At 42.1% G+C, this 141,820-nt stretch overlaps 10 protein-coding genes across 26 annotated transcripts in view; 7 read left to right on the forward strand and 3 right to left on the reverse strand.

The window, feature by feature from the left end:
* Positions 1-6,892: 6,892 nt before the first annotated feature.
* LOC110499935 (zinc finger protein ZFMSA12A) lies at positions 6,893-16,286 on the forward strand. 3 transcript variants are annotated; one of them, XM_021576986.2, is made up of 9 exons: positions 6,893-6,961; positions 7,842-8,044; positions 8,446-8,505; positions 8,699-8,794; positions 12,690-12,800; positions 12,912-13,035; positions 13,585-13,834; positions 13,976-14,025; positions 14,150-16,286. In XM_021576986.2, exons 2-9 carry the CDS (start codon positions 7,895-7,897, stop codon positions 15,508-15,510), a joined length of 2,202 nt encoding a protein of 733 aa, XP_021432661.2. In that variant the 5' UTR covers positions 6,893-6,961; positions 7,842-7,894; the 3' UTR covers positions 15,511-16,286. The 3 variants fall into 3 exon arrangements, with proteins under 3 accessions (XP_021432661.2, XP_021432659.2, XP_021432660.2); XM_021576984.2 differs by lacking the exon at positions 6,893-6,961 and adding an exon at positions 7,143-7,200; XM_021576985.2 differs by lacking the exon at positions 6,893-6,961 and adding an exon at positions 7,461-7,624.
* A 3,678-nt stretch (positions 16,287-19,964) lies between these two features.
* LOC110499937 (zinc finger protein ZFMSA12A) lies at positions 19,965-27,992 on the forward strand. Of its 3 annotated transcripts, none has more exons than XM_021576987.2 (9): positions 19,965-20,122; positions 20,954-21,156; positions 21,241-21,330; positions 21,551-21,646; positions 22,106-22,216; positions 22,329-22,452; positions 23,972-24,182; positions 25,880-25,929; positions 26,042-27,992. In XM_021576987.2, the coding sequence occupies exons 1-9, from the start codon at positions 20,065-20,067 to the stop codon at positions 27,154-27,156; spliced, it is 2,058 nt and encodes a 685-aa protein (XP_021432662.2). In that variant the 5' UTR covers positions 19,965-20,064; the 3' UTR covers positions 27,157-27,992. The 3 variants fall into 3 exon arrangements, with proteins under 3 accessions (XP_021432662.2, XP_021432664.2, XP_021432663.2); XM_021576989.2 differs by having other exon boundaries at positions 19,973-20,122; positions 21,028-21,156; XM_021576988.2 differs by lacking the exon at positions 19,965-20,122 and adding an exon at positions 20,144-20,640.
* A 3,672-nt stretch (positions 27,993-31,664) lies between these two features.
* Positions 31,665-41,141, reverse strand: LOC110499938 (zinc finger protein 135). 5 transcript variants are annotated; one of them, XM_021576993.2, is made up of 10 exons: positions 40,944-41,141; positions 40,028-40,230; positions 39,647-39,709; positions 37,973-38,065; positions 37,770-37,865; positions 37,414-37,524; positions 37,098-37,218; positions 36,422-36,983; positions 33,881-33,945; positions 31,665-33,785 (listed from the first exon to the last, which is right to left on the reverse strand). In XM_021576993.2, exons 1-10 carry the CDS (start codon positions 40,954-40,956, stop codon positions 32,434-32,436), a joined length of 2,679 nt encoding a protein of 892 aa, XP_021432668.2. In that variant the 5' UTR covers positions 40,957-41,141; the 3' UTR covers positions 31,665-32,433. The 5 variants fall into 5 exon arrangements, with proteins under 5 accessions (XP_021432668.2, XP_021432669.2, XP_036813089.1 ...); XM_021576994.2 differs by having other exon boundaries at positions 40,028-40,156; positions 40,944-41,140; XM_036957194.1 differs by having other exon boundaries at positions 31,666-33,785; positions 40,725-41,139.
* Positions 41,142-43,156: 2,015 nt separating this feature from the next.
* LOC110499939 (high-affinity choline transporter 1) lies at positions 43,157-51,652 on the reverse strand. Its single transcript, XM_021576995.2, has 9 exons — positions 50,893-51,652; positions 46,394-46,577; positions 46,152-46,265; positions 45,834-45,989; positions 45,243-45,391; positions 44,755-44,898; positions 44,336-44,489; positions 43,990-44,207; positions 43,157-43,863 (listed from the first exon to the last, which is right to left on the reverse strand). The coding sequence occupies exons 2-9, from the start codon at positions 46,575-46,577 to the stop codon at positions 43,297-43,299; spliced, it is 1,686 nt and encodes a 561-aa protein (XP_021432670.2). The 5' UTR covers positions 50,893-51,652; the 3' UTR covers positions 43,157-43,296.
* A 1,652-nt stretch (positions 51,653-53,304) lies between these two features.
* Positions 53,305-68,390, reverse strand: LOC110501023 (integrator complex subunit 13). Of its 6 annotated transcripts, none has more exons than XM_036957198.1 (17): positions 68,279-68,390; positions 65,255-65,503; positions 65,027-65,101; positions 64,578-64,780; positions 60,965-61,045; positions 60,649-60,739; positions 60,244-60,372; positions 58,718-58,802; positions 58,479-58,571; positions 58,158-58,256; positions 57,853-58,031; positions 56,232-56,399; positions 55,930-56,084; positions 55,444-55,674; positions 54,468-54,601; positions 54,069-54,204; positions 53,305-53,591 (listed from the first exon to the last, which is right to left on the reverse strand). In XM_036957198.1, the coding sequence occupies exons 2-17, from the start codon at positions 65,477-65,479 to the stop codon at positions 53,555-53,557; spliced, it is 2,121 nt and encodes a 706-aa protein (XP_036813093.1). In that variant the 5' UTR covers positions 65,480-65,503; positions 68,279-68,390; the 3' UTR covers positions 53,305-53,554. The 6 variants fall into 6 exon arrangements, with proteins under 6 accessions (XP_036813093.1, XP_036813094.1, XP_036813092.1 ...); XM_036957199.1 differs by lacking the exon at positions 68,279-68,390 and adding an exon at positions 67,948-68,272 and having other exon boundaries at positions 58,158-58,247; XM_036957197.1 differs by lacking the exon at positions 68,279-68,390 and adding an exon at positions 67,948-68,272.
* Positions 68,391-70,567: 2,177 nt separating this feature from the next.
* Positions 70,568-95,137, forward strand: LOC110499940 (anoctamin-6). Of its 2 annotated transcripts, none has more exons than XM_021576996.2 (20): positions 70,568-70,792; positions 82,318-82,388; positions 82,924-83,052; positions 84,556-84,621; positions 85,255-85,542; positions 85,878-85,991; positions 86,125-86,240; positions 86,398-86,532; positions 86,810-86,915; positions 87,203-87,263; positions 87,477-87,622; positions 87,792-87,869; positions 88,015-88,240; positions 88,601-88,770; positions 89,102-89,199; positions 89,938-90,068; positions 92,038-92,243; positions 92,484-92,689; positions 92,775-92,880; positions 93,027-95,137. In XM_021576996.2, the coding sequence occupies exons 1-20, from the start codon at positions 70,699-70,701 to the stop codon at positions 93,240-93,242; spliced, it is 2,763 nt and encodes a 920-aa protein (XP_021432671.1). In that variant the 5' UTR covers positions 70,568-70,698; the 3' UTR covers positions 93,243-95,137. The 2 variants fall into 2 exon arrangements, with proteins under 2 accessions (XP_021432671.1, XP_021432672.1); XM_021576997.2 differs by lacking the exon at positions 70,568-70,792 and adding an exon at positions 80,029-80,388.
* A 6,753-nt stretch (positions 95,138-101,890) lies between these two features.
* Positions 101,891-110,221, forward strand: LOC110499945 (periodic tryptophan protein 1 homolog). Of its 2 annotated transcripts, XM_036957201.1 has the most exons (16): positions 101,891-102,043; positions 102,169-102,198; positions 102,532-102,590; positions 104,991-105,181; positions 105,297-105,382; positions 106,059-106,155; positions 106,790-106,897; positions 107,075-107,205; positions 107,313-107,380; positions 107,511-107,607; positions 107,759-107,820; positions 107,952-108,063; positions 108,175-108,265; positions 108,411-108,532; positions 108,673-108,778; positions 109,521-110,221. In XM_036957201.1, exons 4-16 carry the CDS (start codon positions 105,040-105,042, stop codon positions 109,616-109,618), a joined length of 1,320 nt encoding a protein of 439 aa, XP_036813096.1. In that variant the 5' UTR covers positions 101,891-102,043; positions 102,169-102,198; positions 102,532-102,590; positions 104,991-105,039; the 3' UTR covers positions 109,619-110,221. The 2 variants fall into 2 exon arrangements, with proteins under 2 accessions (XP_036813096.1, XP_021432678.2); XM_021577003.2 differs by having other exon boundaries at positions 101,959-102,198.
* A 2,777-nt stretch (positions 110,222-112,998) lies between these two features.
* LOC110499950 (39S ribosomal protein L42, mitochondrial) lies at positions 112,999-116,918 on the forward strand. The gene is made up of 5 exons (XM_021577009.2): positions 112,999-113,158; positions 113,395-113,452; positions 113,564-113,648; positions 113,927-114,090; positions 116,419-116,918. Exons 1-5 carry the CDS (start codon positions 112,999-113,001, stop codon positions 116,462-116,464), a joined length of 513 nt encoding a protein of 170 aa, XP_021432684.2. The 3' UTR covers positions 116,465-116,918.
* A 194-nt stretch (positions 116,919-117,112) lies between these two features.
* ube2n (ubiquitin-conjugating enzyme E2N) lies at positions 117,113-120,186 on the forward strand. Its single transcript, NM_001160651.1, is given in 4 exon segments — positions 117,113-117,157; positions 118,495-118,741; positions 118,834-118,974; positions 119,288-120,186. Coding segments are annotated over 4 exon segments (465 nt in total). The 5' UTR covers positions 117,113-117,127; the 3' UTR covers positions 119,335-120,186.
* Positions 120,187-133,203: 13,017 nt separating this feature from the next.
* LOC110499949 (diphosphoinositol polyphosphate phosphohydrolase 3-beta) overlaps positions 133,204-141,820 on the forward strand; it is a 10,812-nt gene continuing 2,195 nt past the window's right edge. The window contains exons 1-5 of one of the 2 annotated variants that reach the window (XM_036957202.1): positions 133,204-133,659; positions 138,241-138,351; positions 139,705-139,749; positions 140,021-140,105; positions 141,352-141,820. The exon at positions 141,352-141,820 is cut by the window's right edge and continues 2,195 nt beyond it. In XM_036957202.1, the coding sequence (XP_036813097.1) occupies positions 133,564-133,659; positions 138,241-138,351; positions 139,705-139,749; positions 140,021-140,105; positions 141,352-141,560 (546 nt within the window). In that variant the 5' untranslated portion in view covers positions 133,204-133,563 and the 3' untranslated portion in view covers positions 141,561-141,820. Of the gene's footprint in view, positions 133,660-138,240; positions 138,352-139,704; positions 139,750-140,017; positions 140,106-141,351 lie in introns of both variants that reach the window. The other variant, XM_021577008.2, reaches the window with a different exon arrangement.

Raw genomic sequence — 141,820 nt, forward strand, 5'->3', positions numbered from 1 at the left:
TTCTCATAGTTTTTACAGATTGTAAATTAAAAAGATAATATTTTGCTAAAAATATTATTGATCGATTGACCATTACTTTTCAAATCACTCAGTAGTGCTATCTGCAGAGTTAGCTCCAGGTAAATGTTGCACTTCTTCAACCATTCCTAGGCCTTCAAACATTCCTAGACCTGCGACCAAAAACTTCTACATCCTGTGCCGACAGAGATGGCCGCTTCGCGTTCTCAGGAAACTATGCAGTATTTTGTTTTTCTAATGTATTATTTCTTACATTGATACCCCAGTAAATCTTAAGTTTTATCGCATACAGCTGGGAGGAACTATTTGATATAAGGGCAACGTCAACTTACCAACATTACGACCAGGAATACGACTTTCCCGAAGCGGATCCTCTGTTTGGACCACCACCCAGGACAATGGATCGGATCCCAGCCGGCAACCCAAAACAACGGCGCCGCAGGAGGGACAGGAGAAGCGGTCTTCTGGTCAGGCTCCGTAGACGGGCACATCGCGCACCGCTCCCAAGTTTACTACTCGCCAACGTCCAGTCTCTTGACAACAAAGACAACAAGAGACATCCGAGATTGTAACGTTCTTTGTTTCACGGAAACGTGGCTCACTCGAGACATGCTATCGGAGTCAGTACAGCCACCTGGTTTCTTCACACATCGCACTGACAGAAACAAACATCTCTCTGGTAAGAAGAAGGGCGGGGAGGTATGCCTTATGATTAATGAGACGTGGTGTGATCATAACAACATACAGGAACTCAAGTCCTTTTGCTCACCTGACCTAGAATTCCTTACAATCAAATATCGACCTCATTATCTACCAAGAGAATTCTCTTCGATTATAATCACAGCCGTATATATCCCCCCAAGCAGACACATCGATGGCCCTGAATGAACTTCATTGGACTATGTAAACTGGAAACCACATATCCTGAGGCTGCATTCATTGTAGCTGGGGATTTTAACAAGGCTAATCTGAAAACATGTCTCCCTAAACTTTATCAGCATATCGAATGCGCTACCAGGGCGGAAAAAATCCTGGACCATTGTTACTCTAACTTCCGCGACGCATACAAAGCCCTGCCCCGCCCTCCTTTCGGAAAATCTGACCATGACTCCATTTTGTTGCTCCCAGCCTATAGACAGAAACTAAAACAGGAAACGCCCATGTGCCGGTCTGTTCAACGCTGGTCCAACCAATCTGACTCCACGCTTCAAGATCAAGTCAAATCAAATTTATTTATATAGCCCTTCGTACATCAGCTGACATCTCAAAGTGCTGTACAGAAAGCCGGCCTAAAACCCCAAACAGCAAGCAATGCAGGTGTAGAAGCACAGTGGCTAGGAAAAACCCCCTAGAAAGGCCAAAACCTAGAGGAACCAGGCTATGAGGGGTGGCCAGTCCTCTTCTGGCTGTGCCGGGTGGAGATTATAACAGAACATGGCCAAGATGTTCAAATGTTCATAAATGACCAGCATGGTCAAATAATAATAATCACAGTAGTTGTCGAGGGTGCAGCAAGTCAGCACCTCAGGAGTAAATGCCAGTTGGCTTTTCATAGCCAATCATTAAGAGTATCTCTACCACTCCTGCTATCTCTAAGAGAGTTGAAAACAGCAGGTCTGGGACAGGTAGCACGTCCGGTGAACAGAGCAGGATTCCATAGCCGCAGGCAGAACAGTTGAAACTGGAGCAGCAGCACGGCCAGGTGGACTGGGGACAGCAAGTCCAGCTGGCCAGGTAGTCCTGAGGCATGGTCCTAAAATTGCTTCGATCACATGGATTGGGATATGTTCCGCATAGCGTTGAACAACAACATTGATGAATACGTTGATTCGGTGAGCGAGTTTATTAGCAAGTGCATCGGTGATGTTGTACCCACAGCAACTTAAATTCTTCCCCAACCTGAAACTGTGGAATGATGGCTGCATTCGTGCAAAACTGAAAGCGCGAACCACTACTTTTAATCAGGGCAAGACGACCGGTAAACATGACCGAATACAAACAGTGTAGCAATCAAACAAGCTAAGCGTCAGTACAGAGACAAAGTAGAGTCGCAATTCAATGGCTCAGACACGAGAGGTATGTGGCAGCGTCTACAGTCAATCACAGACTATAAAAAGAAAACCAACCCGTCGCGGACCACGATGTTCTGCTCCCAGACAAACTAAACAACTTCTTTGCTCGCTTTGAGGTCAATACAGTGCCAACGACAAGGCCCGCTACCAAAACCTGTGGGCTCTCCTTCAACGCAGCCAACGTGAGTAAAGCATTTAAACGTGTTAACCCTCGCAAGGCTGCCGGCCCAGACGGCATCCCTAGCTGCGTCCTCAGAGCATGCGCAGACAAGCTGGCTGGTGTGTTTACGGACATATTCAATCAATCCTTATCCCAGTCTGCTGTTCCCACATGCTTCAAGAGGGCCACCATTGTTCCAGTTCCCAAGAAAGCTAAGGTAACTGAGCTAAATGACTATCGCCCTGTAGCACTCACCTCTGTCATCATGAAGTGCTTTGAGAGACTAGTCAAGGATCATATCACCGCCACCCTACCTGACACCCTAGACCCACTCCAATTTGCTCACCACCAGTCAGCCACCAATTGTGCAAGTTCTCCCACTTAAAAAGATGAGAGGCCTGTAATTTTCATCATAGGTATACTTCAACTATGACAGACAAAATGAGAAAAAAAATCCAGAAAATCACATTGTAGGACTTTTAATGAATTTATTTGCAAATTATGGTGGAAAATAAGTATTTGGTCACCTACAAACAAGCAAGATTTCTGGCTCTCACAGACCTGTAACTTCTTCTTTAAGACGCTCCTCTGTCCTCCACTCGTTACCTGTATTAATGGCACCTGTTTGAACTTGTTATCAGTATAAAAGACACCTGTCCACAACCTCAAACAGTCACACTCCCAACTCCACTATTGCCAAGACCAAAGAGCTGTCAAAGGACACCAGAAACAAAATTGTAGACCTGCACCAGGCTGGGAAGACTGAATCTGCAATAGATAAGCAGCTTGGTTTGAAGAAATCAACTATGGGAGCAATTATTAGGAAATGGAAGACATGCAAGACCACTGATAATCTCCCTCGATCTGGGGCTCCACGCAAGATCTCACCCCGTGGGGTCAAAATGATCACAAGAACGGTGAGCAAAAATCCCAGAACCACACGGGGGGACCTAGTGAATGACCTGCAGAGAGCTGGGACCAAAATAACAAAGCCTACCATCAGCAAGGGCATTGAAGATGAAACGTGGCTGGGTCTTTCAGCATGACAATGCTCCCAAACACACCGCCCGGGCAACGAAGGAGTGGCTTCGTAAGAAGCATTTCAAGGTCCTGGTGTGGCCTAGCCAGTCTCCAGATGCTCGAGACCCTGGGTCTCGACCCCCAGCCTGTGCGACTGGGTCCTGGACATCCTGATTTTGGATTTACAAACTACAGGCCACTAAATACCCTGGTTTAAATGAAGATATGGATTTCTCACCCTTCCTGTAGGTTTGTGATAGGTCCATTTGTTGTCATCTAGTGGAGATTTTGCTCAATTGCCCTCAGCCATGTTTAGACTGTTGTTGTTCATGTTTTGCTGTGTACTATGGAATATATTGCTTTCTTATTCTTGACACTTCTCCCAGTCATATTTAAGGTTAGAACTACCTTTCTAAGTGTTCTGATACTTCTAGCTTGGAGTTGAATGTTTATGATAACATAGCTACAGTATTTCACTTTTTAATGTGTATAGTATTGCTTACTAGGTGTGTCCAATCAATTTTGTAACCACTCCATCTTCTAATTGGAAAAGCTGTCAAACGAGGACATTGTATTATTTCTTTGCACTCCCTGACGAAGGCCATGCAGCCGAAACGCGTCAGATTTTTAAAACTTTGTTTCTATTGAACATGCCATACAAATAAAGGTATTTTAATTAATTATATGAAGAGTGCCTTTGTCCTCATTTCTTTTTGATGACTTAATATAGTACACTTATCATAATTTGGTTGTAATCCAAAGAGGTTAGAAAAAGTATCTAGATCCTCTATGAGGCTGTGAAGGTATCCAAATTGTGGATTTAAAAGAAAACATGAATCATCAGCGTACAATGATACCTTTGTTTTTAAGCACCTTGTTTTGTAACACCTTGATACTTTGTAACACCTTGATATTATTGTTGGATCTGATTTTAACAGTTAACATTTCGATGGCAATAATAAATAGATATGCCGATAGTGGACAACCTTGTTTTACTCCTCTTGACAGTTAAAATCTTTCTGAGAAGTAGCCATTAACTATTTTACACCTAGGATTACTATACATAACTTCAACCCATTTTACAAGAGATTCTACAAAAATTGAAATATTCCAGGCATGTATATATAAACTCCAGTTGTACATTATCAAAAGCCTTTTCATAGTCAGCTATGAATACCAGGCCTGGTTTCCCAGATTTTTCATAGTGTTCTATTGTTTCCAGTACTTGTCTTATATTATCTCCAATGTGTTGTCCATGTAAAAAACTTGTCTTCTTAGGATGAATAATATTCGACAATAGCTTCTGAATTCTATGTGCTATGCATTTTGCTAGAATTGACTGAAGACTGAAGTGTAAGAGGCCTCCAATTATTTAAATGGTCTGGATCTTTATATTTACCACTTGGATCCTTTATCAGTAATAATGAAATCAGACCTTCTTGTTGAGTATCTGATAATCTACCATTTATATAGGAGTGGTTAAAACATGCTAATAATGGCCCTCTGAGTATATAAAAAAAAAATTGGTATACCTCCACTGGTATGCCATCCAGCCTTGGAGTTTTCCCTGAATTACAGTCATAAATTGCATAAAGAAGTTCCTCCTCTGTAATTTGACCTTCCAATGAGTCTCTCTGCACAGCTGTTAATTTTACATTATTAGTAGATAAAACAACCATACAATTAGCTTAGTTTAGTGCAGATGGAGGAGACTGAAACAAAAACATATGCTTATAGTACTTTGCTTCCTTTTTCAAAATATTGTTTGGTGAATCATGGGTGACTCCATTTGTAACAAGTTTCAGTAAATTCTTTCTGGTAGCATTTCTATGTTGAAGATTAAAAAATAATTTGGTGCATTTTTCCACGTATTCCCTCCAGTTCGATTTATTTTTATAATATATTACACTTGGTCTTTCATGAGTAAGTTCCTCCATTTCCTTTTGTTTTTCCTCTAACTTACTCTGAGCCTCTACGGTACCGTTTTTATTGCTATCTATCTGTACTGTTAGTCATTCCTTTTCATTTGTTAATATGGACTCTTTTGACCTAAATTGCTTTTGTTTTAGAGATGAGTACTGAAATGCATGGCCTCTAAAGACACATTTAAAAGTGTCCTATACAATAAGGGGATCTGCTGAACCTATATCATGAATGAAAAAGTCAGTTAAAAATGATTCTGTTCTTGTTAAAAATAAGTTATCATCCAATAGGCTTTGATTAAATTTCAAATATTCTTGCCCACATGGAAATGATGTAAGTGTAATATACAGTGCATTCGGGAAATATTCATACCCCTTCCCTTTTTCCACATTTTGTTATATTACAGCCTTATTCTAAAATGTATTCAATTACTTTTTCCCCTCATCAATCTACACACAATACCCCATAATGACAAAGAGAAAACAACCAAAAAGTTCTACAGCTGCACCATCGAGACCATCCTGACCGGTTGCATCACCACCTGGTATGGCAACTGCTCGGCATCTGACCGTAAGGCGCTGCAGAGGGTAGTGCGTACGGCCCAGTACATCACTGGGGCCAAGCTTCCTGACATCCAGGACCTACTGTATATACTAGGCGGTGTCAGAGGAAGGCCCATAGAATTGTCAAAGAATCCAGTCACCCAAGTCAAAGACTGTTCTCTCTGCTACCGCACGGCAAGCGGTACCGGAGCGCCAAGTCAAGGACCAAAAGGCTCCTTAACAGCTTCTACCCTCAAGCCATAAGATTTCTGAACAATTAATCAAATGGCCACCCGGACTATTTACATTGCCCAGCCCCTACTATGTTTTTACACTGCTGCTACTCGCTGTTCACTATCTATGCACAGTCACTTTACAAATTACCTCGATTAACGAGGTACCAGTACCCACTGTATATAGCCTCATTATTGTTATGTCATTCTCTTGTGTTACTTTTTGATTTTTGATTTTATTTTTTAAATTTAGTTTAAAAAATTAAGTATATTTCTTGAACTGCGTTGTTGGTTAAGGGCTTGTAAGTAAGCATTTCACGGTGTATTCGGCGCATGTGACAAATAACAATTGATTAGATTTATTTTGTGCTACCAGGGCCACAATAATATCCCTCCTCTCTGATTATCCGAGTGCGACCACCTCCCCATAGGTTACCTCAGCTAGTATTGCTAGTGTCACTCACTTAACTCCACACTTTTCCAAACACAAAAACACACACCCCACCTTCCATCACAATACATCCGTACATACCCACATACGGCTTCTTAGACTTTCAATGAGAATGACAGATCTATAACTCACATTTCTATGTAAATTTGGTTGCCTAAAAATATTACATATTGCAGCATTACATCCACTTCAATCAGTTTAGATGAATGGAAGGATATAGGTTAAATAAGGATTTTCAGGTGTTGAGATAATTGAGACATGGATTGTGTATGTGTGCCGTTCAGTGGGTGAATGGGCAAGACACAATATTTGCGTGCCTTTGAATGGGGTGAATAGTAGGTGCCAGACGCACCGGTTTGTGTTATGAACTGCAACTCTGCTGGGTTTTTCACGCTCAACAGTTTCCCGTGTGTATAAAGAATGGTATACCACCCAAAGGACATCCAGCCGACTTGACACAACTGTGGGAAGAATTGCAGAGTCCATGCCCCGACGAATTGAGGCTGTTCTGAGGACAGGGGGTGCAACTCAATATTAGGAAGGTACTCTTAACGCGTTGTAGACTATGTACAGTATATCATTGCTGTGAACCCGTAATTAGGACTTTTATTTTGAAGACAATTTTGGACGCTGGAATAATAGGCCTACTGGTGGCAAAGGTTTCACATCCTCTTTGTTCGTTGGCAGTAACGTTGGCTAGCTAGGTTTACTTTCTACCGTCTCATGCGGCGCTCACTAGCAAAGGTAGCTAAGATACTGATTGGCACATGGGCCATAATGGGTATGTATTCGTGGTAATTTATTATATAAAACAATATTGTGTTTTTTTCTTGTTAATCTGTCTAGGTTGTGTTTTCTAGCTAGGTGGCCAACTAGCCATGATCAGGCAGGGTTGTCCTCATTCGTGTACACTTTACTAACCGTTTTGCAATGCAAAACGAAAACGAGCTTTTCTTATTGGATAAGTTCAGGCTGTCCCTGTCCGTTTTTTTTCCTCCTTCGGTGTCTAATGAACACGACCCTGATCTCAAGGAAGTAGCTGGGAAGCTAGCTAGGCCTACTTTGCCGTTTTTAGCGAAACCCCTTGATCTATCTAGCAGTGCCGCTACGGCGATCTGTTATATTATTGACTAACGTTCAGTTTTGAATTATGTTATTGTGCCCATTTGCGTACGTTCTGTGCAAGCTAGGCTTATAGCTAATACGTAAGTGCAAGCTAAGCTATTAACGTTAAGTTAGCTATCTGCTGGCAATGTTATATCAACCGTAACATTTCTTATCACTCAATGAATAACTAACTACCTGTAGTTAAGATATGCAAAACTAGCTCATTTAGTTAGTTCTGCTATGCTAATGTTTTTACAAAATGGAATTGATTTAGCTAGCCATCTAACACACTTCACTGTACTTTTCACATTATAGATTCACCCATCCCTCTCTCCTCCCTGCGCCTTTTGGTTCCACCTCTACGGCTGATGTCTGCATTTATGTGGCAGGTAGCACAACAGAGGGCCATCAAGCACTATGGAAAATTAGAGGAGTTTGTGACCGTGGTAACACAAACTGTCCCAGAACTTATGACTGACAGACAAAGGACCCTCCTTATTTTGGGTCTGAGAGCAAGGGTAAGAAATGCCACATATTATGCAATACAGAATCCCTTCAATATGCTGGGACAGTCCCACCTGCATCCTGTCACATACTGTTTCTGAATGGGCTTTAAAAAATAATGAAAACATGGGCATTTAAGATATTACATTCTAGTTATATTTGTGGATTAATTTACTTCTACCTGATGCCTTTTATGGAGGTTTTCAATTGTTTTTGTAATCAAAAAAAAACCATAAGGCATCAGGTAGAATAGCTCAAATTACTGTGTTTATATGAATGTGTTAATATAATCTTGAAGCCCATTAAAAAACAGTATGCAACTTTATCCAGGAAGCAGGGGGACTTTCTTATTGTATAGGTAAAATGTAGAAAATAGTTTTATGCAAAGTATCAAACTTGATCACTTTTCTTGCAGGTAAACCCTGTCAGCCTCCGGACCCTCCTTTATAGAATAAAGTCTTCTCAACATGCACAGGTTGGTGAATCAAAGTATGAATACAATGCCAAGATTGGAGATTTTGTTCTGCTGAACACTTATGAGATAATTAACACCCTCATAATTTAGAAACATTTAAAAACAAGAGATTTAAGATTGTTGGTATGGATGGTTGTGCACCATTTGTCTGAAATTCTAAAAATGAGTTATTTTTTAAAACTTTGTTTTACAGTCCAATGATACAGGCATGGAATCACCTGAAGCTAACTTTGCCAAGCTCACCCAAAGCTTGCTTATAGACCCGGTTGAGCGTGAACACTTCGTCCAAGTAAGTAGCTGTTAATGCCAAGCTTGTCTTGAACCTACAAGGCCTTCCCACACTACATCAGATTCAGTCTTTTACGATTATAACATGTCACACTGTGCAACGTGACCAAATTAAAATCTTGACATCAACCTGGCTGGGTTGTAAGGTTTACCTCAGTTCTGGCGTCATATGCTGTGATTGGCTTGCGAGGCAATGTCAGTCGACTTAGGCTACGTCAACTGGGCGTATCAAGCATTGGCGTCAAAAGAAAAACAACAAGCTGTTGCTATGTTGATTGACAGACACTGCTCCTCCTACCTCTGTGACTGAGCGGTCCTTGTAATAAAAAGCTAAACTCTCGATTTGAAGAGGCTCATCACAACATGGAAACGCTAATGCCGAATATAAGCCCTGTAGCATAATCATTGGCATTACTCAATAAAAGCATTGCAATTTTGACATTCAAGCTGTGATGGTTATTTATAACTACAGAGCCAATTACTTGCACCAAGCTTTCATTCTACAAAGTGTGATTTAAAAAATTAACAATAAATGTTATGAATGGCATCATTGCTGGTCGTTTTCTTATTGATACTGCCATAACTTTTTCGAAGCTTAGGAAAAGTAGCGGTATTTAAAGGAAAATTCCACCCAAAAACTATATTTTGGTATTTGTTTTATTAGTCCATTGTAGGGCTGGGCGACTATATCAAAATAATTTGAAATTATGTTTTGTACGATATTTCAAGTAACTGTATCGCAAGAATCAAGTGTTTTTATTTTTTAATTTTTATGAGTGTTTATGTCCACTTGTTCTCATGTCTTTTTGGTCTCAGCTCCTTCTGTGATGTGTGCGCCTTCCCATTTTACACCAGAGATCTGTATGTAATGATGAGATGCGTCTTCGCATTAACAATTGGGGTTGTTGTCCCGAAGGCAAGCTTAGGTCCATAATAAGCCCATTTGAAACGCATTGGGCTTTATTTTGGACAGATTTTAGCGTGCGTGAACGCATCACGTGGCGTTTGACAAAGTTTGATTTTGGGTCCGGTTCAGTTTATAAATGTTACAGCATTATCAGAAAGCACAGCATTGATTTTCACGGCTACGCAGACGATACAACTTTTTACATTAGTGTCCCCGTTGGATTTTTAGCTCCACTGATAAATTATTAGACTGTATTAGTGATTTAAATACTTGGAAGGCTCACAACTTCCTCCAACTAAATCAAGTCAAGACCGAGGAACATCTTGTTGGAGCCAAAGCACAGAGAGAATCTGTCCGCACCTATTAATTCACGGACAATACAGATAAAACACCAGGTAAAAAAACCTAGGTGGTGTTTTAGATTCTGAACTCCATTTTGAAATACACATTAGGAATGTGACATCTTTTTACCACCTGAGGAACATTGCCACGGTGTGGCCATTTCTCTTTTAGGCTGATACAGAGAGACTCATCCATGCTTTTATTACAAGCAGGCTTGACGACTGTAATGATCTTCTGTCTGGTCTACCCAAGAAAGCCATGAGTCAACTGCAAAACATACAGAATACTGCAGCACGGGTACTGACCAAGACCAGACGGACAGCACACATTACACCAATTTTAAGGTCTCGGTACTGGCTGTCTGTGTGTTTTAGTTTTTTTTGAATGAATTTTAAATCAATCCAAGAGTGTGCACCCCAATACATGTCAGGCATGCTTTTAAGTTATGTGTCCAGTACAGTAGATCCCACAGGTCCTCTGGCGCACTGGCCAATTAACTATCCCAAAGCCTAGGACCAGGAGTCATGGAGAGGCAGCCTTTAGTTACTATGCCCTCAGCCTCTGGAATAGCCTGCCAGAGAACCTGAGGACCAAAACTGTGATTTAAAAAAAATATATATATATATCTTAAAACACACCTTTTTAGCTTTGCTTTTCCTTAGGGTACTTTTTAGTTGTTCAGATTGTTATTCATCCTCTTGTTGTGTAGTAAATATAGCATTTAAACATTTTTTTTTTCCTGTGAAGAACATTGTTGCATTCCAAGGCTGAAATGTGCTGTATAAATAAAGCTTGATTTAACCTGTTCATTTTCTGTAGCCTAATGCCTGCTACGTTAAGTTAGTCATTATTAGTGAATGTGCATTATGCAAGGTTCTGCTAATGTGTCCCTTTCCAACAATGCAGAGAAAATAGAAATAATATAAATTAGAAATAAATACAATGAGTAACAATAACTTGGCTATATACACTGGGTACTGTCGGGAAGAGTGGGTTGTGCCCGACTACACAAGCGGCAATGAGTGTAAACACGAGTTCAAGTTTCAGATGCTTTTACATTAGGTTTTTGTGTCTCTGGCATTGTAGTCCACAAACCGTTCAGGCCAGAGGGTGTTTGAAGACGGCGGCCACCTGTAGTCTCTTGCGGTGGTGTGGCCTCACTGGCAGAGTCCGTAACTCCCCTTCCAGGGAGTCTGTGGGAGAGAGAAACTGTAAGTGGGAGAGTAGGCACAGTGTGGCTGTGCCTTCCTAACTGCTGCAGGATAGATAATAAACAGTAAATGCAGCATGCTGTGATGATTTAAGAGTACAATGCAGATACTCTGTGTAGCTATTGATGAACTATTTAACAGTCTTATGGCTTGGGGGTAAAAACTGTTCAGGGTCCTGTTGGTTACAGACTTGGTGCATCAGTACTGCTTGCCGTGCGGAAGCAGAGACAAGTCTATGACTTGGGTGGGTGGTGTCTTTGACCGTTTTTATGGCCTTCCTCTGACACTGTCTGGTATAGAAGTCCTGCATGGCAGGGAGCTCTGCCGTATGCACTGCTCTCTGTAGCGCCCTGTAGGCTGTCTCATCATCGTCAGTGATTAGGCCTACCACCCTTATGTTATCGGCAAACTTAATGATGGTGTTGGAGTTGTGAGCGGCCACACAGCCGTGGGTGAGCAGGGAGTACAGGTGGGGACTAAGCACGCACCCCTGAGGGGCCCCCGTGTCGAGGGTCAGCATGGCGGATGTGTTGTTGCCTACCCTCACCACCTGGGGGGTGGCCTGTCAGGAGGTCCAGGATCCAGTTGCAGAGGGAAGTGTTTAATCCCAGGGTCCTTAGCTTAGTGGTGAGCTTGGAGGGCACATGTCAGCAATCACGTTTTCAAGATATAGAACTTTAGAAATTTACAAATACCAAAACACAGCATCATATGATTGTGCAAAAAGCAGCTGTATTTTGAAAGTTTTACATCTTAACTCGATTGCTGACATACAAAACATTTTGGGGCTACATCAACAATGGACTAATGAAACATACCAAAAGAGTGGAGTTTTCCTTTAATAGGCAGACCCTGTCACATTGAACAAGCCAAGACGTCCGACAATCGTTTACGACCTAAGAATTTACCCACAACGTGGACATTTTGTCTGGATGACAAAATCGTGTCATAAGGCGGCTAAAATCATGCAGTCTGTGCGGGCCTTTACTTGAACATTTTCTCTGGCCTGACTCAAGTTAGTTATGATGTTTGTGGAAAATATAGTTGAGTTGAGATTAAGTAAGATTGTTAGTCAACAAGATAGCATTTGAATAGTGAATAGGCCTACGCTACTATAAATCATAACTAGTCATTCACTAACATGAATTTGTCTGTGCTGTGTTTACACAGACAGCCCAATTCAGATTTTATTTTCAGTAATTGGTATTTTGACCAATCAGATCTGGTGTGATTGGTCAAAAGTGCCACAACATGTAGCCTTACATGCCACAACACTGATTCCTGTTCTTTGGGTACTGGATTATGCTAGCCTGGGTGCCAAGACAGCAGAAACAGGCTTGGCACCCAGGCTAAGATCATGCAGGGTCTCTCAAACAATAATTAATTGATCTAATTATTTTCCTTTTTGAATTATCTCACTGACTCCATCTTTTCAGGTGGTGTTTCCTGAAGAATTCAGACCTGATTTTGACCAAGTGCTTCAGGAACTGGTCTGTGACTTCCTCACTCGGCTGGAAGAGCTGCTTACACTACCAGACTTTAAGCAGGTGCAGAAATCACTTTCGTAAGATTGTCTTGAGACAACAGCATTCAAATGAATAACTGTAGTTGGCCTGGAATCTATTTTGGCATTTTATTTGTGTCCCTCTTTTCCCTAGACTGCATTGTTGCTGAGTGCTGGCTCATCTGGCCTGGATGAATGCCTGCAGTCTTTCTCTCACTCAGAAGATCTCCAGTTTCTGCTCCAGAATTACAAACAATGCAGGACATTGTACACAAACAGTAAGTTCATAGAAAATTATCCATTTTTTATGCATCATTTTAGCACAACATGGTCAGATAAGGTTTATTGATGTAACAACTGTATCTGAGGAGAATAATATGATTTATGTGCAGGAAGTTCCTCTCACCATGTTCCTTACCTTCCTTGTTCATTTGGAATATGATTTATGTGCAGGAAGTTCCTCTCACCATGTTCCTTACCTTCCTTGTTCATTTGGAATATGATTTATGTGCAGGAAGTTCCTCTCATCATGTTCCTTACCTTCCTTGTTCATTTGGAATATGATTTATGTGCAGGAAGTTCCTCTCACCATGTTCCTTACCTTCCTTGTTCATTTGGAATATGATTTATGTGCAGGAAGTTCCTCTCACCATGTTCCTTACCTTCCTTGTTCATTTGAAAGGGATTTAAAGTAGGAAGGATTAGTCAAATAAAGAGACGGATTCAAATGTAATTTATGGATTTGAGAAGTTTTGCCTCTAGGTGTTCGGAACAGTCACCTAGATAAAAAAAGTGTGTTTTTAATGTATTTGTTTTTGTCTGTGCAGTTTCCTCCTCTGACATTCCTCAGGAATCAGATATTGAATCCGATGCCTTCCCTGACCAGTTAAACCGTACCAATCTGGACACTGTTGTGGGGATGAGGACTGGGATACAAAGCAGAGACTGCCAAAGGATGGAGTTGGCATCACATTTAGTGGAAATGGGGAGCACAAGAGATATTATAGGCTGTGATGAAACCTGTGATGAAGGGAATGAAGATGACATTGATGTAGAGGACGACCCAAAACAGAAAAGGTATGAGAATAAATGTATTTTTGTTATTTCAAATGGTACAGTTGGTAAATATCCATTTGCATTTGGACAGTCTATCAAACAAACTTACCACTTGACCCAGAAATAGTCAACAATTTGCATTTCTGTTTGTGCTTTTCACAGGGCTGGTTCTGGTCATTCTCCTACCAGTGTCATGCAAGGTGGTGATACAGGTGAGACCTCACAAACTTTTAGTTGAGTACATTTACCCTTTGGAAAGCCTCAGTTGACCATTGTGGGGCAATGGTAGGGGAAACTTCCTCCATGAGTTCAATATTTGTATTCATTTTTTCGCAGACACTGTTGCAGGGGTGTCGTTTCAGGTGTTGACTCCCCTTTCTTCAGCTTCAAATGAGTGTGCCCCATCTACTTCCAGTTCATCACACATGAACATTTTCCACCAGTGTCCCCAGTGTGGGAAGTGCTTTAATTATCAGTCTCAACTTGTCCAACACCAGCAAATTCACTGTGGGGATAATCCATACAAGTGCTCCAACTGTGGGAATAGATTCAAATTCTTTACAAGTCTGTCAAACCATAAGAGGATGCAATGTGTGGGCACTGCCTTTAGCTGTTCCAAGTGCTGGAGAGAGTTTGGTTCTCTGCGTGAGAAATTGAGACACCAGTGTCCACACAACGAAGTCATGTACATCTGTCCACAGAGCGGGAAGAGTTTTAAGACGCCACAGCAACAACCATTCCAGTGCCGTCATTGCGCAATGGCCTTTTCTGAAATGGATCAACTGCATGCTCACGAAAAAATTCACGGAATCCCCCAAACTCTTGACTGTCACACATGTGGAATTACCTTCAGCAACTTGCCCAGTCTAGTGCACCACGTGGAAGCCCACAAGAGGTCGGATCTGAGGCCATCGTCGCACCTTCCAAAGAAGAAGAAAGGATTGCAGCTTCCGAAAACTCACCACTGTCACCAATGTGGAAAGTCCTTTGTAACAAACCGTCGCCTCAAGGATCACGTTCGTACTCATTTGAATTATCGTCCCTTCCCCTGCTCCTACTGTGGGAAATGTTTCACTCAGAAAGGTAATCTCAATGTGCACATAAGGATCCACACAGGGGAGAGACCCTACATGTGCTCTGTGTGTGGGAAGACCTTTCAGTCAGCAGGGAATCTGCAGGTACACCAGCGCTTTCACACTGGGGAGAAACCCTACCAATGCAAAGAGTGTGACAAACGTTTTACTAAGTCGAGCCATTTAGTGGTCCACATGCGTGGGCATACTGGAGAGCGTCCCTTCACTTGTAATGAATGTGGAAGGAGTTTTATCCGGAAAACTTGCTTAAAGAAACATTTGCTAGTTCATTCAGGGCAGAAGCCTTATTCACGGCCTCGTTGCCCAAATAATTCCAAGCGCAGCTCACAACCAAGCTATCATATGAAGGAGAATCCTACTAATGCGACTGCCATGACTGGACATGCGACTGCCATGACTGGACATGCGACTGCCATGACTGGACATGTGGCCGCCATGACTGGACATGCGGCCGCCATGGCTGGTCATGTGGCCGCCGTGGCTGGACATGTGGCCGTACCAGCAATCTATCATGACAGCCTTAACATAAAAATGTTGGCACATGTTGGCATGTCCCGAGGCTATGCCATGGAGAGACTAGGAGGTGGTCCTTCAAATTGTTGAACGCTGCCCTGCACACAGAAAAATGTCCCAATACTTCCCCTCCGGCCCTACCTCTCAGTTTTGAGTAACCCTCTTAGTGGGTAGTTGGGAGTGCAATTCGCTAGCGAAGCAACAGGTTATGGGGTAAAATCAATACTAGTCCAGAGAGATTAATGGGTGTTCTAATTATTGTTAACATGGAAACAACTGCATTTTTCATTGTAGGTTTCAAACAAACCCTCTGCAATGGCTTCATGCACGGAATTTAATTGGAACAACTAAGAATTTATCATTAACACAGAAACAAAGGAATTGTCCGGTGTAGGTTTTCCAAAAACGTGCAGCGTCATTCACGGATGGGAGAGGGGCCTTGGAAGGTGAAGGGGGTGTGGACTCTAGTCTCTCTATACATCATGTCTCAGAACCTCATCACGTCCCTGATTTGGTGTCCAATCCACTGGACCAGTTAAGAAGCTACTTTTATAGTTTCATGTGATGTTCTGTTTTTCTCAATACAAATATTATTCCTTTACAGATGTATTATAGACATGTAGAGCTGTTTGCATGTAGACATGTTTATGTAATAGGAGCAGTAGTCATGGATAGAGGTTGAGCTGGTGAAATGCATGTGCAATTGTAATATAAGTATTTACTCTAACAGTAATAATGATAATGTGTTATTTGATAAGCGTATTTCTAGACTTTCAAGAAATCTAGAAAAGTGTATTTTCTTGTGTTATATTTGGAGGGTTGTGATATTCTTTGTTATACCTATTATTAAAGGTTTTAATACTTAAGCTTCTATTTATTTATTTTTTAGGGGCACTCAGCACTGTGCTCTCTGTGTTACATGTGACCAACCTGCACAATCACATGCTATCGCAACACCATCAGGTTGTATATTCTGTTTTCTGGGTTATTGGCTGCTCACAACTAGGGTTGCAAAGGGTCAGAAATGTTCCTGACATTTTTAGTGGGAAGTTAAGCCTGGAATTTTGCTTAAATTTGTCAATGTTGGCTCATAAAAGTTAACCTTTTTTTGTGGGATACACATAAGGCAATTCTAGGTCTTGTGGCATATTTTGGTTAAACTATCCCCAATTCAATAGAATTGCAACCCTCTGCATGCACAGTGCAATCTTCCATCACATGTACAGCTGATTCTCAAGGTCTTGCACACTAATGAGATGCTATTGAACCCACACTACAACACTGTCTGAGCCAAGGACTACATGCTTTCTGGTAAGTTTTCATTACAATACTGAGTGGAGTGAATATATTTTACATGACATACAATATTTTTTTGTTAACAGTAGCCTACAGAAAAGTGTGTTTAAATCATTTCTAACTTGTTAACAATTTATGCTAGTTAGTTTTTGCTACCATGTGGGTGTTCGCTTATTTGAGCCTGCTAACTGAGTGTTAGTTAACCTGTTTCCATACATGTTTCATTTTAAAACATGCATCTTACAAAGGAGTTGTTTAATATAACTGCTTAACTATATCTGTACATGGAATTGTATTTGGGATTTTTTTTCCTCTTTTTTTCTCCTAATCTTTACAGGAAAATGTCACTGTCTGATGTGTGGAGACATTTCACTGCAGCTAATGTAGAAGGAAAAGCTGTGTACATTTGCAAATTCTGTGCCAAATCATATGTGAAGAATGCAACAAAGATGCATAATCATCTGGCTAAGTGCATAAAGTTCCCTCAACACTCACTACAAGCAACCTCTGACAAAAGTCCCTCTACTTCTATTCGAGGTGAAAATGATGAATCCGACACCTTATCAATAGCAACAGCTCATGGGCCTCTTGGAATCAGAAGTTTTTTTGACTCAATGGAGGAACATCAGAAATGCTGATGAATGTCTTGCTCGAGCTGTGTATGCAACTGGTTCACCTCTGATGCTCACAGGCAATGTGTATTGGAAGAGATTTCTGAATGTTCTTCGCCCAGCATACACCCCTCCAACCAGACATGCTTTATCTACTCATTTGCTGGATACAGAGTTCAACAGAGTTCAAGTGAAGGTCAAGCAAATCATAGAGAAAGCAGACTGTATTGCAATCATCTCAGATGGGTGATCGAATGTTTGTGGGCAAGGAATAATTAACTACATAATCTCCACCCCTCAACCAGTATTCTACAAGAGCACAGACACTAGGGACAACACACACCGGTCTCTACATTGCAGATGAGCTGAAGGCAGTCATCAATGACCTTGGACCACAGAAGGTATTTGCACTGGTGACAGACAATGCTGCGAACATGAAGGCTGTTTGGTCTAAAGTGGAAGAATCCGACCCTCGCATCACACCCATTGGCTGTGCTGCTCATGCATTGAATCTGCTCCTCAAGGACTGCATGGCACTGAAAACAATGGATACACTCTACAAGAGAGCCAAGGAAATGGTTAGGTATGTGAAGGGTCATCAAGTTATAACAGCAATCTACCTCACCAAGCAAAATGAGAAGAATAAGAGCACCACATTGTAGCTGCCCAGCAACACCCGTTGGGGTGGTGTTGTCATAATGTTTGACAGTCTCTCCTGGAGGGGAAGGAGACTCCAAGAAATAGCCATATCACAGTCTGCCAATATGGATAGCCCCATCAAGAGGATCCTCCTGGATGATGTAGTTTGGGAGAGAGTGGTAAGCAGCCTGAAACCTATAGCAGTAGCCATGGCACGGATTGAGGGAGACAATGCCATCCTGTCTGATGTTCAGACTCTGCTTGCAGATGTAAGAGAAGAAATCCATACTGCCCTGCCCACTTCACTGTTGCTCCAAGCAGAGGAAACTGCAGTTCTGAAATACATCAAAAAACATGAAGACTTCTGCCTGAAGCCCATACACGCCCCAGCTTACATGTTGGACCCCAAGTATGTTGGCAAGAGCATCCTGTCTGGTGTAGAGATCAACAAGGCCTATGGTGTCATCACTACCATGTCTCGCCACCTTGGCCTGGATGAGGGCAAGGTTCTTGGCAGTCTGGCAAAGTACACTTCCAAGCAAGGGCTTTGGGATGGAGATGCAATATGGCAGTCGTGCCAACATATCTCATCAGCCACCTGGTGGAAGGGACTTTGTGTTTCTGAGGCTCTTTCCCCTGTTGCCTCCATCATCCTCCAAATCCCACCAACATCAGCCGGCCTCAGCACAACTGGTCCTTGTTCGGGAACACACACACCAAATCACGCAACAGGCTGACCAATACAAGGGTTGAAAAATTGGTGGCCATCCGGGCAAATTTGTTTTGGCTTTTTGAGCCTGACAACGAGCCATCCTCAACTAGGTTGGAAAGTGACAGTGAAGATGAGGCCTCAGCCTGATTGAGGAGGAAGCCTGAGAGGAAGACAACCAAATATTTAGTTTTTAGACTATAATTTTACAGATGTATGTTGAAAGCATTTTTGGGAGATGCGATGGATCATTGGGGATCATTCAATATTCCCTTTCTTTTGTTGTTCAGTGTAATCATCCCATGTGAAGAGTCAACTCATTTAATTAAAGTTCAATTAGTAACTAAATTATTTTTTATTTTTTATTTTGGAAGGATTTAATCATTTGCAATTATGTCTACTTATAAGGTCAAATGTTTATGTTTGTCTCCATATATGGTAAATATATCCAAAGCAAAAAACATCTACATTTATGTGGTATTAATATTACTTTGCATATATTTCCGTTAACTCCCACATATTCTGTTAATTCCCACGTAAAATTTCCACCAATGAATATTCTCCAAACTGTGCAACCCTACTCACAACACACTGTTTCTGAAAACACTCACCCTCTTCCATACAGTTTCATAGAATTGTGGGTGCAATCAGCATTTACTCCCTGAATAGTGTACAGTGAATTATAGGAACAGGGTTTAGTGTGTGTGACTGCCGTACTCTATTTTGGCACAAAGTGACTATCAATGGGGAGGCATCATGAACAACACAGGTAAACACATTGGTGGATACCTTATCAACTTTCAGAAATGATTCAATTCCCTATGGTCCCTCGGTCTGACATGTCACAGAGAATTATGACTCCACTCCCATGAAGCTCCAGTAGGTCAAGTGGCTCGCATAATAAAAAATGTAAGTATATAACGGATGTAAGCCCTACCCTTACATAGCTTTCCTTGATAGGGACACATCTTAGGCTGCCATTGATTACGACTATTCAATTCACAATCACAGCATGAGGAAGTGATTAGTAGGCATACTATTTTAGACAGATATGGTCTATAATGGTATGATGATGTAGATGTCTCATGTTAGTCTACAATGCCCTTGTTACATATGTCTTAGACCTTATTATACTAATGATGAAGTTAATGGTTACATGTAAATATAGTTAGTAATAACTAAAATGCAGATTGTATTGGCAATAATCAAGTTCATTAATACATATATTGAATAGCTTGATGGTTAAATATTACACATTTAGCATAATTGATGACTTTTATTTTGAAGACTTTTTGGACACTGACGTTAAAATAGTACTTGGTGGCAAAGGTTTCACATCCTCTTTTATGGTGGTAACATTAGCTAGCTAGATTTACTTTCTACTGTCTCATGCGGCGCTCACTAGCTAAGGTAGCTAAGATATTGATTGGCACATGGGCCATAATGGGTATGTATACGGTATTGGTGGTAACTTGCAAGATTAGAAAACAATATTGTGTGTTTGCTAGCTAGCTTTCTAACCTAGGTGGGCCAGGTCGCTAGCTAGCTATGACCAGGGTCGTATAAGAACAAACCGTAGCTAAACGTTTTGCAACGGAACATGTAAACGAGCGTTTCTAATTGGACAAATTCGGGTCGTCGCTCCACGTTTCGGTCAGTTTTCTAGCACTTGGTGTCTAGCGAAAACGACTCGGACGTCAAGGAAGTAGCTGGATATCTAGCTAGCTATTGTGCCGTTTCTAGCCAAACCTCTTGTATATCTAACGTTAGCTAGCTGTGCCTTTCGATATTTTTATGAAGCAATAAGACTGAAAGGTTGTGGTATATGGCCAATATACTACGGCTAAGGGCTGTTTCACACGACGCAACGCGGAGTGCCTGGATACAGCCCTTAGTCATTGTATATTGGCAATATACCACAAAACCCCTGAGGTGTCTTATTGCAATTATAAGCTGGTTTCCAAGGTAATTAGAGCATTAAAAATACATATTTTGTAATACTGTGGTATACGGTCTGATATACCACGGCTGTCAGCCAATCAGCATTCAGGGTTCCATCCACCAAGTTTACAATATGTTATTGACTAGCTAGCCAGCTATTATTATATTATTGAGTGTCCACATGCGCATTCGGCGCAAGCTATTGTCTGCTGGGATTGTTATGAAATTTGTTATGACAATGTTATTATGACATAACGGTAGCTAAGATGTGCATAGCTACACGTAATTGATTTAACTAGCCATCTAACAGTAACACACTGTGCTTTTCACATTATAGATTCCCCCATCCCTCTCTCCTCCCTGCGCCTTTTGGTCCCACCTCTACGACTGATGTCTGCATTTATGTGGCAGGTATCACAACAGAGGGCCATTAAGCACTATGGAAAATTAGAGGAGTTTGTGACCGTGGTAACACAAACTGTCCCAGAACTTATGACTGACAGACAGAGGACCCTCCTTATTTTGGGGCTGAGAGCAAGGGTAAGACAATTCTTTCTAATCTTTCATACAGGATCACTATAGTTTTATGCAAAGTATCAGACTCCATCACCACTTTTCTTCCAGGTAACTTTGGGGCGATTTTCTGCTGAACACCCTGTCAGCCTCCAAACCCTCCTTTATTCTATAAAGTCTTCTCAACTTGCACAGGTTCAGGTTGGTAAATCAAATGCTATAGTGCAATGTCAGGATTTGAACTTTTTTTCCCCCTGCTGGACACTTAAATGAGAATTAACACCCTGATAATTCAGCCACATTAAAATCAAGAGCTTAAGTTAGTTGGTATGGACAGTTGTGTTCCATTTGTCACCCCCCTTTAACACCAAGTCTAAAAATGACCGTCCGGTTTCAGTGTGTTTTCCACATTGTTTTACAGTCCTATGATGCAGGCATGGAATCACCTGAAGCTAACTTTGCCAAGCTCACCCAAAGCTTGATTACAGACCCAGTTGAGCGTGAACACTTCGTTCAAGTAAGTAGCTGTTCATGTCAAGCTTGTCTTGAACCTGTTTTAGTTTAACATTTTCTTTAGCCTGACTCAACCTAATAAAAATGTATTTTGCTTATATAGCGCTTCTCATTACAAAATGGAATCTCAAAACGCTTCAAAAGCAAAACAAACCGGCACAGCAAATAATCCAAATGGAAAGTGAATGGTGTCTAGTCAGCTTCAGATAGTTGAGGCAGTTTGGAACGGCAGTCTTTGCCATATGTCTTGACTGGATCGATGGTACAGCCAGAGAGAACCTAGTAATAATGTCCTTGAAAAATTGCATTTTGTTGTATGATAAGTCATAACTAGTAGACTCTGGCAAGAGAGAAGAAAAAGACTTGGCACCCAAAGTAGGATTATGCAGGGTCTCCCAACCAATCATTAAGTAGGCTAACCGTTTTCCTTTTGCATTATCTCACTGGCTCTCCATCTTTCCAGGTGGTGTTCCTTGAGGAATTCAGACCTGATTTTGACAAAGCGCTTCAGGAACTGGTCTGTGACTTCCTCACTAGGTTGGAAGAGCTGCTTACACTACCAGACTTTAAGCAGGTGCAGAAATCACTTTCGTAAGACAGTCTTGAGACAACAGCATTCAAATGAATAACTGTAGTTGGCCTGGAATCTATTTTGGCATTTTTATTTGTGTCCCTCTTTTCCATAGACTGCATTGTTGCTGAGTGCCGGCTCCTCTGGCCTGGATGAATGCCTGCAGTCTTTCTCTCACTCAGAAGATCTCCAGTTTCTGCTCCAGAATTACAAACAATGCAGAACATTGTACACAAACAGTAAGTTCATAGAAAATTATATTTTTTTTATACAAATCATTTTAGCGCCACATGGTTAGATAAGGTTTATTGATGTAACAACTGCATCTGAGGATCAATCAATCAATCAAATGTATTTATAAAGCCCTTCTTACATCAGCTGATGTCACAAAGTGCTGTACAGAAAGCCTAAAACCCCAAACAGCAAGCAATGCAGGTGTAGAAGCACGGTGGCTACAAAAAACTCCCTAGAAAGGCCGGAACCTAGGAAGAAGCCTAGAGAGGAACCAGGCTATGAGGGGTGGCCAGTCCTCTTCTGGCTATGCCGGTTGGAGATTATAGCAGAACATGGCCAAGTTGTTCAAATGTTCATAGATGACCAGCAGGGTCAAATAATAATAATCGCAGTGGTTGTAGAGGGTGCAACAGGTCAGCACCCCAGGAGTATATGTCAGGTGGCTTTTCATAGCCAATCATTAGGAGTATCTCTACCACTCCTGCTGTCTCTAGAGAGTTGAAAACAGCAGGTCTGCTACAGGTAGCACGTCCGGTGAACAGGTCAGGGTTCCATAGCCGCAGGCAGAACAGTTGAAACTGAAGCAGCAGCACGACCAGATGGACTGGGGACAGCAAGGAGTAATCAGGCCAGGTTGTCCTAGGACTCAGGTCCTCAGAGAGAAAGAAAGAAAGAAAGAAAGAAAGAAAGAAAGAGAGAGAATTAGAGAGAGCATACTTAAATTCACACAGGACACCGGATAAGACCTTAGAAATACTCCAGATATAACAGACTGACCCTAGCCCGACACAAACTATTGCAGCATAAATACTGGAGGCTGAGACAGGAGGGGTCGGGAGACACTGACAATACCCCCGGACAGGGCCAAACAGGCAGGATATAACCCCACCCACTTTGCCAAAGCACAGCCCCCACACCACTAGAGGGATACCTTCAACCACCAACTTACCGTCCTGAGTCAAGGCCGGGTATAGCCCACAAAGATTTCCCCCACAGCACAAACCCAAGGGGGGTCGCCAACCCGGACAGGAAGATCATGTCAGTGACTCAACCCACTCAAGTGACGCACCCCTCCTAGGGACGGCATGGAAGAGCACCAGTAAGCCAGTGACACAGCCCCTGTAATAGGGTTAGAGGCAGAGAATCCCAGTGGAGAGAGGGGAACCGGCCAGGCAGAGACAGCAAGGGCGGTTCGTTGCTCCAGTGCCTTTCCACTCACCTTCACACTCCTGGGCCAGACTATATTCAATCATAGGACCTACTGAAGAGATGAGTCTTCAATAAAGACTTAAAGGTCGAGACCGAGTCGGCATCTCTCACATGGATTCCATAAAAAAATTATCTGATTTATGTGCAGGAACTTCCACTCACCATGTTCCTTACCTTTCTTGTTCATTTTGAATGGATTAGCCAAATAATAAACAATTTGACAGATTAAAATGTAAATTAGGGATATGAGAAGTATTCAGAACAGCCTGGCAGATATTTAATTTGTTTTAAACTTATTTGTTTTTGTCTGTGCAGTTTCTTCCTCTGACATTCCTCAGGAATCAGATATTGAATCCGATGCCTTCCCTGACCAGTTAAACCGTACCAATCTGGACACTGGTGTGGCTATGAGGACAGCACATTTAGTGGCAATGGGGAGCACAAGAGATATTATAGGCTGCGATGAAACCTGTGATGAAGCGAATGAAGATGACATAGATGTAGAGGACGAGTCAGCACAGAAAAGGTACAGTGCCTTCAGAAAGTATTCACACCCCTTGACTTTTTCCAAATGTAGATGTTACAGCCTGAATTTAAAATTGATTAAATTAAGATGTTTTGTCACTGGCCTACACACAATACCCCACAATGTTAAATTATGTTTTTAGACATTTTTACAAATGAAAAGCTGAAATATCTTGAGTCATTAAGTATTTAACCCCTTTTGTTATGGTAAGCCTAAATAAGTTCAGGAGTAACTATTTGCTTAACAAGTCACATAAGAAGTTGCATGGACTCACTCTGAGTGCAATAAGTGTTGAACATTATTTTTCAATGACGACCTCATCTCTGTACCCCACACTTACAATTATTTGTTAGGTTCCTCAGTTAATTTCAAACACAGATTCAACCACCAAGACCAGGGAGGTTTTCTAATGCTTCGCAAAGAAAGGCAACTATTGGTAGATGGGTCCAAATACATTTTAAAAAGCAGACATTGAATAGCCCTTTGAGCATGGTGAAGTTACTAATTATACTTTGGATGGTGTATCAATACACCCAGTCAGTACAAAGATACTGGCGTCTACTCAGTTGCTGGAGAGGAAGAAAACTGCCAATGGTGAATATATAGTGAATATAAAACAGTTGCAGAGTTTAATGGCTGTGATAGGAGAAAACTGAGGCTGGACAACAACATTGTAGTTACTCTACAATACTAACCTGATTGACAGAGTGAAAAGAAGGAAGCCTGTACAGAATAACAAATATTCCAAAACATGCATTATGCTTGGCCTACCGAATGGCGCAGCTGCCTAAGGCAATGCATCGCAGTGCTAGAGGCGTCACTAGAGACCTGGGTTCGATCCCCGGCTGTATCACAATCGGCCGTGATCGGGGGAGTCCCATAGGGCGGCGCACAATTGGCCCAGCGTCATCCGGGTTAGAGAAGGGTTTGGCCAGGCGTGCTTTACAAGTAGGCCGTCATTGTAAATGAGAATTTGTTCTTTACTGACTTGCCTAGTTAAATAAAGGTTAACTAAACAATTCAAATACAAGGCACTAAAATAATACTTACTCAGTACCACTCTCCATATTTTCAAGCATACTGTTAGCTGCATCATGTTATAGGTATGCTTGTAATCATTGGGGACTGGGGAGTTTTTCAAGATAAAAAGTAAACAGAATGGAGCTAAGCACAGGCAACATTCTAGAGGAAAACCAGGTTCAGTCTGCTTTCCACCAGACACTTGGAGATGCAGGACAATAACCTAAAACACAAGACAAAATCCACACTGAAGTTGCTTACCAAGAAGACCGTGAATGTTCCGGAGTGGCCGAGTTACAGTTTTGACTTACAGCTGTAATTGCTGCTAAAGGTGCTTCTACAAAGTATTGACTCAGGGGTGTGAATACTTATGTAAATTAATTATTTCTGTATATCATTTAATACATTTGCAAACATTTCGAAAAACATGTTTTCACTTTGTCATTATGGGGTATTGTGTGTAGATGGGCGACAATATTTTTTATTTAATCCATTTTAAATTCAGGCTGTAACAACAAAATGTGGAATAAGTCAAGTGGTGTGAATATTCTGAGACCCTGTATGTGAGAATTAATTTATACATTTTTGTTGTTTTAAACAGTGCATCAAACAACTTTACCACTTGACTTAGTAATTAATGGTCATCAATTTGCATGTCTGTTTTGTGCCTTTCACAGGGCTGGTTCTGGTCTTTCTCCTACCGGTGTCATGCAAGGTGGTGATACAGGTGAGACCTCACAAACTTTTAGTCAAGTGCATTTACCCTTTGGAAAGCCGCAGTTGACCATTGTCGGGCAATGGAAGGGGAAACGTCAATGTTTTTATTCATTTTTCCACAGACCCAGTTGCAGGGGTGTCGTTTCAGGTGTTGACTCCCCTTTCTTCAGCTTCAAATGAGTGTGCCCCATCTACTTCCAGTTCATCACACATTAACATTTTCCACCAGTGTCCTCAGTGTGGGAAGTGCTTTAATTATCAGTCTCAACTTGTCCAACACCAGCAAATTCACTGTGGGGATAATCCATACAAGTGCTCCAACTGTGGGAATAGATTCAAATTCTTTACAAGTCTGTCAAACCATAAGAGGATGCAATGTGTGGGCACTGCCTTTAGCTGTTCCAAGTGCTGGAGAGAGTTTGGTTCTCTGCGTGAGAAATTGAGACACCAGTGTCCACACAACGAAGCCATGTCCATCTGTCCACAGAGCGGGAAGAGTTTTAAGACATCACCACAATATCCATTCCAGTGTCGTCACTGTGCAAGAAGCTTTCCCGAATCGAATCAACTGGACACCCACGAAAAAAGTCACAGTGTCGTCCAAACGCTTGACTGTCACAAATGTGGAATTACCTTCAGCAACTTGCCCAGTCTAGTGCACCACGTGGAAGCCCACAAGAGGTCGGATCTGAGGCCATCGTCGCACCTTCCAAAGAAGAAAGGATTGCAGCTTCCGAGAACTCACCATTGCCACCAATGTGGAAAGTCCTTCGTAACAAACCGTCGCCTCAAGGATCACATGCGCACTCATATGAATTATCGTCCCTTTTCCTGCTCCTACTGTGGGAAATGTTTCACTCAGAAAGGTAATCTCACTGTGCACATAAGGCTCCACACAGGGGAGAGACCCTACATGTGCTCTGTGTGTGGGAAGGCGTTTCCATCAGGAGGGGATCTGCAGGTACACCAGCGCTTTCACACTGGGGAGAGACCTTACCAATGCAAAGAGTGTGACAAGCGTTTTTTTAAGTCGAGCCATTTAGTGGTCCACATGCGTGGGCATAGGGGAGAGCGTCCCTACACTTGTAATGAATGTGGGAGGGGTTTTATCCGGAGAACTTGCTTAAAAAAACATTTGCTAGTTCATTCAGGGGAGAGGCCATATTCATGTCTTCGTTGCCCGAATACTTACAAACGCAGTTCACACCTGAACTATCACATGAAGAAAAATCATTGAAAAATGTAGTGTATTTACATTGTTGTTTTTTTTGTAGAGCTTTTGTAATAGTGGCATTAGTGGAGATGCAGGAAGTACACCCAGTACCAAACTAATTTATCATATCCTCAACACTTTAAAGCCTTGTTTCCCAGTTGAAGGGGAAGTTCAGTCATTTACAGCTTGACGATTCCTCATCCTTTAAGTAGTCTATGGGCCAGGAGACACTAATCTGTGCTTCAGGTTTCTTTAAACGGACACTACAAACTAACGTGAGCCTCCACTAGCTGATAATCAATGGAAGTGATATGGGGCATCCATGAAATGTAAAAAAAAAAAAAAAAACATTACCTTTTGCTAATGTAAAACCAAATATTGGATTTATCTCAGTTGATTTGGCTATTACATTGAGAACAATTGCATAATTGACCCTATCACTCCCTTTGATTTATAGTTATAGGTGTTTAAAATTAGCTTAAGTTTGTAGTGGCTGCTTAAAGAAAACTGAACCATAGATTACAGGTTTTCCTGGCCCATAGACTACTTTCAAGGTGATGAACCATCTAACAATAAGTTGTTAAATAGTAAACTTGCCCTTTTTAAAAATCACTCTGCATAATAGTTGAGGATGCAAATATGTACATAAGCCACTGGTTGAGGCTGTTCCATCTGTTTGTTTACGTAATGTTATATGGAGTTTTGGTGAAACTGTTTAAATGTTCAGCACCTGGATTTATTTCCATGGTGATATAGTGATTTAGTGTTCTGTTGAATGCAGTATAATCGCCAGAATCTACTCTTCTGTAATTTAGTTATGCATTAATATATCAATAAACATATCCATCTAAAAATGCCAACCATTTAGCCTTTGTGTAAACGTTGTGTCATTCCAAAACATTAAAGTAGATGAATGATTGAGTCAAGCATTTTCAGAATCATTACATGCTGGTGTGCTCCCATCTGGCACTGGCTTACAGGGTTATCGTACAGATGACTGTTCAGAACTGGGACGCGACTGCCCTAGATGTCCTGGGTGGACCAGAGGGCCCCCGACTGGGCCTCGTGCAATCAAACAAGCCAAAGCTCAGAAGGACGGGTAACTGCCAACATACAGGAAACACTTGAGTAAATGAGGGATACAAAGTAAATTGAAAGCTGTTGCTTCCACACAGGTGTGGTTCCCGAATTAATTAAGCAATTCACATCCCATCATGCTTTGCGTCATGTATAAAAATTCCCAGTTGCCCATTATTTTGGCTACAATGGCTAGAAGAGATCTGTGACTTTGAAACAAGGGTTTCAAAGAAGCATAGGGGGTTTAAAGGGTGTGTCTCACCAGATATCAACACAATTGAACACTGAGACAGGGTTTATCACCACCAGCAACAAAAACCCAAATTGTGGAATTTCTTGGGCAAGAATGGTGGCACATTCTTCCAATAGAGTTCCAGACACTTGTAGAATCTATGGCAAGGGGCATTGAAGCTGTGCTGGAAGGCCCAAAGCCCTATTAAGACACTATGTTCGTTTTGCTTCTATCAGTAACATGTTCTCACTTTGCAGTGGGTAAAACATGAGCTGAAACAGATATCTTTATCCAGAAACATGATTCCATCAGCACAGTTCACATAGGCTGTGTAGACACAGGCAGCCCAATTCTGATCTTTTTTCCACTAATTGGTCTTTTGACCGATCACCAATATTTTTCAGAGCTGATCTGATTGGTCAAAAGACTCGTTAGTGAAAAAAATATTAATTTGTCTGCCTGTGTAAATGCAGACATACAGGTTTCACAGGGTTTTCCAAGTTGTTTACTACAGCGGAAGTGTTTTTTTGACAGTTTACCCACCTTTGAGGAAAAAGTCATTAAAATTATAGGTTGTGTTACTTTTTTCACCGTGACCGGCGATCAAGGTTTACCCATCTATTTGTTTTACCACTACATTACATGCAGATGAGCTTCAAGTTGGGACTGAGTCCTCCAGCTGGGGGGGTAGTGTCTCATCCAGACCTGACACTATGGACCTCAGGACCAGTTTCCTAGAAGGGTGATATCTTCTGTGTGGATAAAATAAATACAATTCTTCTTCACGATGCTAAAGTAATGCTGGTGATTGAATTGAACACCCAGAAAGGTAAAGGTATGAGATACATCGCTACTCTGCTACAGAATGTTTGTCATTTGTTATTCCTGACGTTCTTCGCTGTGTGTCAATCTTGCAAATGGTCTCATTGAAGTGATTTCTGCAAATGAAACAATATACACAAAGTGGTGGGGGCATTTTCTAACCTTCAGAAAGCTTACCAGGTCATGTGATAAAAATAAAAACTTGCAGACTTGAATACCTTTGCAGTTGCACTGTGAGTTGGTTGTGTATTATATCAAATCTACTGTTTTCACTAACAATTATAGTTCTGAATCAACAGAACCCAGTTTTTCAAACGTTATCTATTCTATCGGATAGGTTGAAATGCATAGAAATATAATGAATAGAAGGGACTAATCATTGACTTGAATGGGGACCCCCCGTTCTATTCATTATATTTCTATGAAATCCATATAGATTTTTTTTAAACTGGGCCCAGGGCTGACATACTGGTAATGACCCACAAACAAAATAACTAAAATCCAATCAGATATCATCAGAGCCTACATAAACAATATTTTCTAGATATCTCAATCAAACATAATAAAGTGGGCTTGGGAGGACATTCCCAAGCAATCAGACATTTTCAATCCACAGTCAATGGGGAATGTGGCCGTTTGGCAGGCATTTTAATAATAAGGCATAGAAATTTGACATGTCCCCAACCGATTGTGTTTTTTGTTCGTTTATTTACGTTTTTTGCAACTTATTTTTTTACTTATTGTGTACATGATGTTGCCGCTACCGTCTCTTATGACTGAAAATAACTTCTGGACATCAGGACTGCAATTAGTCACCATGGACTGGCAGGACCATGTGCACAACACCATAGTGCCTGTGCCCAAGAACACTTAAGGTAACCTGCCTAAATGACTACCGACCCGTAGCACTCATGCCATGAAGTGCTTTCAAAGGCTTGTCATTGCTCACATCAACACCATTATCCCAGAAACAATAGACCCACTCTAATTTGCATACCGCCCCAACAGATCCACAGGTGCCACTAGGTAGTGGAGTAGGAAGCTATGGAGCCACTAGTTAATGGTGTAAGGAGCTATGGAGCCACAAAGTAGTGCAGCTGCTCAGTAACACAAGCCTACCAGACGAGCTAAACTACTTCTATCCATACTGCCCCAAGAGGCTTCTTAACAGATTCTACCCCCAAGCCATAGGACTCCTAATTAAATGGCTACCCAGACTATTTGCATTGCCCTCCCCCCCTTCCCTCTCTTTTACACCGCAGCTACTCTTTTATAATCTATGCATAGTCACTTTAACTCTACCCACAGGGGCGGCAGGGTAGCCTAGGGGTTAGAGCGTTGGCCTAGTAACCGAAAGTTCAAGTTCAAATCCCTGAGCTGACAAGGTACAAATCTGTCGTTCTGCCCCTGAACAGGCAGTTAACCCACTGTTCCTTGGCCGTCATTGAAAATAAGAATTTGTTCTTAACTGACTTGCCTAGTTAAATAAAAGGTTTTTAAAAATGTATATATTACCTCAATTAACTGGTGCTCCCGCACATTGACTCTGTATCGGTACCCCCCTGTATATATTCTCACTATTGTTATTTTACTACTGCTCTTTAATTACTTGTTCATTTTATTTGTTATTATTATCCATACTTATTTTTTACTGCATTGTTGTTTAGGGGCTCATAAGTGAGCATTTCACTGTAAGGTCTACACGTTATATTTGATTTGAAATTAATATTTGGCTGCATTTACACAAGTAGCCAATTCTAATATTTTTTCCACTAACTGGTCTTTTGACCAATCACATCAGATCTTTTTCAGAGCTGATCGGATTGGTCAAAATACCAGTTAGAGGAAAACGTATCAGAATTGGGCTGTCTGTGTCATCTCAGCCTTTGCAGCAGGAACTCCATATATGGGCATAGGCCAGTCACCATGACACAGTTACCTCACACACTAGGGGCACGTTCAGTAGGTCACAAGTTAGTTTTGGAACGTTCAGATATAAATATGTAATGTAAAACAAACATGCTGCTCTGACAAGGAATCATGTCGGCTCTATTTCTATACGCAAAGTTTTTAAATTCAAAAGGCACTCGCACATCTGAGCTAACATTTTTGCAGGTGCATGGTAACAGTTGAATAAGATGAGAAAAAAGAAGAAACCTGCACGCTGCAAAGTTTGGCAACTGAAAGTGGCCCTGCAGGCACATGACCATAAGCCATAATTACACCTCAGACACCTGCATACAAGTTTACGTTTAACAATAGAAAACACGTAATTGCTCAAATACCTACTACCTCCATGTGGAAATGTAGATGACATTTGTAGCAGTTTAAGTGTTGCAATTATAATCTATAAACGGTAATAAAAGTTTAATAAAAAACAATATTTACATTTACGTACACACCTGTTTCTGTGTATTGTTTTTAATTAAGCTAAATGCTTATTACATATAGAATAGGTAAGGTAGAATATAATAAATTAAGCCTACTGTAACAGCTTTCATTTGCATAGAAGAAAAAAAATACAGTTGTATTTCAAAGTTCAAATATTGTCTTCTCAGTTTTTGTATTGGTTTTTATGCTGACATTTGTTACATTCAAAATAAACTGACTCAAACCACAAACTTCCAGGGAGAAGCAGGCCCAAACTTCCAGGGAGAAGCAGGCCCAAACATCCAGAGAGAAACAGGCCCAAACATCCAGAGAGAAGCAGGCCCAAACATCCAGAGAGAAGCAGGCCCAAACATCCAGAGAGAAGCAGGCCCAAACATCCAGGGAGAAGCAGGCCCAAACTTCCAGGGAGAAGCAGGCCCAAACTTCCAGGGAGAAGCAGGCCCAAACTTCCAGGGAGAAGCAGGCCCAAACTTCCAGGGAGAAGCAGGCCCAAACATCCAGAGAGAAGCAGGCCCAAGCTAGAAAGTATCATAAAATGGCTCATTTATATGACACATACTGTAACTTGAAAGAGGTTATTTTATATTTTGAAATGTTTATTTTCCATACATGTTGGCAGTAATGTACACAAACTACAGTTTCACAAAAAGGCATGGTGAGCATGGTTTTCAGTTATACATTGACGTTATTCAGCATAACACATTGACAGACAGTGAAACAGCAATCCATGGTAACGCTTTTCAGAAAGAAACCAAAACAGGAAAACACACCGGACTCTCTCAAGTGTGTGTTTGTAGGTGTCTCTTCAAGTGTGTGAGACGGGTGTAACTTTTTACACAGTGATGGCATGGGTATGGCCTCTCTCCTGTATGGGTGAATTGATGTTTAGTTAAGACAGAGCTCTGCGCAAAACTCTTTCCACACTCAGGGCAGGTGTAGGGGCGCTCTCCTGTGTGACTGCGTATGTGAACCGTCAAATGACTTGACACTGTGAAGGCCTTTCCACAAACTGTGCACCTGTAAGGTTTCTCTTTGGTGTGAGAGCGCTCATGCTTCTGCAGGTCACCGACTGAGCAAAACCCTTTCTTGCACCGAGAGCAGATGTGAGGTCTCTCCCCCGTGTGAATCCTTGTGTGCACAGTAAGATTAGCTAACTGCGAGAAACATTTCCCACAGTAAGAGCAGCTGTATGGACGCTCGCCCGTGTGAGTCCGCATGTGTGACGTCAGCTGACTTTTGGAGATATACTGCTTATTACAACGAGGACATGTGTGGGGTTTCTCCCCCGTGTGCGTCCGTTGGTGGAGTACAAGGGTGGCTAAGGCACCAAAGCACTTTCCACACGCATCACACTGATGGGGTTTGTCCACTGCATGAGTTTTTTGGTGGATCTTCAGCTCTACTGACCCAAAGAATTTGTCTTCACAGTGTCGACAGTTGAAGAGAGGTTCACGAGAGTGAGTTTGCTGGTGACTCTTTAGTTCGGAGCGGGAACTGCAACTCCGTCCGCAATCCGTACAGTTGAGCTGTGCCCTATGTGTCCTCTTATGTTGGAGCCGTTCACTTAAAGATCCAAATGTTTTCCCACACTTGGAACAAGCGTACCCCCCCTCCACTGAATGGGTCCTGTTGTGCCTGGTTAGGCTCGACAGGAACTTGAAACGTTTTTCACAGAGAGAGCAGTTGAACGACGGCGTCACACTATGTGTTTGCTGGTGCTTTCGCAAATCAGAAGTCGTCTGGCAACTCTTTCCACACAACAGACATTTGAGGGACTTGTGAGTAGATAGGTGTTTGAACCGCTCGCGGAGAGATCTGAAACTCTCTCCGCACTTGGGGCAATCGAAGGTCGCGTCTAGACAGTGTTTTTGGTGGTGTTTTGAAAGCCCAGTTGAATTACTGAAAGTCTTTCCGCACTGGGTGCATTTGTAGGGTCGATCTCCAGTGTGAATTCGCTGATGCTGAACCAGTTGAGATGGATAGATAAAACACCTTCCACACTGGGAGCACTTGTTGGCAATACGCCGTGCAGTGGACAATGCTTTGGAAAGGGTCTCCGAGGATGGCGATACGTCACTAGGTGGTGGTTCAGCGCAGCTAGACAGCCGAGAAGACTCCCCTGAAGCAGGTTCTGTGGAGAATAACGCAATAAAATAAATGCCATTGTCTTTGCACAACTATGGATTCCTTGGGGCCCCGTTTACAAGTAAGTTTCAAAAGTCGTACCGTTGTTTTCCTCTTCTGTGTCATCATGGTCTGGAGAAAATGGTCTTGATTCTTCAGCACCAGTCCTGTTAGGGGAGGATCCACAGCGCATGTTCAGTTAAATACTAATGCACCACAGTATTAGATAACAGTAGTTTAATATAATGGATTCAAATGTAAAGATGCATGGTGTTGATGGTGTATGTCAAACACACCTAACTATAACATTTTCCAACAAGATAGAACTGCCAAAGGGGGTGGAGTTGCAATCTACTGCAGAGATAGCCTGCAGAGTTCTGTCATACTATCCAGGTCTGTGCCCAAACAATTCGAGCTTCTTCTTTAAAAATCCACCTCTTCAGAAACAAGTCTCTCACCGTTGCCACTTGTTATAGACCCCCCTCAGCCCCCTGCTGTGCCCCAGACACCATATGTGAATTGATTGCCCCCCATCTATCTTCAGAATTCGTACTGTTAGGTGACGTAAACAAGGACTTGCTTAAAACCTTGGCCGTCCTACAATCTAAGCTAGATGCCCTCAATCTCAAAAAAATTAACAAGGAACCTAACAGGTACAACCGAAAATCCGTAACCATGGGCACCCTCTTAGAGATCATCCTGACCAACTTGCCCTCTAAATACACCTCTGCTGTCTTCAACGAGGATCTCAGCGATCACTGCTTCATTGCCTGCGTGCGTAATGGGTCCGCGGTCAAACGACCACCCCTCATCACTGTCAAACGCTCCCTAAAACACTTCAGCGAGCAGGCCTTTCTAACGACCTGGCCCGGGTATCCTGGAAGGATATTGACCTCATCCCGTCAGTAGAGGATGCCTGGTTGCTCGTCAAAAGTGATTCCCGCTCCATCTTAAATAAGCATGCCCCATTCAGAAAATGTATAACTAAGAACAGATATAGCCCTTGGTTCACCCCAGACTTGACTTCTCTTGACCAGCACAAAAACATTGTGGCGTTCTGCATTAGCATTGAATAGCCCCCGCGATATGCAACTCTTCAGAGAAGTCAGGAACCAATATAGTCAGTCAGTTAGGAAAGCTAAGGCTAGCTTTTTCAAACAGAAATTTGTTCCTGTAGCACCAATTCCCAAAAGTTTTGGGACACTAAAGTCCATGGAGAAAAAGAGCACCTCCTCCCAGCTGCCCACTGCACTGAGGATAGGAAACACTGTCTCCACTGATAAATCTACGATAATCGATCATTTCAATAAGCATCTTTCCACAGCTGGCCATGCTTTCCACTTGGCTACCCCTGACACTGCCAACACCTCAGCACCCCTTGCAGCAACCCGCCCAACCCCCTCTGGACCCTCTCTTTCTAAAATCAACCGCCCAAATGGTTGCAACCCCTATTACTGGCCTATTCAACCTCTTTCGTATCGTCTGAGATCCCCAAAGATTGGAAAGCTGCCGCGGTCATCCCCTCTTCAAAGGTAGAGACAGACCTAAACTGTTATAGACCTATATCCATCCTGCCCCGCCTTTATAAAATCTTCGAAAGCCAAGTTAATAAACAGATCACCGACCATTTCGAATCCCACCGTACCTTCTCCACTATGCAATCTAGTTTCCGAGCTGGTCATGGGTGCACCTCAGCCACGCTCAAGGTTCTAAACGATATCATAACCGCCATCGATAAAAGACAGTACTGTGCAGCCGTATTCATCGACCTGGCTAAGGCTTTCGACTCTGTCAATCACCGCATTCTTGGATGTAGTCTATCACAGTGCCATCCGTTTTATCACCAAAGCCACATTTCTTACCCACCACTGCAACCTCTATGCTCTCGTTGGCTGGCCTTCACTACATATCAGTCGCCAAACCCACTGGCTCCAGGTTATCTATAAGTCTTTGCTAGGTAAAACCCTGCCTTATCTCATCTCACTGGTCACCATAGCAACATCCACCCGTAGCACGAGCTCCAGCAGGTATATTGCACTGGTCATCCCCAACGCCAACACTTCCTTTGGCAGCCTTTCCTTCCAGTTCTCTGCTGCTAATGATTAGAACGAATTGCAAATATCTCTGAAGCTGGAGTCTTATATCTCCCTCTCTAACATTAGGCATCAGCTGTCAGAGCAGCTTACCGATCACAGTACCTGTACACAGCCAATCCGTAAATAGCATACCCGACTACCTCATCCCCATATTATTACTTACCCTCTTGCTCCCCAGTATCTCTACTTGCACATCATCATCTGCACATCTACCACTCCAGTATTAATGCTACATTGTAATTATTTTTACCTCTAGGGACGATTTATTGCCTACCTCCCTACTCTTCTACATTTGCACACATTGTACATAGATCTTTCTATTTTTATTTTATTTTATGTTATTGACTGTACGTTTGTTTATGTGTAACTCTGTGTTGTTGTTTTTGTCACACTGCTATGCTTTATCTTGGCAAGGTTGCAGTTGTAAATTTGAACTTGTTCTCAACTGTACTACCTGGTTAAATAAAGAAATACATATAAATAAATAAATAATAAATAAAATAAAAACCTAATTCACAAGCACAATTCCAACACACTTTTCTCTTACGTTTCCTGTGAGGATTCAAGCAGAGGTGTATCAGAGTTCACACTGGACTCAGCCATCCTCCCTTCTGGGCTCTTTCTAGATCTCTTGGAGGAATTGACTCCGTGGTCCCCTTTGCTTTTGAGTGTAAGTTGGGCGGGAAATATTGAGGGTTTTTGAGCCACACTGGAGGTGACCATTGGAGAGTTGGCTGCGAGGTCTGGTGCTCCAACAGCACACAGGTCCCCAACAGCCCCTTCACATCTCCTCTGGTCCTTTGCTTCGGTAATAACCCTTCCCACAGCACTTGTGTTTTTATTCTCCTCTTCCACACCTCTCTCTGTGCATTCATCATCATCGCTACCCATGGTAGACACTCTGTCTTCTTTACTGTTCTGGTTTCCATCTAAACGTGCTCTTGATTCTGTCTGTTGAGAATCTCTGCTGTCTGACAAAGTTTCCATCTCTCTGCTTACATGGGTAGAGCCTTCCAAGTTAGGCAAGACATCTAAGGTATATGCCACTCCCACTGTGGTAGGGAGGGACAGTGAAGCGAGGATGCAGTCTTCTGCCGAGGAGGGAAATGCTGACAGACACAAGGGTAGAGGACAGTAAAGTAAAAAGTCAGTATGTCAGAAAAGTTAACATGTAGTGGCCTGTCACAATGTGTTTCTTGTGATAAAGGAGCTTAGATTATCACGTTTGTCTAACTTTCCACAGCATGTGTGGTGCTGAAGCAGGTATTGCAGGTCCTCTGTGTGAGAAAGAGACTGCAGACACTCATCCGAGGCAGAGGGTACAACGCTGAGCCAGGATGCAGTCTATGAAGACAGTACACCGAAAATGAGAGTGTAACAAAAGCATAGAAATCCTTTTACATCTCAAACATCACTCTCAATGTGTTAAATGCAACATTTTAAAGATGATCATAAAACAACAAACAGAGCCAAAATGGAGCTCATAAAGACTGCATTGAATATCAGGGCTATTTACATCTCCCTTGGTTTTCTCTCTACCTGCTTAAGGTCTGGCACTGGTAGCAGATCTTCTAGTCTGGAGAGGAACTGACAAACAAGTGCTTGCAAAGCTCTGTCAAAATCACAGCCATACACCACAGGGAAATCTGCCTAAGAGGGAGATAGAGAGAGCAAGTGAAAGGAGTCACACAATTTGTATGACAGACAAGTACGTCCGCAAACCAAGGATAGATAATATTGATGTTGCTGCCCTTGGCACAGTTGCTATAGCAGAAGGGCAGACTGACCATTCGTCAGAGATTAACTATAAACTTTTTTTGATAATTCAACTGGTTAATAATGTCTGCTATTCAGTGACAAAATGTTGTTACTCACAATTAAGATTTAAGCCATACCTTGAAGAATTGGATCCTCTCGACTGGGTCTTCAAGAAGGTTTTTGGTGAGTTTGAGGAAGTTTTCTTCCAACTCATGCATCTGTGCATCATTATTCTGTAACATAAACCCAACACAATGATACAAAAAGCAGGGCAACCAGAAAACGTGATATATTTGACCCTATATACAGAAAAGTGCAAGAACAAACCATACCAACTCACCTGTGAAAGACCACAGGATGAGAATCTGTCAAGATGGATCTTAATTTTGTTGAGGTCTCCTGGATGCTCACCTTGAAACAGCTGAAGAGTTACCTGAAAAATATTAACTGTATCCTTGGCCGTGTCTACACTTGAAGTAGGAAGTTTACATACACTAAGGTTGGAGTCATTAAAACTAGTTTTTCAACCACTCCGCAAATTTCTTGTTAACAAACTATAATTTTGGCAAGTCAGTTAAGACATCTACTCTGTGCATGACAAAGGTACTTTTTCCAAAAATTGTTTACAGATTATTTCACTTATAACTCACTGTATCACAATTCCAGTGGGTCAGAAGTGCCTCGTTACTTGACATCATGGGAAAATCAAAAGAAACCAAGACCTCAGAAAAAGAATTGTAGACCTCCACAAGTCTGGTTCATCCTTGGGAGCAATTTCCAAATGCCTGAAGGTACCACATTTATCTATACAAACAATAGTGCGCAAGTATAAACTCCATGGGACCACGCAGCCGTCATACCGCTCAGGAAGGAGATGCGTTCTGTCTCCTAGAGATTAATGTACTTTGGTGTGAAAAGTGCAAGTCAATCCCAGAACAGCAGCAAAGGACCTTGAGAAGGTGCTGGAGGAAACAGGTGCTATATCTACAGTAAAACAAGTCCTATATCGACATAACCTGAAAGGCCGCTCAGCAAGGAAAAAGCTATTGCTCCAAAACCGCCATAAAAAAAAACAGACTATGGTTAATAACTCCACATATGGAGAAAGATTGTACTTTTTGGAGAAATGTCCTCTGGTCTGATGAAACAAAAATATAACTGTTTGGAGGAAAAATTGGGAGGCTTGCAAGCCGAAGAACACCATCTCAACAGTGAAGCATGGGGGTGGCAGTATCGGGTAGTGGGGGTGCTTTGCTGCAGGAGGGACTGGTGCACTTCACAAAATAGGTGGACTCATAAGGATGGAAAATTATGTCGATATATTGAAGCAACACCAAGACATCAGCCAGGAAGTGAAAGCTTGGTCGCATTATTTTGAAAAATAATGCCCTTGTTTTGGCTAGAGTTATTTGCAATCCCTTTAACTTTGCTTGCTGGCTAGCTACAGAGGTTAGCTGGCTAGTAAGCTACAGTAGTTAACTACTGCCATCAAGTTGTTGTTGTGTTATCATATTTAGCTTATTCCACCGTTTGCAGAATGCATACTGGCATTTGAATATAGCGCAGGAAAAGGGAATTGGGACACATTTAAATGTAGGTGTAGACGCATGATGTGTTCGGATTTCCATGATCAGAATACAAAAACAGCATTAACTGTCAAGTCTACACGGCCTAGCCCTTGATCATGACTCTGTTCCATTATTTTTTATTGATTTAACCTTTATTAATTTAACTTTTAGTACATTACACATAAGAGTCATTGGATGAAGGTGTCTTCTGTACAGAGTTATGTTAAGAGCCCCTATGCTCAATCTGAACATTAACACGCATCGCTTGCGGTACGATTTTGGAAACATAAGGACCTTCTTTCATATTAGTGAGAAATAATAAAAAAGGTTTAATTGATACACACCTTTATAGGGATAATTATGGTTCCCACACGGCCATATCTCGTTACAGCACATGTTTACGGAAGACAGAGGGACCAATTGTGCTAATTATCTATCTAGCATACCTGTGTGTAACCGAAGAAGGCCGGCAGAATCGTGTTGAACCTGAAATATACTGTTTGCTGCAACTGTGATAAAGCCGGTTAAAACAGTGTACAGTAAGTTAACATTTTTGCATTATGAAATTATTTTTGATGTGATATGAAAGTATAGGGTTTTTTGTTTCTAGAACCATATCACGTAACAATTGAAATCGATTCACCTTTAGATGGTAGTTTTTGGCTGTCATAGCCAATCTACCTCTGAAAATAGCATAAGGTCCTTGGACCTTCAGGAGTAACGGTAGGCTCCTTAAGAGTACATCTGGGCTAGACACAGCCCTTCATACACCTGACACATTGTTAAACACATTACTACACCCAGGGTACGTTTCAGAATTTACTTACCCTTGCCCTTAATGCCAGAAGAAGCAATGTCCTCTGTCTGTCAGTTATAAGTTCTGGGACAGTTTGTGTAACCACTGTCACAAACTCCTCTAACTTTCCATAGTGCTTGATGGCCCTCTGATGCGCTACCTGCCACATAAATGCAGACAATAGCCGTAGAGGTGGGACCAAAAGGCGCAGGGAGGAGAAAGGAAGGGGGTAATCTATTGTGTAGAGAAGGATGTACAGTAATATCAAAGACAGTACAGTATAAAGATAACTGCTTCTCCAATAGAAATCCCTGATCTTGCTTGTAGGAGATGTCATGGCAACGTTGGCTAGCTAAGCTCATGCGCAGAAACAAGTCATCGTCTAACAGTGATCTCGCGCCGAACTGCGAATGTCTATCAACCAAAGGTTGCTAATTCGAATCTCATCAAGGACAACTTTAGCATTTTATCAACTTTTCAACTACTTACTACTTTTTAGCTACTTTGCCATTACTTAGTATGTTAGCTAACCTTTCCCCAAACCCTTTAACCTAACTCCTAAACTTAACGCTAACGTTAGCCACCAAGCTAGAATTCTTAACATATCATACACTTGCAAATTCGTAACATATTGTACGTTTGAAAATATGTAACATATAATACGTAATATTGTACTTCGTAACATATCATACAAAATGGCCAATGGACGTCCACAAATGATTACATACCATACGAAACTTAACATATCATAATAAACGGCAGGTGTTGATTTATATACAGAACAATACGACATGCTCTGAGACCAGGTTGCAAAGCTAGCTAGCTGGGGCCATATAGACGTATCCCTCATATAAAAATAAACTGTGTGCTAAAATAGCTACAATGTCCACGGCAAGTTTGAAGCCATATATAACTAGGCTACCTACAGGAGGCTGTTAGCTACATACCCATAGCATCCATCTTTTGCTGTGTTATAAGTCTGCTAAATGACTGTATCAATGCTGAAAACTGTTTACAGCATTCTGCTGTAAAACTGCAGTATTATTATTAGATGTTGTTCTAAAATGCATGAACAAAACAGAAAGAAAAAACGTGTCCTCGAGTATTTAGCTACTTCCGGGTGGGAACGTCCACAAAATTGTCAAAATAAAAGTCCTTTTCGCTGCACGTGTTCTGATCATGAAGTAACTTACTTTACATCATTCATGAAACTGTTTCTTTTTTCTTTTTGATGTGGTGGAAGTAACTAACAAAAACATAATGTTTATTGAATTGAATACCATTTAAATAAATAATGGTTTGATTAATTGACAACTAATATGATCAGTTCATTAATACCAAATTAATTAAACTGTAAATGAGATACAGGCAGAAGAAAGGCCTTAGATTTTATTTGACAGTATTCAGTCCTTTCTCCTCAGTCTGATCCTTAGCAGCCACAGCTGTTAAAGATCACCTTCTGACAGACCTAATTAACACATCCCATCTATGGGGCAGTAGCCAGTAAGGAAAAGGGGGCCTGCCAAACGTGACACAAGAAGGATTGTGGCTGAGGAGAGAAGTAAGGGAAAGAGCAAAGAAGAGGTATGTGTGTGTGAGCACATCAAACAGGCCACAGAGGAAAAGCCCTATCCCAAAGCCCAAACAGACTCCATAATCATTGATTTGTCTAGACAGAAATAGGATAGCTAACTGGGCTAACACCACTGTGTATATGATATTATAGACACTCAGGATCCAGAATGTGCACACAAAGAATCTCCATTGAAAATGCTACTTAGTCCAGAACCGAGTTAATATGTGTCTGGGAGACAAACTCTTAAAGTGACAGTTCACCGTTTTACCTTGTTTTTCCACCTAACTAGGGTGGTGTCATTCATGCTTGATCACTCGTAATTTAGCTTGTATTTTTATTTATTTCTAAACAAACAGACTTTGAAGAATATTCATACAAATGTACCATAAACATGAAGATGACAAACAAGTAACAAGAAAAGGTAACAATACTTTCCACAAGCTACATTTCTTTGAAAAGGTAACATTGTTAATTGAATTAACCTCTCTTGGGTATGGGGCAGTATTTTCACCTCCGGATGAAAAGCGTGCCCAAAGTAAACTGCCTGTTACTCAGGCACAGAAGCTAGGATATGCATATGAGTAGATTTGGATAGAAAACACTCTACAGTTTGTAAAACTGTTAAAATACTGTCTGTGAGTATAACAGAACTGATATGGCAGGCGAAACCCCAAGGACAAACCATCCAGGGAATAAAAAAAATTGAGGTCATAGGATTTTCCAGTTGTTTTCTATGGGATACCCTTATTATTAAGGACCTAGCTGCAGTTCTTATGGCTTCCACTAGATGTCAACAGTCTTTAGAAATTGTTCGATGTTTTTCTTTTGAAAAGTTAAGAAATAGTCACTCCAGGTGGACTCTACTGTTTTGGTGCGCGTGAACTGGAGCACGCTTCACGTTGTTTTTATCAGGTATTAGAAACAGTTTATTCTGTCTTAAATTTGATTTATTATTTACATTTTAGGGTACCTGAGGTTGGATTAGGAACATTGTTTGAAATGTTTGGACCAAGTTTACAAGTAACTTATTAGATACTTTGTAGGCATGTTGGGCGAGTTGAAACCGGTGTATTTCTGAATCAAACGCGGAAAATACATTGACATTTTTGGGACATAAAGAAGGACATTATCGAACAAAAGGACTATTTGTGATGTTTCTGGGACATTTTGGAGTGTCAACAGAAGAAGATCTTCAAAGGTAAGGCATTAATTATATCGCTATTTCTGAATTTTGTGGCGCACCTGCCTGGTTGAAATATGATTTTCATGTGTTTGGTGAAGGTCTACAATTTTGTTTCTGGTGTCCTTTGACAGCTCTTTGGTCTTGGACATAGTGGAGTTTGGAGTGTGACTGTTTGAGGTTGTGGACAGGTGTCTTTTATACTGATAACAAGTTCAAACAGGTGCCATTAATACAGGTAACGAGTGGAGGACAGAGGAGGCTCTTAAAGAAGAAGTTACAGGTCTGTGAGAGCCAGAAATCTTGCTTGTTTGTAGGTGACCAAATACTTATTTTTCACCATAATTTGCAAATAAATTCATTAAAAATCCTACAATGTGATTTTCTGGATTTTTTTTCTCATTTTGTTTGTCATAGTTGAAGTGTACCTATGATGAAAATTACAGACCTCTCTCATCTTTTTAAGTGGGAGAACTTTCACAATTGGTGACTGACTAAATACTTTTTTGCCCCACTGTAACTATCTACATGATGGAACCCCAAGTCATTGTAAAGACCTCATATCTTCTGTGCTCGCATGAGGAGATGGGTCCATCTGCCTTGTGTTCAGTCCAATCTTCTCAGTCAGATCCTTAGCTACCATATCCTTCATCAAAATCCTCCTTTTTTGGCCAAGTCCATATACATCCCAGTTGTCAGGCAGTAGCCCTTTAAGGAAAAGGCAGGCTGCGAAACGTGACACAACCAGGATGGTGGCCAGAGAGACCAACATGATGCCGGTGCGGAATGGGAAGACATGCAGCAGACGCCCGTCCTCGTGTAGGCTGTCCCAGGGAAGGGGCATGAGTCCAGGCACACCAAGCAGGGGCTCTCCCACTAGTAGCCGCAGCAGTAGCCCTACCACAAGGCCTGCCAAGGCACCATACCCATTGACCTTCCCAGGTAGAAAGAGGACGCAGATCAACTGTGCACACACTACCGTGTACATCACATCTCCACTGAGAATCCAGAAGACATACACAGAGGAGGTCGTCATTGCCAAGCCCGCCCCCATGAAACCAAACAGTAGGATGGACACCTTTACAACCCGTAGAATTTGTTTCTCAGAGGCCTAAAATGAAGAAGAAAAATCAATCGCAGTGCCCTATTCAGTAAATTTGTGGGAAACATTTACAAATAGATAGTTACATAGAATAAACTAAGATGTTTGTAAGTAGATTCTCCAACTTTCTCTCACCCTTTTGCTGAAAATGTTTTTGTAGATGTTTCGGGCAAAAAGGGACGCAGAAGACAGCAGGGCCGAGTCAATAGATGACATCACGGCAGCAGCAATGGCGCCGATTCCGGCAAGAGAGACGAAAGGTGGACACAGGTAGCGCAGGGAGATGGGCAGAATCATACCCGCCTTGCCCTGCTCGTAGGGAGTAGGTAGACCAAAACTGGTCTGGTTCCAATCTAAGTGAGGGAGAGAAAAAAAGCAAGCTTATGATATTTATAGAACTCCCAGTGATTGACATTATTGGGACAGAGTCGGCTCTTCCCATGAAGCCTACTCCTACATTTTGATGAACACACTGCTGTACCTGTGGATGCTGCCACAGCACCAATGAGAAGAGGTGGTATGGCGAGGATGAAGCAGAAGACAGAGGCAGCATAGCAAGTGAACTGAGCCTGAGCCACAGTGGCTGTGGCCAGGACTCTCTGGTAGAAGGCCTGGTAACAGATTCCACCTAGAGTCTGAGAGAGCGAGACATTGAAATGGACCATAAAAATGTTGAAATCCAAAAAGTGACAGGATCTAAATGAGAAAACAACCAGCACAGAAAATAGAAAGGTAACACAATACAATGAAAATTATAGGGTCTTCGTTTGGGAGACATTTAGATATAGATCTATACAACAGATGGTCTGTGATGTGGAATCAACTAGATATTAGACCATGTTTGACCACCTCTGACAAACTGTGAAATTGGAGTGAAATGTGACTTTATGTTGACATTACCACCAGTAGCAGGTCATCCAGCCAGCGCCCTGCATCTGCCAACTTCAGCCTGCCGGTCCATGGCTCCTGATACAGTTTTGTCACCGCTGTGACTGTAATGTCTGTTGAGGCGGGGCTCATCAGTATGAAGGGCACACAGAACCACTGGAAGGGAAAAAACATAACCACAAAACCATTGAAAGGGAAGAAAATAATAAGTTGAAGCAATTCCCATACAGAAACGCTGACACGTAAATAAAGTGAATCTTGGCGTGTATATATACAGTAGACCACACACGTGCCTCACTCACTATAACACATTGACCCTAGAACCAATAGTTACTCCGCTGTCCCCATAGCAGAAACCTTTGAAGAACACTTTTTGGTTCCAGGTAGAACCCTTTTGGGTTAAATGTTGAACCCTTTCCATAAAGGGTTCCCTTATGGGGACAGACAAACAACCCTTTTGAAAAAAAAATGTCTAAGAGTGCAGGACAAAGTTTTATCACCAGACTGAGGAACATGAAGATGAGCTGGATGACATCAGTGTAGGCCACCGAGTACAGCCCTCCCAGTAATGTGTAGAGAACTGCCACGGCAGCAGACAGGGCCACAGCCAAGGGTGATGGGATATCCATGATCACACTCACCGTTCCCCCTAGAGCAAAGCATTGTACAGATTGTTCACACATTCTAGCTAGCGTAGTAGCTTGCAAGCTTCTGTGTGTAGCCTATCGCCATCAACGTCCCTGAGATCTAGTGTCATGATGTCGCTAGAAGGCCTCAACCATTCACCCAATGTATAACTTACAGACATGCCATGCAGGTTCATGCACTCATTCATGCATCAGGGAGTTGGCCAACATCAGCAACTAATAATGTGAGAGTTTAGACTTTAGACTCATTCTCATGCTTCCAGAAAATGTGGTGGTGGAAAACAATTACTTATTCTTCAATAAATGACATCAAAGAATCACTCAGAGAAATCTAAGCTAGAGACAGTTTTTCCACGTGACATAACCAGGTAAACGTGGCTCTAGTCCTGGCACGTGCTAAAAGGTGCTGTGATGGCTATTTTGCTGACAGAACAACTGACTTACCCAATGCAGCGAGCACACAGGCTATCCAGAAGATGTCAGCAAGGAGTGATGGAACAAAGAGAATAGCAGTTAACGTGTTTCCATACTTCTCCTGGAACGGATCCATTATGGTGACGTAATTCTTCTCTCGGACCGGTTTCACAAAGAACAACGCACCTGCAGTCACAAATCCATTTACTGTGAATTATTTACCTTACACCACATGGTTGCCATATGTTTGATGCCATTCCATTCGCTCCATTCCAGTCATTATTATGAGCCATCCTCCACTCAGCAGCCTCCACAGCCCAAGTGTTATGATAACATAACCATACATACCTACAACCAGGCTAAGGACGAAGCCTATTGGTCCGATGGCCCAAGCCAGGCCCCTTTTAGGGTCGTAGACCACCTCAGCATTGCCTAAGATGAAACCTCCTCCCACCCATGTAGCTGTAGAGAATGGGTGGTCACACAGAACAATCACTAAACATTGAAAAACACTAAAGTATTTTGAAAGAGACAATGACTTTCAAATCTAGGTGATCTTATGTTACAAGTTAGTTAGGTTGACAACACACCTGTGGTAGTGAAGATGCTGACCCAGATGTTGAGGTTCCGCCCTCCAACCATGGCAACCTCACTAAGGTTTCCAGTGCACTTCCTCTCCTCGCGTTTGGACTTCCTGGACGCCCAGACGCCTGTCGCGAGGACGATGAGGTAGAACACCCCGATTGACAGCAGGCCGGGCCAGTTAAGCGCCATCTTCAGGGAGGAGAGGGAATTTCTATAAGATACATAAATATTGACGACAGACCATCGAGACTTAGGCCAATGTCACACAGAGATGGACGAAAACGTAAACTCAGCAAAAAAAGAAACGTCCTCTCACTGTCAACTGCATTTATTTTGAGCAAACTTAACATGTGTAAGTAGTTGTGTGAACATAACAAGATTCAACAACTGAGACATAAACTGAACAAGTTCCACAGACATGTGACTAACAGAAATGGAATAATGTGTCCCTGAAAAAAGGGGGGGATCAAAATTAGAAGTAACAGTCAGTATCTGGTGTGGCCACCTGCTGCATTAAGTACTGCAGTGCATCTCCTCCTCATGGATTGCACCAGATTTGCCAGTTCTTGCTGTGAGATGTTACCCCACTCTTCCACCAAGGCACCCAGACATTTCTGGGGGGAATGGCCCTAGACTTCACCCTCCAATCCAACAGGTCCTAGACATGCTCAATGGGATTGAGATCCGGGCTCTTCGCTGGCCATGGCAGAACACTGAAATTCCTGTCTTGCAGGAAATCACGCACAGAACGAGCAGTATGGCTGGTGGCATTGTCATGCTGGAGGATCATGTCAGGATGAGCCTGCAGGAAGGGTACCACATGAGGAAGGAGGATGTCTTCCCTGTAATGCACAGCGTTGAGATTGCCTGCAATGACAACAAGCTCAGTCCAGACCATGACGGACCCTCCTCCTCCAAATCAATCCTGCTCCAGAGTACAGGCCTTGGTGTAACGCTCATTCCTTCGACGATAAACATGAATCCGACCATCACCCCTGGTGAGACAAAACCGCTACTCGTCAGTGAAGAGCACTTTTTGCCAGTCCTGTCTGGTCCAGCGATGGTGGGTTTGTGCCAATACGTTGTTGCCGGTGATGTCTGATGTGGACCTGCCTTACAACAAGCCTAGAAGCCAGTCCAGCCTCTCTCAATCTATTGCATTGCGGACAGTCTGAGCACTGATGGAGGGATTATGCGTTCCTGGTGTAAATCAGGGAGTTGTTGTTGCCATCCTGTACCTGTCCCGCAGGTGTGATGTTCGGATGTACCGATCCTGTGCAGGTGTTGTTACACGTGGTCTGCCACTGCGAGGATGATCAGCTCTCTCTGTAGCGCTGTCTTAGACTTCTCCCAGTACGGAAATTGCAATTTATTGCTCTGGCCACATCTGCAATCCTCATTCCTCCTTGCAGCATGCCTAAGGCACGTTCACGCAGAAGAGCAGGGACCCTGGGCATCTTTCTTACGGTGTTTTTCAGAGTCAGTAGAAAGTGTCCTAAGTTTTCATAACTGTAACCTTAATTGCCTACCATCTGTAAGATGTTAGTGTCTTAATGACCCTTCCACAGGTGGATGTTCATTAGTTGTTTATGATTCATTGAACAAGCATGGGAAACAGAGTTTATACCCTTTACAATGAAGATCTGTGAAGTTATTTGGATTTTTACAAATTATCTTTGAAAGACAAGGTCCTGAAAAAGGGCTGTTTCTTTTTTTGCTGAGTTTATATAGTTTTGTCCACTTTGTCCATCAAAAGTTCAACTATTTCATACTTTTTACGTACATCTAATGATAATTTGCATAATGTTTAGCAAAACTCTGGTTGCCTCTTGAAACAAACTGTTAAATCGCTCATAGGCTGTCTACTATAAATTGCCAATATCCACCAGCAAGCAATGCTTCACCTAGCCACGCTAGCTTCGCCCTGAGTAGCTTGCCATGTGGGTGCTAGCAAGCCAACAACATGATAGGTACTGCTAGGTATCGACAGCCAATCCAGTAGGGGCTGGAAGCTATTCTAAGCTTTAATTGGTTGTGCAATATTGGCAATAATTTACATATATCAAGCTTTCCCCAATTTAAGTCCTTCCCTGTTCAGGATCTGTTCAGCGAGCTGCTCTTGCCTTGCTAACTTACTACCTTACGCTGAAAATGAATGGGCTCCGTAACTTTGTCGGAGGCATCTCTTGCTAGTGGACATGTCCGGTAGGTGACGGATCACTTCAGTTTATTATTTCCAAAGAAATGTAGCTTGTGGTATCAAACAACATTCACACTTATCAATAGCAAATCCAGCCCGTTGTTCAAGCACGCTAGACCTTCCCTCCCCCGATTGGTTAATCACACAGTGGTTTTGTTCTGTGATTTTCATAAAGTTCAGCCTAACTTGTTGCCTCTTTTTGTTCACCAGAAGTAGTTTGCCTCACTCATTTAACCCAGGTGCTTTGCTGAAAAAAATGTACGGCCATTGTGGTATGAGTCAGATTGACCCGTATAATTTAAACACACTCAAGACAGTCAAAGAATCAAGGAAAAACAACCAAAACTTTATTTGTCTTGTCAGACCTTTCAGAAAGAAGAAATGCAAGAACATTTGATTTAAAGAACTCTATATTTAAGTACTATTTGTTAAACATATTTTCTTTCTCACAAACAAGCATTTTCTGTTGGAGCTCATTTTTGAGTGTCTGTGTCAGATATCTGCTGCCCTCACACTGAGAAGCTTGGGGAAGCTCCATTTCACCCAAACATAATTATAAAAGTGCAAACAGAACCAGTCAAAACAAAATACATCAGACATTTGTTTATTTTGGACCTGTGAAATTATCTATACACATGAAAGCCTCTGGATCAAAATGACCCACAACATCATGTTTGTACACAAAATCTACAGACATTCTACAACACATCAGTGTGTCCACATTTTGAGTTAGGTTCATGACGCTAAACGAGGACAAGGTATTTAATTTCATGGAGATAGAGGTTAACTAGTATTTTAGGGGTCAAGTTGATCAGCAACATAATAGGAGGGTTAACAGAAGGTGTTTCCCTCCTTTGAAAAATAATGACTCCTGCAATTTGTCACATATAGTGGACAACCTCTGACAATGTCTCCCTGTGTCTTTTCCTCCCATTGGAAATTACTTATTTCTGGTTGTTTGATTTCTCAAAGTAATGTCCATTATAAACGTGCTGTTAGGGTGAACTCCAATCTAATTTGCATAACACCAGCATTTAAAACAACAGAAAGGAGTCTTCTCCACATGGAATATATGGGAGAAATGAACGTGAAACCCAAATAAGGGTAAAGCTCGGAGGGATTTGTGTTCAGAGATGTTGCCATAGATCTTCATCTTCACCTTAGCCCAATAACTCACCAAGGCAACCAGTAAAGAGAGAGCAGATATGCATTCAGTCAGTCGGTTTCATTAACATGCTGACACACACACACACACACACACACACACACACACACACACACACACACACACACACACACACACACACACACACACAATCATCCCATACCAAAAACATCTCTTTACAAAGGCATTACACTGGAACCACATATTAGAGGTGGATGGAAATATGTGAATGGTCTTACACATAAGAAAATGGTAATGTATTTACTGTATAATTACAAAATAGTTATGCTGCATGTCAAATCAAATCAAAGTTTATTTGTCACGGGCGCCGAATACAACAGGTGTAGTAGACCTTACAGTGAAATGCTTACTTACAGGCTCTAACCAATAGTGCAAAAAAAGGTATTATAGGTGAACAATAGGTAGGTAAAGAAATAAAACAACAGTAAAAAGACAGGCTATATACAGTAACGAGGCTATAAAAGTAGTGAGGCTACATAGACACCGGTTAGTCAGGCTGATTGAGTCAGAACTAGTAAACTCGGAAATGTCAAACTTGGAAACTAGTTGTAGAAAGATTATACTTTCCAAGTGTGAAACTTGGGTATCAGAATCAACCAATAGGAAGCTCTACGCAAACAACTTACGTTAATTTTAACTCCGAGGTTCCCGAGTTTCTGACTTGTCAAAAAATGTAGCATTACACTTTAATTACTACACACAAAAAAAATTGTTATATCATTCTGCATTCAAATTCATTGTGGTTTCATATATGGAAACTATGAGACAATTATATTATGTAAACAGATCTTGTACAGTTCTGTAATGTCTTCGCAATATTTTCATAAGACCAGACAGTACAGTACACCCTTCAAATGTTATTATATTTCTACATGTCAGTCAATTATGCAAATACAGTATAACATTTTAATATAAATTTAGTCCTATTTTAATGTTCCAATATTCAATAGATACTGTCACATATTGAATTGGTTTTATATACTTTGTAGTATTTCTCTTCAAGTTCAGTAGACACTTCTTTGATTGATGTTTCAGCATTGAGACATACCAAAGTGTACTCCCAAGTACGATCAATATGGCAAAAGAAATATAAGATGCTAAGAACTGTTTAAACTTACCTCGATGTGCAATTTCCTTGATCCTCTCAGAGGAAAAACCTAAATGTACTTTGAGAACATCTTCTAACTCCTCCCTCTAGTCCTAAGAGTTTATTAGTGTAGTCAATATAACAAGTTAATAATTGATCATTACAGTACACTCATGTGGACTAAACTAAAAAACAATTGCAGTAAAAATATGTTGACCACATGTTAATCACTGTGAAAAATATATTAGTGGAATTTATGATTTACTGATTTATTTTAGCTTTGCACTACTACATTGAGCTGTATTCTGTCATCGTCAGTTACATCCCTTATAAGGAATCATTATGGTCTGGGATTCCAGTGCGCCAATTTCCTCATGTTAATCATTAAACTGTCTGGCCCATATCCATATCCTGCTGAGACATGATGGCCCCCAATACAAGTTAGTTCAGGTGTGACCCCACAGCATAAACCCAAACCCAGCGGGACCAGGTGGCCACTTTGTCAAGGGTCAGCTTGCAACTCAAGCCAAACATTCTTTCACTGCAGGGAAACTGGGTCAATTAAAATCTAAGCTAAGTAACGCTCTGTTACTCAACTCCATATGTAAAGAAAAAGGGAAATGTTGAGACTTTGAGTAACAACTGACCACTGTTGTCCTGTTGCGTGATCACATTCTTTCACAGTGGAGAGCTGAATAAAGGACAGGGCAACTAAAGCCTAGAGGCATTGAGAAACCCAGTGATAGTTTATTTTTTCAAAAGTCTCTCATTGATGTCACCCCCTGGGTTTGTCAACATCCCCCTCTCTATCCATCACAACTGTAAGAGGGGGATATAATAGGGGTGGATGGGGCTTCTTTTTGAGGTGGCTGTATCTTGTGCATGTTGCTACAGTGTTTTGTCTACATAAATGAGCTGACAGGTGCATTTCATATATGTAGACTACATAACTTGAGTTACAGTTATAATGTAAGGCTATTTTATATTATTTTCTATATGATAGTAAAGTGGAACCCTGAACATATAAAACTATAGAAAGCAATGTGTTCAGCCAGCCTTGAATGTGTCATAGAAGCCTTTGGAGGGTCCCTGCCTGGTAGCATTTATGGTTTCCTCGTAACCAGGCAGTCTAGTAATTGGACACATAATGACATGGTATGACACCAATGCGGAGGACGACTTGAATGATCATGTTCAACTGTGCCACAGGGTGGAGCCTCTCCTGGACAAGCTGTCCCGCTTCTTCAATGACTCTGGCAGCCACCACCTTGCCGTGCTGTCCCTGGCACCTGGATCCACTCTTGTGTCTTGATACAACTTCACCCTATGACAGGTGGGGGGGGAGATGGTGTCGAGGGACGGTACCCTGTGGGTCAGGTCTGGCGCATGTGGGAGGAAATTAGTTCAGAGGCCAGACAGAGTAGCCTTGCGTTCAGCCAGGCAATGCTCCCAGAGTTCCCCATCAGCAAGGTAGGCCCTGTGAGCTTCAGACGTGACTGTTTCTCCAGCCCAACTACTGCCACAACTATAGCCTCTAGTCCCACTCTTTCCACCAGTACTCCATATCCCACTTCTGTCAACACCGTCTCAACCTCGGATCCCACTAGTGTATCAGTGCGACAGACAGACCCCTATCATTGGATGGCCAGTGTGTTGACAGCTCTGCTAGTGGTCTGCTGCCTCTTTCTGGCAGTCACCCTTACATTTACAGTTTTCTATTTCTGTAGAAGCCGTGTGAGGGTAAGGACTCTTGCGATTTGGCCCTCAGAGGGGGTTGTCCCAGGTCACATGGATCTGAGGACAATAAGGCCAAGGATGCCCCCCCTGTTCTAACCAGAAGTGCCCCACCTCCCCCGAGGTTGTGGCTTAATGCCTCACCAGCCAGTGGAGAGCATCTCTCTCCCACATATCTCCAGGGAAGACTACCTTATCAGAGAGCAGTGTATTTCACCCACCTCCATAATACCAGTTCCCACCCAAATACCCACATAAGACCATGGGAACGCAAATCCCAAGAAGAAAAGCATACAAACAAATGAATCCATTCTTGGAAGTGAGGTTGTGACATATTCATACACACTACGAGGGTTGTTGAGACAAATGTGTTGCACAACCGTTTTGGAAGGCAAAGTATTTATGGATCTTAGGAGGGCAATTATGAATGTGCCTTTTATACTGGAACTGTATTGCTGTGATAATCGACACACATTTGTACTTCTATGTACCAAAATGTACAACAAAGCATACATTTTCATTTTTCATTTCATTGAGGAATCTTAGTAGAATTAAGATGCAATATCCATCATAACTGGATTTTACTACTGTATATTTCAGACAAAAACCTTCCAAACTGACAAAACTGCATTTTGTTATTTATGAGACTTGATACCAAGTAGTACCATTAACCAAACCACGAGAAAAGTAGAACGGCACAGGAAAAAAATACTGCCTGATGACAACTTTATTGCTTCACACAATATGTGAGCCTATCCATACAAACGTGGGTAGAAAACCTAAAAATCACAAAAATTACAAAGTCTGACTGCTACCCATTAATCTATGCCTGGTATGGACAGAGTAGGGGAGGACAGTCCATACACCTCAGATTGACATGATCTCTGGTCCAAGCTCATATTCCTGCTGTGGTAAGGTGTTCGGTGGAGTGGGTGCATCCTGTACAGAGACAGGTCACATCATCTGGTGGCTTTCCCATTCTCGTGGACGTCCATTCTGTTAACAGTAGAAGAAAAGTCAACTAATTATTTATCATAAGACTGTCTACTCCATAACAGGTATTGGACAATCAGATTTCAGTCAAAACAAACTACAACATCTATATCAAACATTATAAACGGAGTTGTTCGAGCCCTGAATGCTGATTGGCTGACAGAAGTGGTACATCAGACTGTATACCACAGGTATGACAAAACATGTATTTTTACATTTGACATGTTTTTGTATTTTTACGACTTTGGTAACCAGTTTATAGTAGCAATAAGGCACCTCTGGGATTTGTGGTATAGGGCCAATATACCACAGCTAAGGGGCTGTATCCAGGCACTTCGCGTTGCATTGTGCATAAGAACAGCCCTTAGCCATAGTATATTGGCCATATAACACACCCTTTCGGCCTTATTGCTTAATTAGAACTTGGGGCTATAATACACTGATGTGGGGAATGGTTATATACAGTACATTATCACACACCCATTCTCATCTTTAAGGTGCTGGTATAACTCTGCCTTGTTGTTCACAGAGCTGATCCTTCCGGCAAACTCCTGGTGTTTCCTGGAGTTGGCCACAGTGATTCTGTTAGTCCACATGGTGAGCAGGGACACCGGACCTACATTGTAACCACAGGCCGAAAACACACACAGAGACAGAAAGATCAGTGAAAAGGAACAATACTGGTAATGGCACACCTTAATGTACTGTCTCTGAATAAAAAAGGTAATTAATGCAGTGATGAAACAAAACAAATAATAATAGAATACTACTCATTGCAATGATAACCATGAACATGGCATTCAACAAATATGCCAGTTCACACCATGGATCTGAGGACAATAAGGTCAAGGCCAACCAGAAGGGGGGTGGGGCATGCACCTTTGGCTTTTTCAGGTAGTTGGATCTCTTCCAGACGGGGCTTCTTGTTGAGAGGCTCTGGCGAGTCAGGAGAATCCTTTATGACCTCCGACTCCCCCTGCTCCTCCTTTCCACGCTCTAGTGCCCCCTTCAGCCTGGTGGATGAATCAAATTTTATTTGTCACATGCGCCAAATACAGCAGGTGTAGAACTTGTGAAACACTTAGTTACAAGCCCTTAAACCAACAATACTTTAAGAAGTAAAAAAGTGTTAAGTAGAAAAAAGAAAAGTAACGAATAATTAAACAGCAGCAGTAAAATACAGAGGTACAGAGTCAATGTGCGGGGGCACCGATTAGTCAAGGTAATTGAGGTAATATGTACATGCAGGTAGAGTTCAAGTGACTATGCGTTGATTATAAACGGGGAATAGCAGCAGCGTTAAAGAGGGTTCTGGGTAGCCCTTTGATTAGCTGTTCAGGAGTCTTATGGCTTGGGGGTAGAATCCAACAGTATGACAGTGACGAGGAGAATACGAGGGTAAAATACTAAACCGGTATATACAGTGCCAGTCAAGTTTGGACACCTAACAAGTGCTCAGCATATGTGGGAACTCCTTCAAGACTGTTGGAAAATCACTCCTGGTGAAGCTGGTTGAGAGAATGCCAAGAGTGTGCAAAGCTGTCATCAAGGCAAAGGGTTGCTTGGGGTGATTTGTTTAACACTTTTTTTTGGTTACTACATAATTCCATATGTGTTATTTCATAGTGTTAATGTCTTCACTACTTTTCTACAATGTAGGAAATAGGAAAACATAAAGAAAAACCCTTGAATGAGTAGGTGTGTCCAAACCTTTGACTGGTACTGTATATATTATTACAAATATATATATATATTTTTTTTTTCTTCAGAATCACAGAGTTGATTGGATGCAGGTCTGTTGTTTAAAACAGTAGGTCAGGCTTAGGTCAAACAAAATGTGTGTTGTCACCCTGACCTCTCTGACTCCTGCCAATTTTTGTCCTCTGAATCCTTGTTGATGCTCTTCTCTGCCTTGTCCTCCTTGTCCTCCCTCTTCCTCCCCCGTTTCTTCCTCTCCTCCTCCTCGGGGGGTTTGCTGCGGCAGGCGATGATGCAGTCCAGAACCCTCTGGTGTCGCTCACTGCCAGCTACGTGGGTCTTCACCAGAGTCTCCAGCTCGTTCCACATGATGCGGTATTGCTCATCCCTAAAGCCCGGAGGAGACATTAACCAGTCAGGACAGGAGACCAGGCACACACACTGAACTTATACATGGTTCCCACCTCCAAACACTCAGGGAGCGACACAGTTACACTTTCAGACTCTCCCCAATTCACTCTCTTCCGCACACATCCTTAACAGACACGTACACACACACACACACCCTGTTTCCCACCCTAAACACTCAGGGAGTGACAATAAGTCACAACATCAGTCTCTCTCTCACACAGAGACAGACTACCTTTTAGGGCCCTTTCCCCTGGAGCCCACAGTGGAGATGGGAAGAGGGTCGTTCTTCCTCTCCATATCCACCAGGTTGTAAACGGTCTTCTGGCAGGTCAGCAAGTCCTCCTCACTCAGACTCTCCTTCACTATGAGGTTAGCCAGCGGAACCACCTGGATCACACACACAATTAACACATACACAGTCACACACATACAATGAACACACAAGTCACACAGACCGTTAAAAAAATAAATCAAATGAGTGATATGAGGTGAGCAACTGTGCAGTGTGTGAAAGAAGGCTGTTGTCCTGCTCACCGCCTGCATGTTGAAGATGGTGGTCTGGGAAATGATCATTGGCCAATAGCGAGTGTAACGCTCCAGCTGGGCTTTGGCTCTCTCCGCCGGGGGCTTCCCACTAGCCTCAGTGTCTGGGGACTCTGGGACAGGAGTCAGACGGTTCTCCCTCATGAACTCGCCAAAGTCCTGCGGCAGACACCCCAAAGATACTGGTATAAAACTTTTGGTCCCACTTTAGAATAAGTGTATTTTATACCTACCAGTGTTAACATGGTAGTTACATAGACACAGCGTAAATATAGGACATTGCAGGTACACATCGTTACATAACACAGTACACAGCTGTTACACCAGTTCGTTGTTTATGTGTTTTCACATTGACATTTTATATGCATTAGATTTGTAAACAAACTCCAATTAGTTGTGACTAAACCTCCTCTGCCCCTTACAGTGATGTAGTAGTCAGTCACTATGGGGTAGAGGAGGAAGGCGCTTACAGTAATGTAGTAGTCAGTCACTATGGGGTAGAGGAGGAAGGAGCTTACAGTAATGTAGTAGTCAGTCACTATGGGGTAGAGGAGGAAGGGGCTTACAGTAATGTGGTATCTAGTCACTATGGTGTAGAGGAGGAAGGGGTGGGAGGGGCTTACAGTAATGTGGTAGTCAGTCACTATGGGGTAGAGGAGGAAGGGGCTTACAGTAATGTGGTATCTAGTCACTATGGTGTAGAGGAGGAAGGGGTGGGAGGGGCTTACAGTAATGTGGTAGTCAGTCACTATGGGGTAGAGGAGGGAGGGGATTACAGTAATGTAGTAGTCAGTCACTATGGGGTAGAGGAGGAAGGGGCTTACAGTAATGTGGTATCTAGTCACTGGTGTAGAGGAGGAAGGGGTGGGAGGGGCTTACAGTAATGTAGTAGTCAGTCACTATGGGGTAGAGGAGGAAGGGGCTTACAGTAATGTGGTAGTCAGTCAATATGGGGTAGAGGATGAAGGGGTGGGAGGGGCTTACAGTAATGTGGTAGTCAGTCACTATGGGGTAGAGGATGAAGGGGTGGGAGGGGCTTACAGTAATGTGGTAGTCAGTCACTATGGGGTAGAGGAGGAAGGGGCTTACAGTAATGTAGTAGTCAGTCACTATGGGGTAGAGGAGGGAGGGGCTTACAGTAATGTGGTAGTCAGTCACTATGGGGTAGAGGATGAAGGGGTGGGAGGGGCTTACAGTAATGTGGTAGTCAGTCACTATGGGGTAGAGGAGGGAGGGGCTTACAGTAATGTGGTAGTCAGTCACTATGGGGTAGAGGAGGAAGGGGCTTACAGTAATGTAGTAGTCAGTCACTATGGGGTAGAGGAGGAAGGAGCTTACAGTAATGTGGTAGTCAGTCACTGGGGTAGAGGAGGAAGGGGTGGGAGGAGCTTACAGTAATGTGGTAGTCAGTCACTATGGGGTAGAGGAGGAAGAGGTAGGAGGGGCTTACAGTAATGTGGTAGTCAGTCACTATGGGGTAGAGGAGGAAGGGGTGGGAGGGGCTTACAGTAATGTGGTAGTCAGTCACTATGGGGTAGAGGAGGAAGGGGCTTACAGTAATGTGGTAGTCAGTCACTATGGGGTAGAGGAGGAAGAGGTGGGAGGGGCTTACAGTGATGCGGTAGTCAGTCACCCGGCCCCCACAGCCCTCGCTAATGGAGGGAGGGTCCTCCAAGGTGGAGCGGGTGCTATTGAGCACATGCAGGAAGATCTCCCCGCCGTGGCTGCTCAGCATGTGGCTGATGACCTTTGACCCGGACTTCCTGGGCTGCTCCAGCAGCACTGAGCGACCTGCAATGCAATCAATCACCATCTGTATTTCAACTACATTTGTTTGTATTTTCTGTATGCAAGTAGTATTAACATTTAGGGTAGGGGGTAGAGGCAAGGGGCAGGGGCAAAAATATTCAGGCTCACCGTTCAGCAAGAAGTTGGTCAAACACGATGAGGGTCGGCTGTTGACGTCCGTAGGCGAGATCCGATAGGCTCCAGTGCAGTAGTGCAGTTCTGAGCCACCAGTTCACACACAGACACACACGCAAGAAAGATGGGAAATATCCAGATAAGCCAAAGGAGAATATTACAACAGAAAATGCTCTTGGGATTTTGATGTGTCGATATCAAGGACCTCTTATCTTTATAATTTCAAACGCCACTCAAGCCCCACCTCTACCGAAACTTTTCATTGAGTTAGCGCGACAACAAATAACTACGTTTCCCAGGGTTCATGGTGCCTACCTACACTGTTGGTGCGAGGAGTGCACCACTTAAGAGTAACCGTCTCCTTAAGTCCACTGTCTCGACTCGTACTACCAGCCATGTGAAGGTCGCCTGAACGACAGAAAAAAAGGAGAGATGAAAGGGAGAAACTGAATGTTTACTGTAGTGGTTTTATGGCCAAGCCACTAAAAGCCACAATAATTTAGTGGCCAAAACAATACAGATTATTTTATTATTATTATTTCTTAAAACCTCACCACTTTTGAAGAACTCAAGATGGGCGTCCCTGTGATGCAGGAGCTCTACGTCGTAATTGGCCGACGTGTTGGCGTGCTGCTCCTCCTTCACACCCAAAGGAGACGGAGAAGACCAAAAAAAAGACATCAGCGAGGTATCCTTTTCATTGACATTGTAGTCATTTCGCAGACGCTCTTATCCAGAGCGACTTGCAGTAGTGAGTGCCTATCCACTGCTGTCAAGACAAACAAACACTGCTGCTTTCATGTTAACAAAGGTTCAAGAAGTACCAGCAAATGCATAAACCACTGATTTTTGCATCGTCTCTCTCTTTTGTTCTCTCTTCCGTTCTTCCTATAAGGTGATTCCGGTGATGTGAAGATTGACAGCTGTGGTTGTTGCAGTCTAAAGTTTAAGGGTCTGACGTGTATTTCAGTGAAAAGGGCTGTACATGTTTTCTAACTCAGATGAATAACATGGGACTACATGGAGGACAAAAACATTTGGGGCGAAAGTTAGGAGATAGGCGTCTACCTACCTATCATGGCTAAGGACTAAATGACTTACTATTCAAATAAGAGAAAGAGAGAGAGGAAAGAGAGAGGGAAAGGAAAGGAGGGACAGAGGGTGGTCTGATACCAATACGTACTACTCAACACAGCACAAAGGACCACAACAAGACACTACAAGGAGGGACTGCGACCAATCAACTCTGAGGTAGAGAAGGCACCAACAAGGAGTCATACAGGACATGAGGCCGGGGGAGGGGGGGGCAAACTACAGGGCACGTAATGCGTACATTCTCATCCACCAAACATGCTAACACTCTCAACACTGATTGGCTGCTGGAATGTCAAGTGGACAATTGGCGGCCAATCAAAAGTGAGAGCTGTTGAGCGTCCGATGGATGGACAAAACCAATCCACACAGCCTTGCGTTCTGCGGTCCCTCTTGGTGTGCGTTTAAGAGTACTGACCTGCTCGCAAACATTTAATGTGGGCTAGCAAAACAGAAAATACAGCATGAAAACAGCAGCGGTTCCAAGAGTCATTTCAACATGATGATGAACAAATAAAGAACAGTGTGTAAAATCATAGTGCACAATGGCTGACGGGGAAGAAGAACAAAGTTTGGGACATTTTGGGGCCGAGGATGTGGTGGGGGTGTGGCAAGGTTAGGGTATCAGAAGGTTGAGGCGAGTGAAGCGATAGGTGCATTGGGTGGAAGGGCCAATAGAAAATGTGTAATGTGTTGGTTTGTGGATGCAGAGAAAATAAGTGGGCGGGTCAGGATAGGTCATTTTGCAGACGGGACGTCGCCCTTTACAAACGTTCGTCCAGCCTTCAAAAATAGCCCACCTTATACCTTAAATAACTAATCTAACATCAGTCATGACATGAAGGAGGCGGGAAAATAGTTAACTCAAGACTGCTGGGACACAGCCCTGAAGGAAGTAATGGGTGGGAGTCAGTGAAAAGGGTGAAAGGTTATAGATGGGGCTGGTGAAGGCCTGAACCTTGGGAGAGCTAGAGGACAGAAGACGTACCTTCATTGGGATGTTGGTGATGGTGGTGGAGGCAAGGTCAAAGTGCTGCTGCACTAGAATGTTGAGTTTGGTGGCCAGGTGCCTCCCTGCCCGCACACTGTGAACCTCGCTGGTCAGCAGAGAGGAGACCTGTCGGTACAGAGGAGGACTATGTAGGACTTTAACACTAACAAAGTAGCATGCCATTTTTTATTGTATGGCATCTCTATAGAACTTGGTAACTACAGCATGTGGAAATGAGCACACGTTAACAGGATACTAACAGTATATTTTATCTACATCAGATTAAGTATGCGTTGATATGACAAAGTGTGTTTGGAGCGATGTTATACATATCTAGATTAACCTTTAGACTAGGTGAAAACAGAGTCAATTTAATGCAACCCTGAGCAGGTTTAAACCTACCTCTTTCTTTGGCCGGTCTGAGACCAGTGTGTCCTCTCCTTGAGGGAAGATGTGGACGAGCACCAGCTCACACTGCTGGATAGACATCAGTCTGAAACACAGAGACACGTTGGAATGCATTGGAAAGATTCAGGACACTTCTTTAGGATCCTCTCAAAACCCTTCTAAGATGACCAATGAAATTAACCCAGTCTAACAAATCTCCTCCTCTAAAATCCATTTGAATTCTCCCATCAAAAATCTGACTTCTAAAGTTCATATTTATCCCCACTAAAGAGTGTAAAAACAGTGTTATTCTCATCTCAATATCTCATACCTGTCTGAGCCTGCTGCCATCTTGTTTTGCTCTAGAATGGTCTCTTGCACACAATCCTCCAGCATTCGCACATGGGTGTCACTGTAACAGACAAACACACAATACCCCATTAGGATTTCCATGGTTGCCTTCAAAGATGGGCAGTATCTACAGGTTCTCAATTAATAACCAGGTTTAACAGAATCAATAGATCATCTCTTTTGGTACGGTCCTTCGGTGGCTCACTTTTGGAGTCAGGTCCAGGAGTGGTTGTTAAGTCATAATCTGTGTTCAGAGGGACCTACAAACAGCACTCTTAGGAGATCTGAAAAACCACCATCAATCAATGGGAAATATGAGTATTTATTTTAAGGGAAATCTTGGCACAAACAGAGAGGTTCAAGACCTTCGTAAGTCTTCTGGGAAAGATGGGTTAGTCTGTGGACATCGGAGGGTTGGAATTAAGATTGTGGTGGTTAATTCGTCGGGGCATGGACTCTACAAGCTATCGAAAGCATTCCACAGGGATGGTGGCCCATGACTCCAATGCTTCCCACAGTTGTGTCAAGTTGGCTGGATGTCCTTTGAGTGGTGGACCATTCTTGATATACACGGAAAACTGTTGAGCGTGGAAAACCCAGCAGCATTGCAGTTCTTGACACTCAAACCGGTGCACCTGGCACCAATTACCATATCCCGTTCAAAGGAACTTGCCCATTTACCCTCTGAATGACACACACACAATCCATGTCTCAATTGTCTCAAGGATTAAAAAACCTTCTTCACCCTGCCTCCTCCCTTTCATCTATACCAGGGCTCCACAACCCTGTTCCTGTAGAGCTGCCCTCCTGTGTGTTTTTCTTCCAACCCCAGTTGTAACTGACCTGATTCATCTTATCAATGAGCTAATTATGAGAATCAGGTATGCTAGATTAGGGTTGGAGAAAAAATTTACAGGACAGTAGCTCTCCAGGAACAGTGTTGGAGAGCCCTGATCTACAGTGGATTTAACAAGTGACATCAATAAGGCATCATAGCTTACACCTGGATTCACCTGATCAGTCTATGTCAGGGTTCCCCAACTGGGAATTTGGCCCCAAAAATTATATGAACAAAAAAATGTTTTTTTTATTGTTGGACATAAGACTGTAAAAAGACCAGCAAATCAGCTCCAAGTGACTTTAATTTCGGAAATCTGTTCCAAAGTATTATCACACATATTAGAAATGTGTAATTGTATACAAATGTCAGCAAGATTTGAAGTGATTAGGTTTTAGTCTTCCATTTGGGCTTCTTGTGGTCAATGAGCAGTCTATACATTATTTGTAATTATGTTCCGTCCCCCTGAACATTCACTCATGAAAAACAAATAGATTAAAAAAAATACATTTAAAAAAAAAAGAAATCGGCCTGCAGTTGAGTCCAGTTGATGATCCCTGGTCTATGTAAAGTACACTCAGTGTATATATAGAATTGTAATGTTTTCCACAGGTCCTACAACTAGGGGAGAGGGGGGGTAGTGGAATAATAAAAAAATATATATACAGTCTAAAGTTTGGACACACCTACTCATTCAAGGGTTTTTCTTTATTTGTAATATTGTATACATTGTAGTGAAGACATCACAAGTATGAAATAACACATATGGAATTGTGTAGTGAGCAAAAAAAGTGTTAAATCAAAATGTATTTTATATTTGAGATTTTTCAAAGTAGCCACCCTTTGCCTTGATGACAACTTTGCACACTCTTAGCATTCTCTCAACCAGCTTCAAGAGGTAGTCACCTGGAATGCATTTCAATTAACAGGTGTGCCATCTTAAAAGTTAATTTGTGGATTTTTTTTCCTTCTTAATGTGTTTGGTAGGGGTGGTATACAGAAGATAGTCCTATTTGGTAAAGCCCATATTATGGGAAGAACAGCTCAAATAAACAAAGAGAAATGACAGTCCATCATTACTTTAAGACATAAACCAGCAGCATACCACCCTGCATCCTACTGCTGGCTTGCTTCTAAAGCTAAGCAGGGTTGGTCCTGGATGGGTGTTGGTCCTGAACCAGATGTTGCTGGAAGTGGTGTTGGAGTGCCAGTAGGAGGTCCCCTTTCCTCTGGTCTAAAAAAATATCCCAATGCCCCAGGGCAGTGATTCGGGACAATGCCCTGTGTAGGGTGCCATCTTTCGGAAGGGATGTTAAACAGGTGTCCTGACTCTCTGTGGTCACTAAAGATCCCATGGCACTTATTGTAAGAGTAAGGGTGTTAACCCCAGTGTCCTGGCTAAATTTCCAATCTGGCCTTCATACCATCACGGTCACCGAATCATCCCCAGTTTACAATTGGCTCATTCATCCCTCTCCCCTGTAACTATTCACCAGGTTGTTGCTGTAAATGAGAATGTGTTCTCAGTCAACTTACCTGGTTAAATAAAAAAGGTCAGTCAATCTGGAAAATTTTAACGTTTTTTCTTTGAAACTTTCTTCAAATACAGTCACAACAACTATCATGGAACTGGCTCTCATGAGGACTGCCACAGGAAAGGAAGACCCAGAGTTACCTCCGCTGCAGAGGATAAGTTCATTCGAGTTACCAGCATCAGAAATTGCAGCCCAAATAAATGCTTCACAAAGTTCAAGTAACAGACACATCTCAACATCAACTGTTCAGAGGATACTGTGTGAATCAGCCCTTCATGGTCAAATTGCTGCAGAGAAACCACTACTAAAGGACACCAATAAGAAGCAGACTTGCTTGGGCCAAGAAACACGAGCAATGGACATAGACTGGTGGAAATGTGTCCTTAGGTCAGGAGTCCAAATTGGAGATTTTTGGTTCCAACCGCCATGTCTTTGTGAGACGGGGTGTGGGTGAACGTATAATCTCTGCATGTATATTTCCCACCTTAAAACATGGAGAAGGTGTTATGGTGCTCTGCTGGTGACACTGTCTGTGATTTATTTAGAATTCAAGGAACACTTAACCAGCATGGCTACCACAGCATTCTGCAGCGATAAGCCATCCCACCTGGTTTGCGCTTAGTGGGACTATCATTTGTTTTTCAACAGGACAATGACCTAACACACCTCCAGGCTGTGTAAGGGATAATTGACCAAGAAGAAGAGTGATGGAGTGCTGCATCAGATGACCTGGCCTCCACAATCACCCAACCTCAACACAATTGAGATGGTTTGGGATGAGTTGGACCGCAGAGTGAAAGAAAAACAGCTAACAAGTGCTCAGCATATGTGGGAACTCCAAGACTGTTGGAAAAGCATTCCAGGTAATTGCTGGTTGAGAGAATGCCAAGAGTGTGCAAAGCTGTCATCAAGGCAAAGGGTGGCTACTTTGAAGAATCTCAAATATATTTTGATTTGTTGAACACTTTTTTTGGTTACTACATGATTCTGTGTGTTATTTTTTAGTTTGGATGTCTTCACTATTATTCTACAAAGTATAAAAAAGTAAAAATAAAGAAAAATCTGTGAATGAGTGTGGATTTGGGGATTTTAAATTATACAAGTAATGTTATTTGATAGTTCCAAATATTTCTGTTAATTTCATAGCTGATCTATCCCCTAAAAAAATTGTTTTATAATAAATAAACAAACAATTATTTACTAATTATGTTAATGTTTACCTCTTGGCGTTTGTAAGGCAGATAATGCGCCCCCTGTTGGCCACCCTGTCAGCAGTGTCCATGAGGGTGGTGCGTGCCTCGTGCTGGTACTCAGTGATCTTACACAGTGACTCCACCGCTGCCACCAGGCCGTGCAGGACGCTGCAACACTCAGGGTCCTCCTGCGGGTTAGGTGGACCCACAGCTGCCAGAGCAGACATGAGCTATCACATGAATACAAAGGGAAGCAGGTCAAGTCAACAATACATACAACAAAACCTCTATCTGGACAGGATTGGTTAACCTCAAATTGAGACAATGAGATTGGTAGTAGTGTAGTGAGTATTGCAATAACAAAAAGCTGTACACTTTCAACAATAGATTGCTTAGAACCATAGAATTAGTGCTGTACAAAATTGCTGCCCTGTTGATAAATAAGCATCCATCTCTCGAAGATGGAAATAAAGTACCTCATGAGTGCTTTGGTCCTCTTGCCTCCAGCTGTTCAGAATGTGGAACTCTGAATCACTCACAATGTAGTTGATCTGAAACATAACCACTGAAGCAATATAATGTGCTGTGCCCAACTCGGAATATGAATGAACACAGACGAGTTGGCCAACCCAGACAGACTATACTCTGTTCTAAAACAGACTAGACCACCAGGCAACGCCAAGCTATGGGATGGAGGGACTTACCAGTTTCTTGAGGGGGTAAACGTCGTAGAGGATGCGGCAGTACTCCATGGAGCACTCCACAGCACAGGTCCACAGGGACTTGGACACTGGGGCCAGCGGGATCATGCCCTGGCCACGGCTCTTGGTCAGCACGTCACACTCCACCTGCTGCCGACTGGACTCTGCCATATAAGGGCAGTGGTCGACCACGAAGGCCGTCTTGTGGGAGACTGAGAACATCTTCATCTCTGGTTCAGCCCTGTGTGAGTTCTGCAGAGGTGATAGGAGATATTTAGTCTGATGCTAAGAAACCATCTCTTCTCAATTTAGATGAAAAGAGCAAGGCACCAGTAACAGTCAGGAAAGCTAAGGCCAGCTTCTTCAGGCAGAAGTTTGCATCCTGTAGCTCCAACTCCAAAAAGTTCTGGGACACTGAAGTCCATGGAGAACAAGAGCACCTCCTCCCAGCTGCCCACTGCACTGAGGCTAGGTAACACGGTCACCACCGATAAATCCATGATTATCGAAAACTTCAATAAGCATTTCTCAACGGCTGGCCATGCCTTCCGCCTGGCTACTTCAACCTCGGCCAACAGCCCCGCCCCCCCCGCTGCTCCTCGCCCAAGCCTCTCCAGGTTCTCCTTTACCCAAATCCAGATTGCAGATGTTCTGAACTATCCGCCACCATTGTCGCAACCCCTATTACCAGCCTGTTCAACCTCTCTTTCATATCGTCTGAGATCCCCAAGGATTGGAAAGCTGCCGCAGTCATCCCCCTCTTCAAAGGGGGAGACACCCTGGACCCAAACTGTTACAGACCTATATCCATCCTGCCCTGCCTATCTAAGGTCTTCGAAAGCCAAGTCAACAAACAGGTCACTGACCATCTCGAATCCCACTGTACCTTCTCCGCTGTGCAATCTGGTTTCCGAGCCGGTCACGGGTGCACCTCAGCCACACTCAAGGTACTAAACGATATCATAACCGCCATCGATAAAAGACAGTACTGTGCAGCAGTCTTCATCGACCTTGCCAAGGCTTTCGACTCTGTCAATCACCATATTCTTATCGGCAGACTCAGTAGCCTCGGTTTTTCGGATGACTGCCTTGCCTGGTTCACCAATTACTTTGCAGACAGAGTTCAGTGTGTCAAATCGGAGGGCATGCTGTCCGGTCCTCTGGCAGTCTCTATGGGGGTGCCACAGGGTTCAATTCTCGGGCCGACTCTTTTCTCTGTATACATCAATGATGTTGCTCTTGCTGCGGGCGATTCCCTGATCCACCTCTACGCAGACGACACCATTCTATATACTTTCGGCCCGTCATTGGACACTGTGCTATCTAACCTCCAAACAAGCTTCAATGCCATACAACACTCCTTCCGTGGCCTCCAACTGCTCTTAAACGCTAGTAAAACCAAATGCATGCTTTTCAACCGATCGCTGCCTGCACCCGCATGCCTGACTAGCATCACCACCCTGGATGGTTCCGACCTAGAATATGTGGACATCTATAAGTACCTAGGTGTCTGGCTAGACTGCAAACTCTCCTTCCAGACTCATATCAAACATCTCCAATCGAAAATCAAATCAAGAGTCGGCTTTCTATTCCGCAACAAAGCCTCCTTCACTCACGCCGCCAAGCTTACCCTAGTAAAACTGACTATCCTACCGATCCTCGACTTCGGCGATGTCATCTACAAAATGGCTTCCAACACTCTACTCAGCAAACTGGATGCAGTCTATCACAGTGCCATCCGTTTTGTCACTAAAGCACCTTATACCACCCACCACTGCGACTTGTATGCTCTAGTCGGCTGGCCCTCGCTACATATTCGTCACCAGACCCACTGGCTCCAGGTCATCTACAAGTCCATGCTAGGTAAAGCTCCGCCTTATCTCAGCTCACTGGTCACGATGGCAACACCCATCCGTAGCACGCGCTCCAGCAGGTGTATCTCACTGATCATCCCTAAAGCCAACACCTCATTTGGCTGCCTTTCGTTCCAGTACTCTGCTGCCTGTGACTGGAACGAATTGCAAAAATCGCTGAAGTTGGAGACTTTTATCTCCCTCACCAACTTCAAACATCAGCTATCTGAGCAGCTAACCGATCGCTGCAGCTGTACATAGTCTATTGGTAAATAGCCCACCCATTTTCACCTACCTCATCCCCATACTGTTTTTATTTATTTACTTTTCTGCTCTTTTGCACACCAATATCTCTATGACCATCTGATCATTTACATGATCTTGTTAATTGTTTACTCCATGTGTAACTCTGTGTTGTCTGCTCACACTGCTATGCTTTATCTTGGCCAAGTCGCAGTTGCAAATGAGAACTTGTTCTCAACTAGCCTACCTGGTTAAATAAAGGTGAAATAAAAAATAAAAATAAAAAACATTAGCTAGCTGCAGCCGACGTACTGACACCAATTTACATTGCTAATATATACAGTAGCTAACTAGGCTGAACGAGAAACATGCCCTATGACAATGTCCTTTAGCTATAGATTTAGCTAGCTAACGTAAATTGGCTAAGATAAGTTACCCTGGATAACGGTCGTTAGCTAGCTTGCTTACTTACTTAACTTGGCTAGCTAGATTTAATTACAAGCGTTAGCTAGCTAGCTAGTTTCCAGACCGATTAAAAAAAAACTTAATTGCTACGTTAGCTAGCTAGCTAAGTAGTGGGTGAGCCGTCTGCAGAAGTACCTGGGACTGATGAGACTGAGGCGCGTCGATTTGCCAACGTTAAACCAAGCTAATGTTAGTTTAGTTTGCTAGCCAGATTAGCTATCAAACATAGTTATCTTACAAATTAGTCTAAAATAAAGTCAGGTTTTCACACCATATAGCACCCGTATTTTATGGTTCATTTCCACCAGCGAAAATACGGATTGTAGTTGTACAACTAAGTTAATAGCTATCTATGTGGGTAATAAAAAAAACGACATAATGCTGGAGCAAAACAAATAAATCCGAGGCGGCTGTAGATGTTATTGATGGAACTATGTCCGTCGTGTATGGATGGTCCGTGTCTTACATCAACATCTTTTCATGGTTCCTGTCTTCTTTGCTTAGATAAATTGAGCAGGGTTCCCCAAGTGGAGGCCCGCGGACCAAATTTGGTTTTATTTGGCCCCCCAAGTTTTCTGAATTTTCATTGTTGGACAGGCTGTAAAACACCAGGAAAATATCTCCAATTGATTTTATTCTGGAAATATGTCCCCAAGTATTCCCACTCATATGTTTTTAATTTAACTAGGCAAGTCAGTTAAGAATAAATACTCATTCTTTCTTATTCTTCTTTACAATGACATTCGGTTACTGGCCCAATGTGATTGTATACCAGAGAATATAAATGTATTGGATTTATATAGCACTTTTATACCAACTGAGCAACCATTTTTGTGTCAGAACATTCACCACACATCAGCTATCAGGTGGAGAGATGAGGAGTGATGTATGCCAATTAGGAATGAGGGGGATGATTAGGCGGCCATGATGGAATGTGGCCAGGTTGGGAATTTAGCCATGACAACGGGGTGAAAACCCCTACTCTTACAATAAACTTCATGGGATTTTGAATGACCACAGAGTCAGGACACCAGTTTTAATGCCCCATCTGAAAGACGTTGTTCCCAAATGTAATCAAGGTTTGAAATGATGCTGTTTTAGTCAAATATTATATCTGTTTAGGCTTCTTGTGGTCAATTTGAAGTGTACAAATATGTTTTTATCATGTTCCACCCCCCAGACCATCCACTCAAGAAAAAATTGGCCCATGGCTGAATCTAGCTGATGATCCCTGCTGTTGAAAATGTGCACAATCCATGTGCAGCATATGACACGTTCAATTGAAATATTTTTCATTTAATCATATAAATAATGTATTTAGACAAATCATGTATTTGCTTTCATTTCAATTTGTCATCATGGCTATACTCTGTATTATGATAAGAAAGGTTGGAACAGTATTTGTCATCATGGCTATACTCTGTATTATGATAAGAAAGGTTGGAACAGTATTTGTCATCATGGCTATACTCTGTATTATGATAAGAAAGGTTGGAACAGTATTTGTCATCATGGCTATACTCTGTATTATGATAAGAAAGGTTGGAACAGTATTTGTCAGGGCACAATTATGATGGGGAACAGTATCTATTTGATAGGGAACAGTATAAGGAACAGTTGACCCAAACCTATCTGATGGGGTATCAGTACCTGATAGGAAGCAAAGATGGGGAACAAAAGTATCTGCGAACACTGTGATATGGAACTTATCTAATGGGAAACAGTATGGTGGGGAACAGTAGGTACATCAAATATGGAACAGGGAACAGTAGGTCTATCTAATATGGAACAGTATCTGACAGGGAATTTGGTTGGGACAGAACAGATAACAAGATGTGCTCGATATTCATTGTCAACACTCAAGATATAAAATTCAGAAAGCACTCGCACATCTGAGCGGTCTTTGTTGCAGGTGCATGGTAACAGTTGAATAAGATGAGAAAAAAGAAGAAACCCGCACACTACTCTTGCTAGTATCACTGCTCTTTATTAAGCTTTATGTGTCGGCCTCAAGGCCTTATTTGTATTGCTTTTAATCTTTTTAAATGAATATCTTATTAACACTGTTCTAGCTAGCTATTTGTGTAGGTAGCGTTCAAGTCAACCCAATGTTAATATGTTTTCAAAAAACAAAAAAAGCTCTGACGAAGGCCTTGAGGCCGATACATAAAGCTTAATAAAGAGCAGTGACACTACCAAGAGCCGTGTGCGGGTTTCTCAAGACATGAAATTGCACAATATATGAATGGATGTCAAACGATTGTTCAATTAAATGTGAGGTATTTTGGCCTTCCTACTGATATGTTAATTTTGTTCATTTCATCACTGCTTTTTCAGGACCACTATGCTCTTTGATGCCACCCAGGGGCCACCTGGTTGAGAATGACAGACCTATAACCAGCAAATGCAATAATACCATTTTCCAATGAGAATCATTCATTACATATGGAAACTGGAAAACAATTGCATATTACAATACGGGCCTAAAGAAGGCTGTTCAATTATTAGACCGTACTTATGTGGGTGTAACAAAACTGCCGGTCCTGCCAAGTCGCTCAAAAACTGATCTCGGAAATGGCAGACCTACATTGGTTTGATAACAACATTGTGGGAGGAAACCCGCCAGTCGGAGACTACTAAAAAAACACCTCCTAAAGTACCCATAGTACTCATAGGACTACCCCACCCATTCTCTCAAGTTTGAACTTGATCTAAAAAGCATGCAATGTTTTTTCATTTGAAACCATGTTGTGAAATAAAGTGGGAACTTTTGAAATACATGCAGCTCATTGGTAGTGATCTTACATGATGCGTTAATTCCGCCGTGACATTTTGCTATCCAGGTTTAACCGTTGATGACTTGTTGTGATATGTGACATATTTGAGATGAATGAGAGTGGGGACAACATCCTTGAAATGGATTCTTTGTCCGAGACAAAATTGGATGGCGACACGGAGATAGAGATGGGAATGGAAGTTGGTGAGTTAACGTAGATTTCATTATCTTTTGCAACGCGAGAGGATTTATTGCAAGAGAAAAGGGCGGAATAATGTAGTCTTCCTCTGTAACCTTTCATTTCCACCTATCTGAACCAAAATTATATTTTATTTGCTCAAATGTTATTCTGTTGTGTCCCTTATATATTTTCTCCTTTGTTATTTCAAACTATAAAAAGTATGCAATAACAGTATTGACTTTTGGCACCACCATTGCCCTCTGTAATGAGAGGGTTCTGCTTAGCTGAGGAACGCTCAACTCAGTTATCTTTTGTATGGGCATCTATCTATCTGCCTCAATATACCCTACACTATACGTTATCATAAACTTCATTATCATCAGTGTTTATAAAACTGTAAATTAGTTTGGACTGAAACTGTCTCAGCAACTGTCAGTCCAAGGTCACTCATGCACAGGCATACCTTCGATGCTCTCGGTGTTTACCATGAAGGATGCTCCATACCACTTCTTACAATGCAGCGAATTTTGGGTGTCGTGACCGGGACTCGAGCCTAAATATCTGTGATTGTTAGGCTAACACGGTAGCCATTACACCAATAAGTCAGACTCAATTGACGAGGTCACTAGTTGTTGAACTAAGGTCGCTGGAATACATAAATATTCCTTTATCACACTGGTGGACATAGCATAAGCTAACAACCACACTGATTCACAGATGCAAGATGTCAGTCATAGCCTATGGCTGGCTGCACAGCTTGCCCCTATTATTGGCCCAATGTACACTCCGACTTTCCCACACAATCAAATATCTTCGATCGTCGGGATCTTCGGGCAGTTTGTTAATAACTAGATCATTACTTTGTAGTTATTTAAGTTATATATAATCAGAAATTATTTCTTATGGGGACCTTCATGTGTGTTTAAAATAGTATTGTTTTTTTATTCATACATTTTGAATGTGTATGTTAAACACTACATATATATTAGAACAACAATACAATGACAATACCAATGGCTGCTCCCATCAGTGGGGGCTCTGAAAAGTGGGTGCACTCGTCCCCACCTGCCCCAAGAGGCCTGAAGGGCAAAGCCCCTGCCCCCGCCCCTAGGGATTTTCCAAGGGTGGGAAGGACTGAGCCCCTCCCGACGTCCAGGAGGGCATGGAAGCGAGCGCATCCACCAGCACAGACACCGCTCACAGCATGAAACCAAAACACAAAACATAAATAACTAAATGAAAAACATACAATAATCACATCCCCACCCTCACCCCTGATTGGAGGACCTCAAACCTTTATACTGTGCATGTGTGTATGTATTTATTCCCTCACTCATTAATTCCAACCTTTAGACAGCCACAGATCAACCCAGCTTTCCCAGTAAATCATAATTCTACCATTTCCTCTTGCTACATCCCTCCATTCTCACATGGTGTTTCATTAGGGACTTGAAACCCCCGTCTGCAACATTTCTGCTGAAATTGACCCCAAAATAAACATTTTACCCAACAGCACAATGTTATTTCATATTGACTGACTGTGGTCCTTCAAATCCCCCCAAAATGCAGTTTGTAGGTCCAACCGTGCCCTGATATTATGACATAACATTCATTCCTGGACCTGACTCCAAAAACAAGCCACCGATGGACAGTACCAAAAGAGATACTCTTTGATTCTGTTTCCACATGGCAGAGTCTGCACAGGGCTGACTGTTTAATGTCCGATATACAGAGCATTCTTTTTGTAGCGAGAATTTCATGTAATAGCTTAAATTGAAAAAAAAAAACGGATTGATGCGTCAATTGCAGTGGTGTAAAGTACTTAGGTAAAAATACTACTTAAATCTGTACTTTACTAAACAATTTATATTTTGGACAACTTTTACTTTTACATTCCTAAAGAAAATGATTTACTTTTTACTTTTTACATACATTTGTCATGACTCTAGCCCTTTCAGAGAATTGGCTAGCAGATGTGAACAACCCCCCATCTCCTGTTAGGGGGAGGCAGTTTTGCGACTTTACAACCACGACCTCATTTCTTTTCAGATACACTTCTCTCATTGACCATGCAGTATGGAGAGAGAGAATTTCACAGTAAGACAAAGAGTCTCTCCCGCCCAATTCTACTACATCCCAGAATTGGAGAATTAAACATTATTCATAATTTAGAGAATGTGGAAACGGTCGGTGGCGAAGTCAGCTACGACCCTGTCAGTTTTGTTTTATGTTTGTGACCTCATGAAAGACAATACAGCCACTATACCCTAACTCTGTTAATACAGATTCCTCAGTTATGAGGCTTGCATCTAATTCTTGTATAAAATTAATGAGTAAAGATGAAACTATTTGTGAAATGATATAATGTAATGTTAACCTTTAAAATGAGAACATTGTCTCCCCTGTAAAGTTTAACTAAGTCAGTAGCCACGCCCCAGTGTTAATAGACATTGGTTGGAAATGATGAACCAACAACTTTTCTAAATTTCTATAAAAGCCCCCATGACCCAAAGTCACCTAAGTTCCAAATAATGGGAGGACTTGTCAAGAACACTGACCAACGAGGACAAATCTCCAGAGTGAGATGAACCTCTCAGACCATGTGAACCTCTCACACGACAACCCGGAAGATTCTACAAAGGACGAGGGCGACATCAACTGGGCAAACCAGAGCCTCACATCACCAGCTCAACTATCGAAGTCAGCTTCACATAAATACAATGCATTGCTTTTCCAAATGAGCGATCGTTAGTGGCATATGTATTTATGTGAGAATAGCTTCCCAGGTCCGATAGAGACCCATGTTCTTAGTCTTCCTCTGAATTGACTGTGTTATAACCACACTGTTTTGTGTTATTTAGTCAACTAGGGATGGTATTTTACTGTATAATGTTATCATGAATTGTATATTCTGTAATTGTGTAATTAGTTAGTAAAAATAAATGATTGAGCCTATTGGTGTATGGATGATTTATAGGAAAGGCTGGGTTCGTGCAGATAGCCAAGAATTTTACGTTGTTTGGAATGAGAACTGATGAGGTAGTAATTCATTAATAGAAGTGTCACGTTCTGACCTTTATTTCCTTTGTTTTGTCTTTATTTAGTATGGTCAGTGCGTGAGTTGGGGTGGGCAGTCTATGTTTGTGTTTCTATGTTTTTCTATTTCTGTGTTTGGCCTGATATGGTTCTCAATCAGAGGCAGCTGTTTATCGTTGTCCCTGATTGAGAACCATATTTAGGTAGCCTGTGATTCACTGTTGGTTTGTGGGTGTTTGTTTCCTGTGTCAGTGTTTGTGCCACACGGGACTGTTTCGGTTTGGTTTATTGTTTATTGTTTTGTATTTCATAGTGTTCAGGCTTTTCTTATTAAAATCATGAACACTTACCACGCCGCATCTTGTTCCGATCCTTACTCCTCTTCAGACAAAGAGGAAGAAATCTGTCGTTACAGAAACACCCACAAACAGAGGACCAAGCGGCGTGGTAAGGGGCAGCAGCAACAGCGGCCAAAGACACAGGACTCATGGACTTGAGAGGAAATTCTAGATGGGAAAGGACCCTCAGCACAGCCAGGGGAATATCGCCGCCCCAAAACAGAGCTGGAGGCAGAGAAGTGCTGGTATGAGGAGGCAGCACGGCGGAGTGTTTGGTAGCCCGAGAGTCAGCCCAAACATTTATTGGGGGGGGTACACAGGGAGTGTGGCTAAGCCAGGTAGGAGACCTGTGCCAACTTCCTGTGCTTACCGGAGTGAGAGAGGGACCGGGCAGGCACCGTGTTATGCTGTGGAGCGCACGGTGTCCCCGGTGCGGGTGCATAGCCCGGTGCGGTACATTCCTGCTCCTCCTATCGGCCAGGCTAGAGTGGGCATCGAGCCAGGTGCCATGAAGCCGGCTCTACGCATCTGGTCTCCAGTGCGTCTCCTTGGGCCGGCGTACATGGCACCAGCCTTACGCATGGTGTCCCCGGTTCGCCAGCACAGCCCAGTCCACCTTGCCGCACTGGTCGGGCTACGGGGAGCATTCAACCAGGTAAGGTTGGGCAGGCTCGGTGCTCAAGAGCTCCAGTGCACCTGCACGGTCCGGTCTATCCAGTGCCACCTCCACGCACCAGCCCTCCGGTGGCAGCCCCCCCCCCCCCCCCCGCACCAGGCTGTCTCTCCGTTTTCTGCCTACAGGGTCTCCCGCCTGTCCAGCCCTGCCAGAGCCTTCCTCCTCTCCAGCGCTGCCAGAGTCTCCCGTCTGTCCAGAGCTGCCAGAGTCTCCCGTCTGTCCAGAGCTGCCAGAGTCTCCCGTCTGTCCAGAGCTGCCAGAGTCTCCCGTCTGTCCAGAGCTGCCAGGGTCTCCCGTCTGTCCAGAGCTGCCAGGGTCTCCCGTCTGTCCAGAGCTGCCAGGGTCTCCCGTCTGTCCAGAGCTGCCAGGGTCTCCCGTCTGTCCAGAGCTGCCAGGGTCTCCCGTCTGTCCAGAGCTGCCAGGGTCTCCCGTCTGTCCTGAGCTGCCAGGGTCTCCCGTCTGTCCTGAGCTGCCAGAGTCTCCCGTCTGTCCGGAGCTGCCAGAGCCGCCAGTCTGTCCTGAGCTGTCAGCCAGCCAGGAGCTGCCAGAGCCGTCAGCCAGCCAGGAGCTGCCAGATCCGCCAGCCAGGAGGTGCCAGAGCCGCCAGCCAGCCAGGAGCTGCCAGAGCCGTCTGCCAGCCAGGATCTGCCAGAGCCGTCAGTCAGCCAGGCGATGCCGGAATCGCCCTTTACTCCGGAGCTGCCGGAGGCGTCCTTCACTCCAGCGCTCCCGGAATCTGCCGCCTGTCCGGCGCTGCCTGAGTCTCCCGCCTGTCCGGTGCTGCCGGAATCCCCGTCCATTCGGGACCCATGTCTAGGGTCCCCAGTCCAAGGTCGGTGGCGAAGGTCGCCACTTTAAAGAGGCTACGGAGGCGGGCGAAGAGGCGCATTAGAACTATGGTGAAGTGGGGTCCACGTCCCGCGCCAAGAACCGCCACTGCGGACAGACGCCCACCCAGACCCTCCCCTATAGGTTCAGGTTTTGCGGCCGGTTTGAGAACCATATTTAGGTAGCCTGGGTTTCACTGTTGGTTTGTGGGTGTTTGTTTCCTGTGTCAGTGTTTGTGCCACACGGGACTGTTTCGGTTTGGTTTATTGTTTTGTATTTCATAGTGTTCAGGCTTTTCTTATTAAAATCGTCATGAACACTTACCACGCCGCATCTTGGTCCGATCCTTACTCCTCTTCAGACAAAGAGGAGGAAATCTGCCGTTACAAGACTGTACTCGATAAGATATGAAAATATCTTTAGAGCCGATACGGGAAAAATACTCTATAAAAATGTTCCTGTGGTGCCCCGACTTCCTAGTTAATTAAAGTTTACATTATTAGTTTAATAATTACATATAGAGAATTAATTTGATAAAATAACAGTCTTCACATTTAATGACAAGCAAGAGACATGACACATTTTCCCTGACACCCAAAAGTACTCATTACATTTTGAATGCCTAGCAGGAAAGGAAAAGGGTCCAATTCACGCGCTTATCAAAAGAACATCCCTGGTCATCCCTACTGCCTCTGATCTGGCGGACTCACTAAACACATGCTTTGTTAGTAAATCATGTCTGAGTGTTGGAGTGTGCCCCTGGCTTTCAAAAAAATATGGGGCCATCTGATTTGCTTAATTAAAGGAATTTGAAATTATTTGTACTTTTACTTTTGATACTTAAGTACAGTTGAAGTCGGAAGTCTACATACACCTTAGCCAAATATATTTAAACTCAGTTTTTCACAATTCCTGATATTTAATCCAAGTAAAAATTCCCTGTCATAGGTCAGTTAGGATCACCATTTTATTTTAAGAATGTGAAATGTCAGAATAATAGTAGAGAGAATTATTTATTTAAGATTTTATTTCTTTCATCACATTCCCAGTGGGTCAGAAGTTTACATGCACTCAAGTATTTAGTATTTGGTAGCATTGCCTTTAAATTGTTTCACTTGGGTCAAATGTTTCGGGTAGCCTTCCACAAGCTTCCCACAATAATTTTGGCCCATTCCTCCTGACAGAGCTGGTGAAGCTGAGTCAGGTTTGTAGGCCTCCTTGCTCGCACACGCTTTTTCTGTTCTGCCCACACATTTTCTATAGGATTGAGGTCAGGGCTTTGTGATGGCCACTCCAATACCTTGACTTTGTTGTCCTTAAGCCATTTTGTCACAACTTTGGAAGTATGCTTGGGGTCATTGTCCATTTGGAAGACCCATTTGCGATCAAGCTTTAACTTCCTAACTGACGTCTTGAGATTCAAAATATCCACATTATTTTCCATCCTCAAGATGCCATCTATTTTGTGAAGTGCCCCAGTCCCTCCTGCAGCAAAGCACCCCCACACCATGATGCTGCCACCCCCGTGCTTCACGGTTGGGATTGTGTTCTTCGGCTTGCAAGCCTCCCCCTTTTTTCCCCCAAACTTAACGATGGTCATTATGGCCAAACAGTTCTATTTTTGTTTCATCAGACCAGAGGACATTTCTCCAAAAAGTGCGATCTTTGTCCCCATGTGCAGTTGTTAATCGTATTCTGGCTTTTTTATGGCGGTTTTGGAGCAGTGGCTTCTTCCTTGCTGAGCGGCCTTTCAGGTTATGTCGATATAGGACTCGTTTTACTGTGGATATAGATACTTTTGTACCTGTTTACTCCAACATCTTCACGGGGTCCTTTGCTGTTGTTCTGGAATTGATTTGCACTTATCGCACCAAAGTACGTTCATCTCTAGTAGACAGAACGCGTCTCCTTCCTGAGCGGTATAATGGCTGCGTGGTCCCATGGTGTTGATACTTGTTTGTACAGATGAACATGGAACCTTCAGCCATTTGGAAATTGCTCCCAAGGATGAACCAGACTTGTGGAGGTTTGAAAAAAAAATTCTGTGGTCTTCGTTGATTTCTTTTGATTTCCCCATGATGTCAAGCAAAGAGGCACTGAGTTTGAAGGTAGGCCTTGAAATACATCCACAGGTACACCTCCAATTGACTAAAATTATGTCAATGAGCCTATCAGAAGCTTCTAAAGCCATGACATAATTTTCTGGAATTTTCCAAGCTATTTAAAAAGCACAGTCAACATAGTGTACGTAAACTTCTGACCCGCTGGAATTGTGATACAGTGAATTATAAGTGAAATAATCTGTCTCTAAACAATTAATGGAAATTGTTTAAAGTAGATGCCCTAACCAACTTGCCAAAACTATAGTTTGTTAACAAGAAATTTGTGGAGTGGTTGAAAAATGAGTTTTAATGACTCCAACCTAAGTGTATGTAAACTTCCGCCGAAAATGTTAGCATAGCTGAAAACTGTTGTGCTGATTAAAGAAGCAATAAAACTGGCCTTCTTTAGACAAATTGAGTATCTGGAGCAACAGCATTTGTGGGTTCGATTACAGGCTCAAAATGGCCAGTAACAAAGACTTTCTTCTGAAACTCGTCAGTCTATTCTTGTTCTGAGAAATGAAGGCTATTCCATGCGAGAAATTGGCAATAAACTGAAGCTCTCGTGCAACGCTGTGTACTACACAGAACAGTGCAAACTGTCTCTAACCAGAATAGAAAGAGGAGTGGGAGGCCCCGGTGCACAATTGAGCAAGAGGACAAGTACATTAGAGTGTCTAGTTTGAGGATGTGCCTCTGTACGCCTACATAGATATTCCATTACAAATCTGCTGTTTCCAGCTACAATAGTCATTTACAACATTAACAATGTCTACACTGTATTTCTGATCAATTTGATGTCATTTTAATGGACAATTTATTTAGCTTTTCTTTCAAAAAAAAGGACATTTCTAAGTGACCCCAAACTTTTGAATGGTAGTGTAGTGTTTGCAAACTGTTATGTGACACGTATTAATGCCAAAATAACATGCAAAACAGGCAATGAATGATAGGTCGCCACTGAACTTATCTAATGGGGGACAGTATGGTGGGGACCCATAGGTCTATCTAATATGGAACGGTATAGGGAACAATATCTGACAGGGAATTTGGTTGGGAACAGAACAGATAACAAGGGGTCACATTTTAAGAGTAAAATTTGTGATCTATATTTATTGTCAACACTCAAGATATGAAATTCCACAATATGAATGTCAAACAATCTTTCAATTAAATGTGAGATATGTTGACCATACTGTTATGTTCAATTTGTTTGCTTTGTCCCTACCTTTTCAGGACTCCAAAGCTCTTTGAGGACACCCATGGGCCCACTGGTTAATTTAAAAAAAATATATATATTTTACCTTTATTTAACCAGGTAGGCAAGTTGAGAACAAGTTCTCATTTACAATTGCGACCTGGCCAAGATAAAGCAAAGCAGTTCGACAGATACAACGACACAGAGTTACACATGGAGTAAAACAAACATACAGTCAATAATACAGTATAAACAAGTCTATATACAATGTGAGCAAATGAGGTGAGAAGGGAGGTAAAGGCAAAAAAGGCCATGGTGGCAAGGTAAATACAATATAGCAAGTAAAACACTGGAATGGTAGTTTTGCAATGGAAGAATGTGCAAAGTAGAAATAAAAATAATGGGGTGCAAAGGAGCAAAATAAATAAATTAATTAAATACAGTTGGGAAAGAGGTAGTTGTTTGGGCTAAATTATAGGTGGGCTATGTACAGGTGCAGTAATCTGTGAGCTGCTCTGACAGTTGGTGCTTAAAGCTAGTGAGGGAGATAAGTGTTTCCAGTTTCAGAGATTTTTGTAGTTCGTTCCAGTCATTGGCAGCAGAGAACTGGAAAGAGAGGCGGCCAAAGAAAGAATTGGTTTTGGGGGTGACTAGAGAGATATACCTGCTGGAGCGTGTGCTACAGGTGGGAGATGCTATGGTGACCAGCGAGCTGAGATAAGGGGGACTTTACCTAGCAGGGTCTTGTAGATGACATGGAGCCAGTGGGTTTGGCGACGAGTATGAAGCGAGGGCCAGCCAACGAGAGCGTACAGGTCGCAATGGTGGGTAGTATATGGGGCTTTGGTGACAAAACGGATTGCACTGTGATAGACTAATAATAACCAGCAAATGCAATAATAACATTTCCCAATGACAATCATCCGATCACTGCATATGTATATCGGAAATCGGAAAACGACAACTACACTACGGGCCTAACGAATGCTATTCAGACAGTTTATGTGGGCGTAACAAAACTGCCAAATCGCTCAAAAACTAGGCTGGTGGGAGGGAACTGGTCTGTCTAGAGAGACTACTCAAAAGCCCTCCTCCTAAAGTACCCATAGTCCGTATAGGACTACCCCACACATTCTTTCAAATTAGAATTTGTTCTGAAAAGCATGCACCGTTTTTTTCTTTTGAAACAATGTTGACAAATAAAGTTAGTCAACTTTTGGAACACATGCAGCTCATTGGCAGTAATCTACATGATGCCTTATTTCCGCGGTAAAATTTTCCAGACAACCCTCCACTTTTAACCATTAATGACTTGTGATATGTGACAGATTTATTAAAATTAGTGAGGACGGGTACAACGACATTTTTAAAATGGATTATGTGTCCGAAATAGAATTAGAGGGCGACACGGAGATCGAGATGGGTATGATAGAGGACGTCGGTAAGTTCACGTGGATTTCATTATCTTTCGCAACACAAGATATTTTACCGCAAGAGAAAAGGGCGGAAGAATGTAGGCTTCCTTTGTAGCCTTTCGTTTCCACCCATCATGAACCATATGCTACGCTACGCTATTCAAAATGTCGTTTTTGTGCACTTTTTTTTTCTTCTCAAATGTAATTATGTTGTGCACCTTATATATTTTCTCCTTTATTATTTCAAACGTTCAAGAATTATGCAATAACTACTGACTTTTGGCACCACCATTGCCTTCTGTGATGAGAGGGTTCTGCTCTACCTTACACTATACATTATCATAAACTTAATTATCATCTACCACAGTGTCTATAATACTGTAGTGAATTAGAGGGTATCCTAACTGCGAATCAAACCCAGTCACTGACTGGTCAATCCTTCCTTCAGAAAGTAAGCTCCAATGTTTCCAAATCTCTTTATGCACAGGCACACATTCCATGGCCTCAGTGTTTACCATGAAGGATGCCCCATCCCACTTCTGACACCAGTGCAGCGAATTTTGGGATATCTGTGGTTGTCAGGCTAAGGCCTTAGCCAAAACACCAAGAGGTCCGACTTACTTGACGTCGCTAGTTGTTGTACTGAGGTCGCTGGAATACATAAGTATTCCTTGATCACACTGGAGGACATAGCAATAGATAGGCATAGGCCTAACAACTGCACCGATTATATTCACAGATGCCAGATTTCAGTCATAGCCTATGGCTGACTGCACAGCTTGCCCCTACCCCAGTCTAAATTCACAAGAAACTAACATATTTTTGGCCCATTGTAGACTCCCACTCTCCTACAATGTATCAATTCTCTGGGATCAGGCAGGTTTTCATTACTAGGTAATTACTTGATAATAGTTGTAGTTTCAGGTTATACATGCACTGAGGGAAGGGCCTGAAAAAAAATCCACATCCATTTATGTTTTATTTTTATACTCTCTCCATTTAGCAAAGTACTTTGAAAGTGCTTCCAACAAGTGCTGGTGCTTCATCAGTCTGTCTTTCTGCCATGAGCTAGTAAACATAGCCTTTGACCTGGTCTAGCACCAGTACAAGCAGGCTCAGCGTAGCATGTCTGTTCCTAGAGAAGCACTCTACAGGGGGAAAAGGGTTGCCTGTATAAATCACATAGCTATGTGGATGGTTTTGCTGAAGGTAAAGATTGTATTGTGTCTCATATGTTCACAGTCAAACTTGGAGAAATGCATGACACATGGCATGCAGTATGCAAGTATTTAAGTATTTCTGGTAACTTCAAAGGATCTGCATTCCAAACAAGTATTGCATACAAGCAAGTCAAGTGAAGTACATCAGGCATGCTTCAATTCAATAACATTGGAAGATTTTTAAATAATGTTTTCAGCACAGTTTTATTAGCACAGTTGCTATCAACTTGTCGAATGGAGGTACTTGCCTAAGAGACTCAAACAAACTATTCCATCATGGAGTATCTGAGTTTGAACATTTACAGTCTTTTCCAGGGCGTTACTAAGGGTCATGTTTTCCAAACACCATCTGATTCCAGTTACATTAGGTTTCCATAGTACTTTCTACCATGGGACGTTTAGAAGTTTTCCCGATGGAATGTCGTCTGTTGTGTAAAGTATGAATGTAGTACCAGGCACAATAAAATGTCACATGTAACTGAATGAACACAATTTAATGTGGGTTGTTGAATGAGCTTTACTTTGGTATTATATTCCCCTCTGAAATAAAGATGTGAGTACTTTGCACTGGTGCATATGCTCAGTAAATCTGATAATGCATAATAATCTGCTGGGCCTTGTCAGAGTCTTACAAAAGATGGTGCTTAAGAAGAGTCACATCTCCATCAAGATCTGGTCATGCATGTCTCTCATGTCTTTAATACATGTTTTTTTGTTGTTGGGGGGGGGGGGCAGTCTACTCTCAGGAGTTTTTGCCAACCTTTGAGACTATACCTGAGGGGGCATCAGTGCCCAAAGTGGAGAAGGTGAGTCTCAACCCTTTAAATTGTATAACCTTTCTGCATTATGAAAATGATTAGTGCTCATAGCTTTGATAGTAGTTGTAGTATTAGTTTGAGCTGCCAATGAATAACTTCACAATTAATACCATATTTGTATAACATGGCTGGTTCTTGCATTTATTTGTGGATGTGGATTTATTCGCTTTTGTATTTTCATATGCAGAAAATGCATGGATCAATGTGCCAAATATATGTAATTACAAGAGAGGTCTATGTTTGATGCCAATTCAAATGTGGACTGTTATCGTTCATGGAACAAAAAAGGGTGTGTCACTTTTTGCCGTTGTAGACTCTTCCCTTCCTCTCCCATCTACGTCTGGTGTCAGTTGAGAAAGACGTTGTCTAGTAGGGTCTCGTACAAGCACAGTGAGGCTGTCTGTCAGTCCCTCTCTCGTTAAAGGACATGTATGATATCATGGAAGAAGAAGAGTTTGAGGCTGTGGAGCTACCAGATATCACTGTGGAGCTACCAGATATCGCCTGTTGTTTTTGCCCACAGGCTGAGTTCAATGGCAAATCTGACTCTCTGTTCTTCAATGATGGGGTTAGACGGATCGACTTTGTCTTAGTCTATGAAGATGAGGACATGAAGGAGATCGACAAGAATAGAACGTTCCAGAAACGTAAAGTAAGTCCATTTCTGGTGGCAGATTGTGAGTCTAAGTGTCCTTATTCACATTCAACATGGTCAGCAGGTTTCTGTCTGACAGAAGTTAAAAACAGTATTCCTACTGTGCTGTGAAAAAGCATGTTTGAAATGATATGCAGTTTCACAATGTAAGCATAGTTTTGAGGAAAATGTGAATCTAAATGTGTTTTCTTATAGCTTAAGAGGAGTACTGTATTATCTATGAAACAAGTTACTAAAGCCGCATTCCATCAAAGATGTTAACTTGTAGGAATCAGTGTTATGTTCCGTCATAGAAGCTTGTGTTATATTATGCCAGGACCTAAGGCATTCACACAACGCTTTCTCATTGCACACCCGGAATATGGACTTTTAATATTGGTACAGGAAGTTTTTCTTTGCTGCAGTCATGGTGTGTCAGATCTAAGGTATCCCTATGATTAATATGAGGCCATTTACAAATGTACAATCATTTTTATCATCATATGCCAAATAAACATACCAAAATAAAACATGAGGAAACTCTAGACAGGATGTTGCACATGCAGGTATGTCGTGGACTGCAGTACACACTTTTGTGAAAGTAAAATCTCTGTTTCACAATATCCATCACAACAAGGTGACAGAAATGTAACATACACTATACGCTACCCTTGCAAATGTCAAAATATAATTTTCCAAATGTCAGATTTTGTTGCATCATAATGGCTGAAATAATAAGTACATTCACCTTTGATAGAGGTAACATTTGTGATTCACCAACAATCCCCCATATGTTGAATGGATGATTTTTGGGAGCAGGGAGTATTGAAAGCAGCAGGACTGTACACGCCTCCTATGCAGCTGTGGTCACTTATGTTGCCAAGCTCTTGATGTCATGTCCCAGTGGGGCTATTATGACATGCCCAGACTAGACACTCCATTATATGGACACTCCATTATACTGAAGATCTGCTGTGGTGGTTTTAATGCACTTTCACAGCTGGAGAAGGAAAAGGAGGCAAAATTCCACTTCTCTAGAAATTGATCCTTTAGTCATTCCCAACCTAGTTATATATACTGTATTTACAATTCTTTACAAGTATTGTGGATGCACTAAACAGAAGCATACAGACGTATGTAGTAGCAATGTATTTTGATTGACCAATGAGCTTTTATTTATTTTACGTGGTTTTACCAGAAGTCTTGTATCGTACACATATAGATGTAGTCAGTTTCATACATGGTTGAAATCAGTCAATGCATTGCTATCCATTGAGGGGAAATAAGTCCATGTAATGTCAATATAATGAAACTTTTAATTCATTATTTATTATACACAACCACAGTTAATATGGGATAATAATAATAATGTATTAGATATTATATTTAACATTTGTAAAGCACTTTTCATTACAAGAGTAATAAGAGAAACAGATTGGATCTCATCCAATAGGGAAACAGAAGGGGCAGTGTTACAAACAAGGGATCCATTGATTTAACATCCTGTATTCTCTTCCCTAGCAACGGAGAGAGTACTTTGAGGCCAGCTTGATGAAGATGGGGATGGAACTAGAGGCTGCCAGATCTGTGAGTGGCCACATAATGCATTCTACAAGGACTGGCTTTATGTATTTACTCTGCTGTTAGCTTGCAGAGTGGGGTTGAGTGTGTAGATCTTCAGGGACGATTGGATGGAAACAATATTTAGTATCTTACATTCGTTTGGTCAGAAATGGTAGAGAAATACCTAATGTTTGTTTTTGTTACGTAGTTTTATTATCATACTGCTTATTTAAGTGACCTTGTGGATCTTGTTTTTGGCTGCATTTTAGATGGCAGACACAGTTGTTTTACAAAGTTTTCCTTTTAAACAGCCAACTATTTCCTCAGAAAGGGTTGAGATTGAATTATAGTGGGAAACTATGGCACCAATCCCATTATTTGAGTAGTTTCCCAATTATTGGCAAACTTTTGTGGTATTTCATGGAATAGGATCAATGAGTTAACATTGATAAACACAGAGCCAACTTCTGATTTTGTAGATAATAAAGTATTGCATTAGATTTATGTGATGTTTTAGTACTTGTTTTATGTGGAGGATGTAATTTGTGATCATGGCAATGTCTTCTTAATCTTCTTAATTACTGAAGATGTAATACATTTAGTTGAAATGAAAAGGGCTGCCTTATCTTGTTGTTTTATCTTCGTCATTCCGACAAGGTGGTAGATGAGAAGCTGTTGTTCGTCAAGGTGCACATGCCCTGGGACGTGCTATGTACCTACGCCGAGGTCCTCCACATCAAGCTGCCCATTCAGCCCAATGATCTGTCCACCACGTCCTCACCCTTCAACTTCCTCAGCTGCATCACCAGACACTTCTACCCCAGCGAGGACCTCATAGCCAAGGAGACGGAGTACTTCACTGCCCCGTTCGAGAAGGACAGACTGGAGTACTTCTACGTGAAGGACCGGGACCTCTTCTTCACGCCGTCCATGAGGAGTAGAATGGCAAGTGCACTGCTTTCTTTACCTCATCATGGAGTATAAACCCCAAAGTCAACCAATAAGAGGTTAAAGATGCAGCAGCGCACTAGATTTTGATAGAGATTAAAAATAAATCACTAAAAAGCAGTCACCTCATTGACTTTCTTTCGGTAGTTTAAGCATCTCAGGTTTCTGATGCTGCTAAATGGTGTTGGAAGATATTTTGTCTGTAGACCACTGAGATTGGTTATTCAGCCCGTGCGCTGTGAAAATATCAATGTACCTATGCTTAAAACACAGTGTTAACACTCTTTTCTTAACACTTCAATGATAACAGAATGGTTGGTCTTCCTCATCAGGCCTACTACATCCTCAGCCGAGCCCCCTATGAGGTGCGAGGGAACATCAAGAAGTTTGGTGTCACCAAGCTGCTCGATGGGGGGGTGTACAAGGCTGCTTATCCCCTGCATGATGTGAGTGGGGATAAAAAGTGGGGTGGCACTAGTAACTGACAACATAGTACATTAAACACCAATCGATCTGTGAAAAGACTTGAGCAGTGTTTTTATGGACTTTTTAGTTTTGTTTTCTGTGAACTTACTTTAGTGCAGATTCAACGTCAGGTCGAAGGAAGATGAGTGCCCCAATGAGAGATACCTCCTGTATAACGAGTGGGCTCACCCTAAAAGTTTCTATAAGATGCAGCCACTTGATCTCATAAGGTAATTCATGCTTTAATCTACTTTCGCAAAAATGCACATTGCTGCTTTAGCATAATAAGGTGTTGAGAAGTATTATTCCAAACAGAATGTGCTCAATCATTGTAATTACGGAAAATAAGGGATGGAAATAATAACATTTTCTTTCGTTTTCTTATAGAAAGTATTATGGGGAGAAGATTGGCATTTACTTTGCTTGGCTGGGCTTCTATACAGCCATGCTGGCCCTCGCTGCCATTGTTGGACTTGGCTGTTTCATTTATGGGTACACGACTCAAGAAACAAGCACCTGGAGGTAAGTTTAAAGCTCAAAGAAAGTACTTCAAAAACCCACAACACCATAGAAATATATTACAAGTTGCTAAATCTAGTGTATATCAAATGAAGATCAGTATGTGCAGGACAGGACACACAAGGTTAAGTAGAGTAAATATAAGTTGATTTATGTTCCTTCCATGCTGTTCCCTGACACTCTAACTGTGTGAAAACCCAATGATTAACAACTTTGTTGCATTTTGCTGTTGAGTTTTTGGTGAAGTTTGACCCATCTGTTCTGTTCATTTATTGGACAGCAAAGAGGTGTGCGACCCTTTGATTGGAGGAAATATTGTGATGTGTCCGCAGTGTGATAAGGAGTGCACATACTGGAGGCTGAACAGCACCTGTGAATCTTCTAAAGTAAGTATTGCATACATTAGGGTCACTAATTCCGGTCCATGGCTGTACAGGTTTTTTCTCATTCACTCACATGGTCAATTCAGAGTGATTATGATTATGAAAGTGACGTATATGGATAATGAGTCCCTTAAACGGTTTTCTCAGACTCCTTGGCCCATGAGACATGCTACAAGTCATATTAAACCTTTTTGAACAGGGTTTGTTTTCATATACATTTATAAAGAGTTGGATGGAATGAAAAAATGATGTGAAAAGCTAAGTATTTCATGTGATCTTGTTTTCCTTAGAAACTGTGCATATTTGATAACTATGGGACGCTGGTGTTTGCTGTCTTTATGGCCATTTGGGGTGAGTCATTTAATTAATTCAACTTACCAAATGTTCAAATGTAGAGTTTTCAGAAACGGTATTATTTTAGTGTGTAGTTTTGTTGAAATAAGTTTATTAGCAATTAGATGTTGCATGATAATGATATTAGAGTTTAGCAGAGTTTTCCTGCTACAGTCTAGGACCAGGCAAGTAAAATAAAGCTTTACACTCTTGTTCCCATCCTGGTTCTAGTGACCGTGTTTCTGGAGTTCTGGAAGCGCTACCAGGCAGAGCTGGAGTATGAGTGGGACACCGTGGAGTTCCTGGAGCAGGAGGAGCAACCTCGTCCCGAGTATGAGGCCAAGTGTAACCATGAGAGAATCAACCCTGTCACACGGGTAAGGAAGATGTGGAAGATGTGTTCGTCACACGCTATTCCATAGCGTCAGACTCAGGAGGCTAGAGGAACACTCCACAACCGATGATAGTAATGTTATATACTTGTTTTGAAAGGACAGTAATACCTGTATCATTACTTCATTGTAAAACATGTTATTCTTCATTTAGGTAAAAGAGAAAGTACCTTATACAGCCTGTGGACGGTGTATAAGAGTGTCTTTAGGAATCGGGACCGTCTTATTCTGGGTAAAAACTTTTGGATTTCTCTACTGTTATCTTGTTCTGAATAGGCCAATTAATTTGCACTCCAACAGCAAAACATGTTTTATATAACCCTAACCTTTGTTTCAAGTCTGAGCCCTCCAATTCTTGTGTTTGTGCTTGTGTTCAGATTGTGTTGATCCTAGCGTCAGTGGTGGCCATCATCGTATACCGACTGGCAGTGTTCTTCTCATTTTCGACAAGACTCCAGTCTGACCTAAAGGAGCTCGAACCGTTTAAGGAGTATGTGACCGCCCAAATGGCCACCTCCGTCACTGCTTCTATCATCAGCTTCGTAGTAATCATGGTGCTCAACATCCTGTATGAGAGGGTTGCCATCTGGATCACTGACTTCGGTAAGACGCCCCAATGTCAAACAACAGGAAATATGTGGTTTGCTATGCGGAACTATGGTGTTTCTCAAACTGCTTTCAGACAAGGGCTAATATTCACTCAAACATGCCGTAGCAAGGTTTATGCAGTGCCCCAAACATTCTGCAATTATACCATGGTATGAGTAAATATTGCACGCCAATAGGTCTGAAGTAATCCAAATATATGCCAACATATTTATACTCTAGGAAATTCACACCACAATAGCCCTTAGCTAATGTCCTTATTCAGATTAATTTGCAGAATCTGGACACAGCAAAAGCTTGATTTAAGCCTGAAGTTTTTTTGATGAGACTGAGAAGATGCCTTACTTCATTTTAAAGAGCTACCAAGGACCAAGACGGATTATGAGAACAGTCTGACTCTGAAGATGTTCCTGTTCCAGTTTGTCAACTACTACTCCTCCTGCTTCTACATTGCCTTTGCCAAAGGGAAAGTGGTTGGTTACCCTGGACAACCTGTTTACCTGCTGGGCAAGTACAGGAATGAGGAGGTACGTATGCCTATCAGTTGATTGAAAGATCAGTTGATTGAAGGCTCAGTTGATTGGAGCTTGGTGCTTGGCACAGAATATGTGATAACACAGTATGACAGTGTTTTGCTTTTCCGCTTCGCTTGTGTTCTAACTACGTTTCCAAATTATTAGCTCTTGCATTCTGTGGCATTTTTGTTTGACTCAAAGAGACCTTCATATTTCAAATGAAAGAGCTAGATGAGGAAATCTTCCACAAAATACAAGTTGTTTGAATGGAGGTGCTTTATCATGTAATACTACAAGATGGCCGACATTGGTTCATGCATTGTTTGTGTCTCATCCTTACCAGTGTGATCCAGGAGGATGCCTGATTGAGTTGACAACCCAGCTCACTGTCATCATGGGCGGTAAAGCCATCTGGAATAACATTCAGGAGGTGTTGCTGCCGTAAGTTTTTGGTTCAATGGAAGAACATAAAATAGCCAACCACATCAGCTCTCTAGGAGCCCAGCAACTGTAAAGTTTCCTGCTTTCAGACAGTTACAGTGGATCAGGGTTGGTTCAATGGTTTATTCCATCTCAACTCAAAATGGAATTCCCCCTTATCTTCAAGTGTATCTGTATCCAGACATCATTATTATCTGATTCAGAGAGCAAACATAAAGGTGTCTTTTTGTTGGCACTAACGGAGACTAACTCCACCATGGCTAATTGGCCAAAGTCTATGGGGAAATGAATGTTTTTTTGTTGGGTTTCTGGATAAATGCCAAAAACACAGGCTTAGGAGATCTTATACGTTTTGTTCTATGAGATCATTTTCATCAGCTAACGTCACTTTTTTTGAATTTTAAAGCCTTTATGTAATCAAAACAAAAACATAAAGCACATAAAGGCTTCACAATTCATTAAGGTCATGTTAACTGACTGATATTATCTCATAGGACAAAACGTATAATATCTCCTAATCCTATTTCAACCTCAGACCTTATTTTCGGCATTTATCCCAAAACCCCATTCTTTCCCTATTAATTTCCCCATAGGAAATGCTAACTAATTTCAGTTTTTTAGGATTTCCCCCATAGAAAATGCTAACTCATTTCCATTTTTTAGGACTACAAGCTGGCGAGGTCTATTACCTTGTTATAAGCATCATGATTCTGCGATTGACATGTTTCTCATCATCAGGTGGATGAAGAATTTGATATTCCGCTACTGCACACGTGTGGGGTCTGAAAAGGTGATTCCTCGCTGGGAGCAGGACTATCAGCTGCAGCCCATTGGGAAGCTGGGCCTCTTCTATGAATACCTGGAGATGGGTAAGATATGAAGTATGAGGCAAACTCTCTCCCTCTCTCCCACCCTAGCCCCTATCCCCTGGCACCTCTGTAGATCTGAGAGGATTGGATAGGTGTGGACACAATATGGTGGCAGCTATATGCTCAGAAGTTTTTTAAGCTGATCCTGCTATTTCTTTGGGCTCTGTCCAGAAACCACCTCTAGCCCCTATCCCCAAGGCACTTCAAATCAAATCAAATTTTATTTGTCACATACACATGGTTAGCAGATGTTAATGCGAGTGTAGCGAAATGCTTGTGCTTCTAGTTCCGACAATGCAGTAATAACAAGTAATCTAACTAACAATTCCAAAACTACTGTCTTGTACACAGTGTAAGGGGATAAAGAATATGTACATAAGGATATATGAATGAGTGATGGTACAGAGCAGCATAGGCAAGATACAGTAGATGGTATCGAGTACAGTATATACATATGAGATGAGTATGTAAACAAAGTGGCATAGTTAAAGTGGCTAGTGATACATGTATTACATAAGGATACAGTCGATGATATAGAGTACAGTATATACGTATGCATATGAGATGAATAATGTAGGGTAAGTAACATTATATAAGGTAGCATTGTTTAAAGTGGCTAGTGATATATTTACATCATTTCCCATCAATTCCCATTATTAAAGTGGCTGGAGTTGAGTCAGTGTCAGTGTGTTGGCAGCAGCCACTCAGTGTTAGTGGTGGCTGTTTAACAGTCTGATGGCCTTGAGATAGAAGCTGTTTTTCACTTACTTAATCTAGAAGGGTTGGATGGACATAAACTATATGGTGCAAATCCCCCCTAGCTACTATCATAGTATCAGGTCCCCCCTAGCTAGCCTATCAGCTAATATCATTGTATCAGGTTCCCCCCTAGCTAGGCTATCAGCTTCTAACTATAATAGTATCATGATCCCCCCCCCCCCCCCCCCCCCCCCCTAGCTAGCCTATGAGCTACTAACTATCATAGTATCAGGTCCCCCTAGCTAGCCTATCAGCTACTATCATAGTATCAGGTTCCCCCCTAGCTAACCTATCAGTTACTATCATAGTATCAGGTTCCCCCCTAGCTAGCCTATCAGTTACTATCATAGTATCAGGTTCCCCCCCTAGTTAGCCTATCAATTACTATCATAGTATCAGGTTCCCCCCTAGCTAGCCTATCAGTTACTATCATATTATCAGGTTCCCCCCTAGCTAGCCTATCAGTACTAACTGTAATAGTGTCAGGTTCCCCCCTAGCTAGCCTATCAACTATTATCATTGTATCAGGTTCCCCCCTAGCTAGGCTATCAGCTTCTAACTATAATAGTATCATGATCCCCCCCCTAGCTAGCCTATGAGCTACTAACTATCATAGTATCAGGTTCCCCCTAGCTAGCCTATCAGCTACTATCATAGTATCAGGTTCCCCCCTAGCTAACCTATTAGTTACTATCATAGTATCAGGTTCCCCCTAGCTAGCCTATCAGCTACTATCATAGTATCAGGTTCCCCCCTAGCTAGCCTATCAGTTACTATCATAGTATCAGGTTCCCCCCTAGCTGGCCTATCAGTTACTATCATAGTATCAGGTTCCCCCCTAGCTAGCCTATCAGTTACTATCATAGTATCAGGTTCCCCCCTAGCTGGCCTATCAGTACTAACTGTCATAGTGTCAGGTTCCCCCCTAGCTAGCCTATCAGTTACTATCATATTATCAGGTTCCCCCCTAGCTAGCCTATCAACTACTATCATAGTTTCAGGTTCACAGATCTATTGATGGAAAGGCTTTTTTTTCTGCAGTGATCAAATTTGGCTTTGTGTCTGCGTGGCTTTTTTCCTACAGTGATCCAGTTTGGTTTTGTGTCTGCGTGGCTTTTTCCTACAGTGATCCAGTTTGGTTTTGTGTCTGCGTGGCTTTTTCCTACAGTGATCCAGTTTGGTTTTGTGTCTGCGTGGCTTTTTCCTACAGTGATCCAGTTTGGTTTTGTGACTCTGTTCGTGGCCTCCTTCCCCCTGGCTCCTGTCCTGGCTCTGGTCAATAACCTCTTCGAGATCCGGGTGGACGCCTGGAAGATCATCACCCAGTTCCGCCGCATGGTTCCAGAGAAGGCCCAAGACATCGGGGCGTGGCAACCCATTCTCCAAGGTGTCGCCATCTTGGCTGTGGCATCAAATGTGAGTGATGGCTCCTCCATTGGATTATGAAGTATTATGAAACATACATATATTTTTTAAGATGACGTATTTATCTTGGTTTATTCTCCATTGCTTAATCCCATCACTGGATGTCAGTCATATGATTTGATTGTTACCATGCTGATGTAGTGGCATTCTTAGGTAGATTATAATTCATCTATTATGATGAGCACCAGTTTAAAGTGCACTGTCTCCTCCACTTCCCTGTCTCTCTGCCAGGCCATGATCATTGCCTTCACATCAGACATGATCCCACGATTGGTTTACTACTGGTCTTTCTCTGTGTATCCCTATGGAGAGCATTCCAGTCACACCATGCAGGGCTACATCAACAACACCCTCTCTGTGTTCGACATCCAGGACTTCTCCAACAAGAGCCGGCCCTTGCAAACACCTTACTGGTTCAATAACAGCACCACCTGCAGGTAATGTGAATGTATATGAGAGGGGTTTCAAAGAAATCGTGTTAGACATTGAAATAGTTCATGCAGTCTCTCTGTCATACTTTAGATATCGAGATTTCAGATACCCACCAGGACATCACAGACAATATGAATACAGTATCTACTACTGGCATGTGATAGCTGCCAAGATGGCTTTCATAATAGTTGTAGAGGTGAGTAGAAATTTCTCTGAAACGTTGCTTTGACCTGATTTTTCTTTCTACAGTGTAGTCTAATGCCAGATGGGCATTTTCTAGCCTTTCAAGAAATCCTAATAATGTTTTCCCTCCTTCCGACCCTTATACCCTTGTCCCCTCAGCACATTGTATACCTGACCAAGTTCGTTCTGTCCTACGTGATCCCGGACGTGCCTTACACAGTGAGGGAACAGATCAAACGAGAGAAGTACTTAAGCCAGGTCATCCTTCACGAGACCAACCTCAAACTGGTGACCAAACGCTTAAAGCCTGTCGCTGATAAGATACTTAAACACAATGAGGACAAGGAGGAGGAGATTATGGACCTTTACTTTTAATCTCTGAAGCTTTGTCAGAGAAGAGAGAGTCCTGCCTTTGTCAGGACCTACAATATTTACAAGTATTGTGAGCAGCTAAAGATGTATTCAAAACATGTTTTAATAACTTTAATTAATATGAATTAATATTATTAGTAGCTTAATAGCTTGGTGGGGACTACGACCAACCAAACCAGCCATGAAGCTCAGCTCTGTTGCTCAGATCTCTGGATCAATTGCATATTTAGCACTTTTATGTCACTGATTGTTACATGTACACTGTTACATTTAATGTGTCTTGTATTGATAAAATTAGGATTCAATGCCATATGTTTGACTGTACGGTAAATATGGAAGATTATGAATGACAACAATACTTTTCTTCTTTAAACAAAACATACAGATTTTTATACAATTTGTGGCCTAGGACTATCCAAACATTTCTAATACTCAAGGTGTGCTTGATTTAGTCAGGAATAATTCCAAAAGCTCAAATTGCGTTGACCAGGCAAGCCATCAAGTATGGAAGCTCGTTCCCGCCACCAAGAAAAAATATCTGACTACGAGTTATGAGATAGTAAGGTATAATTATGAGATAGAATGTCTGGATCATGGACATTGAATAGTCCTGCAGGTCGACCCCTTTTAAAGGGGAAATCTGGGATTCGCACAATAACAAAGCTTCTCCCACCACAGCGAGGAATGGGGCAGGAGAAATGTAACCAATCTCAAATACATAGACACAAGGACTCACATATGGATGCAAGGACTGACCATCCATGAGATACAAATTATATTTTTAACCATGTGTTGAAGCTATACTGTGTTTTTTTACAATTACATTGTTTACACACAAGAGAGTAAACCAAGCTTATATTTTGGGTTCTGACTGAGTAAGACCGTTACTCATTTCTAAGTTACATTATTGAAGAATCAGTGGCTTTACACTGAGTGTACAAAACATATTTCCATGACATAGACTGACCAGGTGAATCCAGGTGAAAGCTATGATTCCTTATTGATCTTACTTGTAAAACCCACTTCAATCAGTGTAGATGAAGGGGAAGAGACAGGTTAAAGAAGGGTTTTATTGAGTCATGGAGTCATGGATTGTGTATGTATGCCATTCAGAGGGTTGAAAGGGCAAAACAAAATATTAAAGTGCCTTTGAATGGAGTATGGTAGTAGGTGCCAGGCGCACTGATTTGAGTGTCGAGAGCTTCAACGCTGCTGGGTTTTTCACGCTCAATAGTTTCCCGTGTGTATCAGGAATGGTCCACCACCCAAAGGACATCCAGCCAACTTGACACAACTTTGGAAAGCATTGAAGTCAACATGGGCCAGCATCCCTGTGGAACGCTTTCGACACCTTGTAGAGTCCATGACCCAACAAATTGAGGCTGTTCTGAGGGCAAAAGTACATATGAATTAAACAATATCACCACAATCTCTCTATCTTATCAATGTGTCATTGACTATAAGATATGCATAAGGTTATCCTTAGTTGAGGAAGGCCTGATGCAAAGTGCACATTGGATTTATGTGATGCAGATCACCTGAACGTATCTCATACTAATGACTTACTATCATATATATGTCTTTCTATCTCATAACTCGTAGTCAGATTTTATTTTTGGGTGGCGGGAACGAGCTTCCATACATACTCATGGTCACCTCAAGTATTTACAGTACCATTTTTGGCCTATGTATTCGATTTTAAGCATTTTGATAGAAGTCTATCGCTTGAATCAATATATGTTGCTGTATTATATTGTGCTTTTTTTTAAATCAAAGGTATATATGAACTAACAATCTGCCCCTGTTTACAATATTTGTCTTTCAAGTATTTTGTCAAGTGTATTGTAATTTGTATGTTATCCCAAATAAAATCAAAAGTCTTTGTTTTTTATTTAGAACCGTGATTATGTTTGTCGTCATTTCAAAGTTCAGGTCAGATACAGTTCATCTTCCAAATAAACTGCACATGTTCTCATACTTGAAATGCTGTGTTGTGTCTGCCATTGCCCCGACAGTCTTGTGACTGGTTTGTGACTTATGTTTGTTTGCTTTTGGACTCAAACGTCATCTAGTAACAAAGATTGTCTATCATATTGACAAGATAGTCAAGTGACCGCTTTAACAATGGAAATACGTGTCCTCAAATATGGAAGGCGGATGGGAGGAGGCGAGATCAGGTGAGACCATTCTATCCAATGAGAGGGCAGATATGCTGTGAACAACAGGCAATAGAAATAGATAGAGGACTCATCTTTGCGTCTGTGCCATTATAGCGTCTGTGACTGCATTTTAAAGTAGTTTGTTTTCTTCTTCTTTGGCTGATTTCTCCTAACTCATAGGAATCCTCAACCAGTTGACTACTTTAAAATGGTGACCTCGATGGCAATGTCCATGCTAAAACGGGTTATATCCATGATGAGTCCTCTATCTATCACTATGACAACAGGGCTCCTGAGTCGCGCAGCGGTCTAAGGCACTGCATCTCAGTGCTAGAGGCGTCACTACAGACCCAGGTTTGATTTCAGGCTGTGTTACAACAGGCAGTGATTGGAAGTCCCATAGAGCAGCACACAATTGGCCCAGTGTTGTCTGGGTTAGGGTTTGGCCGGGGTAGGCCGTCATTGTAAATAAGAATTTGTTGTTAACTGACTTGCCTAGTTAAATAAAGGTTAAATAAAACATTTAAAATAACCTCTGGTATAATTTTTTTTTTTGCCAAAGTTGACGAAAACGCCACGTTTGTCCACTTATATTGTTGCATTCATAACAACCTAACCATTACAACACTTGTATTCCATCAAATAAGCGTCACGTAGCAAATTAGCAATTCCATTTTTTGTTGAGCAAATTCGATACTCTCATTGACCTCCATGCAAAAATTCCTCACGTCGTTAGATTGTTTTCATGGACAGATTTTGGGCGGAGTAAAACTTCTCGCTTCACGTCTTCCTCTCTGGTAGTAATCAACACAGTCTTTTGTTCAGGCAAATGATTGAACACCCTGGTGTGAAGGAGTGAGTAGACATGAGATGGTAGCAGATGTCAGTCTGCAGTGAATGCCATGCAGGAGAAGGATCCCGACAGTGAAGAAGGTGGACTTTGTTGCGTTCATAGCGCAAGTGATACATTGCACTAGTCAAACTCATAAAACATGTAAGAAGTTAGACATCATTGTGAAGACGGCAAATAGATTTCTGAATCTCCAGGACTTTACAGCAGAAATGTTACAGTAAATACTGAATGAAGAGGTTCCCCCCTCCCAGGTTCCTGAGCCTGTGTAAGGATCTGAATAGACATTTAAATCTGACTGAAAGAGTACAGTTTTGGGGTTTTGTTCAAGGTTCTTTATTAAGAGGATATTGAATTCACTAGCTTGAAATCACTGGCCACTTTAATAAATGGAACACTAATCAAATCAAAATTGATTTGTCACATGCATGAAATACAATAGGCCATACCTTACAGTGAAATGCTTACTTACAGTACAAGCCCTTAACCAACAATGCAGTTTTAAGAAAAATACCTGTTAAGTAAAAAAAATAATAATAATAAAAGTAACAAATAATTAAAGAGCAGCAGTAAAATAACAATAGTGAGGCTATGTACAGGAGGTACCGGTACAGAGTCAATATGCGTGGGCACCGGTTAGTCGAGGTAATTGAGGTAATATGAAATGTAGGTAGAGTTATTAAAGTGACTATGCATAGATAATAAACAGAGAGTAGCAGCAGCGTAAAAGGGGGGTGGGGCAATGCAAATAGACTGGGTAGCCATTTGATTAGCTGTTCTGGAGACTTATGACTTGGGGTAGAAGCTGTGTAGAAGCCTCTTCGAACCAGACTTGGTGCTTCGGTAACACTTTCAGTGCGGTAGCAGAGAGAACAGTCTATGACTAGGGTGGCTGTAGTCAGACTATTTTTAGGGCCTTCCTCTGAGACCGCCTGATATAGAGGTCCTGGATGGCAGGAAGCTTGGCCCCAGTGATGTACTGGGCCGTACACACTACCCTCTGTAGTGCATTGCGGTCAGAGGCCGAGCAGTTGCCATACCAGGCAGTGATGCAACCATGGCGCAGCTGTATAATATCCTTTTGAGGATCTGAGGACCCATGCCACATCTTTTCAGTCTGAGGGGGAATAGGTTTCGTCATGCACTTTTCACAATTGTTTTTTTGTGCTTGGACCATGATAGTTTTTTGGTGATGTGGACACCAAGGAACTTGAAGCTCTAAACCTGCTTCACTACATTCCCGTCGATGAGAATGGGGGCGTGCTCGGTCCTCCTTTTCCTGTAGTCCACAATCATCTCCTTTGTCTTGATCACGTTGAGAGAGAGGTTGTTGTCCTGGCACCACACGGCCAGGTCTCTGACCTCCTCCCTATAAGCTGTCTCGTCGTTGTCTGTGATCAGGCCTACCACTGTTGTGTCATCGGCAAACTTAATGATGGTGTTGGAGTCGTGCCTGGCCATGCAGTCATGAGTGAACAGGGAGTACAGGCGGGGACCTAGCACGCACCCCTGAGGGGCCCCTGTGTTGAGGATCAGCGTGGCAGATGTGTTGTTACCTACCCTTACCACCTGGGGGCGTCCCGTCAGGCAGTCAAGGATCCAGTTGCAGAGGGAGGTGTTTAATCCCAGGGTCCTTAGCTTAGTGATGAGCTTGGAGGGCACTATGGTGTTGAACGCTGAGCTGTAGTCAATGAATAGCATTCTCACATAGGTGTTCCTTTTGTCCATGTGTGACAGGGCAGTGTGGAGTGCAATAGAGATTGCATCATATGTGGTGGATCTGTTGGGGAGGTATGCAAATTGGAGTGGGTTTAGGGTTTCTGGGATAATTGTGTTGATGTGACCTATGACCAGCCTTTCAAAGTACTTCATGGCTACAGACGTGAGTGCTACAGGTCGGTAATCATTTAGGCAGGTTACCTTAGTGTTCTTGGGCACAGGGACTATGGTGGTTTGCTTGAAACATGTTGGTATTAGAGACTCGGACTGGGAGAGGTTGAAAATATCAGTGAAGACACTTGTTGGTCACAGTTGGTCAGCGCATGCTCGGAGTACACATCCTGGTAATCCGTCTGGCCCTGCGGCCTGCGGCCTTACTCACATTGGCTATGGAGAGCGTGATCACACAGTCGTCTGGAACAGCTGATGCACTCATGCATGTTTCAGTGTTACTTGCTTTAAAGAGTGCATAGAAGTAATTTAGCTTGTCTGGTATGCAGCTCGCGTCTGTGCTTCCCTTTGTAGCCTGTAATAGTTTTCAAGTCCTGCCAGATCCGATGAGCATCGGAGCCGGTGTAGTACGATTCAATCTTAGTCCTGTATTGACGTTTTTCCTGTTTGGTGGTTCATCTGAGGGCATAGCAGGATTTCCATTAAACTTCTGGGTTAGAGTCTCGCTCCTTGAAAGCAGCAGCTCTACCATTTAGCTCAATGCGGATGTTGCCTGTAATCCATTGCTTCTGGTAGGGGTATATACGTACAGTCACTGTGTGCACGACGTCATCGATGCACTTATTGAAGAAGCAAGTGACTGATGTGGTGTAATCCTCAATGCCATTGGAAGAATCCCGGAACATATTCCAGTCTGTGCTAGCAAAACAGTCCTGTAGCTTAAAATTTGCTTCATCTGACCACTTTTTTATTGACCGAGTCACTGGTGATTCCTGCTTTAGTGTTTGCTTGTACGCAGGAATAAGGAGGATAGAATTATGGTCAGATTTGCGGGCGAGGTGGAGGGCGAGGGAGAGCTTTGTACGCATCTCTGTGTGTGGAGTAAAGGTGGTCTATAGTTTTTTTCCCCTTTGTTTGCTAATTTAACATGCTGGTAGAAATGAGGTAAAATGGATTTAAGTTTCCCTGCATTAAAGTCCCCGGCCACTAGGAGTGACACCTTTGGATGTGCGTTTTCCTGTTTGCTTATGGCCCTATACAGCTCATTGAGTGCGGTCTTAGTGCCAGCATCGGTTTGTGGTGGTAAATAGACAGCTACAAAGAACATAGATAAAACTCTCTTGGTAGATAGTGTGGTCTACAGCTGATCATGAGATACTCAGGTGAGCAAAACCTTGAGACTTCCTTAGATGTCGTGCACCAGCTGTTGTTTACAAATGTACATAGACCGCCACCCCTTGTCTTACCAGAGGCTGCTGTTCTATCCTGCCAATACAGTGTACAACCCGCCAGCTGTATGTTGTTCATGTTGTCGTTCAGCCATGACTAGGTAAAACATAAGATATTACCGTTTTTAATGTCCCGTTGGTAGGATATACGTGCTTGTAGTTTGTTTATTTTATTATCCAATGACTGTACGTTGGCTAATAGTACCGATGGTAAAGGCAGATTAGCCACTTGTCACCGGATCCTTACAAGGCACCCCGACCTCCTTCTGCGATATCTCCGAATGACGGGGATGAGGGCCTTGTCGGGTGTCTGGAGTAAATCCCTCTCGTCGACTCATTAAAGAAAAATGATTCATCCAGTACTAGGTGAGGAATTGCTGTTCTGATGTCCGGAAGCTCTTTTCGGTCATAAGAGATGGTATCAGTAACATTATGTACACAATAAGTTACAAAGAATGTGAAAAAACAAAACAAATAGCACGGTTGGTTAGAAGACCATAAAACGGCAGTCATCCCTTCCGGCGCCAAGCCTAGTGGTTAGAGCGTTAGGCCAGTGACTGAAAGGTTGCTAGTTTGACTTCCGAAGCTGACAAGGTTAGTCTGTCGATGTGCCCTTGAGGATAGTACACAACCCAAATTGCACTAGTCACTTAAATAATGTTTACATATCTTGCATTACTCATCTCATATGTATACAGATGTGGCCAAAAGTTTTGAGAATGACAAAAATATTAATTTCCACAAAGTTTGCTGCTTCAGTGTCTTTAGATATTTTTGTCAGATGTTACTATGGATTACTGAAGTATAATTACAAGCATTTCATAACTGGCAAAGGCTTTTATTGACAATTAAATGAAGTTGATGCAAAGAGTCAATATTTGCAGTGTTGACCCTTTTGTTTCAAGACCTCTGCAATCCGCCCTGGCATGCTGTCAATTAACTTCTGGGCAACATCCTGACTGATGGCAGCCCATTCTTGCGTAATCAATGCTTGGAGTTTGTCAGAATTTGTGGGTTTTTGTTTGTCTCCCCGCCTCTTGAGGATCGACCACGAGTTCTCAATGGGATTAAGGTCTGGGGAGTTTCCTGGCCATGGACCCAAAATATCAATGTTTTGTTCCCCGAGACACTTAGTTATTACTTTTGCCTTATGGCAAGGTGCTCCATCATGCTGGAAAAGGCATTGTTCGTCACCAAACTGTTCCTGAATGGTTGGGAGAAGTTGCTCTCAAAGGATGTGTTGGTACCATTCTTTATTCATGGCTGTGTTCTTAGGCAAAATTGTGAGTGAGCCCACTCCCTTTGCTGAGAAGCAACCCCACACATGAATGGTCTAAGGATGATTTACTGTTAGCATGACACAGGACTGATGGTAGTGCTCACCTTGTCTTCTCCGGGCAAGCTTTTTGACCCAAACAATCGGAAAGGGGATTCATCGGAGAAAATGACTTTAGCCCAGCCCTCAGCAGTCCAATCCCTGTACCTTTTGCAGAATATCAATCTGTCCCTGATGTTTTTCCTGGAGAGAAGTGGCTTCTTTGCTGCCCTTCTTGACACCAGTCCATCCTCCAAAAGTCTTTGCCTCACTGTGCGTGCAGATGCACTCACACCTGCCTGCTGCCATTCCTGAGCAAGCTCTGTACTGGTGGTGCCCCGATCCCGCAGCTGAATCAACTTTAGGAGACGGTCCTGGCGCTTGCTGGACTTTCTTGGGCGCCCTGAAGCCTTCTTCACAACAATTGAACCGCTCTCCTTGAATTTCTTGATGATCCGATAAATGGTTGATTTAGGTGCAATCTTCCTGGCAGCAATATCCTTGCCTGTGAAGCCCTTTTTGTGCAAAGCAATGATGACGGTATGTGTTTCCTTGCAGGTAACCATGGTTCCAAGCACCACCCTCCTTTTGTTATTCAAACTCAATCAGCATGACAGAGTGATCTCCAGTCGTGTCCTCATCAACACTCACACCTGTGTTAATGAGAGAATCACTGACATGATGTCAGCTGGTCCTTTTGTGGCAGGGCTGAAATGCAGTGGAAATGTTTTTTGGGGATTCAGTTCATTTGCATGGCAAAGAGGTTCTTTGCAATTAATTGCAATTCATCTGATCACTCTTCATAACATTCTGGAGTATATGTAAATTGCCATTATACAAACTGAGGCAACAGACTTTGTGAAAATGTATATTTGTGTCATTCTCAAAACTTTTGGCCACGACTGTATACTATATTCTGAACTATTCTACTGTATCTAAGTCTATGTCGCTCTGACATTACTCGCCCATATATTTATATATTCTTAATTCCATTCCTTTACTAGATGTGTGTGTATTGGGTATATGTTGTGACATTGTTAGATATTACTTGTTAGATATTACTGCACTGTCGAAGCTCGAAACACAAGCATTTCGCTACACCCGCAATAACATTTTCTAAACAATTGTGTGTGACTAATTACATTTGATTTGACTCGGATATAGTGGTATAGACTGTTCGTGGCGGGTCTCACAGTCCAGTACAGTAAGTGGCGGTGTGTGCACCTGTTTTTTGTTTGCGATCCGTCAATAAAAACTCAAAGAAGAAGAACAAGGGACACCCCCACGTTAACGTCATCAGTCTGCGACACTGCCTGTCTCGAGAGTCGTGGACCCAACTCACATGTCAATGCGTGCAATTTGTATGTAACTTTTGGATTTTTATAAAGTGTTTTTGAACACTTTAGAGTTGTACATTACATTGAATGTTGTTACTAGAACGTTGTCAATAATGAGTTCTCAAATCACTTGTGTTGGATGGGTAAAGCGTGGCATTTCGAAGGAAACACCAGATAAGGTAAGTAGCTAGCAAAATTGCCAACAAGACAGACATTCTTCTGTGGTGTTTTCATTAGTCGGATTCCGTTGCAAAAGGGAAACAATTACCCTAGGAACCTAACTGAAGCAAACGAAACGGGGAGGGACCTACCAGAATTTGTTCGGAAGTAAATGGTTTCAGTTGCTAAACGTTTTGCAACGGAATCAGATTAATGAATACACCCTAGCTAGTTAATACGTTATTTTGTACATACAGCAGTTATAGTTTATAAACACCATAATTCATGCAAATAAAATGAATGGTACCAGCTAGGTGATGTCTGTTTTAACCTGTTGCCACATTTTGTTACAGGTGGAGTTGAGCAAAGAAGAATTGCAACACATAATAGCAGAGGCAAAAGAACAATTGGGGTTGGTGGAGTTTTTGGATGACTTACTTGACGTAACTTTGTTTGTTTGGAGGGCTTCAGAAAATAACACTGACCTGAGTGGGACAATGAGACTGAAACTGCTATTCAAACTCAGTCAATATAGGAAATTAATTGAAATGTGTAGATAAATGTTTGAAATACTCATTATTTCTGGACCAGCGAAGTGACTCAGAAATCATTTCCTCAATAGTGGGGGTTTCATCAAATCAAACAAGTTCAAATGAAATTGACCCAAACCGTATAAATGGTGATTTCTTTGAGCTCTTGTTCAGTCAATGTAAATTCAGCAAAAAAAGAAACGTCCTCTCGCTGTCCAACTGCGTTTATTTTCAGTAAACTTAATGTGTAAATATTTGTATGAACATAAGATTCAACAACTGTGACATAAACTGAACAAGTTCCACAGACATGTGACTAACGAAATGGAATATTGTGTCCCTGAACAAAGGGGGGGTCAAAATCAAAAGTAACCGTCAGTATCTGGTGTGGCCACCAGCTGCATTAAGTACTGCAGTGCATCTCCTCCTCATGGACTGCACCAGATTTGCCCGTTCTTGCTGTGAGATGTTACCCCACTCTTCCACCAAGGTACCTGCAATTTCCCAGAAATTTCTGGTGGGAATGGCCCTAGCCCTCACCCTCCGATTCAACAGGTCCCAGATGTGCTCAATGGGATTGAGATCCGGGCTCTTCGCTGGCCATGGCAGAACACTGAAATTCCTGTCTTGCAGGAAATCACGCATAGAACGAGCAGTACGGCTGGTGGCATTGTCATGCTGGAGGGTCATGTCATTTTGAGCCTGCAGGAAGGGTACCACATGAGGGAGGAGGATGTCTTCCCTGTAACGCACAGCGTTGAGATTGCCTGCAATGACAACAAGCTCAGTCCGATGATGCTGTGACACACCGCCCCAGACCATGACGGACCGGATCTCCATTTCGATCCAGCTCCAGAGTACAGGTCTCGGTGTAATGCTCATTCCTTTGACGATAAACGCAAGTCCAACCATCACACCTGGTGAGACAAAACCGTGACTCGTCAGTGAAGAGCACTTTTTGCCAGTCCTGTCTGGTCCATCGACGGTGGGTTTGTGCCCATAGGTGATGTTGTTGCCGGTGAGGACCTACCTTACAACAGGCCTACAAGCCCTCAGTCCAACCTCTCTCAGCCTATTGCGGACAGTCTGCGCACTGATGGAGGGATTGTGTTTCTGGTGTAACTCGGGCAGTTGTTGTTCGGATGTACCAATCCTGTGCAGGTGTTACACGTGGTCTGCCACTGTGAGGACTATCAGCTGTCCGTCCTGTCTCAGTAGCGCTGTCTTAGGAGTCTCGCAGTACGAACATTGCAATTTATTGCCCTGGCCACATCTGCAGTCCTCATGCCTCCTTGCAGCATGCCTAACAGGCTGACTACACCGCTCACATTGCAAAATAAATTTAGAGATCTATATTATTCAATTATTGCACACACACTGCTCGCGCGTTCCAACGAGCATCTGCGTTGCCAAGGGATAAAATAGAAGTCAGTTCTATTTGTGATGCAGATCGCGCTGCAAGTACTGCCTCTCCCATCTCCTCATTGGTTTATAGAAGCAGATACCCACATGCCATCTCCCCATTGGTTATACCCACGTGGGTGACTGAAATACGAATGAGGTCAGTGGTGGTAATGCACCTCATTTATGAAAGTTGCCAATCGCAATATGAAGCCAAGAGAAGAAAAATCCTTGAAGGAGGAGAGATGACTAGAAATGATTCGGTTGACCGTATTATGTGTGGATTAATTGTCGGAGTAGAGGACCTTGTGCATTTCAGATAAAATAACAACTCAATGTTTATATCCCAGAACAAATTAACGAGTAACAGCAAGCTAGCTTAATAGGACAAATTAGCTAGCAAATGCTTTTTGACCTGTCCCCAAATTAATGTAATTGGTTCAGAGTTTGTTTTGATATTTGAACCTGCGTATTGTGATCGCATTTGGTGTGGGGGGACAAAATAAATTAATGCACGATGGCGCACGTGTGCAGCCGGTTTGGGTTGCGTGTTAGACACGTTCACGCAGATGAGCAGGGACCCTGGGCATCTTTCTTTTGGTGTTTTTCAGTCAGTAGAAGGGCCTCTTGTGTCCTAAGTTTTCATAACTATGACCTTAATTGCCTACCCGTCTGTAAGCTGTTAGTGACTTAACGACCGTTCCACAGGCGCATGTTCATTAATTGTTTATGGTTCATTGAACAAGCATGGGAAACGGTGTTTAAACCCTTTACAATGAAGATCTGTGAAGTTATTTGGATTTTTACGAATTATCTTTGAAAGACAGGGTCCTGAAAAAGGGACGTTTCTTTTTTTGATGAGTTTATTTGCATTTACTCAGTGAACGTGTAGGTGAAGAGGAGGAGGAGGAGGAGGAGGAGGATGAAGGCATGGCCAGCGGGCAGGAACAGAGTGACGAGGCAGAAGCTGTTCAGGGACAGGAGCCAGAGCAAGATGAAAATGAAGCAGGAAGGGAGGAAGCAGATGAACTAGCAACGTATGGTTTGGATAGATATGATGAGGAAGACTCGGGTAAATATAGTTTCTGCATTTGCTCTCAGATTATGTCGGATCTTAAATTCATGGGGTTATCTCTGTCTGTTAATATTCCAAGATTACAACTCCAACTCTTTTTTTCCTGGCACAGTGACTGCCAACCTTGGTGACAGCCTTGCCGGCCTCACAGTGTTCAGCACCAATGAGGAGGATCCTTACATTACCATCAAAGACACAGTGAGTCCAGAGCTGTTTGCCAGTTCAGAGTGATGAAACATCTCACCAGTCCGGTTTGGTACCAACTAGTGGTGCATGCCAAGCATATCACATTAAATATGTAAAAATATCACATAAAATATATTTTATTGTCACACACCGTATAGGTGCAGTGAAATGTGTTGTTTTACAGGGTCAGCCATAGTAATACGGCGCCCCTGAAGCAAATTGGGGTCAAGTGCCTTGCTTAAGGGCCATCGATTTTTTCACCATGTCTGCTCGGGTATTCGATCCAGCGACCTTTCGGTTACTGGCCCAACCCTCTAACTGCTAGGCTACCTGCCACTTAAAAAATCCATATTGTGATAAATGACCTAATTGATGCGATACCGATAAATAGAAACAATACGTTTATAATGTGCACCACAGTATTTTTATATATATTTTTTTAATCCTTTAAACTACTACTACTAGTTTTATTGTTGTAGCCATCAATTGTCCCATTGAACAAACTTATTTCATTTCAAACTTCACATTTCTCTAGTATAGGCTACTTATCGTAATGAACGATATCAGCAAAATGCCTGCGATAAGTGGTTGGTGTCGAAAATGTTCAGTTTATCGTCCCAGCTCTTCATTTCTGGTAATTCTGTGTCATTCAGACTTAGTTGTTGGCATCTTTTCTTTGTGTCTCCAGGACCAGTATGAGCGAGAGGACTTTCAAATCAAGCCCAATGATAACCTCATCATTTCAGGCAGAGCAGAGAAGGACTGCTGCAACCTGGAGATTCACGGTGAGTTGCAGAGACTGTTGTTCAAACTGGCAATTTGACTCTCAGCTTAGACTAACAGAAACTCTTGCTTCACAACATCAAATAGTAACAGTGTAGACATAGTGAGTGTACAAAACATGCTCTTTCCATGACATAGACTGGCAAACAAGTGATCATAGCTTTCATCTGACGTCAAATCCACTTCAATCAGTGTAGATGGAGGAGACGGGTTGAAGAAGGATTTTTAAACCTTGGGACATGGATTGTGAATGTGTGCCATTCAGAGGGTGAATGGGCAAGACAACATATTTAAATGCCTTTGTACGGGGTATGGTAGTAGGTGCCAGGCACAATGGTTTGTGTCAAAAACTACAACGATGCTGGGTTTTTCATGAACAGTTTCCCGCGTGTATGAGGAATGGTCCATCACCCAAAGGACATCCAGCCAATTTCCCACAACATGGGCCAGCATCCCTGTGGAACGCTTTTGAATCCATGCCCTGACGAATTGAGTCTGTTCTGAGGGAAGGGAAGGGAAGGGGAGGGTTGCAACTCAATATTATGAAGATTTTCCTGACGTTTGGTATACTCTGTGTACATGCCAGTGTAAAAACAAAGGTTGTTTTAATGATTGTATTTATTTGCCTCTGCACAGTATACAACTCCGAGGAGGAATCCCTCTATATTCACCATGACATACTCCTACCAGCCTATCCACTGTGTGTGGAGTGGCTTAACTTTGACCCTAGTCCAGAAGGCACTGGTGAGTGAATTCACTTTTTTATAGTGTTGAATGGATTCTCAGATTTGACTTTGAGTTAAGCTCAAACAGCAGTTTATCACAACCCGACTCTGCGGAATAGACATTCAATTCAGTATTTTCTCAGTGTATAACATGTTTGTTTTTTTTACTTTACATTAACTCCATCTGTTTGTACAGGCAATTATGCGGCTGTAGGCAACATGACACCGCAGATTGACGTGTGGGACCTGGATGTGGTGGACTGCCTAGAGCCTGCCTTCACTCTGGGGAGCAAGAAGGCCTCCAAGAAGAAAAAGAAAAGCAAAAAGGTCATTTTCCCACAAGGACTTGGATGTGGTAGTTTCTACTGTTATGTTTATGGTGTTGGTGTCTCCTCACTATGGCCTGAATCCTAACATGCCATTTGAATTTTAAGGCTGCAGCAGAGCCAGTGGAAGGTCATACAGATGCTGTACTGGACTTATCCTGGAACAAACTGGTCCGGTGAGTCATATTGGAGTTGTACCCGTTACCCCAGACCTTTCCACTTATGTCACTGTAATCACAAAGTCACTAGCGTTGTCACAAACCTACCCTCCACCTTTACTCTGTGTGTTGCTTCTTTTTTCCACAGCAACGTCTTGGCCAGTGGGTCAGCTGACGAAACCGTGATCCTGTGGGATCTGGCACAGGGAAAGCCGGCCACAACACTGCGCAAACACACTGACAAGGTACGTGTATCCAGTCATCACGGCCTGTTTAACTTCCCATAATGGACCTACTGTAAATAAACAAAAATACGATGTGAAGTTGATTTTGGATGTAGCCTCGCCTGCTTACTTGTGATGTTGATCTCAAACATTAAAGTCAAGTCCCTTTTAGGTTCAGACGTTGATGTTCCACCCCTTTGAAGCTCAGACCCTGATATCAGGATCATACGATAAGTATGTCCAATCTGAATCTGTTACATCCTCTGAAATTGTCAAATTAATTATAATCTCCTGTATATTGGAGGTCAGGATTGTGAATGTACAAAACGAACAAGTCTTAACCTGTGTCTTCTTCCTCTGGCCAGGTCGGCAATCCTGTATGACTGCCGCAGCCCGGACAGCAGCCATCGCACTTGGAGGTTTAGCGGGCAGGTGGAAAGGGTCGCCTGGAACCACTTCTCGCCCTGCAACTTCCTGGTAAGCTGTCCTCTCGCCACATCTCACATAGCATATTGGCTAACTTTCACATGGAAAATGCTTGGTGCACTTTCCTGTTTCCACTCTCACTGATGGTTGGCTGTGTTTTAGGCGAGCACAGAGGACGGCTTTGTTTACTGTCTGGACGCACGCTCGGACAAGCCAGTGTTTACGCTAAGGGCACATGACGGAGAGGTGTCAGGTGGGTGTGGTCACAGGCCAATTTCTGCCTCTAGCCCCTACCCCTTCATATTCAGACTTTAAAATACTGGATGAGTACTGGTACACAAACATGGCATTCAAGGTCAGGGAAACCGAATTGAAGTCAGTTGTCTCTGGCCCTGTAGGCTTGGACCTTAGCAGCCAGATCCGGGGATGCTTGGTCACCTCGTCAGCAGACAAACACGTCAAGATTTGGGACATCTTGGGGAACAAGCCCAATTTAGTTCACACCCGGGACATGAAAATGGTAAAGATGGTTTCTGTCGCTGTAATCATGTCATGTCATTGCATTAAGATCCGTCACCTTTCGGTCTAACAGCGAATGTGTGGATGTGTGCTGTATATGTATGTGGCTGTTGCGGTGAAATGCTCCCTTTCTGTTGATAGGGGGTGCTGTTCTGTGCAGCGTGCTGTCCTGACATGCCCTTTGTATATGCCTTTGGAGGACAGAGGGATGGCCTGCGGGTTTGGGACATAAGTGATGTGGCAGCAGGTACAGTTTCAATGTCATTACCTTCTGCTCTAGGCCTGACAAGGAGCCGAGTCTATCATGTATTTTCTGTTTGTTCCAGAAAAATATATATATTTTGAATATGGCAACTAGCTTTTACTTTTTTCATCAATCAACCAAATGTATTTATAAAGCCCTTTTTACATTAGCAGATGTCACAAAGTGCTGTACAGAAACCCAGCCTAAAACCTCAAACAGCAAGCAATGCAGATGTAGAAGCACAGTGGCTACGAAAAACTACCTGTTCAATAGAGGGATAGTATCTCTCTCCCTCTGTATTGAACATCTATTTATTATGGGCTTTGACTGATACGTTTATATAGCTATCATCTCTCCTGCTTGGTAGTCGAGTCATGGGTTTGTATATCTGTGTGTCTGCTTGGTCACTGAGGTGTTAGATCAGTAGCTGATGGTTATCAACATGATGTGTTTGTGTGTACGTGACCGAGTATGTTCACCGACTTTCTTTGCGTGCCATCCATGTATGTGCTGTCTCCAGTCGCTGAGGTGTTAGATCAGTAGCTGATGGTTATCAACATGGTGTGTTTGTGTGTACGTGACCGAGTATGTTCACTGACTTTGCGTGCCATCCATGTATGTGCTGTCTCCAGTCGCTGAGGTGTTAGATCAGTAGCTGATGGTTATCAACATGGTGTGTTTTGTGTGTACGTGACCGAGTATGTTCACTGACTTTGCGTGCCATCCATGTATGTGCTGTCTCCAGTCGCTGAGGTGTTTGGCAATCGGGAGCGGTTGGTGGCAACCACAGCGCCTGAGGCATCCAGCAGCACTTCCTCCACAGCAGATATGGAGCTTTCCTAGTGAGCCACTCTGGACCAACTTCCAATCAACATAGAGCGGCACCTTGGACTTACACAGAGAGATCCACATAGCCAAAGACTTTGTCAACCTGGGACCAAGAAGGCACTTCAAGAACATTGCCAGAGCTGTGGATGGACTTTCTCTCTTCAAACTTTTCTTCTAAAACAGATCTCCTAATAGTTAAGCGCCACATAAATATTTGTTTTGGGAGCTAAAATGTCTTTGCAACAAGGAAGGTCAATATTTATCTGAATGTTTGTCAAAATAATTCAATAGATATTTGTTTTTGACTAACAATCAATCAAATAACTATTGAAATGTGATTTTGAAAGCACAGGTATCTGGTTTAGTGTCATCAATGATTATTTGTGCAGGACTTTGCTAATCTTGGCCTGAAATTTGCTAATCTTGCGCCCCTCCCCCCCAGAATAAACGATGTATTATGTCAGTGACATTCCTGCATTGGTTAAATTGGAAATGTGTGAAATCTGAAATACCTACTCAAACATTTACTGAAAGACCCATCCAGGCAAAATGGTAAAGAAATACAGATTTGACCAACTTGTGAAAAATATACAGTACCAGTCAAGTTTGGACACACCTACTCATTCCAGTGTTCTCTTTGTTTTTACTATTTTCTACATTGTAGAATAATAAGTAGCCACACTTTGCCTTGACAGCTTTTTACACTCTTGGTATTCTCAACCAGTTTCATGAGGTAGTCACCTGGAATGCATTTCAATTAACAAGTGTGCCTTAAGTTAATTTGTGGAATTTATTTCCTTAATGTGTTTGAGCCAATCAGTTGTGTTGTGACAAGGTAGGGGTGGTATACAGAAGATAGCCCTATATGGTACAAGTCCATATGGCAAGAACAGCTCAAATAAGCAATGAGAAATGATAGTCCATCATTCCTTTAAGACATGAAGGTCAGTAATGTGGAGATTTTCAAGAACTTTAAAAGATTCTTCAAGCGCTATGATGAAACTGGCTCTCATGAGGACCGCCACAGGAAAGTAAGACCCTGAGTTACCTCTGCTGCAGAGGATAAGTTCATTAGAGTTAACTGCGCCTCTGAAATTGCAGCCCAAATAAATGCTTCACAGAGTTCAAGTAACAAACATCTCAACATCAACTGTTCAGAGGAGATTGCGTGAATCAGGCCTTCATGGTTGAATTGCTGCAAAGAAACCACTACTAAAGGACACTAATAAGAACAAGAGACTTGCTTGGGCCAAGAAACACGAGCAATGGACATTAGCCCGGTAGGAAATCTGTCCTTTGGTCCAAATTTGAGATTTTTGGTTCGAACCGCCTTGTCTTTGTGAGACGCAGAGTAGGTGAACGGATGATCGCTGCATGTGTAGTTCCTTCCGTGAAGCATGGAGGTGGTGGTGTGGGGGTGCTTTGCTGGTGTCATTGTGATTTATTCAGAATTTAAGGCACACTTAACCAGCATGGCTACCAAAACATTCTGCAATGATACACCATCCCATCTGGTTTGCGCTTAGTGGGACTATCATTTGTTATTCAACACAACAATGGCTCAACACACCTCCAGGCTGTGTAAGGGCTATTTGACCAAGAAGGAGAGTGATGAAGTGCTGCATCAGATGACCTGGCCTCCACAATCACCTGACCTCGATCCAGTTGAAATGGTTTGGGATGAGTTGGACTGCAGAGTGAAGGAAAAGCAGCCAACAAGTGCTCAGCATATGTGGGAACTCCTTCAAGATTGTTGAAAAGCATTCCAGGTGAAGCTGGTTGAGAGAATGCCAAGAGTGTGCAAAGCTGTCAAAGCAAAGGGTGGCTACTTTGAAGAATCTAAAATATAAAACATATTTAGATTTTTTAATACTTTTTTTGGTTACTACATGATTCCATATGTTTTATTTAATCATTTTGATGTCTTCACTATTATTCTACAATGTAGAAAATATTAAAAATAAAGAAAAGGAAAGGACAACAATCTTTATCATATGCATGTGTTTGAGGAAGCTTTTATCTGGGAATTGAGCATTACCAGTTCTATAACCAGGGGCAACAGAGACGGATCCTCCTCTCTGGGTAGTCTGGCCAGTAGATGGAGTGGTCTACTCCAAAAATAAACACACTCCCAGAAGTATCCTTCCAGCGATACTGGACTTGAGTCACTGGCACTGCCCTCAGCAGATGTCTCTGTTGAATGATGCGGCACTGGGGCCAGCTGGAGTGGGACGACCGCACCATCCTTTGTGAGGCTGCGTTGACCTCTTCCACAGAGAAGGTGCTAATGGGACACACCTTTTGGCCCAAGCCATTGTGGAGGATCTCCCCTATGGCATGGGAAATCCTCTCCTCTGGGATACCGCCTGGGACACCTAGCAGGTACCTGTCGAGATGACAGTGGTAGTCCACCCGCAGCTCTTTGAAGTAGCACAGCTGACCATTTCCCACGCACATCTCACAGCAAACCCGGCCCAGGGACATGCAGGACATGCAGGGCACCATCTTCTCACCCTTGCACTCTCTGCAGGGCTTTTTGGTGCCCCTGCCTCGCCCGTGGCACACAGGGCAGCGCACTCTAGTAGAGGCACAGCAGGCCTTGCACATAACCCACTTATGCTCCTGGCAGTAAGAGCACCCGGTCACTCGGTCTGTGTGAATCAGCCTGTAATTTAACACCTGGTTGTGGAACATCTTGGCCGGGGTCACAGGCACCTTCCAGGGTTGTGGCTCCTGTACTTCCCCTGCTGGTTTTGGAGACACTGGTGCTTTGGAAGTTTTGCATTGCGGTTCAAATCTTAAGCACACAGACCTGTGCTCTGTAAATGTTTCCAGTCTGTAACAGTATGCAACCTCATGGGTTATGCCAGTGATGACCATTCCTCTGGCTGCAGTGGGTGAAAGGAGCGGTTTGTTCCTCACCCAGTCAACAAGAACATCACGGATCGTCTGTTCTGGCAGAGGAGACAGGATGAATGGGTTAAAAACCTCTGGCTGAAGTTTCACTGATACCTTTGCCTTCCCCTCCTCCGTTGGTGGTGGAACTGTGGAGTACTGAGAGGGTTCCAGTATGAGGTCACATCGGTAACCCTTTCGATGTTCAGTTGCCATTATATGGAAGTTAAGAGCAATGCTGTAACTTGAGTTTCATGTTAATGAATTAGCAAAATGTTCAAATCCCATTATTTCTCAGTTTACTCTATTCCAATTCTAAAATGATATTTATGATGTCATAATGTATTTATACAAATGTGAAAAATAATTTTTCCCCAAATACATTTGACAGTTAAATTGTCCCAGTTCTTTTGTTTTTGTATTTTTACTTTGGCTTTACTAAAGAAAAAGGATTTGTTCATAAAGGTTTGTACAGCGGAACAAACGTGTATGGTTCACGTATGAACACGGAATTATTTCCTTATAGTACATACACGGAAATATTTCCATGTAACACAAATACAACATTTTTGATGAGCATGGCTACTACAGGTCATTTAAATAGGTTGAGTTCTTTATTTACACGGTTTTCAACTGTTAATAAACTGAAACACTGCACAGGTGAGTACTGTCTATTGTAAAACTTGCAAGATTAAGGAACGCGTTTTGTGAACACAATCTCGTGCTGAAAGGATTTTGTCAGCTAACTATCTAGTTAATGTTAGCGCACATATATTAGCAAGCATTTCTGAGGCAGAGAACCCAGCTGGCTAGCAATCTTGTGACTGTAGCTTGGCAGTTATTAATCACATCATACTGTACCTTTTGATTTATGTAAACCAATATATCCACAACAGGCGTTGTGCCTGTCCTTCACAAGTCAACTATCCGTGGACCTTCCATTGATGATGATTGGTAAGTAACGTTAGATGGCTTGCTACGTAGCCTTTTTTTAATAGTAAATCATCATTTTGTAACTGTGTGTATTGCGATGACTTTGTTCATTTCTTGTCACCTTCATTGCAGTAAGGTGGAAATTGGTGTGACATCTGATGGGAAGACCATAGTGTGCTACCATCCCTCTGAGGATGTTCCTTATGAATTTACCCAGGTAAGAAATTAGAACTTGGATTTGCCGATACTGACGTTAACAGAGATGATGAGGAAACATTTAAATACTGTAAATACTGCATTTGCAAACACAATACGCCCTGCAGATTGATCTGTGAAATCATAATGTCTGTGGGAGGCTGAGTTTTACCTGCCAGCAATATGCCCCTTTTCTCAACATGCTGGCTATTAAACTGCAAAATAAGCCCTGCGAGGTTGAAAAACAGCATAAATCGTCTTTGATTGTTATGGCTTTCGTATGTATTTGTGACACTGTAGCCCATTCTACGGCCAGACCCCCTGACCAATCCGGCAGAGACACATGACCAAGTGCTGAAGGCCCACCTCGGCAGGGAGGTGCTGCAGAACAAACAGGCCCCCACCATCGAGGAGCTGAGCAAAATGTTTCACACCACCAAGCACCGCTGGTACCCTGTGGGACAGTAAGTACACCTTCTATGATTGAATCACTTTAGTGATAGTACTGACTATTTAAATTATGAAGAGATACTCAGAAGGATAAAATTATGTTGATGATTGCTCAAAGCAGGGCAATAGATAGATGCCACACCTGTTCCATATTAAATATTGGTACTGAACTCACATGGCACATCCTTAGTATTAAAGGCCCAGTGCAGTCAAAAATGTAATTTCTTGAGTTTTATATATATATTTACATACTGATGTTGGAAGAATGCTGTGAAAATGATAATGCTCTTTTAGTGTAAGAGAGCTGTTTGAAAAGGTCGTCTGAAATTTCAGCCTGTTTTGGCCTGCTTGGTGACATCACCAGGTAGTAAATTAGTTACTAGACCAATATGAAAGAGTTCTAAACGTCTCTGCCAATAACGAGGCTTCGGTTTTCCCCTCCCCACTCCGACAGTTCTAGCAAAAGTCTTGCTTGAGAAATTGCTCTTGCTAAGAAACTATTTTTGTTTGTTTTTGACCATTTTGATTGAAAATAATCCCAGTGGGGTACATAATTGTTACCCAGAAATGATTTGATATTGAGATAACATTTGCATTGGGCCTTTTAAGTATCCAAAATGTACCTTAAGTTGCTCATTTGTAAATTCATGTAATGCTAATGGATTGAGTGAGAAACTGGCATGAAGCTGGGTAAAATCCTCACTCAGTCCTTTTTAAAATCACCTATAGAGTGCATTCGCAAAGTATTCAGACCCCTTCCCTTTTTCCACATTTTGTTACATTACAGCCTTATTCTAAAATTGAGAAATAAATACATTTTATCCATATTCACACAATACCCCATAATGACAAAGTGAAAACAGGTTTTTACATTTTTATTAAAATTAAAAAACATAAACCTTATGTAAATAAGACCCTTTCCTATGGCACTCGAAATTGAGCTCCAGTGCATTCTGTTTCCCTTGATCATCCTTGAGATGTTTCTACTGATTGATTGGAGTCCACCTGGGGTAAATTCAATTGATTGGACATGATTGGGAAAGGAACACACCTGTCTATATAAGGTCCCACAGTTGACAGTGCATGTCAGAGCAAAATCCAAGCCATGAGGTCGAAGGATTTGTCCGTAGAGCTTCGAGACAGGATTGTGTCAAGGCACAGATCTGGCTAAGGATACCTAAACATTTCTGCAGCATTGAACGTCCCCAAGAACACAGTGGCCTCCATCATTCTTAAATGGAATAAGTTTGGAACCACCAAGACTCTTCCTAGAGCTGGCCGCTTGGCCAAACCGAACAATCGGGGGAGGCAGCCTTTGTCAGGGAGGTGACCAAGAACCCAATGGTCACTCTGCCAGAGCTCTAGAGTTCCTATGTGGAGAAAGTTGTCCTTCTGGAAGGTTATCCTATCTTTGCAGCACTCCACCAATCAGGGCTTTATGGTAGTGGCCAGACGGAAGCCACTCCTCAGTAAAAGGCACATGACAGTCCGCTTGGAATTTGCCAAAAGGCACTTAAAGGATTCTCAGTCCATGATAAACAAGATTCTCTGGTCTGATGAAACCAAGATTGAACTATTTGGCCTAAATGGCAAGCGTCACGTCTGGAGGAAACCTGGCACCATGCCTACGGTGAAGCATGGTGGTGGCAGGTTCATACTGTGTTGATGTTTTTCAGTGGCAGGGACTGGGAGACTAGTCAGGTTTGAGGGAAAGATGAATGGAGCAAAGTACAGAGAGATCCTTGATGAAAACCTGCTCCAGAGCACTCTGGACCTCAGACTGGGGGCGAAGGTTCACCTTCCAACAGGACAACGACTCTAAGCACACCGCCAAGACCATGCAGGAGTGGCATCGGGACAAGTCTCTGAATGTTCTTGAGTGGCCCAGACAGACCCCGGACTTGAACCCGACCAAACATCTCTGGAGAGACCTGAACATCGCTGTGCAGCGAAGCTCCCTATCCAACCTGATAGAGCTTGAGAGGATCTGCAGAGAAGAATGGGAGAAACTCCCCAAATACGTGTGCCAAGCTTGTAGCGTCATACCAAAGTAGACTCGAGGCTATAATCGCTGCCAAAGGTGCTTCAACAAAGTATTGAGTAAAGGGTCTGAATACTAAATGTGATTGTTCTGGTTTTTATTTTTAATTACATTTGCAAAGATTTCTAAAAACCTGTTTTCGCATTGTCATTATGGGGTATTGTGTGTAGATTGAGAGATTACAATTGAATTCATTTCAGAATAAGGCTGTAACAAAATGTGGAACAAGTCAAAGGGTCTGAATATTTTCCGAATCCACTGTATATTGAAAATTGTAACTTTTGTTCCTTTTTTTTCTTAGGTACCATACACGACGCAGAAAACGAGATCCCCCAAAAGACAGATAGTTGTTAAGGAGTTTCTTACCTTCAGAATCATTTATACCTTACATAATTATTAGCTTGGCTCAACCCCCAAATCCCAAACTGTTTTTGTGTGCAATTATTTGCGCTGTAAAATAAAATAAAATGAACAAATCTGTAGTTACGCACGTATGTTTTGAAGCAGATTACCAAAACTGTCAGTGAAATATATATTTTCCCTATTTGCTGAATACCTTTTATTTCATGAAATTTTGGGACATTGTTAAGGTATCTGCATGTTATTGTGGAGGAAGAAGGAGAACACTGCAATAGCGGCGTAGCGGGAGAAAGAAAAAGCTGCAACTGGGACTCAAACTTTGGCTCCTACTGTGCAGAACAATATTACATTGATTGTGACTGACCATTATTACGATAATTTCAATTCAGTCCATGTATTTTACGTTTTTGGGATTCAAAGAAATTACAATAAAGAGTACGTTCATATTTCTAGTCTTTTCTCTAAGATTTTGAAAGCACCCATTCCTGGAACATGAAGTTCGTTTAATTGAAATATGTTCACGCTTGTCGTTGACCAAAATACATTTCCCAGCATTCACAATCCCGTCAGAGGCCAACATCACCGGAAAGCGTGTTTTTTTCGGCGACGAAGGAGTGAACATACAAAAATACTGTATACAGTAAAACAAGATGGCAGGACTACCCCGCAGGATTATAAAGGTAATTCCAAAAACCACATGCAATAAATAGTTCACAAGCCGTAGTTCGGTCCCCTTTGAGTTGCGAAGAAAAATACGACTAGGCACGTGCATTGCCATGTATTTGCTAGCTAATGTTACTTCCGTTAGCTAGGTACCGTATGTCTCAGGCTCAGCCTCAAGTCAGATGAATGTTTGGTCAAATGTATTAACCTTCCTGCTGAGTATGGCCCAAGTCTACTTAATTGCCTATGTGTTGAAAGTAATAATTTTCTTAATGTAAATCTATTGAAGTAACCTTGCTATGGTCTCAAGTTAGCGATCTGAGCAATGACCCTCGACTGGCACTTCTAGCTAACGTTAGCAACGTACATACAGCTAGCAAATTTAGCTAGTTAGATATTGATGAAACTTGCTATACTACTAGACTCCAGAGTATGTATTATAAACTCACATGTACTTGCTTGTTTTACTGTGTATGAAAGTGCTTTGGGTAGCAAAGCTAACTTGGCTGTAGTATAGAAGCCGGTGGCAGTGCAGGTATTTCTCTCAAACTGTGTCTAGGCCCAATGAGCAGGATCAGGAAATCTTGTTGGTCTTGCAGGAGTTCTGTGTCAGAAATGAAGAGACATGGGACAATAGTTTGTCATACATATACTAGGTGGCTGCAAAAACAAATGTTTGACAGAAACATTCAATTTATCAGCCTACTCAACTGGCCTAACTTACTGACTTGCCTAGTTGTTGAATAAAAAAACTGAGAAGACAAACATTTACAGTGGCGTTATGGTGTACATGGGCCTATCAGTGAGTTATATTTGAAAGTTATAGATAATACATTTATTTCCATCAGAATGACAGTCATACCATGAAGATGTTACATGTTGGTTCTCACTAGGCCTCAGACATAATTCACAAAAAAAGACTGCAGCTAGTCCACCTCCAGGCATGTAATTATTATTATATATTTTGTTTGTTTAACCTTTTAACTGCAATAGAATATATCCTATGAGCTCTTAGCTGAGGATCTAAAACACTGCGTGAGTGTTTTGTGCTCTTGAAAGAGACAAGACAGAGTGATTGTTCATTGGCCCTAAAATGTTCAGAAACAGAATGTCAAACCTGATCTTGAATGTATGGATGGCTGTCCTTGCACCAAAACATAGTTGTCCAAAACCTTGGTCACTATTGACCCTGACCTGACATCTGGTTGTTGGTGCTTATCTGTCTCGCTACATCTGTAGCGCATTCTGCTTGAGACAATTTAAACTGGGTTCACTTCGAACATGACACGTTTCTGTTTGCATGTGTTTGTCTATCTACTTGCATGTCTCGATCTGTATCTCTGTCCGTGTTCAGGAGACTCAGCGTTTGCTGGCCGAACCCGTTCCTGGAATAAAGGCAGAGCCTGATGAGGCGAATGCACGCTACTTCCACGTGGTGATTTCAGGGCCCCAGGACTCCCCTTTCGAAGGAGGCACCTTTAAACTTGAACTGTTTCTGCCAGAAGAATATCCCATGGCAGCTCCCAAAGTGCGATTCATGACCAAAATCTACCACCCCAATGTGGACAAGCTGGGTAGGATATGCCTAGACATCTTGAAAGGTGAGTTATCCAGATTCAGTTATCATTGGTCACAGTCATGTCCTGACTCAAAGTATGACTCCTTCCTCCACCATTTTCTTTGTCTCTCACAGATAAGTGGTCCCCAGCTTTGCAGATCCGCACAGTGCTGCTATCAATCCAAGCATTATTAAGCGCTCCTAACCCTGATGACCCACTTGCAAACGATGTTGCAGAGCAGTGGAAATCAAACGAAGCCCAGGCCATTGAGACAGGTGAGACAGCACACGCACGTGTCATGTTCATGTTTAAAGTGAACCCAGTTTAAATTCTCACCCCTTGGCACGTAAATTATTTTGCATCCTCTGATCAAGAGTACCTATATCGCTGAATGTGACCAAAGCCTGGTTTTAAACAGAGGCAGTGTGTGTGAGAAGGAACCAATTACTTACTGCTCTTGTAGTGCTCTTCACTTTAGCCTCCTAAAGTGTCACTGCAGGTCAAATCAATTCAGAGATAGCAAGACATTCCTTCAAGAAGAATGCTAATACCTCTAGTTAATGAACCCCCTCTCTGTGCACCTTGCAGCTCGGACATGGACCAGGCTTTATGCGGGAAACAGCATTGAGGTATAGAAGAAAACAGACGGGCACTGGATGTTAACACAACCAAGATGATCTCCTTTATTTGCATTTAAAGGACAGTCTTAGACAAAAAAAAACAAGAAAAAAGCAAGCAAAAAAACTGTAAAGAATATATTTAAAAGAAAAAACTACTGCAGCCCTCTGGTAATTTTATGGCACATAGCAATGTGTTTTGTCTTTGTCCCGGCTCACTGCTCGAATGCATGGACAGAGGCTGATGCTCAACCACAGTTTTCTGTTTGTCCGGGGGGGGGGGGGGGTGAACGATAAGTCTCGGTCATACAGTCATACAATGGGTCAGTTTAGTCAAAGGTCAATAAACTGAGGGAGTTAGTGACACAGCCACCAAATACACACCCATTTGAAAATGTCCTCTTGAGGTTATGCCGCCTAGCCCCTTGTTGAATTTAGAGTAACCTTTGTTTCCCTCAGACAGTTGAAGTTGTGGGTTCGGAAGTCCTGTGTTTGCAAGTCCTTGGCAGAAGCTCAGATTAGGGAGGTGAGTGTGTCGGTTATGACTTCCTTCTGGGGAGAAGGCATTCTTTTCATTTTCTTTTAATGTTATTTTAATATAATTTTTTTCTCCTATGATACTTCATTAAAAGCATGTACTTAACCAAGCTCAGAACATGACTGTTCTAACAAATTAGATCTGTATTGATACTGAGAAGTACCACTTTCGGGGTGTTGATGGGGGGGAAATGTACACCCAATTCTGACATGAAACAACGAGGCATGAAATACTATCATTGTCACTTCATTGCTGAGATCCACACAGACTTGTTGCTTCTGTACTTATTTTCTGTAAATGTTATGTTGTAGTAAAAATATTTTTGTTATGCCATTTTGTTTGATCTCTTTCTTGCTAGCACTGTACCTACATATTCTGGTAGGTGGTGTTTCATTGCTTTTCCCATACTCTGTCCTCACCCTTGTCTTTTCCACAATTCTCTACTGTGTATCCAGCATTTAGTTCAACCAACATTCTGAAAGCGGGGAGAAAGTCAGAGAATGTTCTAATTTATTTATCTTTAGAATGAAAAATCAATGATGATTCGTCATCTAAGCGTCTGGCCTTTAGATTGAGAATGGCTTCCATGTCTCTGGTTAATCCACTCTTCATGTGAAAAAGGCAAAGAGAATCGTGTATTACCGGTGTCTGAAATGATATGGGAAAATAAACCAATGCATTTGCATTTGTGGCTCCTGTAAATAAAATAAGTTGAGTAAGACTCCTGTGAATGTGTCTGTGTGCTGTTGTGTATCTGGCTAAGGGGACGTGACTCACTTGTTTTGTTTATTGACACACTTGCTCTGTCTGCGTAGATGGGTACCTGTATGTCAGGGCCATGCTTGTCTTTAGGGGCCAGTATCTCACAATGGTTTTATTGTCCTGTCTTTATTTGGCAACAGTGAGCCACTCAGTGGGGGTCATTCTATGTAAAGCTTTTTGACCAGCAATTAAAAATTTTTAAAAAAAAATGTTTTTTAACCAAAACTTAGATAATAGTTAACACCCCTTAACATTGTAAATCACCATAAATTACAGCTTAATGCATTTTAATTTGTTACTACATTCCCCAAAATATCCCTTCTTCCCTTTTTGTCACTGGTGTTACATATATTTGAATGACAATTCATGCTTTCCATGTAATTTGACTATTTAATTTGCATATATAATTGAAGACAAGGTTAATGATAATATTAAGAAAATGTTTTGATTAGTAATTTACTTTAAACAACATACTTTTTTTTACAACACCAGTGACAAATTTGCAGGCAAGATGGCATAGCTGTCGGTCACAGTAGCTCAAACCACACTTAAATTGTAAATAAATCACGTAACCGTGTCTATTGACACACCTGTGCATCAAGTAATAAAAAAATCCCCATCAAAATCTGTCAATTTAAGACATATGTTTTATTGCATGGGCTGCGTCTCAATTTACGGCGTCCACCTATGTCGGCCTTCCACATCTGCGGTGGAAGGTGGCCGAGCTACAGCTGTGTTTTGTAAATTATTGTAATCAATTTTCCTTTCCTTTTACTATAAACTGTGTAACACTCCGGTACTTATTTTGTCGTAGTTCTGAAGTAGCACTCATTAGCCAAAAGCGGTCCCCCGATGTGTCATTGCTCTCTCGCTCTGCTGTGTGCATCTTCCTAGATGTCACTCAAATGGTGTGGGGCTGAAGCTCATTGTCTGAAACTCGAATTGCATGGGGGAAAATGTTGTTGTACAGCTTCCAGAAAAAGTTGCTTTCAAACTAGAGATTTTGTGGCTAATCAAGGTGAGAATTCTGCTCCTAGATTATGCATGTATGAACTACACATTGGCCAAAGCGGGAGGCAAAAAATTATAATTTTACTAGTTGCCAAAGTTCCGGAGCATGTCTTTAAGGTTAGCATGAAATTACCAAATTAATCTTCAAATTGCTAACATGAAGAGTGCAGACCCACCATGTTCTTTTCAAAACAGCCCTGCCTCCAATGAACCTTTGACCCTGGAAGAAGTTGGCAAAGATGTTGAATTTCTTTCAAAGTGGTCATCTATAATGGGGTAACACAAGTGATATGAAATTGAGGGACAGCTATTCCCTATAAATTATACTATTTAGTTGATATTTTAGTTGAAGTATTCCACTAAATACTTTTATATTACAACATTTTAAAGTGTGAGAGAAATATATATTTTTACTCAAAATATGTAACTAAACCACGACTCATTCATGACCCTAGGGAGTAGTACAAGCCAATTTCATGGTATTAAGCATGTTGTAGTAAATACAGAGCATTTGGAAAGTCCATAGACCTCTTGACTTTTTCCACATTATGTTACGTTACAGCCTTATTCTAAAATGTATTAAATAGTTTGTTTCCCCTCATCAATAAAAATGTAATCAATCCATTTTAGAATAAGGCTGTAACGTAACAAAATGTGGAAAAAGTCAAGGGGTCTGAACACTTTCCGAACGCACTTTATATACTGTCTATTAACACAGCACTTCAATTAAAACAAACATTTTGTGTCATTATCTGACACTTAAGTGTTTTCCCTGGTGGTTAAGGCAGGGAAAGGAAAGCCACAATTTTCATAGAATGACCCATGTGCTAATCCTCGGAATGTAAATGCAGGAAATGATTCCTTGTATTATGGTCCTGTCTTTGTTTATATGGCAACAGTGAGTCATTCAGTGTAGGAACTAATCCTCAGAATATAAATGCAGGATATTATTCCTTGAATTATCTTTTAGACACTAAACATGAACTAATCTCAAAGCAATAAAGATTTGTCAGTGAAATTAGTCCATCACTTTATTTTTTATTTGTACATTTTAGTCCGTTAGCAGACACTCTTAACCACACCGACTTACAGTTAGTGCACTCATCTTAAGATGGCTAGGTGGGACAACCACATCCCAGTCAAAGTAAGTACATTTTTCCTCAGAGTAAGTCGTGGGGGTTGGGCTATTCGATTATCCATTGTTACAGGGCGTTGTTACTATCTGTAGTTACAGGGTGACTTACTGCTGACAGCTCAGAAACGTCCAAATATAAACAGAACATTTGTGACAGGCATTGATTTATTGACCTGACAGGTGAACATTACTCATCACCAGGTGCTTACGACACAGGGTAGGACACTGTCTGGCCACTCACAGTAGACAGTATGTTTTGGATTTCGCATCATCAATGTGTCACGGAAATATAACACTTTCTGCTTGTTCGCTAGTAGGAATACATTATTTGTGGTGTGATTCTCTAGTCTTAGTGGTTGCATGGTAATGACTGTTTTTGATCTGAAGTCATTATGAAGTATTTGTTTGTTGTGATGGGATTCCTCTCCTTCTGCAGTCAGTATGAGAGTCACTTGTGACTATGAATATCTGCACTGCCTAGAGATCCACTCTCCACAAGACAGGGAGGGGTGGGTGGGGGGATCTCTTCCTGTGAATACTTCATCTGCAGTGGGATAACAGACTGCTGTGCCAGGCTTCTCCTTTGCTGACCTTTACATATAACCAGCCACCAAGGTGAAGACTGCAAGGAAAGGATGGTAGTGCATGGCCTCCAAGAGTGCTGTATGGAATAATGGTGTAAGATTTCTTATTTTGGTGTTGGTGTGACAAGATACGAGGATGACATGGGTGTGATGCAGTATGAACAGCGATTCACTGCATTATATTATCAGAATGTACAGCAGACACAAACAAAGGTACATAAGAGGTACATACACATTTGTGTTAGATGCCAATTGTTCATATCCTCTATTCATGTAGATATTGTACATTTTGAAATTAGGTTGTGAAATACTGAATGTGTTATCAGGAAGAAAACAAGCCACAGCTCAGTGGTAAAACAAAGTCAAATACCTGTATGTCTAGATTCAAATCTGTCTAGCGTTTTTAATGTACATGTACAGGTGTGACAAGTATAGGCTCTGAGCTCCAAAATGCAGGACTAGTGAAATAAAATAATGAAAATGGTAATTAAAACAATAGAAATAGCACTATATACCGTTGAAGTCGGAAGTTTACATAACCTTATGTTGGAGTCATTAAAACTAGTTTTTCAACCACTGCGCAAATTTCTTGTTAACAAACTATAGTTTTGGTAAGTCGGTTCGGACATCTACTTTGTGCATAACACAAGTCATTTTTCCAACAATTGTTTACAGACAGATTATTTCACTTATAATTCACTGTATCACAATTCCAGTGGGTCAGAAGTTTACATACACTAAGTTGATTGTGCCTTTAAACCACTTGGAAAATTCCAGAAAATTATGTCTTGGCTTTAGAAGCTTCTGAAAGGCTAATTAATATAATTTGAGTCAATTGGAGGTGTACCTGTGGATGTATTTCAAGGCCTACCTTCAAACTCGGTGCCTCTTTGCTAGTCATCATGGGAAAATCAAAATAAATCAGCCAAGACCTCAGAAAAAATTGTAGACCACCACAAGTCTGGTTCATCCTTGGGAGCAATTTCCAAATGCCTGAAGGTACCCCGTTCATCTGTACAAACAATAGTACGCAAGTATAAACACCATGGGACCACGCAGCCGTCATACCGCTCAGGAAGGAGATGCGTTCTGTCTCCTAGAGATGAACGTACTTTTGTGGAAGAAGTACAAATCAATACCAGAACAACAGCAAATGACCTTGTGACGATGTTGGAGTAAACAGATACACAGTATATCCACAGTATAATTTCTCCTATATCGACATAACCTGAAAGGCCGCTCAGCAAGGAAGAAGCAACTGCTCCAAAACCGCCATAAAAAAGCCAGACTACGGTTTGCAACTGCACATGGGGACAAAGATCATACTTTTTGGAGAAATGTCCTCTGGTCTGATGAAACAAAAATAGAACTGTTTGGCCATAATGACCATCGTTATGTTTGGAGGAAAAAGGGGGAGGCTTGCAAGCCGAAAAATACCATCCCAACCATGAAGCACGGGGGTGGCAGCATCATGTTGTGGGGGTGCTTTGCTGCAGGAGGGACTGGTGCACTTCACAAAATAGATGGCATCATGAGAATGGAAAATTATGTGGATATATTGAAGCAACATCGCAAGACATCAGTCAGGAAGTTAAAGCTTGGTTGCAAATAGATCTTCCAAATGGACAATGACCCCAAGCATATTTCCAAAGTTGTGGCAAAATGGCTTAAGGACAACAAAGTCAAGGTATTGGAGTGGCCATCACAAAGCCCTGGCCTCAATCCCATAGAAAATTTGTTGGCAGAACTGAAAAAGCATGTCTGAGCAAGGAGGCCTACACACCTGACTCAGTTACACCAGCTCTGTCAGGAGGAATGGGCCAAAATTCACCCAACGTATTGTGGGAAGCTTGTGGAAGTCTACCCAAAATGTTTGACCCAAGTTAAACAATTTAATGGCAATGCTACCAAATACTAATTAAGTGTATGTAAACCTCTGACCTACTGGGAATGTGATGAAAGAAATAAAAGCTGAATTAAATCATTCTCTCTACTATTATTGTCACGCCCTGACCGTAGAGATCCTTTTATTCTCTATGTTTGTTTGGTCAGGGTGTTACTCGGGTGGGAAACTCTATGTTCTTTGTTTCTTTGTTTTGGCTGGGTATGGTTCTCAATCAGGGACAGCTGTCTCTGATTGGGAATCATACTTAGGCACCCTTTTTTCCTGTTGTATTTGTGGGTAGTTGTCTTTGTTAGTGGCCTGTATAGCCCTAGTAAGCTTCACATTCGTTTTTGTTTTGTTGGCAACATTTAGGATGAAGAAAAATGTACGCTCACAACGCTACACCTTGGTCCGGTCATTTCCACGACGACGGCGATCGTGACAATTATTCTGATATTTCACATTCTTAAAATAAATTGGGGATCCTAACTGACCTAAGACAGGGAATTTTTACTAGGATTAAATGTCAGGAATTGTGAAAAACTGAGTTTAAATGTATTTGGCCGAGGTGTATGTAAACTTCCGACTTCAACTGTACATCATAACAACTGTGGCAGTGATGAGTTACCTTTCCTGTTACATTCAAATAGAATTGATTACTTTATTTCATCTAGACTTACTGATTGCATGGGTTGGGCATTTAGGGTCAAAGTGTTGTGACATCAATTGGAATATGATATTACTCAGTAGGTGAGCTTTGTGAATGATTAGATAATAGCTATATGACTACTTGAATATGTTGTATATCAGTGCTTGAGGAACACCCAAACCCAGTCCACAAGTGTCAGAGGACAGAGATTAGGTTGCTAATATGGGTGACATCGCCCAACAATGTCAACAGAGGAGGAATAATCTGCTTTAAAAGTGGAGAGAAATTAGTATGACTCTTAGCTAATTGCTATCAACACACAACCAATGCTAGGATATGTTGGGAGCAAGACAGATTTACAAACTAAGGTGAATTCCTGTTTTCCGACTGCCCATTTTAACACGGTTAGTGCTATCCGCTATCCTTGGGAAGTCCCCATCCTAAACCATAATCCCTAACCTTAATCATAACCCTTGCCGAACCCTAATCCTAACCTTTACCCTTACCTTAACCATTTGAAATATCAATTTCAATAGGGTAGGGATGTCCCAAGGATTCCAGATAGCAAGGACCCCTTTTACACTTCCAAATACAGAACTGAGTCCGCATCTCATTTCCCAGCAGGCTGATGTTGATTTATGAATGGGGCATTAAAATAAGTAGCAAGGTACTCTGAACACTAGAGGGAGGGCTACAATTAATGTAATGGAGCCTCTTATATTGTCATCTCTTCATCTTGCGTGTTCTGTGGCTGGCCCGGCAGGCAGGCCTGCAGACAGTCCCCTTGAGAGCATTCCGTTCCGAGGTCAAATTGAGTCACAATGGTGGAAAATATTACTCTTAGATGGATGATGCTGTCCTTCAGGTGTATCATCTGTTCACTCAGGCTTTTAGCCACAGTGTACTGCTCTCTAATATAAACTGCTCAAGATTCCACTGTCCATCTAAACCCCCTCTGCAGTTACATTTGATGTGTCATTCTGCTTAGTGTTATTCATGGTCAAATTTGTCATAGATTGAAACTAATTTCTGTTTAGTTCAATTTTTTTAAAGGTTAAAGCCATTGTGTCAGCACGGGGAGAGAAGTGCTGCCACTGACCAGATCTTGGCTTCCACTACAGAGGCTCATGAGACAGGGTGCATTCAAAACAAAATAGCTTTATTGCCTACGAAGTTTACAACCTAAAGAATCAATAATGAATAAAACGTAAATGTTCAGCAACAAAAACGTGCAAACAGAGCTACGTGCTCTCAGTCCTCTCCTGTAAATCAGTTTTTCTCGACTTGTCCTCTAGTACCCTCAACAGCTCACATTTTCTGTGAGCACACAGAGCACACAGAAATCTGATCAATTTGTCAACTAATCATCAAGCCCTCAATGAGTTGAAAGGTGAGTTTGTCTGTGGCTACAACAGAAATCTGTGCTGTTGGTGGTACTGGAGGACTGGAGTTGGTATACACTGCTCAAAATGAAGGAGGCAGCCACTGATAATGGGTTGTGTCCCAATAACATCTCCTTTCTCCCAAAGTGTGGACTTATTCACTTCCTTTCATGGATTTCAAAGGAAATTACTGTTGAATGTAAACTCCTCTAGCCCATGCCTACACCAATCCAATTCTTTTAAACTTGTGGAGAACAGTGAATGAGTGCACACTTGAGGAGGAAGGAGAGATTATGGGGACGCAACCCATGGTGTGGTGGCTGATTGAACTGTGAGCCACACCCTTAAGACACCCTAGAGGCGATGTCCGAGCCCCCGCAGAAATATAATTAACATAATAAAAAATTCCCATAAATCTGTTAGTTTAAGAGAGATCTGTTTTTTTTTGCATTGGATGTGTCTCTATCTGCCAATTTCGCACTTCTGCATCTGTGGTGAAAGGTGACAGAGCTAGAGTGGTGTTTGTCAAACCATGAGACATCCCGAAAATTGGTCTTCTCACAAAATCTTCTGAAGAGTCCAAACGATTTGGCGTACAAACTATTATGATCTCACGAACACGTGCTGTACATGTCTGTTGTTTTGCTGTAGGACACCCACATGCCTCACATGACTCGTCTGAGGGACCCCGGTACCAGTTGAAAATATTGAAGTATATATGGAGAATGTTTCGTGCCAAAAATAAGGGGTATCTCTCAGATATAGGACAGACACTTCAGAACAAACTTCCTTTGATTTTTTTTTTTTGGGGGGGGGGGACTATCTGTTGTTCCATGTAGTGAATCTGTTATTCAATGCGTTTGTATGGGCTAATAGCTGTAAGGCCTAAACATTTTTTTCATCAAATATTGTTTTATACTTCAAGGAGCCATAAAGGAGCCTTCTTTAAAAAAAATCCATATAGCTTAGTAGACTCCCCCAGCATGAGCGTTCCAGGCTGACTACATGTCTAAAGTTACCTGTTAAGTTTCTACTCCTCAAGGCACCACACCATGAAGGTTGCTTTTTCAGTTCATTCTACTTCAGAAGCCCTAAGTATAATAAAACACATATTAACCCAATGCCCATTCAAAGAAGGAAGTGAACTGCCTTTGTCTTCCTTGCAAAATACCTGGAGGAGGTCAGACTGTTCTCCACAATATCCCCTGTCCATGCTGTGTATTTTGATTCAGAGAACTTTCCCACAATCTAGCAATTACACTGTCGCTCCCTGGCCTTGTTTATGTCTCAGCACACTGTTCTGCCTATGATTACAGCATGTCCATGTTTGTTCCAGCTCAAGGAGACAGTGCTATCACTGTAAGTGCAACACAACGGAGGACTAGGTTGTTTTCCTCAGGGGGAGGTGAAACAGGTCTATAGGTAACTGTAGTTGGTAATATAATACCATTACACACACACACACACACACACACACACACACACAGAGAGGCAGTGAGGCACACAAACACACACATATGCACACACATACCCACACAGAGAGACACACACACAACCCTATAATAGCGTAGCTTATAATGTCAGGTGGTCTGTGTCTAAGTGATGTTTTCCCTATCCTAATGAAAGGCCATGAGAGAGACCTGGCTGTGATAAACACCCATTGTTCGTATTATGTCTTCAAGAGCAGGTTATTGTGATGATATAATAATTGTGAAAGCTGTGTTTACTTATGGCCTCATTCCCTGTCACAATAGTTGCTCTGTTTCCTTTACCTTGTGACATTCCCTAATGCTATCATTTTGTTTGCTTGTTTGACCCTTCAATTTATAGGGTTAGGGTCAGAGGGCAATGTACTATTGACCTTAGGGTCACGGAAGAAATAAAATAGATATCAAATTAAGCCAACAGCCATTTGTTTGGTTGGGTATAGAACATCTACCAGGTTTCCTGATGATCAGTTATGACAATTACTGTGAGTACATGTGTACAAATGTTTCATGTAATGCTTATAAAGGCTTTATAAAAGCCTTATAACGTAACCTAGAATGACGCTGCATGATTTTGCTCTTTGTGGTTCTATTTTTGGGTCACTGATCATTCATTGGTAAATACTGATATGGAGGCAGAGGATTCTGTTTCACACAGATAGAGGGGAGTTCTATATTCAATAGTGACAACAGCAACATTAGAGCCATCATGGCCGTCGAAGCTGACGGTCAGAGTTCACTTCATCATCTGTTATTTGTCTCTCAATGAGGACACACTGTCAGAGTGTGACATCAAGAAAAACTGGCATTAGGTGGATGTGTACCTATTATTGCTCAGAAATAGTCCCGCTATTGCTATTTTACTACTGCTCTTTAATTATTTGTTACTTTTATTTCTTATTTGTTTTTAAACTGCATTGTTGGTTAAGGGCTTGTAAGTAAGCATTTCACTGTAAGGTCTACGACCTGTTGTATTTGGCGCTTGTAACAAATAAAATTGGATTTGATTTGATTTCTCTAGAGAGAAAAAAACACATTGGTCTCAACATTAAAACATGTAAAAGTATTTTAAAGAACAGATATAACAATTATATTTTGATTACTAGTAATATTCTTTGTAGTAATTGTGGTAGTATTTCACATTACACACACTTCAAATATCTAGATGTACACATGATATGTAGTTTCAATTTCAAGTTTGACGTTTTTATTAGTTATATGTAGAGGATACACAGTATACACTGTCCAATAAAATGCTTACTTGCAGTTCCCTTCTCGACAATCAACAACAATAATAGATAATAGAAGATAAGAATAGGAACATAAAGTAAATGACTCAGATGAATAGAATAGACATTTTAGCATAAATATAATACAGGAAGGCACAATTTATAGTCCAACATTTACACATTTATCAGAGAAGGGAGCATTGGGGGACAAGTGTTTAAATTTAGCAGTATTAGCAATAGTAAATAAGAGTCTGGTTGCAGCAGTTGTGTGTGTGTGCTTTTGTGCTTGCGTGTGTGTGTGTGTGTGTGTGTGTGTGTGTGTGTGTGTGTGTGTGTGTGTGCGCTCGCGCGCATGCATGCCTGCGTGTGTGAGAGAGAGTGTGGATGTGTGATATAGGATAAATTATGCTTACAGGACCATTAGCTTTCGCTTAACCCATCCAGGCAGTAATAGTGACCTATACATTGCACCCATGCTGCTCAACAAGCCATATGTAAATATCCTAATGTGACATTTTAGGGAAAGGTTTATGGGTCGTGGTGGGGGCTGTGCTATTGCTGCTCAAGAGCTTGCTGCTCTTAGAATTAACTGGCAATGGGCCATGCCCTCATGATTCTGGGAGATTCAAAGACCAAAGCACCTCCCCTTTAATACTGTCTTAAAGGGACTTACAGCAAGTGACTTGATCATCTCAAACTCTAATTGGCACAAAGGGCAATCCGAGCCGGCTGTGCTGAGAGAGTGGATCATTAGCAAACGAGGAAAGTGACAGAATAGATGAAGAACAGTCGGATTAGCCTAGCTGTGTGTGTTCTGTGTGTGTTTTGAGATTGCCTTGGCGATGGCAGAGAACAGATGTGTTAGACTGCGGCTCTATCATTAGAATGATTACAGGAATGGGCAGAGGTTCAAATCTGGTGACTTCATACACATCTTTCTGTCATCCTTAAAGCATGTGAAATCAAATCCCCCTTCTCTCTCTCACTTGGACTGCAGCTAATATTATGGGCCGTTGATATCCTTTCTACTTTGGGCAAGATGATGCTGTAGATGACTGCTTTTGGGTTAGATGACGATATTGACTTTTTGTATAGAAGTTTCTGCAGGTCTATTCTTTGCGAGTGTTAACTTTTGAGACCCTGTCTATTCTAAGCTAATGACCGAGATATACAGTACTTTGTGTAAGAGAAGGAGGTAGAAATAAGTTATTATTTTGGTAAAAGGGATTTTAGACCAATTCAAGTTATGGAAAGATGGTAGATGGTAGATATCCATTGAGACAGGGAAGATAGCATTGAGGCATATGTTATTTTGGTATTCCACAACACAGTCTGACATCTTTGCAATTCTGCTCATATGAGATTTTTGCACATCAAAGTCTACCCCATTGCCTTTCGTCACTCCTACACAACCCTCGTCGCTCAGTGCAAGCGGAATCATTGCTCTATCTGACGTAAGACCCTGATAAGATTTTGACTAGTCATTTCAAACTGTAACGATCAATTATGTTAAGACAAAGCAGACTATCTCACCCCATGACCTAACCAATGTTTATCTCTTTAAGTTCAATCCACCCTCTCTTAAAAACAATCACATCATGATACACTGGTTGTCAGTTCCAGAACTCTGATACTCTGTGAGGGACAATCTCTTTGATGAAGAGTGTGAGGTAGGATGCTTGTCCTGCTGGCATCCAGTTAGACAAGTAAATTAAGTTAACAGCTCTTTTGATTCAGTCATTGAATTCCAATTTTGATGAGACCACAGGTTGACAGACGACAACACTGGCCTTACTGGTAGAGCAAAACCTTTAGAGGTGAAGGGTTAACACTTACAATCACATGTTTTTCTCGCTTGTGGTGCAGAGAGTTACAACACCAAAGCACAGTTGCCATGAATGAACTCAGAGGTGTGTATGTATACCATATATGTGGATGTTTGTGTGAATCTCACTTTGTCGTGACAAAGGTCTCTTACCGAAACATTGATAATAGATTCTGCAGAGGAAAAAACAGGAGACTTTGTATTTTAATACCAACTAAAGGATCCCTGTACCAGTAATGACAAATATAATATTCAGGTTCTGGTAGAGATGTTGTTGAATGTATAGTCTGTACAATTTCTCCACTGCTATGCAATACTAGTTTCAGTAAGACTTACTTGACATTAGTAACAAAACAAAGTTGCATTTACAGTTGCTAAAACATTGGCTCAATGTTTAAATGGAATTGAATGAAATATGCAAAATTAGGACGCGAGAACGAAACACAAAAGCAGCAAGCCACGTTTTAATGTACGTTCCCCATGAAGAAATATATTTAAGAATTTTCTACTACTGTTTTCTACATTGACAACACCCTCAGCAAATACTTGTCACATGCGTCGTAAACAACAGCTGTAGACTAACAGTGAAATGCAGTGACTAAGATAGAGGAACTCCTATACAAAATGTATTTGGTTTGTGCATACACTTAAAAAAGAAGGGTTATATCGCTTGCTTCATCTATGGAACCCCCAAAAGGTTGTATATAGAATCTTTCTCTATGAGGGGAAGGTAGGTGTGACCTGTCTTATATAGCATAAAAACTATACATTAACACACAAAACTAGACATCTTCAAGTAGGCCCACCTTCCTTTATAGGCTATAAACAGAACAAACCTAGACTAGGCCTATATCCCCAACTTGCTTTCAGTCAATAGCATGAATAGTCATCACAGAGTAGCTAAGGTAGGCTATAAAATTGACAGTGCTTAATTTGTGAAATTATTTTTTTTATTTTTCTGATGTGAATACAGAAAAAGTGGAAGGTCAGAAACCCTCTTTTCCACTACCCCCAATCCCAAGACAGACGTTTATAGTGGAGGCTATTATAAGGAGTCTTTTAAAGACCTTGGCTACTGACATTTCAGGGCAATATGTCACATTACATCTTATATTGAGAAAATACTCTAATGAAATTATAGGCTTAATTAAGGGTTCAAAATTGTAACCGTACTATTTTTTCTAGATTTACCTATCCATATGGGTGGGCCTATGGAACAAACAGGATAGGCTACTTTTCAAGAAAGCATAAAGTCAGACGGAGTGAGCACTGCATAGATGTTCAATCACAGCTAGATTTTTCAAACATTTTTATCCTATCCTCATCAGACGTATGGTGATGTGCGTAACAGCGCTCTGCTAGGTTGCCTACTGTCTTGACAGTCAGCGACTGCGCAACGCCTACCTTGTAGTCTACTACCTAAGGTGGGAGGACTTCGGAGGAGGGTACAGTATCGACTTACTCTACTTAAATAAGAGATTGCACATAGAAGTGGAGGGTATGGGGGACTGAACTGCATCCATTAACCCAACATCACGGAGGGAATTCCCTGACAAAACCGCACTAAACGCAATTGGAGTGAATGGGAAAATACACCGTCGTTGGGTAGATTGCCGGTATATCGCGTTATTGGACCTCAGTGATACACATATGCCAGTTTTCTCATCGCCATCCAGAACCTTGGTTTGGTGACTCACTCTTCGTTCGTTCATTTTCTGGATTTCGTTGCCTGCCCGGTGAGGAGAGTTATAACCTACATAATGAAGTTCAAGCCGAACCAGACCAGAACTTATGATGGCGAGGGCTTCAAGAAACGAGCGGCATGCTTGTGCTTCAAGAACGACAGTGAAGAAGAGGTATAACGTTAACGTTAGATGGTTATATTTCTCATTGACAGTTCAGGGGACCGATGCTGTCCTGTCTTTAAACCAAACCACGGTTCTCGGCTATATCCTACACTTGTTAATATTTTATCTATAATTGCCTATTGTAATAGACTTAAATAGGTTTTCATTGTGGTTTTACCACTTAATTCATCAGAAAATGTCGATGTGCGGGGGGCTATCTTGCGGTGTCTGAAAGAAATGCTTCAGCGGGTTTTTAAAACCTAATGATTAGAGATGTAGGCTTGATGTTAAACAAAAAAACCCAGGAGTGTTATAGTCTATTTATACGCCTTTTATTGGCCTACGTTCCATAGCTTTAGTAATGCATCCTCAGTGGTGTTGTGTGACTGCCCGCGGCTATCCAGTTTGGGCTAGTTTGAGAGCAAAGCGAGGGGGGCGAGGCGCTCTGTTGCATGTTTCATTTGACGGGCGGGACATCAGTCCAGCCATTGCTACATTGTATGACGATGCCACTGTACTAATGCATACGAGTTTAAATACTAGTAACAATATCACCGTTAACATTTTACACTTTATAATCTCTGCTGCCTCATAAAAATGAAATGAAAATGCGTTATTGATGAAGTGGCCATTTTGTAAGACATGGTTTCAGTATCCTAGGCTAAAACCAAAGGTAGCCTAGTGAAAAGTAGTCTCAATCAATGCTTTGTTTTATATTTCTGGTTTGAGAGAACATCTTTAACAAATTGCTGTAGTCCTAGACATATGCCTCGTAATAGTTTCTGTTTTTTAACGGGCTTCACCGTGATAGCCTACGCACCACCATGATGCAAGCGTTCACAGTCTGTTTTAGCAAAATGGACAATCTACCCAAGTCAATTTCCCCGAAATTATAACAACATATAGGACTCTTAATATAGGACTTTTAATACATTTTATTAAATGGGAAGCAATTATTTCCATGAAATAGGCTATACTGTTGTGCATGTGTCATTTCTGTCAATATAGCATGCTCCAATTGTTTCTGCCTAGGCCTATTTAATTGTTTAAAGCCACAATTTATACAGATATGACTTAGACCTACTACCGTAACAAGTTAAATAGGCCCACTTTATCATAACCAAAATCTATGGACCTTTTCCATTGTTATGTGTTACTATTTAATTTCACGGTAAAGTCTATACCAGTTGTATTCTGCGCATGTGACAAATACAATTGAATTGATCTGATTTGTTGTCATAGGAGACTTAGTAAGCAAATGACGTCATTTTTCAGTGCATGAACTAACGTCGAGAAGACTTAAGGTTGGTCATTAATGTAAAAGTCATTTCTTACTGAGCCACAAGCCTTGTTTATGAACAGCTCCTACATTTGGATTTGTACTGTCTGATAGAAATCCAAATCTGTATCAGACAGTTCAAGACACTACAGCCTCTGACTTCCCTGCACCACTGTTATGCAATACATAAGCTGCAGACTTTATCTGTCTGTCATTAAGAACTCTATCAGAGCACTCAAGTATTTGTACCACAGAGAGAGAGAGAGAGATGGCCTGAAGGAGAAACTGTTGTCCCTTAAACTGCGGGAGCCTTGTTCTCTCCCTCATGTATAGCCGGTTCTTTCAGGAACAAGGAATAGAGATATATCAGTGTGCTGTGTGTCGGTGTGTCCGTGCCATAGGCACATTGCATTGTGGTAGAGCAGCTGGAAGGCTTTCTCACTGAGTTATATTAATGAGACTGCCCAATCTCAGTCTCAATGCTGCATCCCAATCTTCCCTTCGATTTTTACTTGGGAAGTATTTATTAACATTAGTAATTACCTACACATACAATCTTGTTGCTGATATTTCATATGTAATACTATAAAACAAGTAAACCTTTGTGTAATATGTTAGCTTGTTTTAATATTTAAGATACCTGTGGTGGAACAAATGGAGACCATCTTCAATCACCCACCTGTGTCTCTGGTCAAGGGTATTGTTAGGTCAAGAAATGCTTCGCCTGTGTCTGTTCAACTGTTATACTGAGCTGTTGTAATGTATAGAGCCCATCCCCAGGAACATCTTTACAGAGTTTGCTCTGGGACTGTCCAGCTACTCTGTTGTACTTGCATGAACTCGTTAAGCCTGAATAGGAGAAAAGCCTCTGTGGCTCTTGTGTGGCCAATACTGTCTATGCCAATGCCAACTCTTTGTGCCAATCCCATTCTGTTGAATCCCTAAAGGATTGTGGCCTATCTATATCTGAAGACCTTGTCTCAACCTGCTTTGGTCAGATCTCAGCAATCAAATCTCAGTCCCCTTTGTGGAGATGGAACAAAAATGTAGCTTCTCCTGCACCCCCCCCCCCCCCCCCCCCCCCCCACACACACACACACAACATGTTAGACATGACCCCCCATTGAGAGGGCCTGAGTAGGTTAATAGGAACTCTGTGTGACTTTGTTTAAGGAATGGAAAAGGAGAAAGAGGAACCCCCTGGGTCAGGTGTTCAGTGACAAGGTTTAAAGTCCATCAAGGGAAAACAGGAACATGACATCCCTCAGGGCCAGTGGGTGGGTCATTTGCCTCCAACAACAGTAGAGACTAGAAGAGCGTTCATGCCGGAGGGTAGGAGCGGTCTGTTATGGGTGCCTTCATACAGCAATAGGTGTCTCCCTGAGACTGTATTACAGTACATTGTGTGTTTTTAGTCCACTACAAGACTAAGGGTTTGTTGACACTTGGTAAAGTTTAAGTACGGTTTATTGTTGGTCTGGATGGACTAAAGGGTAGCCTATTACTAGGCAAATGATGTTGCCCTACTTGTACATTGCTAGATAGGAGTTAAAGCTGTATTGAATGTGTGTGGTCTGGAATTGGCATATAGTTGGCTTTGTTTTCTTATATCACCTAGGCTGAAAGTAGGTGTATTTGGTGTAAAACAAGGGGCAGCAAACTTCCGTATGTTAACTTCATACGTCTATTTTAGTTATGACTAACCACTCTCCTAATGCATTGAAATACTCCCGTCTAAAACTTCAAACCTCCGTAGGCTGGCATGTGGGAGACTGGTTTATTTGACAGCCACAGGCGTGTTGCTCCTCCGAGAAAGTAGGTGTTTATTTCCTCCCTGAGATTCCTGGCCCGTTTAGCAGGCTTACAAAACACACTGGAATCTCGCTGGGAGACGCTGCTCTATTCCCTTTGCCCCCCTCCATCTGCACCTGACCTTTGACCTATCTAATATGTTGGTGTGGCGTTTTGCTCCTCGCTGTGCCGAGTGTTCCTCAGTGCCATGATTTTGTCTGTGGGACATACCTTGTTAGCCTAAGCTGTTGACATAAATGACATGAACAATGTTTTGTATATTGCATGAATTTGTATGAGGTGCTGACAAGCTTTATGTCTTTACTGGAATTAGTTAAATTCGTAACAGTTCATATCCAACCACATTTTGAGCAAGAAATAGAAAAGATAGGACTTAAAAGTGAAGCAAAAATAACACTGGCAGCATGTAGTCTAGCTAGATTTGTATTGTAAACTTCACGGTAGACACTGTCAAACACAGTGACATCCCTGAGCTGCTTAAAGCCTTGCCCCCAAAAACATATTTGCAAAAGGCCCACAGCGGTGCCCCACCCCCATATATAAACACAGACAGTACCCCCCCAACACACACACACACACTTGTGTACACACACGTACACTCACATTCTGAAGCACTAGCAGTCTGTTATAAATAGGTTAGTAGGTTCATTCTATCTCCATGGTTTATGGCTTTATAATGTAGGGTACTAAGCAGACAGTCTGGTCTACCCCGCTGCTTCAGTTGGATCCCCTATTCTGTATGTGGCGCCCGTAAATATAGCTAACCGTCCCACTCCCTGTCCACCCTCCATCCCCTCTTAGCCCGGGACGAGCCTGATGAGATGTCGGCTCAGTTAAGGTCCGGGAACATGACGTGGTGACCCAGAGTGGAAGGGTGACACGTGCCGTATCCACTGTGTGGCTTCTCTTGACCACTACCTGGCTCCTGGCTCGGACCACAACAAGTCTGCTCCAGCAATCCCACAATCCCATTAGAGCAGCACAGAGGAGTGTCAAAGCCAAGCTGCTAGCTGATATTACATGGTTGTCAGGCTGACAGACTGGTCCTGTATAGAGGGGTCTGGATGGGGAAAAGATGGAAGGTGAAAGCCACACAAGCTGCTTCTGACGCTGCATCACTGTCATATGTCATATTCGACTGACTTGAGTTGGATGTTTTCTTAGCATGGTGAAAGAGACAACTGAGCAACTATGAGCCCCATAGGTCATGAGTGCACGTGTGTGTGTGTGTCTGTGTGTGTGTGTGTGTGTGTGTGTGTGGGTCATGTGTGTGGGTCATGTGTGTGTGTGTGTGTGTATTGCATCATGAAAATGCAGATACATGCTCATTGAATCTGTACGGGTCGTTGTACATGGCAGACTGCAGTGTAATTTAAGCTCAGGCACCTGCTTCGATGCGCCCAAAAAGGACCTGATCTGGGTCAATCGATCAGCCAAGGTGGAGCAGAGGGCCCTGTGGTGGAGCTGGACTCACAGAGCTATTGTGTTTTCTCTTCCAGGTGTTGCTGGTGAGCAGCAGTCGGCATCCGGACCAGTGGATCGTCCCAGGTGGAGGGATGGAGCCGGAGGAGGAGCCCTGTGGCGCAGCGGTCAGAGAGGTGTTTGAAGAGGTGAGTTCACCTGTCATCATCATCATATAAAGGAAATATCCAATCATTCTGAATGTTATATTGTTTTTGTGCATATCTGAGTGATGTTCTGTCAATTCCCAGGGTCATTTCATGTTTTCATATGATGCAAAACCTTTTCAGATACACATCAAAATGAAAGAATGACCTGGGAGTCGATAGAGCATCGCTCAGAGATGCACAAAAACAATATCACATTCAGAATGATTGGATCTTTACTTTAATCCAATCAATCATCACCATAATCATCAGTGATGATGAAATTGAAAAGAATCCCAAAGTGGGTGTGTAACTAATAGCTATATGCACGCACAAAACACACATTGATCTGATGGTCATTCATTGATTTGTCTGTAAAGAACATGCCTTTTAGTGATGGGTGAGACTATTGTAATGTGTTAGTTGTAAACTCTGGCTTCAAGTCATGTAGTGATCATGTCATCTCTATGAGTATCAATCTCTGGCCCCTGATTGGTCATTTAAAGGCAACGTGCAGGAATGTCTGTAGGCCCGAAATATTCTCATATACACTATGAGAGAGAGAGAGAGACACTCTATAATTCACCACTGCCTTCCTTGTGGCATGAGACGGATCTTGTCGATCTCCTGGGATGTCTCAATGGCACTTCACATCATGTTTTCTCCGAAGTGGCTTCACCGCTAAAGGGTTCAGCTCTGAGAGACTTGATGTATGCAAGGATTGTGGGTGACGGGAACTCTCTTATGACATGACAGAATTGGGAGGTACATTTTAGTGGGTCCAAGGTGGGTTTGTATAGAAAGGGGTCAGAAGGATTTGGTTTGGGTAGTGACTGAGGAGCTCGTGGTATTCCAAAGGTCCAGCTGGTGGGAAACCTAACGTACTTGGCTCCCTGCTGGAAACCAGCACATTCACAGGTCCTAAAGCCTGTCCAGTGGACATGGGCAGATACTTTGTGAAGCTTGATAAAGGGGAAGGAAGGGGAATGGGGGGTTGGTTATGTGTCTTTTTGGAAACAGTAACCTCTCAGATTTAGACCTATAAATATACGGCAGGACTGGGTGGGTTCGTGTTGTGATATTCAATCACATCTCTCTCTCTCTCTCTCTCTCTCTCTCTCTCTCTCTCACACACACACACACACACACACACACACACACACTTCACATCTTAACACACACTCCTAACTCCAGTCGAAGGTTTTCATACCAAAACCCCCACACAGTATTGTCAAGAATTGGGATTTCTCTACTTTCCTTTTTAATCTAACACAAGTGTTTTGGTTTTTCAAATTGCCATAGGCCCAATACGGTCATCTCACATCCCCCTAATGCCTCTCTTCTCTCTCCCACCAGGCAGGAGTGAAAGGCAAGTTGGGACGTCTCCTAGGTGTGTTTGAGGTAAGGTGTGACTCTGTGCTGACAGTAATTATAAGACAGTTACATTTTTACTCCCTGAAAAACTGTCATTGCTCTCTTGTGTAAATTGTCACATGAATGAAATTCAAGAATAGAAAATGAGTGGATTTGGTTGATGCCTAGTCAAGGGTTGATAAACTACCCTAAAGCATGGGCACCCTCTGAAAGCAGCTGTTTTTTCTTGAGGTGCCACAGGTAGAGATTCTTCCAACCTGAATTTTGAAATGTAGTTTTCTTTTGAACTTTACAGCAGAATCAAGACCGAAAGCACCGAACGTACGTTTACGTATTGACCGTGACGGAGACATTGGAAGCATGGGAGGACTCGGTCAACATAGGTGAGTTTATGGTCACATGACATCAGGACTTCAATGTCTAGTATAATAATCTGTTTTTCCAGGAAGGATGTTGCCAGTATCAACAGACTAAATAATGAAATCCCACTCACTGACTAAAAGGCCTGGGATTGCAGAAAACAAGCAACAAACAAGTTCAATATTTTTCCAATAATATCCGGCTTCACCTAATCTAAAGTTTGGAGTCATAACACATCAATTCCAAAGTGGCTGATTAAGACTAAACTTATGCTGCTAACTGCTAAATCACACCAGCCTGCTGGCTTTGGAGAGGTGGACTAAAATGGCTGGTCAAAGGTAGAGTAAAATATGAACTTGCAGGTCATCTATCCCAGGCCTTCCCAAACAGAACGTGACTCACCCCTGACTGCACTGAACAATGTGACCTGACCTCTGAAATCCATTAATCATCCTTTAGACTTCATCAGTCTTTTTCCTGAGTGGCTGGAGCTTTCAGTCCTTATAGATCTTACAATAGGCAGTATATCAGTCTCAATTCTTTCTTTCGTTTTTGTTTACAGACTTAACCGCGCCAATATTTGTTACTTTGCACTAATAATCCTCATTCCTGTTAACACACAGGATTACCAAACATGGGCTACAACTTGTTCCTCAAAAAGAATGTTGTGAAAGCATGCCACTGTGATTGACCTTTCCTTTAAATGAGCTCATGTCAATGGACTCATCTTCACGCAATAACAATGTAGCTGTTGTTAGAGATAATCAATGTATTCTGATAACATCTATTCTGGAAACATGTATTCAAAATGGCTATTAGCAACCTTCACAAGGCTTTTGGTAGGCTGAAATTAATAGGGGCATTTTGAATGTTTAGATGACAAACGTTGGGCGTGCTTGCAGATTGGTAAGGGGATACCAGAATATTTTATTGACAGTGCCACATGGGGTTGATCCAGATCCCATTTCTTTGTGAGAAGATCCCCACCCCTCAAAGGGCAAATGTCACACTAAGTTCATGTGGAAAACCCCAGTAGTTCTGAACGCTGACTGGTTATTGGAACTTTGGCGACTAGCAAGTATTAAGCGCTTTGGGCCAGTAACCAAAAGGTCTCTGGTTCAAATCATTTTTAGGAAACCCTTAACAATATTCAATTTCAAAATGACAATGCCGCCTTCAGATGGTTGGTGTATAACATCCACTACTTGCCCCCCCCCTGGTGGTCAATAGAAGGAGTAATTCACACTTGGTCTCTGTCTCCCCCTGCAGGTCGTAAACGGGAGTGGTTCACAGTGGACGAAGCCATTAAAGTCCTGCAACACCACAAGCCGGACCACGCTGAGTACTTGAAGCGGCTTCATCTCAGCTGCTCTCCAACTAATGGGAACTCCCTGCTCCCCAGCCAGCCCCCTAATGACAACTTCCCCCGTTACGGCCCCCCCACCACAGGATCTGTTCTGGGCCCCTCGCGCAGATAGGACTGGCCCCTTCCCACACCTATGAACTATCTTCTACCTGTACAGATACACTGAAAACTGACATTTTGCATGAATATACGAATCCTCAGAGTCACGGCTCACGCCACATGTATGTAAATGACTGTATACTTGGACAAACCAAAGCCATACTTGGAATTGTGTCTGGATGATTCAGTTAAGTAATGCCTTTCAGTAACTTCTTTAAGAATGTTCTATTGGGGTCAATTGTATTATTATTTTCTTCCATAATTAAGAAAATC

This window comes from Oncorhynchus mykiss, chromosome 21 (assembly GCF_013265735.2).
Source record: "Oncorhynchus mykiss isolate Arlee chromosome 21, USDA_OmykA_1.1, whole genome shotgun sequence".
Taxonomy (NCBI): domain Eukaryota; kingdom Metazoa; phylum Chordata; class Actinopteri; order Salmoniformes; family Salmonidae; genus Oncorhynchus; species Oncorhynchus mykiss.

Bases quoted from the DNA above. Each gene is read 5' to 3' on its own strand.
- LOC110499945 (XM_021577003.2), top strand. From the start codon at position 102,133: ATGAGTTCTCAAATCACTTGTGTTGGATGGGTAAAGCGTGGCATTTCG. The intron at 102,199-102,531 runs GTAAGTAGCTAG...ATTTTGTTACAG, and splicing joins CGAAGGAAACACCAGATAAG to GTGGAGTTGAGCAAAGAAGA. The intron at 105,383-106,058 runs GTGAGTCCAGAG...TTGTGTCTCCAG, and splicing joins ACATTACCATCAAAGACACA to GACCAGTATGAGCGAGAGGA.
- LOC110499935 (XM_021576984.2), top strand. From the start codon at position 7,143: ATGCGGCGCTCACTAGCAAAGGTAGCTAAGATACTGATTGGCACATGG. The intron at 8,795-12,689 runs GTAAGTAGCTGT...CCATCTTTTCAG, and splicing joins AGCGTGAACACTTCGTCCAA to GTGGTGTTTCCTGAAGAATT. The intron at 13,835-13,975 runs GTATGAGAATAA...TGCTTTTCACAG, and splicing joins GACGACCCAAAACAGAAAAG to GGCTGGTTCTGGTCATTCTC.
- LOC110499937 (XM_021576987.2), top strand. From the start codon at position 20,065: ATGCGGCGCTCACTAGCTAAGGTAGCTAAGATATTGATTGGCACATGG. The intron at 20,123-20,953 runs GTATGTATACGG...TTCACATTATAG, and splicing joins TGGCACATGGGCCATAATGG to ATTCCCCCATCCCTCTCTCC. The intron at 22,217-22,328 runs GTGCAGAAATCA...TCTTTTCCATAG, and splicing joins CACTACCAGACTTTAAGCAG to ACTGCATTGTTGCTGAGTGC.
- LOC110499940 (XM_021576996.2), top strand. From the start codon at position 70,699: ATGAATGAGAGTGGGGACAACATCCTTGAAATGGATTCTTTGTCCGAG. The intron at 84,622-85,254 runs GTGAGTGGCCAC...CATTCCGACAAG, and splicing joins AACTAGAGGCTGCCAGATCT to GTGGTAGATGAGAAGCTGTT. The intron at 92,881-93,026 runs GTGAGTAGAAAT...TTGTCCCCTCAG, and splicing joins CTTTCATAATAGTTGTAGAG to CACATTGTATACCTGACCAA.
- LOC110499939 (XM_021576995.2), bottom strand. From the start codon at position 46,577: ATGGCGCTTAACTGGCCCGGCCTGCTGTCAATCGGGGTGTTCTACCTC. The intron at 44,899-45,242 runs GTGATAAAACTT...TTTCCCTTCCAG, and splicing joins TCTTCATGTTCCTCAGTCTG to TGGTTCTGTGTGCCCTTCAT. The intron at 43,864-43,989 runs GTGAGAGAAAGT...TCTTCATTTTAG, and splicing joins AAAACATTTTCAGCAAAAGG to GCCTCTGAGAAACAAATTCT.
- LOC110499938 (XM_021576991.2), bottom strand. From the start codon at position 40,333: ATGACATCTCCTACAAGCAAGATCAGGGATTTCTATTGGAGAAGCAGT. The intron at 39,710-40,027 runs GTAAGTAAATTC...GCTTTATCACAG, and splicing joins TTCTGGCATTAAGGGCAAGG to TTGCAGCAAACAGTATATTT. The intron at 36,984-37,097 runs GTGATAATCTAA...TGTGTCTGTCAG, and splicing joins CTGTGGAAAGTTAGACAAAC to CATTTCCCTCCTCGGCAGAA.
- LOC110501023 (XM_036957195.1), bottom strand. The intron at 60,740-60,964 runs GTATGAGATATT...TCTGTGTTTCAG, and splicing joins ATGGCAGCAGGCTCAGACAG to ACTGATGTCTATCCAGCAGT. The intron at 58,572-58,717 runs GTGAGGTTTTAA...TCTGTCGTTCAG, and splicing joins TCTTGAGTTCTTCAAAAGTG to GCGACCTTCACATGGCTGGT.
- LOC110499950 (XM_021577009.2), top strand. From the start codon at position 112,999: ATGAACACGGAATTATTTCCTTATAGTACATACACGGAAATATTTCCA. The intron at 113,649-113,926 runs GTAAGAAATTAG...GTGACACTGTAG, and splicing joins TTCCTTATGAATTTACCCAG to CCCATTCTACGGCCAGACCC. The intron at 114,091-116,418 runs GTAAGTACACCT...TTTTTTTCTTAG, and splicing joins CGCTGGTACCCTGTGGGACA to GTACCATACACGACGCAGAA.